This window comes from Lycorma delicatula, chromosome 12 (genome assembly GCF_047948215.1).
Source record: "Lycorma delicatula isolate Av1 chromosome 12, ASM4794821v1, whole genome shotgun sequence".
Classification (NCBI taxonomy): domain Eukaryota; kingdom Metazoa; phylum Arthropoda; class Insecta; order Hemiptera; family Fulgoridae; genus Lycorma; species Lycorma delicatula.
The window spans coordinates 23,168,819-23,283,720 of record NC_134466.1 but is presented as its reverse complement, the minus strand read 5'-3'; the positions used below and the strand labels follow the sequence as shown (position 1 = coordinate 23,283,720).

Genomic DNA, 114,902 nt, shown 5'->3' with positions numbered 1-114,902 from the left:
CCCAACTACCAAAGAGCACCCCACTATCCATGATTTAGTATAATCAGTATAATAGTAAAAACAAGAGATAACCTTTAAAGTGTTTGTAGAAATAAAATAAAATCCTTGAGTTTTGACTGCAGTCAAAACTCAAGGATTTTATTTTATAGTGCTGGAATTTTTTAATTTTTTAGTCGCAGCATTTGTACAATTTTATGACCGGTCAATGTAAAATCATTTATTATCTACATTTATCATTAGAGTGTTTACTTCATAATGCGGTTTCTCCATCAATGGTTTCTCACTGCCCTCTTTTCTTTAACCTTCTTTTGGAATTGTTGTTTCGCTGATGTTTTTAAAGTTTAAAGTTAATCTTGTAGGCAAATATTGTTTGTGAATTTAAGAATTGTGTATTTTATACAGTATTTACGCAAGCCTAATGGTTAAAGCACCTGTTGATTGTAGAAAGGCTTTCTAAAATATAACGCTATTACTTTCCTTTGCTATTTGATGTATGTATAAACATTTTTTTTTTCATATTTATAAATATTTTTTATAAAATAAAACAATAAAATATTTTTATATTTTGTATTATATTTCAGACAGTTAGAAGGAAATTTTGAAAATTGAACTACACCGTGATGTTTCTGAGTTATTGGAAGTTTTCTTCAGATCATTTTTATTTATATAGAGTGTTTAAAACAATTGTGGAGAGATTATTCACTGCCGGTATGTTTTAATATATCTGTAGAGTGTTTATTTATTTATTTGTAAATCACAGTGCCTATGTGTTTGTTTCTAATTATTGATCGGGTTCTAATAAAACTTATGAACCGCCAGGCAAATCTGAATAATACTTTTACCGTTGTATTAACTGAAAATATATAGAAAATTAACATTGAGAAATGTTACAGCCATGTCACTTAGGGTCGACTGAGGCAATGTCTGCAAGGCAAAATTACCAGTTCCTCTAAGCGGTTAAAAATGTTACAAAAAAAATGTTCCAGTATCAAATGAGAAATCAATTTTGAACGTGTTTTATTTTACAGCTTTACAACTTTTACGTAGTAACAGGATCTCTTAGTTATCATGAAATATAAATATAATTATAAAATAAAATAAAAAGTTTCAAAATTTGCTTAGATTTATTGTGAAAGGGTCTGTCTCTATAATGAATTCAGGTCTTTTATTTTAATTAACGATTACATTTTTCCTGTTTTATTTACTTCCAGAAATAGAAAAAAGTAATATATAGAAAATATAAGTAATTGATTATAAGTAATATATTTATTGATATAAGTAATTTAAAAATTATGTTGTGTTTCAAAAATGTTATGGAATTATATTTGGAGAAAGGTGTTCTACTTTATGGTCTTTAGGTGAAATAGATTAAATGTATATTATGCCAATAATTGAATATAATTGCATCCTTATTTATTGCTCTTCAGTCCAAAGTGTTGTATATGGAGGTAGATTTCTGTCTTACCTACCTAAATCCTAAAGGTTTACCTACCTATAATTACCTCTTCTTTTTTAATGTTACTTGAAATGTTTGAGCAGCACACTATATCTAGTGTTTACTGAAGTTTGTCTTGTCTAGATGAAAGTAAATCTCTCCTGTACAACTGTTGAAATGAAATGAAATAAATATATAAAAAATGAAATATATATATATTTTCTAAATATATATATATTTTATATTTTCTACCTCAAAATGATCTATTTTTTTGGTATGAGACTTCAAAAGGACATTAAACAGAAGTGTTTTGACATACAAACTTCAAGTTAATAATGTCTTTCAAAAACTGTGTATAGTACCTCTTATATAACTTCTCAACAATGAAACAACATAGAAGAAAATTTAACAAATGATTTTTCTGCCTCTGCTTGTTTATAAATAAATTATAAATAAAAATTGTTTACGTAATTATTTTATTTTTAATAACTTCTGAAGCTGTAGAAAAGATTATAAATGAAATATTAACATTCAAAATTTAAATAACACTGGTAACACTGGCTCCTCGTGTTGTTGGCCTTTCATAGCCAAAGCAGAGAATACCACAAAGAACAAAGAAAAACAAAGAAAACGGTTAAATAGTAAAAATAAATAAATGTTTTTATGTTTAAGTTTAAAAAACCTACACAACAATTAATCAAAAGCAGCTGATCTACTGCATGCGGTTAGTACGCTTGGTTTTTAGATCAATTGTTCGTAGGTGACGTGGAAACTTTTATAAATACCGTTCATGTTATGTATGTATGTATGTATGTTTAATAAGATATATGTTTATGACTAGTGTGATGGTCTGATAAATTTTTACTCACTCAACTGCTGTTGGTCACACTGGGCAATAAAACGTCACTAAAAAAATTACATTCACGGTTATTTAAGTGGTGTAGTTTTTGTTCTCAGAATATGTTGATTAGATTATACATCCTGTTTGCCTGATATAATGTTTAAACAATCAATTTTAATTTTTTACTATCTGATTGCTCTTGCACTTTTTTAGGTTGTATACTTTTATTGTGTTAATTATATAATTTATAATTAAATTATTATTGCATAATAATTATAATATAAACTGACATTAAATCATCTAAGACATCCAAGTTGAATAAATTTTGGTGGAAATCACAGACTGATGAAATAACTCGTTTATGATGTATTGTTCTCCCGGCCTTGATCAGAACAGTTCATTGTTGACAATTGTTTTACAATAAAATTAGCCAAGCAAGCCTCACTCGCATATAGAGACACTTGTAGATAATATTATAAGAAATTGTTTAATTATCCTCGGTTTTTATCCTCCATTATTTTTTTAAAAATATTTAATATTTGTAGAAAAAATTTGTAAAAAAAAAGAGATAACAAATAATAAAATTTGAACTTCTGTGTTAACGGGGATTCAATTTTGATTTTTGTTGTTTTCTGTTGGCAATATTCTTATTTACAAAATAAATAACTCTGTTTAGGTTCAGGTTATGGTTCGGTTTAGGTTAGTAATGTAACTAACTAACTAACTAATGATCGTTTACAAGTTTTAACGATCTAACAACCCATCCTAGAAACTTATTATTTTGACTTTTTGAAGGAGCCTCCTTCAAAAACAGATGACATATTTCGGATAAGAATATTCATAAACATAATATAGTCATGGGTACAAGTTTTATTAAAGCAAAAGAATAGGAATCCTAAGAGGTTGCCATCTAATATAACAATCAGAAATTTCACTCTATGAGTGGTAAATATATATTATCATTATCATTACTGCTCATACAAGTAAGTAACAATGTTAGAATTATCCAAGTTTGAACATAATTATTGTCATTTAGTGTATCCTAACCATATAAAATATTTTATTTCATTTCCACTAAGTAAATAAATTAGTCTATTCTGATCAGAATAATATATTATACAGATCAATCAGAAATCAGTGTAAGATAATTAATATAATATATATTATATCTGGTTATATTAATATAACCAGATTATAATAAGAAAGATTTGATTTAAAATAATTACCACAAATTGATTCACAATTCAGAAGTCGCAATTGGAAATTAATTTACGTACATGCTGAACAAGATGCAGATAAATCAGTTTCTTTTTAATTATCTTTTAATTAGTATTATTTAAAAATGATAGAATAATATTTATTTACACAAAAGAAAATCCTTGAGGCATCTTAAATAAATTGGTGGAAAGATTTTTCAAATTTTTTAAAAAAATCTAAAATTTCAGTGGAAGCATAATATTTCTTGTAAGCGTTTAGTTATAAGAAAACAGTTTTGTTGTATAGTTTGAAAGTAGAATTTTAACTGATAAATCTGTATTTAAAAAAAATGTATTTTATTAAGCTCCTACTTATAGAAGCAAAATTCACACTCCAATTTTTATCAAGGTATACGTTCGTTTGTTCATAAATGTGGTTATGAACAAAATATAGGTTTCTTTTTTTCTTTAATTGTAAAGAATGGAAAACTGTTAAGCACTGGTTAAAAAATTTTGCTGGCATGTTAATGAAGCAAAGTTTTAGTTTGTACTGTAGCAAATAACAGATAACAGGAAATTTCTTATTTATATAATTTCTAAAGTTTAGGTTTATTAACTTACTACTATATTTTTACTTTACAAATTGTAGCAAATAACAGATAACCTATCATTTCTATTGTTTCTATTTTAATGTAAAAAATTTTTTTTCACGATAGTAGCTAAGATTTCATCGGTATTACTACAGTTCATTGAAGTTGCCATCTGTGACAGCGATCATGAACTTTATCGAGAAGGTTTGAATCCTGATCACGGTTGGCATGATTTCATAATACAGTACAAAATTCATTTCTTATCGTTAAAAAAAGTCTGCTGTAATTCTTCAGCCTAGTCCTGTTATTTTTTTTGTTTTTCTTGGAAACAGATATTTTGAAATTCTTTCTCATAGCAAATGTTCTTTGCTATGAAATGTTCTTAGCCTGTTAGGGTTCATATCATTCTCTGGTGTTTACTGGTGTTTATAAGTATGCGTGTAGACCTATATTTAGAAAATTAAATATCTTATTTTTATCTTGTGTTTATTTATGAATATGCAATTCTTTGCAAAAAAAAATTGTCACATTTTAAATAAAATAACAATATTCCATCTAAATTGAACCCGACAGCAGTTCTGCTGTTTTTGTATAACTCAACACAATCTTCATTTTACAAGTAAGGGCCTGAATTGCTGAATCGTTTTTAACGATTCAATTGAACCGCATTCTGAACAAAATATACACAAATATATGCTTAAAATAATTTTCATTAGCACCCTCTGAATTGTGAATTATTTAATGATGATTTTTGTATATTTATATATTTACATTAACATTATTTCATTTGTTTCTTATAAACAATTAATGTTGACTTTAATCGCTTTAATCCTTTTTTCATTTGTTGAGCCGATGCATCAATGCTAAAGTAATCATACAAAGGATTCCAGAATACCGATTTTAGTTTCCATTGTAGTAACCCATTTGTCGATCCATCAGGGCTTTGAGGAACGACACTTACAGCCGTAATATTATTAACTGATTAGATTAATAACATACACGACTGATAATGCAAGCAAAAAAAAAGTCTCTTATAAAGTTAAAAAAGTTTTACATAATTATCATATTTCTTTTTGTATGAGTGGCTTTTTGACATTGTCAAGAAATGGCCAGAACAATTTTCTTTTCAATCGGTACACGTTTAAAACGCTATTGTGAATAGCAATTGAAATTTAGTGGTTTTATTATGGTTTTAGTCTTAAGTCATTCCAAATAGTTTTAGACTAATTTAAACCATAAGAAATGATGAATTATTTTAAAACACATGTAAAACATATTGAAATAATACTTTCTTCACCTACCTAACTTTACTTCACTTAATTTGATTAGATCATATTTAATTAAAGAACAAAAACAAATTATTATATTATTTATGACGATATAAAACTCATGAAATTAATTATACAGAATTTCTTTGGGAGAATGATAATAGTAGCAATGAAAAGGATAAGTTGAGTTACAAAAAATATAGTAGAAACATCAGGTTGGATTTGTATATTAATCATTTGTACTACATTTTTAATGTTAATAGATTTGTCAACAGCATAAGCAGGATAAATAAACAAACTATCAATAATAATAAAAAACTGGAATCATTAATAAAACTATTAGCTTAATATTTTGATCGGTTTAAAAACCAAAGGCTGAGTGACTACATCAATAAACTTAACTATTTGGAGCAGTTGTAATAGAATTAATTACTGAATATGTTCAGTTGAATATGAACAGTTCCAGTTTATGATACATCATTTGCTGTTATTGGCAATTATGACATAAGTGAAAGCCATCCTATTGTAACAATGCTATCATCAAAAGATTTCTTAATATAATTTGTGGTCGTAACATTTATTACAAGACAAAATGGTGTTGTAATAATTGAGGCATATCAGAAATATTGAAAGAAAGCTTACACCAGTTGTTTGATGACATTTATAAAAAATATTAGTAACATTATAAATAACAGAAGAATCATCTTTTCAAATATAAACAGATTATACTTCTGTTCAGTTTCAAGAGTTGCCTATAGATTGAAATTTGTTTAATAGCTTTCTTAATTTTGATCAATTACCCGATTATCAATTCTCTTGGTGCTTCTAAAAATTATAAAACTATATCAGTGTTAAAGATTCGTTGACTCTATTAATAGGACATCAGATAAATTGAACAATGTCTCCATTTATTAGTGTTTGAACAAACAAATTAATATTAGTATAGTGGAACCAGGGCAGTTTTGTTATTTGACGAATATTTTTGGCCCGGAGTATGCATATAGTCATAATTTATTTCATATAAAATCATTTATAATAGATTTAACAATAAAAAAGCTGATTGGTAATTGATGTCAAACTCTTAATAAATCGTAGTGTGCAGTATACTTTATTTTAGAGAGAAGACATCTTATGGAATTAACAGTATCATTGTTGAAATGGTACATTGGCAATATTATGTACTTTCAACATCCTAGCCCTCAAAGGGGAAGACACCTGATGATCCTGGTTTAGCATACCACCCCCTCCATTTCTAGCCAGAAGTTGCAATTTGTTTACCAAATTTTAATTTCTGTTTACTAAAAATTATTAATTCATAATAATAAAAGTATTAATTTTTATTTAATATTCTAATCTTTAATTCACTAATCTTTCACTGTCTGTATATACTCATTATGCTTATGAAGATGTATTAAATGAGAAATATTCACTGTTCAGTGTGCACATGGTAAGACAGCCTCAATCATTTAAATACAATGAACAAACAGTGACAAGAAAGAGTCTTATCTTCTTTAGTTGACACATATTCTTGTCACAACATCCTGATCGGGTCATGGAAGCTAACTGCATTCAATACAGAATTACAAACCTTTGTAGAAAACATTACTCATATTAACACAGAATAAAATCCCTCAACCTTATAATCATGTTTATGTAGGTGTGTAGATACTTTTAGAATACACTGGATTATGAACTTCCTGTTAGAGCTCGCGCTTTAGAATGGTATATTTTCAAGTTAGATGGTAGCAATGAATTTAATTTAAAGAATGTGATAACTTCTGAATATTTTGTCTACAAAGATGCTAATCATGTTACTAAAAATTTTACATTAAAATAGCTGTGAAAAAATGCGTGAGTGCTTTGTGTGAGTTGTAAGGGTGAAAAAAATTCTCTCTCTTTCTTTAAAACTTGGCCATAAAACGCAATCAACGTAGTGATTGATTTGCCCTGTTAACCAATTTTAGAGATCTTAACAATGAAATTTATATAATTTATTTATAAAGAGATCCTTTCATCATTACTCGAAATTTGATCAATATTGACTGTTGAAGAAAAATAAGTAACTTCATGATCAACTAATTTTTTCTAAATGATGTGCTATTGAATTTGGATCTCAGGTGTTAATTACATGCTAAGATGCTATTGTACTGTTTTATCACATTGTCTGGCCAAAATAGTGCAAGAGTTTTTCCCAAACCTTGACGCAATGAACTGTAGCTTTGATACTACAACAAATTCACAATTAACTCGAAGTGATGTTCACTTTTTTTTTGTCTTTAGTCACTTGACTGGTCTGATGTAGCTCTCCAAGTTTCCCTATGTAGTGCTAGTCGTTTCATTTCAGTATACCCCCTACATCCTACACCCCTAACAATTTGTTTTACATATTCCAAATGTTGTCTGCCTACACAATTTTTTCCTTCTACCTGTACGTCCAATATTAAAGCGACTATTCCAGGTTGTCTTAATATGAGGCCTATAAGTCTGTTTCTTCTTTTAGCTATATTTTTCCAAATTCTTCTTTCTTCATCTATATGCCGCAACACCTCTTCATTTGTCACTTTATCCACCCATTTGATTTTTAACATTCTCCTATAGCACCCCATTTCAAAAGCTTCTAATCTTTTTTTCTCAGATACTCTGATCATCAAAGTTTCACTTCCATATAAAGCAACACTCCAAATATATACTATAAAAAATCTTTTCCTGTAATTTATATCAATTTTTAATGTAAACAAATTATATTTCTGACTGAAGGCTCGGTTTGCCTGTGCTATTTAGCATTTTATGTCGCTCCTGCTTCATCAATCTTTGTAATTCTACTTTCCAAATCTAAATTTTTTAAATTTTTTTATCCGTGTTAAGTTTTGTCTGTTAAATTTTATCTTTTGAAGTTTTGTCTCCTAAATTCGTTGTCTACCGTTTGTCATTTATTTACATTTTCTTCTGCGCCACTTATAAATTAAATTACATTAAACCTAAGTACTCTAGTTATGCTATTTATTCCTATTGCCGGACACGGAACAGCTTCTTGACTTAAATATTCATCTTCCCATTCTCTGCCTGCCACCTCTTTGATCGTCAGAATGCCGGCCACTAGTCGACGTACTGCCCCCCACTCTCTGGGTCCCTGAAGCATAAAATCGATTGTTGTGTCTGGCGTTAATTCTTCCGTTCCACACCTCCTATTCATGTCAGTCCACCTGACGCATGCATAGAAGGTGTATTCAGTCGTGTCTTGTTCGCAGTACAGACATCGAAACGACTGAGGTAAAACGCAAATTCCCCATGACCCGAGAGGAACCGGGTCAGAAAGTAGTCTGCTTCTCCATGTTTTCTCCCTATCCACGCTCCTGCGGTTGCTTCGTCCCACGATACCTGTCATCGATCCAACGATCTACGTTTTGATTCTTCTTTCGGCATACCCTCGTATACTCTAGTTAATTGTCGGGCCCTTAACTCAATCAAGCCGGGGCACCTCACCGCTATCCAGATATAGATATCACTTCCACCGCTTTTCCAGATATTGTACGGTAAACCGAGATGATCCTGATGGCTGCCCTTTGCTGAAGAAAAGCCAGCATCCCCTACTTAGCACCGGTGAAATCTATTTTCGCCTTCCGGCGTACCGAAAGGGATTTTTTTTTTATCTAATCCTCTTAACTTTGAGAGTGTAACAGCAGCGGGTTCCTTTGTGTAATATGTAAAAACTGTTATTTCACGTTAAGCAGCATTTTGAAAGATATATAGATACATAATTTTTCGGACAGGATTTTAATTGTAATCTTTTATGTAGTATTTTATAATTAAATTAGATTTTCTGTCGTACCTTTAAGCGAATGAATATAGTTTTTCTAAATTTTTATTACGATCGATATAAATATTTGACGGTGGGTTTTTATAATTTCATTTAATTTTTTTTCTTTTAATTTCATTCTGGCTTTTCAGAAATTATTTTTAGAAAATGGATAGGAAAAGATGCGGTGTGTTTAAAAAAAGAGATAATAGTAATTACTGTAATTTTATTAATTTCCCTTCATAACAATTTTGATTAAATTAACAACAAAATAAATAGTTATTTTTTGTGATATTTTTTTTTTAATTCTTCATTTCAAGATCGGCTTCAAAAAATTTTTAAAAAATAAACATTTCCCTTAACGTTCAAAACCTTTTTTACATGTCTTACGGTCTTACGGTACTACTGGACGGTAGTACTGTCCAGTATTCTGGAAGTACTACTATCAAAATCGGTTGATCTAGAAATTTCTCTATTTTGACGATATATTGTGGCATAAATATACATTGTGCCAGTCATACTTGTCGACAGAAAACTATCATAATATGCTGTAAATTATAACAAAAGTTGATAAGTAAATTTTAATGTAAAATATAAATACATATAAGCATAATGATTTTTAAAAAATTGATATATATATATATACATATTACCTGGAAATAACATAGGACTAGAATGTTTCACCGTTACAACATACTGGCCGTTTTAATTGGTTGCGGTAACAACCAGATTGTTACTTTCTGATGTGTTTTATAATGATTTGTATGTGATATATGTTTTATATACTGGTCATTTTAAACATTCTCCATATTAACATATTAAAAATATAAGCATAATAAATATAATCAACCAAACTTAACCTACGCTCGCTTGACTCGCTAAATTCGACTAATTAACAGTAATGTTTTGTTTATTTGAATAATAAATAATTGCAATAATTACTAAATTTATTATTTAAATATTTCAATAATATATATTATTGAATAAGATGTAAGTATATTCAATAAAATTGCGTATAAGTTTATTTTTTTTGATTATATTGTCGTAGGAGAATCCTTTTTTCAGTAGATCGATCTGAAAAAAAATATTTATAACCAGTAAAAATAATATGAAACGTGAAAATGTATGTATTTTAATCGACAAAGAGTTACAGTAACGATAATTGTGACCGCTATAATTTTTCGATTACATAAACTACAAGGAACTAAAATACAAAAAAACGGTGTCTATATCTTGATCATCAAATTACAAAATGTGAACCACAAAGACTGTAGGTTATTGCACATTTTCCAGGTAGCGTCTTTCTCCACAAAATTGGCGTTTACGTATGCGATAAGTCCTCATCAGATGAAAATCTCGTTCTTCCAAGCGAAACTGTAAGGTTAGGAAACAAGAAAAAGTCACTTGGGGCCAGATCTAGTGAATACGGGTAGTAGTCGACCGATTCAAAATCCAATTTGTGAATTTTAGTCACGGCGAATGTCGAAGTGTTGTCCTGATGAAAAATCACTTATTTCTTCAAATGCGGTCTTTTTTTAGCAATTTCTGCCTTCAGCTTGTCAATATGCGTAATACTGTCCCGTTATTGGTTTACCTTTCTGAAGATAATCGATAAACAAAATTCCGTTACTATCCCAAAAAAAACAGTCGCCATCACCTTCCCGGCCGATGGAACGATCTTCGCCTTTTTCGGAGCAAATTCACCCTTTGGAGTCCACCGTTTTTACTGTCGTTTCGTCTCAGGAGTGTAGCTGTGGAACCACGTTTCATCTACAGTTCTGAGTTGAAGGAAAAAATCCGACAAAGTTTTGCCGAAACCGTTCCGGCAGAGCCTTAGAAATGTTCATTCGTTTGCGTTTTTGGCCCAAAGCGAGCAAACGCGCACATAGTTTCGCATATTCAATTCTTCAGTTAATATATGACAAAATTCGTCCTTTAGATATGCCCATACCCTCTGCTACCTCTCTAACCCCGGTCGTCCAGTACAATTTGGTGAACGTTTTAGATTGTATCAATGGTGGCTGCAGTTTTTGGGCAGAGGAAGTCATCTCCATACGCCCTTTTCAATTTTGGAAACGTTTCAGTAGCGACACAAAACTTGATTGCACAACGTTGTTCATAATTAGTATCGCTCATTTTTTGTAACGCACAATAAAAACTCGTTTCACGAAAAGTTTGTTTTCCTCTCGCGTGGCAACAATAGACTAAAATTATTAATATATAATATAAATCAAGCGATAAAACTTTAAACAACATTTCATAGAAATGTACTGGATTCTATATTTACTTCTTTAATCTAGTTTTACGCGTAATTTAATAATTCGAATATAAATCTAAATTAACGCTGTGATTGTAGAAAGATTTTATTATAAAAGTACAGAATGACATTACATACTTGCGTTTAAATTCACTAAAGAACAAACTTTATAACATATTCTATTTAGGGCCTTGATCCGTAAATTTAACATGAATAAATTAGTTTTTCGTTTCTGAAAGCGGAAGCGAACAAAAGATTTTATGAAACGATTCCATTTCAGTAAAAATCATATCGTAAATTATACAGTTTAGATTCAAAATTGAATGTCAATACATCAGAGGCTCGTTTGAAATATAACAAAATAAAAAATGCGATTGAGAGCACCACATCTTCCTTGTACGCCTATTAAATTACATATACATATTTTTTTTAAATGAAAAGTATATAAAATTTTATTTAATTAATAACTAATTATATTTTTTCATATTTTTTTATTATTATTTATCGTACAGGTTTTTTACAATCACAGGTTAATAATTATTAATATATCAATATATTTAATAATTATAATTAAAACAAAGTCGGATTCGAACCGATTACCTCCCTTGTAAGAGTAAATATTTCATTAATTAAAATTTTATTTGCCTATAACTCTGGAACCGATGAAAGTAAGTACCACTTATGATATATCGTTGAAAAACTCTCAATGAGGGCTTATTACTGAAATTAAGAAGTCCAAAATTCACATAATTTTTTTTATTTTGGGAATTTTTTGTTACGTTTGAGATGTTACACCAGTCCTAAATCCAAAATTTCAAGATCCTACGGCTAATCGTTTTTGAGCTATGCTAGATTCGTACGCAGAGACGTCACGCCAAAATTAGTCAAAATAGATTCAGGGTCGTCATAATGGATATTTCCGTTGAAATCTGAAAACCTAAATTTTTCGCGATCACAATATATCTTTTAATTTATACAAGGAAGTAAAAATCCTTTAAAAAGTATCAGAATGGAAATTCTTGAGGCCAAATATCAGTAGAAAATTTGCTTATATATTTTTTGACAAGATTTTTAAAAAAATATAGAAAAAATCTTATGATTTAGCCCGTCCAGTTATATATTTATTTCAAATTAATTCCTGCAACTCGAAAAATTATGCTAATGCTCAGTTTCTCGGCAACGCCTGGCAGTCATACAACCACGTACACAGTTTTTATTACGTTATATTATTATGTATTATCTAAATATACATTAATCTATATATAAAACTATTCAAGATTAACAAAAAACCTTCAAAAATTGTTCTGCATGTTATACGTATATATTGTAATAGATTTGAGCGTTGTATTCTGCGCGTCCTAGCATTATCATTCTAACACTGGTAGTCGACACGATTCCGAGTATCTCCATTCTCAAAACTACTATGATAATCGGAGAAGAAATATAAAAAATCTGATGTGGGCACAACATGACTTCCTTGTACGCCTATTAAATTACATATACACATTTTTTGCTGCACTTCATTTAAACTTATTTAATTTGAAAGTGAGATACGATCCTCCAATTCTGAAATAAAAGTGGACAGTTACACGATTGCTGAAATTATTAATTTAACAATTTTAAATGAAATTTTAGTTAGAGTAAAAATCCCTTGGTTTCTCTTTAAATAAATTGTTTTTTTCCAAATAATCCGTTAATAAAAATTGGTTATTCTACACCATAAGGTCAAAAATTAATATTTGTAACCGTATAGAGTATAAGAGTTCACTAAACAGAATAGTTCAATTATTATTATTTTTTTTTGTCTTCAGTCATTTGACTGGTTTGATGCAGCTCTCCAAGATTCCCTATCTAGTGCTAGTCGTTTCTTTTCAGTATACATCCTACATCCCTAACAATTTGTTTTACATATTCCACACGTGGCCTGCCTACACAAATCATTCCTTCTACCTGTCTTTCCAATATTAAAGCGACTATTCCAGGATGCCTTAGTATGTGGCCTATAAGGCTGTCTCTTCTTTTAACTATATTTTTCCAAACGCTTCTGTCTTCATCTATTTGCCGCAATACCTCTTCATTTGTCGCTTTATCCACCCGTCTTATTTTTAACATTCTCCTATAGCACCGCATCTCAAAAGCTTCTAATCTTTTCTTCTCGGATACTCCGATCGTCGAAGTTTCACTTCCATATAAAGCGACGCTCCAAACATATGCTTTCAAAAATCTTCTCCTGACGTTTAAATTAATTTTTGATGTAAACAAATTATATTTCTGACTGGAGGCTCGTTTCGCCTGTGCTATTCGGCATTTTATATCGCTCTTGCTTCGTCCATATTTAATAATTCTACTTCCCAAATAACAAAATTCTTCTACCTCCATAACCTTTTCTCCTCCTATTTTCACATTCAGTGGTTCATCTTCGTTATTTCTATTGCATTTCATTACTTTCGTTTTGTTCTTGTTTATTATCATGCGGTAGTTCTTGCGTAGGACTTCATCCATGCCGTTCATTGTTTCTTCTAAATTCTTTTTACTCTCGGCTAGAATTACTATATCATCAGCAAATCATAGAATCTTTATCTTTTCACCTTGTACTGTTACTCCGAATCTAAATTGTTCTTTAACATCATTAACTGCTAGTTCCATGTAAAGATTAAAAAGTAACGGAGATAGGGAAAATCCTTGTCGGATTCCCTTTCTTATTACGGCTTCTTTCTTATGTTCTTCGATTGTTACTGTTGCCGTTTGGTTCCTGTACATGTTAGCAATTGTTCTTCTATCTCTGTATTTGAACCCTAATTTTTCTAAAATGCTGAACATTTTATTCCAGTCTACGTTATCGAATGCCTTTTCTAGGTCTATAAACGCCAAGTATGTCGGTTTGTTTCTCTTTAATCTTCCTTCTACTATTAATCTGAGGCCTAAAATTGCTTCCCTTGTCCCTATACTTTTCCTGAAACCAAATCGGTCTTCTCCTAACACTTCCTCCACTCTCCTCTCAATTCTTCACACAGTATATACAAACTATAATTCACCGGGTTGGTGTAGTGGTGAACACGTCTTCCTAAATCAGCTGATTTGGAAGTCGAGAGTTCCAGCGTTCCAAGTCCTAGTAGTCGGTTATTTTTACACGGATTTGAATATTAGATCGTGGATACCGGTGTTCTTTGGTGGTTGGGCTTCAATTAACCACACACCTCAGGAGTAGTCGAACTGTACAAGGCTACACTTCATTTACACTCGTACATATCATCCTCTGAAGCATTATCTGAAAGATAATTACCAGAGGCTAAACAGGAAAAAGAAATAAGTATACAAACTGTAATTAAACAATTCCCGGTGATAACAGGTATAGGATAAGGCTAAGTACACTTTTGAATATAATATTCACACACCATCGTCATAGTTACCATAATACTGAAAAATAAACATACAATAAAGACTAACAATATAAGATAAAGAATTATTTTACACGTTTGTTAATTAAAATCTTCATAATTGAAATTATTTGTACATGTTAAATGACTGCAGAATATTCTTAATTTATATAATTCAGAAATTTAACACTATAAAGGAATGTTGTTTAATTATATTTTAATTATAGTTTAATTATATGTTATTTCAGTAACAGTAAAAGTGGCATGGAAGCATCATAATTAGGGTGTTTCGCTGGTACAAACTCATATGGAATGCTAATAAATCCGTCCATAAAATATAATAAAACATTAAAACTTAGACCCGTCATTAAAAATAAACTCTTAAACACGCCCGATTACAGAATCATATAGCAGCAAGGGACACTATCCAGGCTCTGCGATTCGAAGGGAGAATTTGTGAAACTCCCCCTACCTTTACGTTTCATTCCATAGGGTCTTAAGTATTTATTATAACTTACATAAAACTTAATTCTGCTTTCTGGTATGATAGAAGATTTGTCGTAGATTATTACAAAGAAATTGTCTGATCTCTTTTCACCGTAATGACCATTGTTAAACATTAATTTCCTACTGTTAAAATACGATCTAAACTTGTTATTAGCTGTAATATCTATTTTCACAATTTTTTTTGGAGAATGTCACGGAAATTTATTGTTTCGAAGCAGCGATCAAAATTAAATAATAAAATTGGATTGTTAAAAGATTTCTTTTCTAGTCATTTATGTATTAATGTTGTATACAGCAGGCTTCTAGTGACATAAAATATCTCCATACATAGATACATAAACATCTTTTTAATACATTAATTTTAATTATTATAACTTATAAAATAATTCTTCCATTTGGGTTTCGTTTTAATGCAATCATTATCCTCATTCAATTTTTTTAATATTATGGATTAAAACACATTAAGAGCTTTTAAAGGTTTAACTACTATATGAACCTGTTTACTACTTCCTATGTAGTAAACAATAATTATTGATAATAGCAATAATTTATTGATTGTTTTTGGCAGAATATTAAAAGTGCTCCTTAAATAGAAGATTCTTATCGAGGATAACACCTAGATAGAGTTCGGCTGTTTGTTAGTAGGTATTTAATTTTAGTTTCAAATATCAGGAAAACATAATTTTTACCTATTTTTAATCAGCCATCGCCTTCCTAGACCGCTTGAACGCCCCCCAATTTCGAATTGCATAAACTGTATCGACACAGTATACAAACTGTAACCCACCGGGTTGGTCTAGTGGTGAATACGTCTTCCCAAATAAGCTGATTTGGAAGTCGAGAGTTCCAGCGTTCAAGTCCTAGTAAAAACAGTTACTTTTATACGGATTTGAATACTAGATCGTGGATGCCTGTATTCTTTGGAGGTTGGGTTTCAATTAACCGCACATCTCAGGAACGGTCGAAATGAGATCGTACAAGACTTCACTTCATTTACATGCATACATATCATCTTTATCCTCTGAAGTAAAACCTGAACGGTAATTTCCGGAGGCTAAACAGAAAAAAGAAAGAAAAGTAATAAAAGCGCGTACGCATTTTATTTCGTAACTGGGTTTGCGATATCAACGTCAGCACAAGTCAGACGCAAATTACCATGTAATTATGTTTATATTGTGTATTTTATAACATGTATTATCTTTATATAAAATTGAAAATATGCCCCCTAAAATTCGTGCAACCTGAGAAGCACTTTTCAATAATTATGACCATGACTGTATCGTCTCTGCAGCTGACTGAATTTTGTCCTTGGTGAATACGCATGCGTACTCCTAGTTTTGGAGGGGGTAATTTTACGATTTACACAGCAACTTGTACTTTGATTTACAATTCTATTTCTGTAGCAGGACATATCAATATGCAGAACTTGAAAGATTTCTTGGAACGTTAAACGTTTTTATTTACCAGACTTTTATCCCCGTATTTGTATTGTTCATGCGATTTTTATTGTTTGTTATTTATACTAGAAAAAAGGGAGCCTGTAGCCTGCCGTGAAAATATTACACGGTTTGTTTCATTACGCAAGATTTTGTTAAGTGTTTTTGCCAACTGTAACTACAAGTAACGTTCATGAATTCAGCCTACTAACAACAAACAGCTTGAAAATCCTAAATATTTTTAGCTGTTTCTTGAGTTCACTTTTTAACACGGCTCTTACCCCAATGTTTTCCTTTTTCATCCTCGAACACAAATATAATTTTAGATAAACTGTTCGAACGAATAAGTCGTTCGTGAAATATGAATCGTTCGTTTTATCCAGTAACATCTAAATTTCTAACGAACTTTGAACTATAGTTATATCCACGTATGAAATTTAGATAAAATTTTCATATTTTAAAATTGTTTTCATTCGGCAAAATCAAATCGTTTATTCTTCAGTACAGAGTAGTTCTTAATAGTGTAAAAAACAAATATACAATTCCCAGTCTAATAGAGCATAGGGAAAAATTTCAGGTTCTCCCAGTCGTTAAAATATTCAAATTGCAATTGAAAATTCATTTACTTTGTGATATCGTACAGCGAGATGCTCTGTTTTAATTTTTTTATAATAAAAGCTGAGAAAATTTAACTGGAAGATCATATTTCATTTTATTTCAGATAGAGTATGTAGTAAATTCCTGATGTAAACTTACTGGGAGAGTATAGTAAATTCCTGATGTAAACTTGCTGGGAGAGTACAGTAAATTCCTGATGTAAACTTGCTGGGAGAGTACAGTAAATTCCTGATGTAAACTTGCTGGGAGGGTACAGTAAATTCCTGATGTAAACTTACTGGGAAAGAAATAGGTTTTTTATTCAGTTAAATTTGAGGTAATAAAGAAACTAAAAATAATTATGGTAACAAAAAAGTTGTTTCTGTTTCATTTTAAGATGTATTTACAAAATTTCTTATACAACAGATCATATCTATTTCTTTTTAAGCTACACTAAAAATTGTATTTTTTTCAAGTTAATATGTTCTCAGTATGTGTTTTTAATTGTGGTTAGTGAATGATACTAACTAACATTGGCGTAGCCAGAATGTTTTCCAGGCGCGAGGGGGGGAGGATAAAAGTAAGAAACGAAACAATTAATTGCAATACTGTTCAAACCTGTCTAAATCTTATTTCAGCAATGCCTTTCAGGTTTCTGCTTATATCTTGACAAAATTTCTTTCTCAAATTTATTTTTTGGTTTTTTACGGACATATCATTCAAATATGGAAAAGCCGATATTCCGTTATCGATTGTAACCAAGTTTTTACCCCGCGTAAGGTGCTGACGGATCTTTCGATATTGCACGTTATGTAGGACTACGCAAGAGAGATAAGTAGAGAACGTTATATGATTGGGTAGAATAATTGGGTTTATTTAACTAGCGAGCTAGTTCTATCTCCTTCAGTTCGGTATTTGGTACATATTTTCCTTTCTATTGGTTGTACTAAACATATCAAGCGTTACCAATGAGAATGCGGGCAAGTTCATCTCAGAAAAACGCTGTTCGAGAGATTTTATTAATGAATGTATGTATGAATGTACGGAATAGTTAGAAATTTTCTGCAAAACTCGCTAGCAGTCTGGGTTGGGAGATTCGCACGATGTTTCTGCTGATTTTTTACCCGCCGCATATTGAAATCTGTTCAAAGATGCTTGGCGATCGTTGCAGTCTTTGCTTTAACACATCCACTTTCAACATCTAAGGTGTTTTCTCATGATGTCTGTGATTTGCACATTGAAATAAGTTCACACTTTTTAACTGAAGAGTGTTTGCCACCGGTTTAAGAGTGTCGAATATTCTGCTATGAGACAAACACTTGCAATGAATTCTGATTTTTTAGCAGCATAATACATTTGAAAAGCAGCTTTTCTCGTAGCATTGTTACCGTCTGTTGATAGTTTTTCAAGCGCTATAACGATTAGCACATAATTTTTATTGAATATGGCGAAATTTTTATTTTTTTGATACTAACGGGTTTTACAGAGCATATTCGGTGTGTGTTTTCGAAGAAGAGCCGATTCTCGGAAGAATCTTTTTATTTCTTTTATTGTGGAAACCGTATTTCGTATCGCTGCTATCTATTTCATTTAAGCCGTTTACAACTAAGTCCAGTTGTTACTAGCACAGTTAAAGTATAACGCTCTCGTATACTTTTCTGGAATAATTATCTGGACACCACCATCCTTTCCTGCCATACTGGAACACTCATCGTATCCTTGTCCGACGCACGTTTTGTCCTACCTTTTTCTACAAAGTTGATAATTACAGATGCTGCCGATTTTGCATCTATGTCGGTCGACTCTACAAAACCTAGAAATTCCTCACGATCATCTTTTCTTCGTCAAAAAATCTAATCCCGATGGAAAGTTGTTCTTTCCCTGATATTTCACTGTTCTCGTCCGTCAGGATACTGTAAGCACATGCTTTCTTTACGTCAGTAGTGATTTCGTCTCTAACGAGGTCGCCACACAGGCAGATTATTTCATTTTGAATCCGTGTTGACAAGGGGGCTTTTTCTACGTGCTATTTATATAATGTGGCCACCAGCGTCAATTTTGAATTTGATTAAGTCTTCAAAAACACCTTCATGATTTTCTTTGCCCCATAAAGGTAGGTCACGTGTACAAAAAAACATCACAGTCGAAATTATTGATGCAACAATTTTCTTGTTTGCTTCTATTTCATGTTGGTGGACAGAAATCAGGTGTACATCAACGGCTATATTTTCAATAAAACAATTTTGTGCTGTGGCCGCCGATTTCTATCACCGAGATGTATGAAATTCCACGAATTCGTGCATGTCTTTATAGCGAATAATGGGGCTCACTATGAAATGACTCAAAACATCAATCGCATTAGTCGGTGGAAACAACACACAGTAAATGCAAAAGATGTCCTTTAATTTTTTGGAGTTTGCCAGCTGAGGAGCATAATCCTCCAACCAGCTGTATTTGAATTTTATTTTTAATCGCCCAGCATCCGTAGCAAAGTTATAACTTTGATAACATGGATATCAAAATACGTTTGATTCTGTACAACATAACCAGATGGCAGCGAAGTTCCACATGATTTTTCACCAAAATTCTGTTTCGATTTTTCTTCTCCGCCGCTATCGCTTTCGCGTATCTGGTTGTTTCCTCTTCTGTCTCCGTAACAGGAAATAACTACTACTACTATACTTCCCCAAAAAATTAAAGCGATTAAGAATTTAAGATTCTGAACGGAATCTCTACTAGAAACTTCAACCTTAAAAATGTTTTTTTTTTATCGTCTCCATATAATAACTTTTCACAAAATTACAGCGTTTTGAAAATCAGTAAAAATTCGTTTTTTGTTCGTGAAAAATATTCTTAACCTAAATACGGGTTTATTGGGTTTCAAAACCATCTAACATGCCATTTTTTTTTTCAATTTGTACAAAAGTGTACAAGTGAATATGTAGAAAAAACACAAACAAAATGGTAGAATGGTCAAATCTAGCAGAATGTTAGCTGTGCACAGAATGAAATTAATCTGAACCGATTTGGTTTTGATTTAAAGTTAAAAATTTCTATATCAAGATTGTGTTTTGAAAACCTTAGTTTTTGTAGTAATTGAAGTTGATAACAACAAAAATTTGGATTATTATGAATTTTGAACCGTTCATTATTAGTTATCGAACTTTAATGTTTTTTATTATTTTGGATTTTTTTTCTTCAATAACAATTATAATTAAAATCAGCTCTCCTCCGGAGACATAAGTAAGTCTCCTGACAAAAGCATGTGAAAGAGGGTCATTAAAGGAACCCCCCAAAATAAGAAATACACAATAAATTGTTGCAAGTAAACTTAGTCCAATATGAAATTTCAAGCTCGGTCATAAATCACAAAACAATAATTTCAGCATCAACATCGTCCACAAAAACAAACATTAATAACAAAGAGTAAAAAGAACAAAAGAAACTGCAAAAGCAAAGAAATTAAATACCATACTACTAAACCTGTCAGGCTCCAGACTGTTATGCAGATCCTAATTCGAGTGCATGGACACATCCCAACCGTTGGACGTCCTTGCTGTTATCGAGTAGATTAATTGCAAAGTGGTTTGCATGATTTTCAAGTCTCTGCAGGTATTTGGCACTGCGTTGCCGCAGGGCTGTTACTGAATGACGGTATTTTTTTAATAAAACTAAACTGTATGGTAACTGTAAAATGGTATTTCATTATTTGCATTTAGCAGATGTAGCTATTTGTAAAATCAAACATTTCAAAATTCGAAATCATCTAATTAGGAGAACTGAAAAAATAGCTGATTACAATTTTCAATCGTTACTAAAAATTATTAGAGCAGGCATATTGTTATTATTTCCTTATTTAGTATCGTATGATTTTTCTTAAAATTTCAATAATAAAGACGACATCTAAATCACTATTATTACAAACCAAAAAACAGACTTTGCGTTTCCTGAACATTTTAGGTTGCTACAAATTTCCCGCTAAATCCATCCTCGAACATTCTCTATATCTTCAAGACCTTGAACCGCCAATTCCCCACTCGTTCACTAGAGACCGCTCCCGCCACGATTTAAACGTGCTTTCTTACCGCGTTAATACTATTATAACTTATCGATATTAATGTATAATTTTTTGTTTAACTAAATGAGCCAGGGGGTAGAAGAGCACCCTACCTTGCCCCACCGTGGTTATTCCTGTGCTAACCACCACGGTTGTTTCTCCAAAATTAAATAATAAAATACTTATGTAATCCGATATGGTTTTTTTGCTAGTAAAGTTTTACAGACTACTCTGAGCAATAGTAATTTAAATAGCATAACGTGAACTCCTTAAAATTTACTTTTGGTTTAATCCGGTCAAGTTACATAATTTAAATTTAATCAAAGTAAATAAAGTAAACGATTTTTTAATTTATCGAATTTAATTTTAATCGAGTATAATTTAAAATTTTAAAACAAAGTTTGAACCTAATTGTTAATTTTTCTCTGAAGATCAACATATATTTGTTTTTCAAATATCATGACTTCATAATTATTTTCCCTTTACACATTTATATATACTCGTTTATATTTCACTGCCATGTATTATCCCTCTAATCTCTGTATCAATAGATGTGCTCTTCCTTTCTCTCTTTCTCACTCTAACGAAAAATTTAGTCCAAGACATGATAATAGATTACCCGTTTTTATTAAATATTCCTTTTCTTTAACGTTAAACACTTCTACCTCGTAATCAGTTCTATTAATACAGATCTGATCTTACTCGATTATCCATCATGAATATGCTAACGCCTGAAGACCCAGTATATTATTTGTATTGTTGCAAACCACCTGAAATTATATCTTTGACTGTTTCTTGCTGATAATTGAACAACTAGCTTAATATTTAAGGTGTACGTTGAGCGAGTCTGAACCTAATAAATCCTTTATTTTTGAAAAGTATATGAAACATTCATACCGCTCTTCAATGACACACATATACTATAAATCAGTGATTATCAAACTTATTTCTTTTACCGCCCCCTTTGAAAATCAATTATTTTTCAGCGCCCCCCATATTTTATACACTCCTAAAACTTAAAAACCACAATTTCATTACTTTAATTAATTTAGTTATATTAGTCGGTTCTGATGTTTAAACTTACATTCTAAACTAGAAATTTTTACCAGTGAGAGCAAATAAAACCAAATATTTTAATCAAATTAAAAGAAACAATATAAATATGTAATCGGTTTTCGTTTTTATACTAATCTAATGAGACGGATGAATTTGATGATATTTAATAAGTTTGTTGATATCAGGTTCGATTTTACTCAAAAACAGTCGTAAGTCGCCGCGTTTGGTAACCTGCAAATGATTTCTCTTTTTAGTAAGCGGCGTTGTCACAGCGCTAAATCCACGTTCACACAAATATGACGATGGGAATGCTATCAAAAATCGTTCAACGATAGACCACAATCCGGGGTACAACTGCGGAATTGACTTTTGTAGCCAAAATTGTCGGAAGCCATTTTTGTATTTGATTTTTATTTCCTCGTTCGTTGTCGGTTCTATAAGTTCTTCTTCCAACCGGGATGATATTGCTATGTTGACATTTGAAAAAGGATCTAACACCCGGTCTGGTATTTCCGATTTCAAAATGTCCTGGAATCTTTCGATGAAATCACTGTGAAAATTTCCAAATGTTGGCAGTAGACGAGCAAGTCGTCGTTGTTGCAGGATACTGATAAATTGGGAAAATTATGGAACTCACGTCTGCCGATATTCTTCTTGTGTAAGAGCAGCTCGGCTACGAAAGCAGCGACGACATTTTTTGTTTTTATTAAGTTCAAGTCATCGCCTTGAAGTTGGAGATTCATATCATTAAGCGATGTATAAAGGTCTGTCAGGTATGCGATATCATTCTTTGATGCGATGAGGTTTTCGCGCGATTCTGTGTCTTTGTTTTCCAAGAACTCTATGACAGAGTCAAACAGATTGTAAAAACGAGTCGGACAATTTCCTTTTGATAGCCGACGCACTTCTGTGTGAAAGATCAATCTGTTGAAATCTTCGTTATTATCAACACAAAGCTGATTAAATAATCTGTCATTTAAAGAGTTGTTTCGGATTTTATTGGCCGCTCTGATGACATGTTGCAATGATTGAAATAGTCGTTCGCTTAAATTTCTAGCAACTAAATGCTGTCGATGTATAACGCAATGTACAGCAATCGCATCAGGAATTTTGTTTTTTAAGTACGATATAAAGCCTTTTTGACACCCCGTCATAGCTACGAAATCTATGTTAAGTATTTTAAGTTTTTATAACATCATACAGGGTAGAAATATAAACTAATTATTCGTTATTGTGTAGTAGGTGGGTTTTAATTTTAGTGAAATTTAAAATACTACAAATTATACATCGCCCCCCTAACCCACATCAACGCCCCCCATTTTTTCTGGGCCCCTTAACGCCCCTCTCTAGGTTTCAAACGCCCCCAAGGGGGCGTTATCGCCCACTTTGATATTTTATATTCAAGTTGCTTTAAAGCTAGATTTATTTTTTTCTAAACTTGGATTTAATTTTATCTAAACTTGCATAATCGATTTTTATTAAAACTGAATTTTATTTTATTTTACCGTATTATTAATAAGATTATACTCTTATATAAATAGTGATATATGTACAATGTTCTTTTTAACAGTAATTTGTTTATATATATATATATATAATTTTTATTCATTAATCAAACCATAATCTGGGATTTCCAGATAAGAACTTTTAAATTATAAGCTTTCATACATCGATTTACGTAAGATTCAAGGAAATGAAGGAAAGAAGAGATTTAACCTGTTGTATGTAAAAAACATAATAACAGTTTGCTTTTCCTATCCTACTAAAGGGCATTTGTATGTTGTGTGTGTGTGTGTGTCCTCCTTAGCTTGCACAAAACACCAGTTGTCCGAGTGATGTCATTCCGTACAACAATAAGTAATAATGTGTTCCGATAACAGGCACCGTAATGTACCGAATGCTGGCGGAAAATCCCGATTCGTCAGTACATATCCGTAGTAGTCAGGTTAAGAGTATACTTGTTATATTATTATATATTTATTACTTTTACTTATTCTTATTATTTATAATTATATATATATTTATTCCTTTAACCAATATATATTAATAATATTTATTTTTAGTTTTGTGATTGTTTTTCTTCATAAATAATTAATAGTTTTGGTTATAACCAAAAAGTAATTACTCAAATTAACCGTGATACAACTGGAAAACTTCTCCAGTTGTATCATGGTTAAAAATGGTCAGATTTTCTTCTGACCATTCCTTTCTGATTTCATTTCATATTCATTATTCATCGAATATTCATTTTAATTTTAAAAAAAAGGTTCTCGTAATCCTTTTTTTTATTATTAATACTGATGTTTTAATTCACCTTATAAATTCATGTTTTCTATTATTATTTAATATTGAATTTTTAATTTTTTTAAATATATTTTTATAGTTCTATTTAGTGCTCATTACAGAGTACTCTGACAGAATTATGTGTAGTCTTTCTTTTAAGGAAATTCTTATTCTAATATCGTTAAATATCATTTTTTCTTTAAGAAGTAGTAATGTTTTTTTTCTTAACAAAATCTTTTTTTTTTTTTATGAAATCAGAAATATTAATTACTTTATCTCCAAAATTAACCAGAAGAAACAGTACCTTGAAAAATGATCAAAACTGAAAATCGATGATACAAATTGTCCACACTGGGTAATAAGAACCAGTAAAGTGTATTTTAGTTCTTGGAAATACACTTTTACGCTAATCGAGAACGAAAAAATTCTAACTGTTTATAATAATTAGAAAAAAGTATTTTTTTTATGGGAAGATTTGGTGATATTTTTTTCGATTTTCCTTGATCAATTTTTATCATTCAAAAAGAAAACCTTTTTATACAAGAGGTAATCAATTTTGGACACCTAATAATTCCATTCCGGGGCAGAGGGCGTGCCGTAGACACGCCCTCCGCAGCTACTAATTTTGAAATAATGAACGTAATCTTTTTAATCGACGTCAATAAACAACGATTTTCGCAATTTGTTCCAAGTATATTTTAGTTTACTTATATTTACCTTAAATTTTCACCGAATTGATCGATAGTTGATTATCATTAGCCTACTATATATTGTAGATGACGGTGATGGGTTTTCCCATTACAGTTTTCTTAGATAATTTAGTGTTAGAGTTTTATGAGTAGAATGATGTTTACATAGGTAGGTTTTTATCTATTTATCGACATTATTACTGATTGTTAATAATCAAATAATTAAACATAATCTTTTGTTATCAACGGTTCATAATAATATCGATCGATTCAAAAATGACTTCACAGATTTAAAAGCATACAAAAATTTATTTAGATAACTTACAGATTCGGTTGAGATCTCATTTCATTGCAAAACAAATTAAGTTTTTAGTCTCCTAGTTAATTAGTATCGAATGTCACCAGTGTTGATAAAAATGGATATATTTACTGGTGTGGAACAACGTGCTCGCTGTGTTGTTTGATTTCACGCTTTGCAGTTAGCAACTGCAGTTCAACGTGATTTTCGTAGAGAGTTCGGTAGAAAGCCTCCTAGTAGGAGGAATACAATTTAATTTTGGCACCAAACCTTCGTTGAAATAGGTTGTTCTGTTAAACATACAAAATCACGAGGACGCCCAAGCGTCCCTGAAGCTGCTGTGAAACAAATCAAAGAAAGCTTTGCACGTAGTCTGAAGAAACCAACTCGACGTGAGACAAGCGTTCCACAAACGACTGTTTGACGCGTATTACGTAAATGACTACACTTGAAGCCATATAAACTAACCGTGGATCAACGCGTTACTGATGAAAGAAAGTTGCTCGGCTTTCGTTGGGAAATGATTAATAAAATTGCAAACGACGATACATTTTTACACGATGTAATTTTTAGTGATGAGACGATGTTTCATATTAGCGGCAAGGTGAACAGCCATGATACTATGCAGCAATTCTTGATAGCCCTAAGGTCAATGTCTTTTTATGCCCTAAATAAACAAAGACTGTACAGCACATTCTTCATCCAGGAGGCAACCGTAAATGGTATCGTTTATATGGACGTGCATCTAAATTTTCTAATTCCTCAGCAGTTAGATGATGATGACCAAGATGTAGCCTTTATTATCAGCAAGACCACTTCACTACCGCCTAGAAGTCCGAAATTTTTTGAATACTCGGATGCTCTTTTGGAATTTCCCCCAACAAAATTTTTTTGTTTTTTTAACGATATATGTACTATATCAAAACAGCCTTTTACCCCATGTTTAGCCTCTGGGAATTACCATTCAGGTATTACTTCATAGGATGATAAGTATGAGTGTAAATGAAGTGTAGTCCTGTACAGTCTCAGTTCGACCATTCCTCAGATGTGCGGTTAATTGAAACCCGACCACCACAGAACACCGGTATTCACGATCTAGTATTCAAATCCGTATAAAAGTAACTGTCTTTACTAGGACTTGAACGTTGGAACTCTTGACTTCCAAATCAGCTGGATTTGGGAAGTCGCGTTCACAACTAGACAAACGCGTTGGGTTATTAAAATAGCCTAACCAAACGAAACATAACCTACGCTGGCTTAGCTCGCTAACCTCGTCTAATTAAAGTTAAATATACAAATTATATACAACAATGATGCAATCTTTAAATAGGGTTTGTTGGATTATTATTTATGTGAATTTCTATGGCGTCACCGACATAAAAAGATGACGAAGATTTGTTCAATTTGATACTTCAACATATTGGTGAGATTCATCCTGTAGTATAGAAACATTTGGGGGGGGGGGGAGGAATTCCGAAAGCGTGCCGATCTCGATTCCAGGTCGGTGATCCGTCGTTAAGGTCCAACTGCATGGCCACATCACTCCCCAGATTTGATGTCGCTAGAGTTTTTTATTGTGGGGTTTCATTAAAGATCGGCTGTATGTACCACCTTTGCCTGCTCATCTTGTTGAGCTAAGACTTCGAATTAATGCCATAGCTTCAGAGATTACGCCCGACTTGCTGGCTACAGTCTAGAATGAAATCGACTTCAGGTGGGATGTACGTCGCGTTACGGGTGGAAGTCATATCGAACCAAAGTGAACGTCGGGTGACAAAGTTGATGTGTTTTTCTGTGAAATGAGACCTCAACCTAATCTTTAAGTATTTATAGGAGGTGCTGCAGTTCCACAGTGCCTATACGCGAGTCGCCACTGATAAGATAATTTGCCTACTACACAGTTTCTTTTTCATTTCAATATAAGACATTTTTATTAATTCTACATGGAACTCTATGTATGGACAATTCTATTTTCAACTCTATGAAAAATATAAAATCAAAACACATTTTATATTTTAAACTTTCATTCGATCATTTTTCTACTACATAAAGTTTCTTTTATATTTCAATACAAAATATTTTTTTCTACATACAACTCTATAACTCTATACCTAAACATATTTATGTCAAATTAATGTTTTCTGCAAATCATTCGTATTCTACAGAGTGATTTTTTAGTCCTGTTACCAAATTTTAAATGTAATTTAAGAAAGGGAAATTTAGGTGGAATAAAAAAATGTATTTGTTACTAACAAAAGAGATTTAATAAAAAGCTATTACTTACATAATTGTTAAAGAATATGCTCAAAATGCACACCCCTTGCTGTTATACACGCACGGATTCTTTTCAGCATATTACTAGAAACTTTTATAAAAGTCGCATTGGAAATATTAGCGATTAAGTCTAAGTATTGACTTTAAGTTCATCAATACTGTGATGATTGTTTTTGAAAGCCTCGGACTTAATATAGCCCTACAAAAAGTAGTCAAGAGAGATGCGAGGTGTGGAGACCTTGGAGGCCATAAGCCCTGGCTTATTATTCGATCGTCAAAGAACTCTTGCAGAAAATCCACGGTTTTTCGAGACGTGCGGCATGCAGCGCCGTCTTACTGAAACCAGCAATACCGTTCTTGAGGTTCCAGGAGGGACACAAATTGGCGCACAATATTCCTGTATACTTCACCGTTTACTGTCTTTTCGAAGAATACGGGTCCGAATTTACGATAACGAGATATCGCACACCACACACCGATTTTTTCAGGATGCAAAGATTTGTCTTGTAAAGCATTAGGGTTTTCAACCGCCCAAATTCTACAGTTTTGATTGTTCGCATAACCGTCGAGATGGATCCAAGCTTCATCGCTAAAGAACACCGCGCTTAAAAATTCGATTCCGTTATCGTTTACGAGAGACCTACACCGACGGCAATATTGCAATCGCTTGTTTAAATCTGGAGGCTGAAGCTCTTGGACTAATCGTACGCGATACGGATACAATTTCGATTTTTTAGCGGCTTTCTGAACACTCGAATATGACAAACCGACTTGCGTGGAAAATTTTCGAAAACTTTTTCGTGGAGAATTTATCGGTCTTGTTTTTTTTTACATTCTCTAAAACATCATCTGTCAAGCGAGTCGGTCGACCGCTACGTTTTCTGTCGCAAACACTACCTGTCTCTCGAAATCGGTTTGCTAGCCTAATTGACATTTTTTTCTGGCGGAGGAACACCAAAAAATTTATTTTGAAATCATTCTTTTACACTCGCGTACGATTTCGTAGAAAAATATTGTTCAAGAATGAAAACTCGTTCTACGGTAAAAGACATTCGGTTTGTAACACGACCAGAAACGGCAAAAACGTTTACACAGCTCAAGGAAAATCAACTCACACTGCCGTAATCTATACCGGTTGAGTAGCGCTACCAACTTCGTGTCACAAAAAAAATTTCCCTTTCTTAGAAAAAATATTACCAGACATTAACAATTATGTAACAGGACTAAAAAATCACTCTGTAGATCTCAAAGAAGGAGATGTGAGAATAGACGTATCACGATTTATTTTTATCAATATGTTTAAGGGAACACTTATTTGGGGGTCAATTTTCTCAAAATTTTTAGTTATAACCCTTTTATTTTAAGCTCAGTATATGCGTATACGCTTATCTTAAAAATTTGACCCAAAATTCTTTCTTTTCCCAAAAGTCGCAAAAACGTTTTATTTATTGCATATTTTAACCGATTTTTTTTTATTGCCTTTCTAGGCTTAGTATTAATACAAACGATCCAAAAAATAATTTGGCTGGAGGACCGATTTTTTTTTGCCTTCAGTCATTTTACTGGTTTGATGCAGCACTCCAAGATTTTCTATCTAGTGCTAGTCGTTTCATTTCGGTATACCCCCTACATCCTACATCCCTAACAATTTGTTTTACATATTCCAAACGTGGCCTGCCTACACAATTTTTTCCTTCTACCTGTCCCTCCAGTATTAAAGCGACTATTCCAGGATGCCTTAATATGTGGCCTATAAGTCTGTCTCTTCTTTTAACTATATTTTTCTAAACGCTTCTTTCTTTATCTATTTGCCGCAATACCTCTTCATTTGTCACTTTATCCACCCGTCTGATTTTTAACACTCTCCTATAGCACTGCATTTCAAAAGCTTCTAATCTTTTCTTCTCAGATACTCCGATCGTCCAAGTTTCACTTCCATATAGAGCGACACTCCAAATATATACTTCCAAAAATCTTTTCCTGACATTTAAATTAATTTTTGATGTAAACAAATTATATTTCTTACTGAAGGCTCGTTTCACTTGTGCTATTCGGCATTTTATGTCGCTCCTGCTTCGTCCATCTTTAGTAATTCTACTTCCCAAATAACAAAATTCTTCTACCTCCATAATATTTTCTTCTCCTATTTTCACATTCAGCGGTCCATCTTTGTTATTTCTACTACATTTCATTACTTTTGTTTTGTTCTTGTTTATTTTCACGCGATAGTTCTTGCGTAGGACTTCATCTATGCCGTTCATTGTTTCTTCTAAATCCTTTTTACTCTTAACTAGAATTACTATATCATCAGGAAATCGTAGCATCTTTATCTTTTCACCTTGTACTGTTACTCCGAATCTAAATTGTTCTTTAACATCATTAACTGCTAGTTCTATGTAAAGATTAAAAAGTAACGGAGACAGGGAACACCCTTGTCGGACTCCCTTTCTTATTACGGTTTCTTTCTTATGTTCTTTTTCATTTTACAATTTTGAATATGTTAAGTTAAATTTAGAAATTAAATTTGTTAATTTATTCTTGCGTCTATATATTTATGAATGTGCAATCTTTGTTAAACAAGTAGTGAATAATTTAAAAAATAATTAAAATATCCACTTTCATCAAACCGAAGACAAAGAAACTGTTTTCGTATAACTCAACACAAAACTTTGGTTTTCGAAAAAGGGAGTTATTACGCTATCGTTATAAATTGCCTAACCATTTGAAAAATCTTACCATCGATCATTTAAAATACAATTAAAGAAATTTCTTTATTAGAACAATATTGTCGATGAATTTTATAAATAATACTAATTTAAAAAATAAATACACCATAAATTATTCGAATTCTGTTCAACGTGTACATAAATATGAATTCAAAATAATGTTTTTGTATTTAATGAATTACAATCATATTATTTCTTGTGTTTATATTTAAATAATTTTTATGGACTTTAAACATTGCTATTTTATATCTTATAATTCGTTTATATTTATATAAATGATTTATCTTATATTGAGATGTCCAGGAAAAACGTTTATATATTTATAACGAAATTAGACAAATCAATCAAATTCTATGACCTGATAGGTCATACAATCATTACCATGACTTCTGTCAACTTTTAATTGTGTTTCATAAAAATATTTAAAGAGTTACGTCAATCTAAATTCACTCAATGCATGGTGGTTCAGATAAGACGATGTTTTTCCTTAAGGAGAATAACTCCCTACCCCTTCGGAGTTATAGACACATAACACGTGATACTTTTGAAAATATATTATCAAAATTAACAACTAAAATACTGCTTTATTATTTTTTTTCAAACCATTATTGATTGAAAAAGTAATTACTTTTAAAACGGTTCATAACTAGGATACGTATCCAAAAACGTTTAAATTCCGGAAGAAAACTAAAAAAAATTTATTTATTAGGCAATTAATGTAAACAAAATTATTTAATTCAAGAGTAAATTAGTGTTAAGTTAAAAGTAGTCCTCTGTTGAACCATTTCCGTCCCATTAACGGGTCATTACAAATACAGAAAGTTCGCACGCGAGATTGAAATGGCACGTACCAAGCATGCGTACTAGAATTTGTATTTATGTAATTAACTCGCCACATACGAGGTGTGTGAGAAAAGTAATGAGACTTAGCAAAGTTTTTATTTTTTCAAAAAACAATATTATCCCCTTCAAAATAGTTCCCTTGGGCAGCTACACACCGGCGGAGTCGTTGTTCCCACTCCTGGTAGCAGCGCTGGAAGACTTCAACTGATAGGGCTTTTAACTGTTCGGTAAAAGTCTTTTGAATATTCTCCAAAGTTCCAAAATGACGTCTTTTTAAGACATGTTTCAATTTCGGGAAAAGGAAAAAGTCACAAGGACTCAAATCAGGTGAATAGGGGGGGGGGGGTTGAGGAACCCTAGGAATGTGTTTTGAGGTCAAAAATTCCCTGATGAAGCATCCACTTATCTGTAATGTCTGGTCTCACGCGAATCACTCTTTTCCTGAGCCTTTCAAGGACACCTTTGTAAAAACTTCGTTGACAGTTTGTCCTGGAGGAACAAGACACCTTTGTAAAACACTTGGTCGATAGTTTGTCCTGGAGGAACAAATTCTTTACGCACGATACCCCTACTGTCAAAAAAGAAAATCGACACGGTTTTGATATTTGATTGGCTCATTCGACATTTTTTCGGTCGAGGAGATGACGGAGTGGCCACTCTTCGGTTTACCGCTTTGTTTCAGGATCGTACTCAAATTCTCAAGATTCATCACCTGTGATCACACGATTGAAGGATTCTTGATCGTTGTCAATCCTCTCAAGAAGATCAACGCACGCGTTTCTTCGATCGTCCTTCTGTTCCGTTGTGAGATCTTTCGACACCGATTTCGCACAAACCTTTCGCATGTCCAAATCGTCTGTCAAAATTTTATGTACGGTGAAAGCGTTTAAATTTAACCGTTCACTCATCATCCTTATCGTTAAACGACGGTCTGATCTCACAAGAACCCTCACACGCTCAACGTTTTCGTCAGATTTTGAAGTCGAAGGTCGCCCTGAGCGAGGTTGATCTTTGTTCTCGGCCTTCCAAAAATGATTTGTACCGGCGGAAAACTTGTGTTCTTGATAATCAATGTTCCCCGTAGGCCTGTTTCAACTTTACAAAGGTCACACTCGCGGATTCCTCGAGTTTAACACAAAACTTGATTGCACAACGTCGCTCTAAGTTCCGATGCTACATTTTCGTAACACACAACAAAAACACAACTTCACTGCTGGCGCTGTTAAAAATAATGTGTCGCCTGAACGGAGTTGAAACTCGTACTGAGCATGGGGAAAGGATGAACAAACCGGTTGACACAGCGTTGCCAGTTCGCTCGCAGTGTTACCAAACTCATTACTTTTCTCACACACCTCGTACTAGGAGCGCGTTCTTTTTAGTGTATAGTTTATCAGTAAAAAAAAACTTATGTGTACGTACTAAAAACGATTAGCCGTAGAATGTTGACGTTTTGAAAATTTAGGACTGTTGTAACATCTAGTTGTGCACCTCCCTTTTTTAAATCTACCTCCGCCTTTCGGCGTGCCGAAAGGGATTATTTTAAGATAGATATCTATTTAAAAATAATGGCGATAACCAAGTTTAATACTTTCCTGGCATTAGTTATTTATTCTTATATAGTGAAAAAATAATGATACATGAAAAAGTAAACTAAAATCTTTTTGGGGGGTAATTTATAAATAATTTTTTTAGTATAAAATTACCATTATACGTTTAAATAAACCAAAAACTTTTTAAAAATTAAAAAAAAAAACTGTATTCGTACGTATGTATCTCGTAAACTGTAAAACGATTAGCCGTAGGATGTTAAAATTTTGGATTTAGGACTGTTGTAACATCTAGTTGTGCACTTCCCTTTAAAAAAGCCCATAATCACAAAACGTTTGGATCCTGGATTTTTTCTTAACTGCAGTAATAAGTTCTCATTGAGTGCTTTTCAATAATATATAACGAGAATTACTTATTTTTATTGGTTCCAGAGTTATAGCCAAATAAAATTTTAATTAATGAAATATTTTGATGTTACAAGGGGAAGGCACATCGCTTCGAATCCGAATTCATTTCCTTTTTTTTAATTTAAATATATTGATTTATTAATAATTAATAAAATCTGATTGTAAAATAATATTTTTTTTTTGTCTTCAGTCATTTGACTGGTATGATGCAGCTCTCCAAGATTTTCTATCTAGTGCTAGTCGTTTCATCTCGGTATACCCCCTACATCCTACATCCCTAACAATTTGTTTTACATATTCCAAACGTGGCCTGCCTACACAATTTTTCCCTTCTACCTGTCCTTCCAATATCAAAGCGACTATTCCAGGATGCCTTAGTATGTGGCCTATAAGTCTGTCTCTTCTTTTAACTATATTTTTCCAAATGCTTCTTTCTTCATCTATTTGCCGCAATACCTGTTCATTTGTCACTTTATCCACCCGTCTGATTTTTAACATTCTCCTATAGTACTGCATTTCAAAAGCTTCTAATCTTTTCTTCTCAGATACTCCGATCGTCCAAGCTTCACTTCCATATAAAGCGACACTCCAAACATACACTTTCAAAAATCTTTTCCTGACATTTAAATTAATTTTTGATGTAAACAAATTATATTTCTTATTGAAGGCTCGTTTAGCTTATGCTATTCGGCACTTTATATCGCTCCTGCTTCGTCCATCTTTAGTAATTCTACTTCCCAAATAACAAAATTCTTCTACCTCCGTAATCTTTTCTCCTCCTATTTTCACATTCAGCGGTCCATCTTTGTTATTTCTACTACATTTCATTACTTTTGTTTTTTTCTTGTTTATTATCATGCGATAGTTCTTGCGTAGGACTTCATCTATGCCGTTCATTGTTTCTTGTAAATCCTTTTTACTCTTGGCTAGAATTACTATATCATCAGCAAATCGTAGCATCTATATCTTTTCACCTTGTACTGTTACTCCGGATCTAAATTGTTCTTTAATATCATTAACTGTTAGTTCTAGTAAAGATTAAAAAGTAACGGGGATAGGGAACATCCTTGTCGGACTCCCTTTCTTATTACGGCTTCTTTCTTACGTTCTTCAATTATTACTGTTGCTGTTTGGTTCCTGTAAATGTGAGCAATATTTCTTGTATCGCTGTATTTGAACCCTAATTTTTTTTTAAATGCTGAACATTTTACTCCAGTTCACGTTATCGAATGCCTTTTCTAGGTCTATAAACGCCAAGTATGTTGGTTTGTTTTTCTTTAATCTTCCTTCTACTATTAATCTTTTTCTTTTTCCTGTTTAGCCTCCGGTAACTACCGTTTAGATAATTCTTCAGAGGATGATATGTATGAGTGTAAATGAAGTGTAGTCTTGTACATTCTCAGTTCGACCGTTCCTGATATGTGTTCCTCGGCTAGAATTACTATATCATCAGCAGTAAAATAATTGTACATTTAATAATCGTAGTAATAACGATAAAAAATATCAGAAATTATTTTGAAATAGAATTTTATGTATTTTTTTATTTTAAATAAATGTTTTTATGTAATTTAATAGGCGTACAAGGAAGTCATATAGTGTCCACATTAAATTTTTTATAATGATAATTTTTGTGAAAAAATAATAAAATTATTAAATCTATTTGTAAATAATATATTTTTTCTTACAAGTATTATCTAAATTTATCCCTAAATTAAATTAAATTATAAGTTTTATTATGTATCATATTTATATCACTCGTTACTGAAGAAGGTTCAAGGTCAGGCAAAATGACGTCATAGATCTAATTGCATCTTACTCTTGAGGAAAGATGATCGTTTATTTGTGTGTATATATACATTACTGTAAACAAGCACCGGTCAGTTCAACACCATTTGTTCTGTACACAACGTGCAACATGAATTGTGCGTTGGTTCTCGTATTGTTTTTGTCACCTTACGTTTTTGCCGAGGGTGAAACTACTACTGCTACAGATAAGGTAAAAAGATTATATAAATAATTTTTTTAATTATTATTGATTTAATTAAACATTAATAACCAATTTTAATGTAGAAAATTAATTTTTTCGATAACGAATTTCTTCTATTACTTGGTTATTTATTTGTTAAAACAATCGATTGCACATTTTAACCTTAAAAAAATTGTGTTTTTTATATTACCGTTAAATTATAATATATATTTCACTTTCTTGTGGACACGATAACTGCCGTAATTTTGCGTCAATCAGTTTTAAATTGATACATAAAATATAACGACCCAAAATCTCGATCGTGTTCGTTAACGGGCAAATTCTGATCATGGAGATGGAAATGGTGGGTCTTTTTCTCAAAAAACAAAATATCGCTTATTAAGTAAAATATCGAATTGGTTTAAAGTTCCTACTATTCTTTGGATAAGGGCTAAAACTTATATAAGTAAAGTTTTTTGATATCACCAGGGGATTTTTTATTGGCCCAGGGGATGGAAAAAATAGGGTTTCAAAAACCAAAAAAAAACATATCCTCCCTAAACAGGCACAGTTTCGAATCTGTTTAAAGTGGCTGTTAGTCCTTTACAAATTACCTAAAACCTTTGTTTGAAACAATTTTTGATGTGACCAATCCTTACGTTAAGGGATGATCAAAATATAATAATCTTTTCTCCTCCTATTTTCACATTCAGTGGTCCATCTTTGTTATTTCTACTACATTTCATTACTTTTGTTTTGTTCTTGTTTATTATCATGCGATAGTTCTTGCGTAGGACTTCATCTATGCCGTTCATTGTTTCTTCTAAATCCTTTTTACTCTCGGCTAGAATTACTATATCGTCAGCAAATCGTAGCATCTTTATCTTTTCACCTTGTACTGTTACTCCGAATCTAAGTTGTTCTTTAACATCATTAACTGCTAGTTCCATGTAAAGATTAAAAAGTAACGGAGATAGGGAACATCCTTGTCGGACTCCCTTTCTTATTACGGCTTCTTTCTTATGTTCTTCGATTGTTACTGTTGCTGTTTGGTTCCTGTACATGTTAGCAATTGTTCTTCTATCTCTGTATTTGAACCTTAATTTTTTTTAAATGCTGAACATTTTATTCCAGTCTACGTTATCGGATGCCTTTTCTAGGTCTATAAACGCCAAGTATGTCGGTTTGTTTTTCTTTAATCTTCCTTCTACTATTAATCTGAGACCTAAAATTGCTTCCCTTGTCCCTATACTTTTCCTGAAACCAAATCGGTCTTTTCCTAACACTTCTTCCACTCTCCTCTGAAATCTTCTGTATAGAATTCTAGTTAAGATTTTTGATGCGTGACTAGTTAAACTAATTGTCCTGTATTCTTCACATTTATCTGCCCCTGCTTTCTTTGGTATCATGACTATAACACTTTTTTTGAAGTCTGACGAAAATTCCCCTTTTTTCATAAATATTACACACCAGTTTATATAATCTATCAATCGCTTCCTCACCTGCACTGCGCAGTAATTCTACAGGTATTCATTTATATAAGCGCATTTACAATTAAAACAAGTTGTAGTATATTTTATTTTAAATTTTATTATTTCAAATACATTATCAAGTTTTTGTACGCTTCCTAGTACTATCAAGTACTGCTATATAGGGGGGCGATTCGTAAATATACATTTTAAAAAATGATTAAAATGACAATTCGAGTCCCGCGGTTCATCAGATGGGGAAAAAAACTTTGTCTAACAAAATTCACGATATTTTTTAAAGTATTCTTTATTACTAATCTAACTGAATTGAAATATAATGTTTTCATGTGTTCATTGACTTGTCGCCTCTTACCGATATTAATAATTAATGTGTTACCTATATTTTCTAAAGCAAATACAAAAAGACATTTTAAATTTTACACACTTGTAAAAATAGTTTGCTTAGTATTGCTTTTCATTATTATGTTTTTCAGGTTCTGAATTGTCATTCGGATTTGTTGTTGTGTTGCTGTAGGCGATCAAAAAGTTCAGTGATTATTTCTTTCACTTAACTTAAATACTTTGATTATATTTTGGTATATATAGTAAAAGAATAGAAATTACAGTATAAAATAATAATTTATTCAAAGAAATGGGTGGTAATTTAGTTAATCGCATTTTATTATAGGTTATTATAAATCAGAAGTATCAATTTATAACGAATAACCCCTCGTCGGGTTTACGCTTTGATTGCAATCTAACATAAACTTGATTTAATTTGATTTTTTTTTTAAGAGTTCATAAAAAATAAATAAATAAAACCGGTTTGTATCCAGCTGTTGATTTCTTAGTAAGTATACCATCCGAATGAGTTATGTTAGGTCAAAAAGGTACTGACATTTTATACTAGTAGGCAAAAAGTAGATGACAGCCATGAGTACAGCCAGTTTTAATTACTTTAAAATTTGTTGTTTTTCATTATTTATGTCCTGTTACACAATTTAAAAACTAGCTAAACAAAAAAAATATATATATATTATCACGGAGTTCTTTAGAACTTCCTCGTTAAGAGGCGACGAAGTCAACGAACTATTTACAGTTCTAAACATGACCTAATAGTGAAATGAAATTGGGAGGAAAAAATAAGCGTGAAAAAATTATATTTTAGTTCAATTAGATTAGTAATAAAGAATACTTTCAAAAAATACCACGAATTTTGTTAGACGTCTTTTTTTCCATTTGATGAACCGCGGTACTCAAATATGTTATTTTATTCATCTTCTTAATATACCTTTACAAATCGCCCCACTAGATAGTATAGTACTAGGTATCGTACATAAACTTGATAGAAATAACAAAATTTAAAAGAAAATATACTACAGCTTGTTTTAATTGTAAATGCTGTTATGTAAGAAGAAACAATTTTTTTGATTCCCATCACTCCTTAAAAAAAAAAAAAAGTTTTAGTTTTTTTTTTTTTTTTTTTTTTTTTTTTTTGTCTTCAGTCATTTGACTGGTTTGATGCAGCTCTCCAAGATTCCCTATCTAGGGCTAGTCGTTTCATTTCAGTATACCCTCTACATCCTACATCCCCAACAATTTGTTTTACATACTCCAAACGTGGCCTGCCTACACAATTTTTCCCTTCTACCTGTCCTTCCAATATTAAAGCGACTATTCCAGGATGCCTTAGTATGTGGCCTATAAGTCTGTCTCTTCTTTTAACTATATTTTTCCAAACGCTTCTTTCTTCATCTATTTGCCGCAATACCTCTTCATTTGTCACTTTATCCACCCGTCTGATTTTTAACATTCTCCTATAGCACCACATTTCAAAAGCTTCTAATCTTTTCTTCTCAGATACTCCGATCGTCCAAGTTTCACTTCCATATAAAGCGACACTCCAAACATACACTTTCAAAAATCTTTTCCTGACATTTAAATTAATTTTTGATGTAAACAAATTATATTTCTTACTGAAGGCTCGTTTCGCTTGTGCTATTCGGCATTTTATATCGCGTCCATCTTTAGTAATTATACTTCCCAAATAACAAAATTCTTCTACCTCCATAATCTTTTCTCCTCCTATTTTCACATTCAGCGGTCCATCTTTGTTATTTCTACTACATTTCATTACTTTTGTTTTGTTCTTGTTTATTTTCATGCGATTGTTCTTGCGTAGGACTTCATCTATGCCGTTCATTGTTTTAGTTTAGTTTTAGTTTTAGTTTAGAAGAAATTATTAAAAAAGGAATAAATAAAACAGAAATATCGATTTTAACGATTAAAAAGTGAATGATACAACCTTCATTCATACTTCATTTATACATAATGCATTTCACATTTAGAGAAATAATACAATTCTTAATGATTTTTCGTTGATTAATAAATGAAATCGGGCCTGTAAGAGTTTGTAACTTTTTTTTTTTTTTGCTTTTTATATGGAACACTTAAACATTGTTTATTGTGTATCTATAGTCTATATTAGATATATCTAACACGTATTTTTTTTTTAAAGAAAATTCTAAATTAATTACAAATTTTGATAATCGAAATGTAGTGTCTTACCTTTTTTGATATCAGTATCGTTTTTTAAAAACAATTTTATTTATATTACAGGAATTTTTTTTTTTTTTTTAGCGGAAGAAATGATATCTGCGAAACTCTTACCATACGATTTACAATTTCACTGTAATTTTTTTTTTTACATATTTTTTTATAATGGTGAAATGTATATTAATTTGTTGTGTATGTGTGTGTGTGTACTAACCATGTGTATTCCTCTCATCAAAATAATGTAAAATTTCACTTAAATATAGGTCTAGAAACGCTTCGTTAGCGAGTTATGGCTAGCGAATGATTTCGCCCGGAATTTAGCTCCCCTGGTGAAATGAGGTCAAAAAGACTAAACTTGATTTTCAAAAATAATTTGACGCAATCAAGATTATGTCAAAAATAACTTTTCCTTTTTTGATGACAATTATCATTAAAAATTATTTTCTTTTTCCTCTTCTACATTTTTCTTCCACTCTTATACTGTAAATAATTCCATTATAATATTCTTGATCGTTTTAATCAATATATTTTTAATTTGTTAAAAATTTTGAGTTTTATTAACAGAGAAAGCTGAGGGTGTTGAAATTTAAAATAATCGGAGAGCTTATGTGAAAGGTTGGCGATACCCATTACTAATTTCTATTATTTTGTGTTTTGATGACCTGATAAAAATAACCATCAGACAGTGAAACTAAAATCTATTAATGAGTTTACCTAATGCTCGTTCATTTAATGTTTAGTTTTTTACTTTCTTGTCTTTATATCTCTATATCTATGCTACTGAGAAACAATACTGAGATCTGAATTTAAGAGAGCATTAGAAGATTTAAATGGCAGAAAGGCTCCTGGAATAGACGGAATACCTGTAGAATTACTGCGCAGTGCAACTGGTGTGTAATATTTACTGGAAAAGTATAGGGACAAGGGAAGCAATTTTAAGCCTCAGATTAATAGTAGAAGGAAGATTAAAGAAAAACAAACCGACATACTTGGCGTTTATAGACCTAGAAAAGGCATTCGATAACGTAGACTGGAATAAAATGTTCAGCATTTTAAAAAAATTAGGGTTCAAATACAGAGATAGAAGAACAATTGCTAACATGAACAGGAACCAAACAGCAACAGTAACAATTGAAAAACATAAGAAAGAAGCCGTAATAAGAAAGGGAGTCCGACAAGGATGTTCCCTATCCCCGTTACTTTTTAATCTTTACATACAACTAGCAGTTAATGATGTTAAAGAACAATTTAGATTCGGAGTAACAGTACAAGGTGAAAAGATAAAGATGCTACGATTTGCCGATGATATAGTAATTCTAGTCGAGAGTAAAAAGGATTTAGAATAAACAATGAACGGCATAGATGAAGTCCTACGCAAGAACTATCGCATGAAAATAAACAAGAACAAAACAAAAGTAATGAAATGTAGTAGAAATAACAAAGATGGACCGCTGAATGTGAAAATAGGAGGAGAAAAGATTATGGAGGTAGAAGAATTTTGTTATTTGGGAAGTAGAATTACTAAAGATGGACGAAGCAGGAGCGATATAAAATGCCGAATAGCACAAGCTAAACGAGCCTTCAGTAAGAAATATAATTTGTTATATCAAAAATTAATTTAAATGTCAGGAAAAGATTTTTGAAAGTGTATGTTTGGAGTGTCGCTTTATATGGAAGTGAAGCTTGGACGATCGGAGTATCTGAGAAGAAAAGATTAGAAGCTTTTGAAATGCGGTGCTATAGGAGAGTGTTAAAAATCAGACGGGTGGATAAAGTGACAAATGAAGAGGTATTGCGGCAAATAGCTGAAGAAAGAAGCATTTGGAAAAATATAGTTAAAAGAAGAGACAGACTTATAGGCCACATACTAAGGCATCCTGGAATAGTTGCTTTGATATTGGAAGAACAGGTAGAAGGGAAAAATTGTGTAGGCAGGCCACGTTTGGAATATGTAAAACAAATTGTTAGGGATGTAGGATGTAGGGGGTATACCGAGATGAAACGACTAGCACTATTTATGGAATCTTGGAGAGCTGCATCAAACCAGTCAAATGGCTGAAAACAAAAAAAAAAAACTGAAAATATCTATAAAGCAGAAATATGCCATGCTATGAAGAGTATTACTTCAAATATATATATATATATATACAGAGTTACAGTAACAATGTATTAAGATTACAATTTGTTTCAAACTAATCAAACTGATTTGGGAGAAAATAAAATGTCAGATTGTGGAAAAATATAAGCCTATGTCATGTCTGCAAAATATAATAATGTAGAACTGTCAGCTGAATATTAGAAGCAGTGCAGTGCAATACACCTTAAAATGGTATAGACTTATGATGGGACAGTTGAGATGAAAAGAGAAAGGTTTACAATATATAATAATAATAGCAAAAAAGTAATGTTAATAAAGCCATTGAACCTGTCATCAGACTGCAACTATACAGATAACATGGATAGAGTAACTAAATTAAAAACAGGGTTTTTCTTCTTTACTTCCTAATTTTCTTTTTTGTTTTTAACAAAATAAAGAAATGAACGTGTCAAAAACAAAAAAAATAATCAATACAGAAAAATAAGCAAATAAAATTATTACTAAAATAAGTATATATATATATATATATATATATATATATATATATATATAATAAAATTAAACAAACACATCCATTGTACAGCTTACTCATGTGTACTGATTGCTTCCTTGCAGATCCAACAAATCATTCTCGCTATATCAGTTGACTGAGCTTTCTAAACTTTAGTAATAATTCTTTTTTTTTTACAGATAAACATACATAAAAAGTTGTTTGTGTGGCAACTTCCTCCTGAAAACAAATTACTGATGGTAACATGTAAAGAGTTTGTTAATAATAAATTTATTATTCTCCCACATTTAAATTCTCATAATTTTATTATGTGCATTATATTGCAAACAATATTTGTAATCTACAAGTTTTTTGCAATTTACTAATTTTAAAATATTGTAATTTCATGACCTATACACATTCAGAGTATAATTATTTGCTATCATCTTAAAGTTTTAATGCTACTCATTTCCTGCACTTTTTTTATTTGTTTCAGTAATTGATTTTAGTTGTAAAGGTTAAATATATAATTTACTCTAGACTATTGTTCTATCCAATAAAGTAAATAATGTACTAGCTTATTTTCTCATGAAATTATTTTTACTTATTTTAACAAATTTATTATGTATTAATTAATATCTGTTTAATACATTTTAGTCTTCGATTTCCTTAATAAATATCTATCTTTATATTTACCATCTTCTCTTAATTTTTTTATTCTTTCTTTGGTTTTAACATTTTCTTCGTCTTTATATTCATCTTCTTGTCATTTTTTTTTTTTTTAAATATATTCTTCATGTTCTTTCTTTTTCCTGTATGATTGTTTCTTATTCACCAAATAATCCAGTAATATAAACTGAATACTTTACACTGTAAGGTCAAAGTTAACATTTGTAACCAGTATACAGGAGTTCACTAAACAGAATACTTTAATTATTATTAACTTTTATTTATATGACACACTAGAAATCTGAAACTTTTGTTAATCAGCAACTCATGAAGATACGAATAATACTGATCCACTAAGACGAGTAATAAAGGGACTTTTACTCTATCGTAATATTTCATGAATTAATAATTGTATAAATATTTGATGTTAATAAAAACTAATATTTCAGTAATCGTGTAACTGTACACTTTATTAAAGAATTGGAGGATCGTATCTCACTTTCAAATGAAATAAGTTTAAATGAACTGCAGCAAAAAATGTGTATATGTAATTCAACAGGCATACAAGGAAGTCATGTAGTGTCCACATCATATTTTTTTGTGAAATCAGTTTATAATCTTCACCACAAATAGATAACACTATTATTAATTAACAAAGTATAACACTGTACACTGAATTCTCATTTTATTTTTTTTCAGAAACCTAAAGATACAATTTTAAAACCAAGAATAAAATATATAGAATATAATAGTGATATTCAACATCATTATGCTAAAACTGTTGTATCAAGCAATGTTGGTAACCCAGCAAATGAATCACAAGAAGTTCATTTCTCTCTTGTTTTACCAGAAAGTGCATTCATATCTGGTTTTGTAATGTAAGTATTTAATTATTATTTTTTTAATAGTAGGTTATTTCAGGTTATTTTATTGATTCTACAATTACATTTTAATATTTTTACAATAATTTATTACTTAGTAAAAGTGTAGTTGAATAACAGTAAATATCTTAAAAGAAATAAGAAATCAGATAACTAAAACTATAACTAGTGTTTTAATGGTAATATCTAGGACACATGAGCCACATGATAATTACATACGTAATTATCAGCAGAAATACTGTTAAAGTGTAATTGAAATTAATAATGTTTAAATGAAAAAATATTTTTGTGCAGTTTATATCTGATTAGTCTAGATGAAAATATTTTAATCTAAATTTATTGATCAGACAAAACATAGTTCCATAAGAAATAATGTAATACCAGGGCCAGCTGTAGGTGGTAGATGACTGTCTACAGTGGCAAAATTTTAGGAGCAGCAAAACCGCCAGAATTACAGCGCAAAAAAAGTAATAAACACGACCCACAAAAATATATTTAGATTGAATCTAGAAAATAATATTACTATTTAGAAGAGATTACTATTTAATTAAACTTTAACTGTCACTAATCAGAAATAGTTCAATGAAAATCAATTTAGTCACTGGCAAATTATCTTTATTTCGCATACTTCTGTTGTTTATTTTAACATATATTTTCAATAGCAGATGTAATTAGTGTACTGGTGCATAGTAACATTTGAATCCAAGTCAGAAATTTCATCTGCCTAATGGAGTAAACTTATTTCAGAATTAAAATTAAGTATCTTTTTATTTTATTTTTCTTGAATTTTTAAAGTTGAGATAATATTTTATAATTCAATTGTTGCTTATATGTTAAAATTGCCGCAATAGAAAACCTTTGGGCAATGAATATTATAAATATTTGCCAATGAATAAGGAAGCAGCTTAAGGTAAGCGTGACCACCAAAAATCGCAAAATATCGGGATTATACATTTATTTCTGTACAATTCCTTGTAAATATTCTGCTCATACGATAAAAAATACGGAAGATATAAATGTTTCTGTAAATTATTTAGACCTGAAATCCGTTTGTTGCAAGCTCGAAATTTTTCTTATATTTTTCTACATAATACTGCAAGAGTATTATCTTACTACAAATTCTACAATAGTTTTATTTTATATGCACCATAGTTTTGTTTTAAACGTTGATTACAATACATGACATCTGTTGCCGTTTGTTTATTTGCTTATACAATGCCTGTAACTAAAAGGTTATGTAGTAAATTTCTGGTTTTTTTCGTTATGTAATTATGTAATTATTATTTTTTTCATTATGTTTCAAGTTTGTAATCAGTGAAATTGTTGTTGTGTATCGTGAAGTTTTATATAACAAATGTTTGTACAAAATGCCGAGATCTAAAGTCTTATAAAAAAAACGTAAGTTTAGAGGAAACTAATACACCAAAAAAATTGTGTTCTTGTAAAACATCTACATGTTAACCGAATCAGCCTGAATTTAGATTGTTACAGAAGTTTTAAAGTATCAGGTGATGGATATTGCATATTTAATGTTAATTTATTGAGTAAGTTTTTAAAAAACATTTGTTGTGAAAATGACTTTGTAAACTTGATTTATTGTGACAGAAAAGGAATTGGTTGGCCAAAAGTATTTTATTATAAGTATAATAAATTAATTGAATTTTTGAATTCGAATAAAACAAAAAGTGGTAAATGTGATATAAACTTGCATTTTGTGTATGCTATGAGAACTATTGACAAGGGGCCAAATCCTTGAAAGTTATTTTGTTCCCTCATGGACTTATCCTCACCTCCAACAAAACTTCATGCTTACACAAAATTATAGCTCATTGGGAGTACTAAGTGTTGTGCAGAAGAGAGCATGATAAGAGCCACTGAGGAAGCTATATCTGTAAACAGTAACTGAAGAAATCTAAGTGTGGCTCTTGACAGCCCATGACAGAAGAGAGGTCACACTTCACTCAATGGAGTTTGAGTGTAACTAGTTTTGATACTAGTAAAATTCTTGATGTTAGAGTATTGAACAAACCATGAACACTTGAACAATTGAAAGTCAGTATTGAACAAGCTGTATTAAATATCCAGCCACAAACTTTGAAAAAAGTTGCAAGAAACGCTGTAAAAAGAATTGAAGCTTGTATTCTAGAAGATGGCAGCCACTTCCAACATTTACTCTAAATGTAAGTTAATGGATGGTAATAATAAAAATTACATTTACATTTACACATGCCTTTTTATTATTTCAATGCCTACCAATATAAGGTTGGGTTGATATGGGACACCCTGTACTATCAGGAATATATAACTCAGAATGCAGCAGGAACATAACTGTCAGGGCCGTTGAAGTTTTTAGAAGTACAGAAAAAATGTAATGTATTTTGAGTATCAGGGAGACAGGGACAGTTAGGTCAAAAAGTGGTAGAGGATAACCCTTATGAGATTGATAAAATCATATAAAAACTTAAATGTGTTGGGAACATACAAAAGCGTATAGGCTCTCAGCTGCGCAAATGAAAAAAAGACATGAAAGAGCGGTGTTTGGCAGATGGAAAACCCATCGGCAGTAAGAACAGGCTTACCTTTTCCAAAGTAGATAGAATTCATTCACACTATGGTCAAGCTATTAGAGAAAAATTTAAAAATGTCAGATTTCAACATAAATATTCATTTTGACTAGTTTCGGTATGACGTCTGTATGTATGTATTACGTATATACATATCTTGCATAAATCAAAAACGATTAGCTATAGGATGTTGAAATTTTGGACTTAGGACTATTGTAATATCTAGTTGTGCACTACCCCTTTTGATTGGAATCGACTGAACCAAAAGTGTCGGCAACTAAGCCCAAAATCCAAACAAATTGATTTTTAACTTGTTCTTAATTGCAGTCATAAGCCCTCATTGATAGCTTTCCAATGATATATCATAAGTGGTACTTATTTTCATTGGTTCCAGAGTTATAAGCCAAATTAAATTTTAATTAATGAAATATTTGGATCTTTCAAGGGGAACGCACATCGGTTCGAATCAGACTTCATATCCTTTTTTTTATTATTATTTTTTTTATTTTATATTGATTTATTAATAATTATTTATTGTAAAAAAACTTTTACAATAAATAATTCAATAATAATAATAAAAATAATAAATTAATGAAAAAATATAAGTTATTAATGAAATAAAATTTTATGTACTTTTCATTTAAAAAAAATGTGTATTTGTAATTTAATGGATGTACAAGGACTTCCTTGTACATCTATCTTGAAAATCTGATGTGGACACCATACGAAGTCATATGGTGTCCACATCAGATTTTTTTCAAAAGCTATCGAAACTAAGTAGCTGAAATTTTTACAGAACTTTACAGAGGCTATTTTACTTGTTTAGTACCAAATTCATAAAAATATCTACATTAAAAAATAGTTAAAACTTAACATTTTCATAGAACTTTACAAAAAATTTTTAATTTGTAAATATTTCTCCAAACTTAGTGAATTTGATAGGAAATTGGTATAAAACTATATAGATTCAGTGGTAAAAATTTCAGGGGAATCATTGTAACCATTTAGGAGAAAAGGGAACATAAATATTGCCAACTTAACATTACAGGCATAGGGTGGTCATGCTTACCTTAAGCCAAATTGGAGGGAATATCTTTGACAAAAGACATAATTAGAGCCTATACCAATTGTGCTCAGCCACTGTTGAGATTCAATTGTCATTTATTGTAAATATTAGAAACTATAAATGTTTATATATATATATTATAATTGTAATGGCCTCCACATCTTCCCTCACAGCCATCCCAGACTTCATGAAAGTATTTATTTAAACAAGAAAGTAGAACCAACTCCAAAATGTGAAGCAAGTGCATAGAACAGTATTTTTTGTACCCACAGATGTACAGTGAGGGAAAACATAAACTAAACATAAAATAACTAATACATAAAAAATATAATTTCTTAAAAATTACAAAAGAAACCAAAAAAATATGATGCACTTAATAGAATAAAACATAGTGACGGTTAATAATCAAAATAACTTGTTAACACTTTTCTTCCTTTAAAAAAATCTGTTATCTATTCTTATTTTGATGTTGATCTTCATTTATTTGCTGCAAGATCATATAATCCTTTTAAACACGGAATCTACATAGAATTACATTCTTCTCCATTCTTTTTGTCGCTCCAACCAGCCCACAACTTTCATGAGTTTTTTCATGTGATGGCCCTGAATACAAGTCATTACATCATAGTTCATGTTTGACCAATTAATGTGTTTCCACCAATCTTTTCAAAGTTAATTTTATAATTAGTTTAACTCAGTCCTAGATTTACGTATGTTTTGAACTATATCAAATTACAAAAAGTCAATTAAAAAACCCAGTAAAAACAAAGATCGTTAAAAATATATTTCTTGAATCTAAACAAAACTATTTTATAGGAAATTTTTTTTATTTTTATTTATTTATACGCTTTATAATTGTTTATCACTTCTTTTTTTTTCAGGATTATAAAAGACAAAGAATATGAAGCTTACGTAAAAGAAAAAGAAAAAGCAAAACAAATTTATAATGAAGCAGTTGCAGCAGGTCAGTCTGCAGCACATATTGAACAGAGGTAAGTTAACTAATAAATGTTGCTTTTACATAATATAATATTAATTCTTTTTTATGAATGACAATTCTTTAAAATTGTATAAAATTATCTAGATCATGTGTTCCAGCCAAATTTCCAACTTTTAACCTAACGTAAAAATCTAACTATTTACACAATTCCAGGTTGTTTAAAAACTATTCTCATAGGTATATAGTTACGGGTGAGTAAAAGTGATAAATTTAGGTTTGTTTCACCGAAGATGTAATCTTCAACATGTGGTTAGATCTGGTAATGCATTAATAACATTAGGAATTTATTCACTCGGCTAACTTGTATGACTTTTTTTGTTAATAATTACATTCACCAAAAGCCTTAAGCAATGAGGCTGAACCCTTTTTGATTTCAAAATTTCAAGACAATAGTTAACACTTCTTCTGTTCCTACTTTTGGGCAGGAGCTAATTACTTACTAGTTTAAAAATATGAAACATTCAAAACTTCTTTTTATAATTGTTGATAAACTCTTTCATTGCTTTTAAATTTTCTGAAAGTGTTTTTTCAAGCTGATAATTTTTTTGAACATTTTTTAGATCGATCTTCAGTGATTCATACATTTCTAGTTGCTTTCTTAGCAGTTCACACTCATAGGAAAGATCTTGCAGTAATCCATCTTTCTTCTCAAGAGTTGATACTATTTCCTGATTTAACCCAGCCAACTTCTTTTCTCCTTTAACCCTTCAAGCCGGTAATTAAATTTTTAAAACCCTACCCTACTGCCGGTAATTTAAATGCCCAACCAGCAGCTGTATTACAGTACTAAAAGTAAAAAACTATAGCTTCAAAACTATTACACCAATTTAAACCAAATTTTCAGCATATATAGAACAAATACAAACGTTTCAGAAAAAAATAAGAAAACATTTTATTTTAGTGAAATATCACTTTATAGTAGGTTTTTGAATAATTCCCATAAGAATTTACAGTGTAAAATAAGTATACAATTTGTCACTGTCTACATTTTTCCTGTCATGAATTCTGGACCTTGGTGTCAAGTCATTTTGTTTCGAATTTATGAAGTCACTGGCATAGCGATTTGTCTCGTCTGCAATTTTATTCACTTAGTCATGATCGAAAAAAAAGTTTAAATGCTTGTGAAACACACTGTCCTTGGTTAACTATTTCACGTCTTTCAGTAAAGGGGATTTTTGTGAGGTGTAAGAATCATCCACTTTTCCCATCTCCAATCTATGTCTTTTCTTGTACGCTTCACTTGTATAACAATATCGTCATGACTATCGCCACTACTCTGTTCAGAATCTTCTTTATTTTCATTATGATTTTCTGGCACAAAATCTTCATCACTTTCATCACTATCAAATTCACTACCGCTATCAAATATTCTAATGTTACTGTCACACGTCTCATCTGAACATTCAATAATTTGTTCCGATGTAAGATTATGCGACGTGCTTGACCCGGCCATTTTCATTTACTCACAGCTGACGCAACTGACTGAAAGAAGAGCATTCAACTTCGTAGAACAAAATCGTATTTCATCACCGATATGCAATCCTATGCAGTTATAAAAACACGGAGGGGAAGAACGAAGCCTCGTGATAACACAGAGCCAGTTGTTCAAATAAACATTACGAGATGGCAGTGTTATGAAGTTTTGAAGCAAGCACTGCAAGAGACTGTGAGACTGTCACGTCCACCTGCCGATACATACAACTTAACATGTGCGTGACATTCACGTGCTCCCTGCCTGAAGGGTTAACAGTAGTGGTAGATTGAAGTGAAAGAATGCTGCATCTTTGCCTGAAACCATCTGATTTAAAAGTCAGCATTCAAGCATTACAATACTACATCACTTAGTTTAAACATATTTCAGAGATATACTGAATACCTGGTGTCTGAACCTATACACTAATTCAATCCAGTTAACAATTGGATTGCTAGACTAGCTCTTTGCTGCCTAAGATGCCCCTGATACAGATCACTATCCCCTTCAATGTATTATTAAAATGTCAACAATACTTCAGACTCCTCCGGTAGAACTACTGTACATCTATACGTTTGCACTTTCTAAACTTTGATAAGTAATATTATGAAAAATAAAAAACATATTATGAAAATTTAGTCATTCTTAAAGTTTACAGCTTGGTAGGATAACAATTTCTAGGTGCGGTTCAGGTTTAAACATACTGATTTCATATAAAGGGTATCAAATAAACTGTACACATACACATTACTTATCATGCAGTGTTTTTATTAAGGTACAACATGATGTCTAGATTTCAAAAGGTTTAAAGTTTAGCAACTTTATTGAATTCTCTACAAACCTTTTAAATTACAAACCAAATCAAATTTAATAAATATTAAGTTTCCAAAATTCATGTCAACATTTTCTGGCATTTTTCTGGTGATCTTTGTGATTAGTTCTGCTGATCTCATTCTTACATAAACTAATGTTTGTTCCTTATAGTTTTAATGAATTCGATATATTCATATTTAGAATATGGTCAAAAGTGTGATGTTGGATTTAAACTATGTACTACTATTTATCTAGTACATTGTTTATTATATTTTTCTATATTTCATAATGTTAAAATGAATATCAATGTTAACAGCTAAATTGTTGCTAACATTAATGAATTTCTGATAGATGCATTGTTAACTTTTTATTCTATATTACCACAACTTAAAACATTTATGCATTATGAATATCCAAATACACCGCAGATATGTTAAATGGTCAGACATAATTAAAATTCATAATTTTTACATTCTTCACTCTTTCTAAATACTGTTTACCTTAACAAGAAAAACTATCAGCAGTTTCAACCATAGCAACAGTCACTGATGATGGAAATAAAAGTGAGCTGAAAATATTAAATCACTAATTTTAAAAACATAATAAATGTGATTTGATGTATTGTTTAAAAAGTTAATAGTTTAAACATTTATTGCTGACCATTATGGACAAAAACTTGGCAAATTGTATTTTTTTATTATTAATTTTGATAGCTTTTACTATTTTTATTTTAATATGTATTTTTTAAATTATATTATACATATTAAAATGATAGATATCAATAGAAGTGTTCATTAAATGTATTGTATCCATAAAGTAATTAATCGTTTGTTTCGTTAATTAGAAATTTGACTGTTGTTCTATATTGAAAACTTTGAAGTCTTTTAGATAGTATGCAAAATAATTATAATTTATAAATAATTACTGCAAATATCAATATGCATTGGTTATAGGTAGGATATTATACAAATATACAGTTACCAAAAATTTAATAAACCTTACATTGAAAAACTTTGTGAGAAATAAATATTTTCTTCTTTTTATAATTTTGAGGTTATGTGTATTTCCTGTTTGCTAATAATGTTTAGTTTTGTGGAATTTACGTTGTAACACACTCTATTGTTACAATTAAAGTATACAGGTTGTAATCTGTATTTGATTCTCCTTGTTTCATATATATCTTCACAATTAAAAGTACAAAAATGAATTCTGTCCACTAGTTAATCTTACAGTTTATTTGAATATATATTTTAATATATATGAAATATCAAACTTGAAGCTCTACTTTTCCGACCAGGATCTTGGTATCGTAAATCATTGATAAATCTATAATTGTGTATCAAGTCAACAACAGAATTATCATTCAGTCTGACAACTGTATACACAAAATATTAAATATTTTATTCAGGTTGAAATATAATGCAGAAATCATCAGAAATGAATGGGGTAGATATGTAATTTCAAGATAAAAAAGCAACTGTTCAGCATTTGGTAGGATTGATGAAAGTCACAGAAACAACTTGGTTAGAACAGTTATCTTTTATCATTGGAATTCCTGTAGAAATAAAAATGTAGGAAAAACAAAATTATTGAATTATCAATTTAATCAGCTGGTTAATAATGGTAAATGTTGATTAGGTGGTTAATAATGATTGATTGGATAATAGTGAATGGCCTTCTAATCTCAATTTAGTCTGAAAGTACCCAGAAGGTAAGCTGCTAGTTGGATTATGAAAGAATGAAGCTCTCTTTTTAAAGCTTAGCTAAAGTTAGAAGCAATTGGCTTACTGGTGAAAAATATCACTTTGATTATTATTGGAATTGATATTAGATTACAAAAATTCTTGAGAAAAATCGTTATCATATATATTAGAGTTCATTGCTTTAATATTTTTCTTATTTTTAATGTGTTTTATTTATTTTATTTATCAGTATAATCATAAAAGAAAACACTAAAATGTAAGTTTAAAGATTTTGAAGGTTTGATTCTTGCTATAGAATGCAGAAAAAGTTAAATATAGTTTAATAATTATTAAGACAGGGGTGAATTCCTTCAAAATTATTTTAAGGTTCTTTAAGATTAAAGATTATTTTTTTTTTAATATTAATTCATAACTATTGTTTCAGTGTAAGAGATTCAAATCGCTTTCAAGTATCTGTGAATGTTGAAGCTAGAGGCAAAGTTACGTTTAAATTAACATATGAAGAACTTTTAATTCGAACACTTGGAAATTATGTACACACTCTCAATGTTAACCCTGGGCAGGTAATGTACATTTGTAATATTTTGTGTGTGTGATGATTTAACTTGCATTTCATGCAATAAGGTCGTCATGGATTACCTTTTTGCAAAAGCAAGTGGAAAAGTGTGACTTACTTTCTAAATATATAGAAATGTTTTTTAACAAAATCTTTTAGTAACTTTCATTTAGTTCCTTCTTGAGTAGTGTGACTGGTGATATCTTTATTGATAGCACCTATTTTAAAAGTGTCAGGACATACTAGTTGATGGTATTAGAATATTTTATCTATGTTGTGTAGTTTAATACCTAATTTAATGTTTTCTTTTAAATTCCTAATTTAATTCATTTCTTTGAAAATTTTATTATATTTAATTTGAATTTTTAATATTCTCTGTATAAAACTAAAATTTTTAAAACTAAAAATTAATCATTTAGAAATCTAAAACTGAAGTTGCACATTATATTCCTTACTTTGTAGGCAGATATTATACAAACAATGGCTACCTTTTGCACTTTATAAGCCACTGATAGTGGTATCTCCACAGTTCTTCCTCCATACCTATTCTGATAAAGAGTGAAGAAGAGGGACATTATAATTAATATCTTTTAGTGTCTAGTTGTTTAAGCAAAGGCTTATAGAAGTTAATTCTGTTTACAGTGTTTTACTTTATAATAATCATTGAATGGACATCAGACCATTGTAATATTTATTTGCAGTCATGCAATCTAATTACTGTTTGATAATATAATGATGTAAACAAAAATAAAAAATGTGCATATCTGTTTCATGATATCAAAAAAGCATTTGATACTGTTGATCACATAATTCTATTAAATAAACTCCATACTACAGGAATCAGAGGAGTGTATAATGACTGCTTCGGGAGTTTCCTCTCAAACAGAATCTGGCAAGTAATAATTTATTTACATACAAGTAGTTCAGTAAAATGTGAAGTCTCTCAGTGCTCAGCAGAACTGTTCCTGGTGTATTTTAATGACTTATGTGAAGGAAAATTAAATGGATCCATCATGTCTGGTACAACATTGAGCTATTGTGCTGTCAATGAGAAATGATTAATTGAAATAGTTAATAGCAATCTTGGAGACCTCAACTTGTGGTTTCAAGTTAACATTTTAAATATAAATATAAATAAAACTAAACTAATAATTAGTTTAAATTTGTATTTGAGTTAAGAACTAATTTTTCAGTTCAGCCAAAATGTTTCACACGCACAGATAAAATGCAAAACTATTAAATATAATTGCAAAAGGATTCAGGAAGCAAATAGTACAAAATATTTAGACATAGTGATTGATTCCAAGTTGTCCTGGGCAGACCACAGAGTGAAATAAATGAAAAAACTAAATTATGTTTGTAGAAAAATATTTGTGATTACTTTTGCCCAGAGTATATAATAAAATCAATGTATTATGCTTTAATTAAAAGTAGACTTCAATATGGAATATCAATATGAGGAGGTTTAATACTTTTAAACCATATTATAAGACTATAATAGGACAAAACCTCTTATAATAGGGGAAAAATATATTATGAGTAATATTTCCAACAAAAAAAAATTATGGAGGTAGAAGAATTTTGTTATTTGGGAAGTAGAATTACTAAAGATGGACGAAGCAGGAGTGATATAAAATGCCGAATAACACAGGCAAAATGAGCCTTCAGTCAGAAATATAAGTTGTTTACATCAAAAATTAATTTAAATGTCAGGAAAAGATTTTTGAAAGTATATGTTTGGAGCGTTGATTTATGTAGAAGTGAAACTTGGACGATCGGAGTATCTGAGAAGAAAAGATTAGAAGCTTTTGAAATTTTGGTGCTATAGGAGAATGTTCAAAATCAGACGGGTGGATAAAGCAATAAATGAAGAGGTGTTGCGGCAAATAGATGAAGAAAGAAGCGTTTGGAAAAATATAGTTAAAAGAAGAGACAGACTTATAGGCCACATACTAAGGCATCAAGATGCCTTAGTATGTTAGATGTCTTAGTATGCCGTATGTTATGCATACCTATGCATAACATTGGTATCAAGATATGCTTTTAGGTGTATAGGTGTTTGGTGCGACTGCCTGTATAATAATGGTGAGAGTAATATTTTTTTCTACTTTTTGCACAATTTTACTTATAATTTCCTTTCCAACTGGTTTTTATTCACACTGTTCTTTCACATAAGTATTATAATTTATTAAATTGGTCTAATAAATTTTTATATTATAAACAAACTTTTTTTTTCAGATCGTTAAAAATTTAACAGTGAGAGTTAAAATTGAAGAACCAGTGGCTATTACTAAAGTTAAAGTTCCTAATTTCCGAACAAAAAATGAAGTTGTTGAAAATGAAGAAGAAGGTTATTTTCAATTTATTACATTAAAATATTTACTCATGTTTATTAAATATAAAATTATTATCTTTATAAAATTATATATACTGACTGGGTGATGCAGGAGGATAGGACAATACTTTGAAAACTCATTCTAGAGGCTAAAAATAAGAAAAAAGTTCATATAAACATAGGTTCGAAAACGCTTCGTTAGCGAGTTATACAGGGTGAAAAATTTTGCCCGAGTTTCAGTTCCTCCGGGTAAATTAAGGCTTTCTGAAATTCTGGGAAGGTCAATTAAGGAACAAATTCAATTGTTTCTTATGGTTTTTGAGCTAGGAAATCGAAAAAAATAGGTTCCAGAACTATATCTCTCTTAGTTTCCAAGATATCCCATGTAAAACGCCAAAAATAGGGTAAAAAACACATTTTTTTATGTTTGACATACAATAACGTTGTTAAATTGACAATAAATCATAAATTTTTTAAATGTAAATTGTAGAGAATTTAATTATAAGAAGATTGATGTAAATCATGTCAACAGAAAACAAATAAAATTTTAAACATGTTGGTTTTGTTGTTAATAAGAGTTGTCATGTTTAAAATTTTATTTGTTTTCTGTTGACATTATTTACATCAATCTTCTTATAATTAAATTCTCTACAATTTATTTTTAAAAAATGTATGATTTATCGCTAATTTAATAACGTTATTGTACGTCAAATGTAAAAAAAGTGTTTTTGACCCAATTTTTGGCGTTTTACATGGGATATCTTTTTTCCCACAAAGGATCTGTTATTTTTCACTATCTGCCCCAGTCTCTCTTATGACTGGAACACAAAATGATACTGTAAAGAATCTGAGGTACAACTGGTGCTAATAAGTTTGTTGTTTGAGTGCATGATGGTAATTTTAGAATCTGTTCAAGTATGACAGTTCTGCCATACATTCATGTAATACGTGAACTGTAAGATGATATTATACAAGTAAATAAAAGACAAAAACCTACTTTTGTGGGTTCCTCCGTCTCTATAGATCTCTACAGGAACTGCTGGAAATCTTGACCACCATGATTCAGGCACTGTTAGACCTGATGAATCGCATTCAGTGTAACTTGTCCTGTTGGATGTTGGTGATGGTGTTGTGTATAGTCTGTTGAGTTCGTGGATTCTTCTGATAAACCTTGCCCTTCAAGTTACCCCACAAATAAAAATCACAACTGGATAGATAAGGGGAACATGGAGGTTAGATGCTTCGAGATTCCTAACAGGTATGAAAATTGAGTACATTGCTTCCAAGGAAGCATGTGCTGTGCATGCTACAGCACCATCTTGCTGGTAATACGCAAAATGTAGTTCATCTGGCATCAGATGCTCTATGAAGGGCTGGAAGATGTCGGCAATTAACGCACTGAGTTCACTGTGTGAAGAAAATGGGTCCAGTGATTCTCAACCCCGACACAGCGCACCTAATTTTTACATCATGCAGTGGTTGCTGAATATTTGTTGTAGATTTTCAACAGACCAATATCAGGAATTTTGAGAATTAACATAGCCAGTGAGGTAGAACCACACCTCATCTGTCATGAAATAGAAATTTGGATTGAGTAAACCACTCCTGTACGATTTCCTGCAATAGCCATGTGCAATACCATACACATTTATCATGGTCTGTAGGCTTTATGTCTTATACAGCCATGATCTTGTATGGCTTCAGGTTTAGGTCCTTTAATAAGGTCCTTTTATAAGTGAAAACTTCGCTCTGTTCATCAGGACTAAATGCTCCCTACCATTATCCTCAGAAAGAGAAACTTTGATTGTTTTACCTTTACCTCAGGGATTTATGTACATTATAAATGCTGCCTCTACTCCAATATGGAAATTGAGTAAACAAATTATTTTTAGAAACTATAAAACAGAAACTTATGTAATTTTCGATTTAATGTTAGTTGATGCAGCAATATTTTGTTATTTTGGTATACGGATCACAAATTTGTATATCCTTATTTGAAATATATATATATAATTAAGATAATTTTATTTATTTATTTTTTTAATTTTGTAGATAATCCAACAGTTAAAATTGAACGTGATCCAGAAACACCAAATAAAGCCGTCATTATTTGGTCTCCAACTAAAGAAGAACAAATAAGTATTGCTGAAGAAGGTTTACAAGGGCAGTTTGTAGTTGAATATGATGTTGACAGAGCAAAATCATCTCAGATACTGGTAATTATTTTTTACTATGTTTAAAAATACAAGGTTTTTCATTCTTTTTAAACTTTGATCAAATAGGACTGATTTTTCAGATTTGTAGGTTTCTGTTGTAAAATAAATTTGTAATTCCTCCAATCTACGATATTTCAGCATCTATTCACTTTTTATATCCAAAATCTTTAATTGTGTATTTATCAAAGTTCATATTTTATCACCGTTAATTTTTTTTGACATTCTCTTTTAAATTAATGGCAAATTTTTTTTTTGTTATTAAAATGAAAGCTCAGATAATCTGGAAATTTTGGAATCATGATTTATGAATGGAAAATACAGTTTAAGTACATGTTCCATGACAATAAATAGTACAGAATATCCCACTGATGATTTGCTTAAGAAATATCCATTTCTTAAAACCAAAATCATGTACATGAATGCCTATTTCTGTGAAGATATTCCTGCAGTTTTTTTTAAGGATATGAATTGTTTGATGTAACATTTCAACAGAATTTTGATAATTATTTCTTGTGTTTTGATTTTCAGTACTTAGGTTAGAACTTGTTAAAATGTAACAACTTGCTCTTAACGTAACCTCAATAAAAGAAATCTGACTGATCGTGGAGCTCTTGAAAATGTACTGTATTTTCGTATCACTGTCATTGATATTCATTTTGATTTTGTTCCATTTTGAAACCGGTTGTGGAAAATACTACAGTTAGATGATATTAATGGGCTCTCTATATATACTATTTTATAAAGAGGAAGAGGGGTTTTTTTGTTAGGAATAAACAGAAAACTACCCAATCTATCGCTGGTAAATTTTTACTTGTGTTTCTTGGCATAACTGAGAAGGTTTCTGGATATATTTCATCTTGAAAAAAAAAATATTGTAGTGGTGGGGAGATTAGCCAGTTGAGCACAAACCTTAATGAATTGAATTAATGAACTGTGAACAGGGTTTGAACTGAATTATTTAAAACATTCAAATGAATACATAATAATAGAATTAAGTTTACATTAAATAAAGTAATCTATGTCCATTCTATATTCTATTATATAAAGAGGAAGAGGGTTTTTGTTTGTTCAGGATAAACCAAAAAAACTATTTGATTTTTTGTTACTAAATTTTTACCTATGCTTCTTAGCATAACTGAGAAGGTTTTTTGGATATATCTTATCTTGAAAAATCTAATACATATATATATATATATATATATAAAATATAGTAGTGGAAATTTGCCGATTGAAGCACAAACTTTAATGAATTGTGAACTGTGAGTGTCTATCCTGTGAACTGGTTTGAACTGAGTGATGATGGAACATGTAAAAACCAATTTTTAGATTTTTTGAGTTTCAGGGTTAAAATTAATTTTTGAATTTTTTTTAAACCCTTTATTTAATTTCTCAGTAACAAATAAAGAACTAACCTGAATTTTTGGTGAATGTAATCTTCATGTCAATAAAAAAAATTACTAGATTTTTGAAGTTCTACCTTAACAGAGGATGAAGAAAGTAAACAAGTTTTTGAACAATGATTTTTTCCCAATCCCAACTATTAGAATTTTCCAGTAGTTGGAACTGTTGGAATTTTCCAATTGCCAACTATAGTAAATGAGATATCTAATAGATTTGGGCTTGAAAATACTCTTCAGATAAATATTTAGAAACCAATATTGGATATTTTTTAATTCTGATATTTTTAAGGGAAGTGAAGGTATATGGTGCTTCAGCTCAACCACCACAGCCACTGCCACCGTTACTGTATGTGTGACTGGTTGCATCTGCCACCAGTTATTTGATTAATAAACATAAAAATAAAATAAAAAGATTGACTGCTGCGGGAAACACAAGTAACCGTATAGCATGGGCGAAGCTGCGACGGGGAGCTTGTCTTGATATATAATAAATAGACCCCCGTTATAGATATATAATGAATATATAATTGTCATAAAACACCTGTCATTCTCCAAAAAATAAGGCTGTAAAATGCTATATGATAACATAGTGTATTACATGATAACTTTGATGCTTTGTATCTGTCAGTGGTGTAACAGATAGATTTCACTGGGCCCAGACATAAAAATTTTTGCAAGTTGATGAATCCATTCAGGTAGAAGCGAACTTTGACTAACATCCAAAAATTATTATTAATTCTCTTGAGAAATTCAAAGGTTCAGAATTACTAAATAATTGACTCACCCTGGTGTCCTGGATTTCAATGCTTTTCTCATAATAATATCATTGCAGATTGTTAATAGCATTGTTTTTAACCCTGGAATATTTTGTTGTTATTTCTTCCTATTTTGATTTTTTGCTATTTCTCTTTATTCTTGAGGTGTTTTCCTTCTTTTTTTTTGTCTTCAGTCATTTGACTGGTTTGATGCAGCTCTTCAAGATTCCCTATCTAGTACTAGTCGTTTCATTTCAGTATACCCTCTACATCCTACATCCTTAACAATTTGTTTTAAATATTCCAAATGTGGCCTGCCTACACAATTTTTCCCTTCTACCTGTCCTTCCAATATTAAAGTGACTATTCCAGGATGCCTTAGTATGTGGCCTATAAGTCTGTTTCTTCTTTTAACTATATTTTTCCAAATGCTTCTTTCTTCATCTATTTGCTGCAATACCTCTTGTCACTTTATCCACCCATCTGATTTTTAACATTCTCCTATAGCACCGCATTTCAAAAGCTTCTAATCTTTTCTTCTCAGATACTCCGATCGTCCAAGTTTCACTTCCATATAGAGCGACACTCCAAACATACACTTTCATAAATCTTTTCCTGAGATTTAAATTAATTTTTGATGTAAACAAATTATATTTCTTACTGAAGGCTCATTTAGCTTGTGCTATTCGGCATTTTATATCGCTCCTGCTTCGTCTCCATCTTTAGTAATTCTACTTCCCAAATAACAAAATTCTTCTCCCTCCATAATCTTTTCTCCTCCTATTTTCACATTCAGTGGTATATCTTTATTATGTCTACTACATTTCATTACTTCTGTTTTGTTCTTGTTTATTTTCATGCGACAGTTCTTGTGTAGGACTTCATCTATGCCAGTCATTGTTTCTTCTAAATCCTTTTTACTCTCGGCTAGAATTTCTATATCATCAGCAAATCGTAGCATCTTTATCTTTTCACCTTGTACTGTTACTCCGAATCTAAATTGTTAAATTGTTTGTTTTCCTTCAAATTTTAAATATTCTAAATTCGGAAAGAATATAATTTTTGATTGTGTTACAATAATAATATTAATCAGAATATTATTTTTTACTTACAGCTTGATGAAGGATATTTCGTACATTTCTTTACACCTGATTCATCGGCACCATCATTATCAAAGCATGTAATTTTCATTTTAGACATCAGTGGTTCCATGCACGGACGTAAAATTGAACAACTTAAAGAGGCCATGATAAAGATACTTAATGACTTACATGAAAATGATTATTTCAGTATTATATTATTCGCTTCTGATGTTATCGTAAGTATCATATGTTCTTATATAATTTAATTGTTTTCAATTTATTTACATGTAGATGCAGAATGATGTGTTTTGCATTTAATGGCTATTTATTTTTTTTATCAGAATATGCTGCATTGAACATCATGCATTTTCCTTAACTGGTTTATCAAATATTAATTCTGAAAAAGTATTATTATTATTATTATTATTATTATTAATTTTATAAACATAAAATCCTTAATTTACGTTTTCTATTCACTGATGAGCCTTAAAGATTAATATTATTATTTTATTATTTTTTTTATTGGATAATTTGTATAATTATTTACTTATTTATCCACCCAATTGTAAGTATTTCTCAAATCACTCTTTCTGTTAATGGTGAAAGATAAGTTATTTTTTAAATGTGAAGAAAGAAATGCTTGACCAGGGTACAAACCCAGAACCTTTGAAATGAAAGCCAAACATCCTGCTATATTTCTATGCCTTAAAATAATATTTTATTTTAAGCTATAGAATTGTTAATTGTTTTTATAGAAAATTTATTTTTTAGATTATTTTATAAATGTATTATTGTTTTATAAAATAATCTGTTTTAAAATAATATTTCATAGTTTAATAAATATATTATTAAATAATCAGAAAAAAAAGATTTTACATCTTTTAATATAATTAATTTGATGTTGCCATATTGCTTATTCACATATATTCTATTAATTGATATAGCTATATTTAAATATTGTGTAAAATTTATTGTACTATCCTTTGAGAATTAACTAGAAAAGACTTTTATTGTTGCTCTAGGTCCCATTTGATGTGGCTATCTACACAATGCTCCATGTAGACTTGTATTTATTTATTTATTATTATTTTTCCCCTCTTTTCTTTTTCCAATTAAAACTATGGATAAAACATGTTTTTTCATCTATGTTAAACAACTTTTCAAATATGTAAGATACAGAAAAAAACTAATATTTGAACAAGTTAGATCTAATTAAAATATAGATATATGGATAGACAATGTGTTCTACAAAGCATTATAAAAATGCTTTTACTGCAGTTTTTTTATAAGTTTAAAAATTATTAATATTTATCGTGTTTTATAAAGATAAAAAACAAATTAAAGTCAACGTTTTGCAGACTTCATATTTTAATTACATTAAAAGCTAGAGAAATTTCTAGAAAAGTATTTCATGACTTTTCTGATTACACTGCTGATCAAGTCATACAATAACGTTGCACAGCTGTTTCATTGCAAAACCTTTCTGGCTTCAATGGAAAATCTTTGCAGTTCAATCATGGAAAGTCTTATTTTTAATTTCATAATAAACATGTAAATATAGTAACAAAAAAATTATGAATTTTTTAACATTTTGCGGTCCCTGTATAAATGGGGCTTTTTTTAATTAATTATCAAAATAAGATTTAAAAATCAAAATTTTCAAATTTAAAATAAATAAAATTTGATTTTGGGCACTCCCAAAAGAGTAAGGGTACGCACAGTAAAGGTACTCTGTGGGGATAGTTTAGTAAATTTTTTTTTTTATAAAAGAAGATTTATCCTGAAAAAGTATTTTTCTGTGTATAAGGGGTATAGAATTTTAAAAAAATTGCAGATATCTCTTGATACCCTAAATATAATGTATAAAATAAAATTAAAAAAAAAAAAATATTAAAACTGAAGGTAGATAGAGCAAAAAAAAAACTAAAAATCCATATACGAGGTCTGTAAATAAAGTAATGAGACTAGTTTTTTTTTGGCAGCCAAAGTGGCAACACTGTAAAGTTAATATGGTTATATGAACAGCTGATTTATATTAGGGACTGATATTTTTAGTCTATTGCTGCCACGTGAGACGTAAACAATTTTTTCATATATCATATGATATATTGAAAAAATTGTTAATATGAAATGATAACATCATTTCATTGTTTCCCAACGTATTTCACATGTCAGCCCCTAGTTTAAGCTTTCCACAAGAATGCGGTGCAACCCAACGGGTTGGTCTAGTGGTGAACGCGTCTTCCCAAATCAGCTGATTTGAAAGTCGAGAGTTCCAGCGTTCAAGTCCTAGTAAAGCCAGTTATTTTTACACGGAATTGAATACTAGATCGTGGATACCGGTGTTCTTTGGTGGCTGGGTATCAATTAACCGCACATCTCGTGAATGGTCAAACTGAGAATGTACAAGACTACAATTCATTTACACTCGTACATATCATCCTCATTCATCCTCTGAGGTATTATCTGAACGGTAGTTAATGAAGGCTAACCAGGAAAAAGAAAGATGAAGAATGCGGTGCACTGTTAGCAGTCGCAGTGAGAACAAACAAGTGCATGTGTCTAGCCTAGTGTGCCCTATTTGCAAACAGCAAATAATAACCTCCTCTTGACTGTTATTTCTGCAAAATTTATCGTATATACTAACTACCAGAAATGCCTAGCATAGTAGCATGTCAAAGATTAAAACTATGGGAATGTTTTGAGAAAGCTTGTCTGACAGCCTCAATATTTCCTAATGTATGAATTGTTTTATTTAATATATATATATATATATATATATATATATATATGAAAAAGAGGTGTTTTTACCCAAACAAAATTATCATGTATAAATAAATTGATGTATTTCTGTATTAACATACGATATCTGTAAATAGAGTAATGAGACTAGTTTTTTTTTTTTTTTGGCAGCCAAAGTGGCATCACTGTAAACATATGGTTATATGAACAGCTGATTTATATTAGGTATTAATATTTTTACTCTATTGTTACCACGTGAGATGTAAACAAACTTTTCGTGAAACAAGTTTTTGTTGTGCGTTACAAAAATGAGTGATACTAATTGTGAGCTACGTTGTGCAATCAAGTTTTTTGTTAAACTCTGTGAGAATGCTACTGAAATCTTTTCAAAATTGAAAAGGTCATATGGAGATGATGCTCTGTCATGAGCCCAAGTTTTTAGATAGTTTAAAGCATTTTCAGATGCTAATGTGGAAATAATATAGTATAATTTTTATGATAGAAATGAAAAAAATTACTTCTTATTTTGGATGTGGAGTATATATTAGGAGCCAGCTTAAATTTTAATTGAGAGATAAAGCAAAATAGCAAAAACATATATTTCAATTTTAGGAGGAAGGGGTTAATTTTTTGAAAAACTTTTTTTGGATTATTTAATATGCAATGTAGGTAACAAATTTGCTGAAGTAAAGCTTTATCGAAAATGCCTTTGAAAAAAAATCAAATTTTTTTTTTGACACCCCTAAACAAATTTATAAAAAAAAATTAATTTCATCATTGCTACATATATAGAGATATTTGAGCAAAATTTGAAGAAAATTAGTTCAGTCACTCTGAGATATAAGGTCAAAAGATGTGCAACACAAATACATACATACATGTACGTACAAATGTATGAAATAGTTGGGACACTAAAACTCAGATGTTTGTGAAAAGCTATGTTGGGTAAAGTTAAGAAAAAACACACAGCTAGTATTTGCCAAAAGAAATTGGACTTTATTGAAAGTGTAACAAATGAACTTATGTTATAATCATAATCTTAAAACAACAGGAAATTATGAAATTAACATAACTTAATAATACTTAACATATCAGTTGAATCAACAAATGAATAATGATGTTAAATGCAAAAATACATGAATAAACATTTTTTAAATACACAATGTAACAGAGTCTGAAAATAAGAGAACATAAAACACCTTAATTTCAAATTAGATACTTAAAACATAACATCAATAGAAAGTGGAACTGGAAAACAGTTGCACTACTAACATATACTGTACTATGAAGATTAGCAATGAACAGATTTCATTAGCTTAGAAAACATTAATTATAATATAATCACATTAAAATAAGTAATAATATAAATGGAGTTTATTTGATAGATAAGCATTCTTGAAAATACAAAAATCACAAAGTCCTAAAACATACCAGCACATCAGGAGTAATTTGCTTTAGGTTAATTTACGAGAAGTATGATGAATACAGTGCATAAGTAGCAAAGAATTAATCTCGGCGATCAACAAGTTGCAGAAATAAATTATAGAGTTAATTACAATAACAAATCGTAATAATTAAACATGTAAAATAGGTAAGCCGACCCTAGCTTGGAATTCATTGAAAATAACGGAAACTTTACGCTAAACGGCGTAAACAGACTCTGTATCCCATTTTTAACATGATCAATCTACTTTTCCTTTAGTATAGTTCTAGTTACATTCACAAGGAAAGTAGAAAGATTTGAAATTATACCGATACTCTTCAAAAAGGTTAATAATAAATAGATTTAATTACTTTTTAATTTTTGACTGGATGATGATTGAATATATTCAGTGGATATAACATAATGCGAAATGGTGGACTAATCTGTGAATGATGACAAACCGCCTGAATTAAAAGATAAATATAGACTATTATTTAATAATGTTTTTATAAAAAAAAGTTTTAGAAATTCATTAAAAATAAATAGGAAGCAAGCATAAAGAGCTTATCATTAATACTGTTTTTATAGGAAAAAGTTAGAATAAGTTAAAAAAATTTAACTCTTAGTGGAAACATATTCTTCATAGTTGTAAGGAATGTTACATATATTATAAAAGTCAGTGCGTATATTTAAGGTACCAAGGAAATGATTTGTTATCTAACATCCTTACTCATTGCAAGTTCAAAGTATCTGTTGTCAGAAGTTAGTTCTTATGAAAACAAAACATTACGGTCCGGAGATTTGTATCTATTGTTTCTTAGTATTGCCTTTATTTTTTTTCATTTGGAACAAAACATCTGTTTATATTCCAGTGAAATGTAATTTTTCCCTTTGGAAAAAATTTCTAAAATGTTGTGTTTTTAAATAATCTGATGTAGACACCACATGACTTCCTTGTACACCTATTAAATTACATATATGCATTTTTTTTAAAATGAAAAGTACATAAAGTAAAGTACTTAATAAGTATTTCATTAAACGTTTTTTCACAATCAGGTTAATAATTATTAATAAATCAATATATTTAAATTAAAAAAAAAGGAGATGAAGTCAGATTTCAACTTTGAAGTTTTTTGCGCAACTTAAAATGTACAAATATAAAAAACTTACTAAAAGAATAAACATAATTTAACTCACCACTTTCTTTGAACAGATCAAAAAAGATTCTTCAAGATTAATCCAAATCCACTGTATCTAATTCCACGAAATCGCTCATTGCTCTTAACAGCAGTCTCTGATGAAGAATAGTGATTTTATCACTGTACTTTAGCCTTTTCAACAATGATGTTATATTACTTTTATGTAGAGCTTTTTTTTATTTTGTTTTATCATCTAAAATACTGATTTGATTTTTTTTTTCATATAGATTTGGTCACCTATCAAAACACAGTATTTGTTTAAATTACGTCATAGAGCATATGATTTTAGTGACAAAGAAATTTCTAGTATTATTGAAAACAGAACTGGAAATGAAATAGTATTAGCAAATGTAGACAATGTTAACAACGCTAAAGAATTTATTGGAAAGTTACATTCTACATCTGGTAAGTAACACTTGGTATACTTATTAGCTGTAAATATTAAAATAACTTAATGATTCATCATTATTTATATGTTTAATTTTATAAAATAATTATATTTTGATAAATTTTTTTCTATAAGTAATTATTCACTAAAGCTTACTGTGTTTTACCCGTATATTCCATTTACTTTAAGAAAAATGTATGAATAACAATTTTTTTTATAAAATTTTCGTTTTTAAATGGCTGCTATCTTCCTAAAACACCGGTTAGAGTAATTATCACCAAGGTAAATGAGAGTTTTAAGGAGAAGTTTCTGTTAGTAAACCACTGTAGAATAAATATATGGCTTTCTTACCATTTCTTATATAACCTACTCCTGTCATCACTCACCATTTCCAGCCTGTTTCTTAACATGTTCATATAAGCTACTTAACTCTTTCCTCTATTTTTAAGTCTAATATTTGTTTCTGAAGATGTTCTCTCACTATTGTATAATGTTGTGTTTTTCACAAATCAATATTAAATACATAACGGTAATAATTGTTTTTTTTTTTTTATCTTTTAAGTATTCTAACTTGTAAACTTACACTTTCGCTGTGACCAAGACTTCTTCAAATGTAAAATTGGCTTATTTTATTTTAAAATTAAAAAAAAATTGAATTTTAATTATAATAGTAAGTTTATAAGTTTATGCCAGAATCCTTATATACAATAAAAATATTTTGTATTAATAAAAACATAATCTTAAAGTGGTTCATTTAAATTAAAAAACCATTGGGAATTCCTTTACTTATATTAAAACAGTATTTTCAAATACTGTTAATTGGCATTAAAGCTATGACCTCAATACATTTCCTTAATTGATGTCTTTTCAGAACCCAATCACCTCATTTTTTCTACAAATTCTCCCTGTTTATAGACTCATACTTTTTTTTTCGTATCAACAGTTAATTATTAAGAAATTAATTTATTAAAGTTAAAAATTAATATTAGAATGTTTTACATTGGTAGTAATTGATAGTCCAACAGAATATTTTGTAATTTTATTGATTTTTCTTGTATAAGTTGTTGATTTTAATGAATTATTTTTTTGTAAGATTTTAGTTATAAATATCAAATTTTTTATTATAAATAATCTTTTATTTAATTTTTTAGCTACTAACATAATAGGAGGTTTAAGGGAAGGTATTAAAATTGCTAATGAAGGACAAAGTAAATTTATTGCTTCTGGGAGTGATAGATCGAAAATACCTCAACCAATTATTGTTTTTCTAACCGATGGTGAACCAAATGTTGACGTTACAAATCCAAACGAGATTGTTAACATTACATCGAGTCTAAATGAAATTAAGTAAGTTGATATTATTTTCATTTTCTTTTTCTTTTAATATAATATGTACTGTTTTATTCATAAATAATAGTCGGCTGTGTTATTACATCATTCTGCGAATGATAATTATTCAACTATTCATCTATGGGTTATGTTAAAATATTTAAATTATATGAAAACAGTTTAATTTAATGTTAAACAAAATGATTAATTTTTTAGACGGATCTGAACCAAATTTATAATAAAATTAATTTTTTTGATAAAAATAATTAAAACTTTTTAAAAGAATGTGACTGTTTTACAAAATTTTAAAGTGCATTTCTGGATGATCTTTAAGGAACCTTTTATGCAGCTCATTCATTAGTGGAATTATAAGTTGCTTTGTTGTTAATGATATCGATATAGAATGGTTTGGAAACTTCTCTCAGTAAGTGATCGATTTTCTGTTTATATTTGAACATATTTATTGAAAAAGAAAAATAATTTAAAGTGTCTTTTTTCTGTTTAGTTCTACACGGATGAAATCAATCAGATTACAATCCGCGACCACACTGAACTTCATAATAGCTGTGAAAAATTTTGTTTGAAATCAAAATTCCCTTTAGTTTTGTTTTGAAGTTGTTATATCATTATTTGTTATTTCATTATTGTTCATTATTATTTTTTTGGAAACTTTGTTTTATATCAAACAGTTTGGTTCCCCTTTGCCTACAAGCCGCCTTCTTCAGTTAAAAAAAATCAGCTTCTCTTCAACAACTAATCCTTTGATTCATTCATTTTCTGACTTAACAATCTAAATAATTTGTTAAAAATCCATCACTGACACGATGCTATGTTTTTTTCCAACATCTGAAACTTATTGTATTAGTTACACAAATGTTTTGCAAGAGGAGTTGTGCTTTTGTTGATGTTATAGGGTGTTCATACTATTAATAAAAAAAAGATTATTTTCTATTTATTGTTGATTAACATCTCATAAATTTATTAGTTATATTATTAATATTTATTTACTAATTATTATAATATTATTAAATTTTCATGTTTATACTGTAAGTTAAATTTTATTTAATCCTTTCACCGATTTATTCAATTTTAGTCGTCAGAATCTCCCATTAGCAATTAATTTGACTTTAATCTTATAGCTCCTATATTTTTTTATCCTTTCATTACTGGATTAAACAATAGATTTTAGTGTACAGACATAACACTTCTAAGTCTCTGGCATATGCTGCCACCTCCAGATGATTTATAAAATTTGATATTATTTATGCCCTTAGCTATCGGTAGAAATATAGCTTTTCTTTGTTTGTATTTCTGCTATTCTTTTTTTTGTCTTCAGTCATTTGGCTGGTTTGATGCAGCTCTCCAAGATTCCCTATCTAGTGCTAGTCGTTTCATTTCAGTATACCCTCTACATCCTACATCCCTAACAATTTGTTTTACCTATTCCAAACGTGGGCTGCCTACACAATTTTTTCCTTCTACCTGTTTTTTACCATCTGCTATTCATAAAATTATATTTATTTTTTGTTTTAAATGTGAAAAACTGGGTTTTCATGTTTTGAACCAGGTAAATAAATATTAGAAAATTTGTTAATTTAATTTCTATGTTTTTATATGTAGGAAATCAGTGTAATTGTGGTAGGTTTTATTTGTTTTTATTTGCATGCTAAAAACTTTTTTCAACAAATTTTTGATTTTATTTTAAAAGTGTCAAATACAAAATTCAGTTAACATTTTTATCTAAAGGTTCAATGCAGATGTAAATTTGATGGTTAATATAAAAATAAAAAAAAATCTGAACAAATTCTCATATTTTAATTTAATTTTAAAATACTATTCTGTAAGATAAAGTAAAATATAACTGTATTCATAATGTTTACAAGATATAAAAAAAATATATTTTGTGTTCTGAAATATTTTTCTAATAATGCAATCAGTATAGGATCAAATCAAAAATTAATGTTAAGTAATAAAGTTAAATATTAAAATTAATTGTTTGATTAAAATTAAACAAACAAAAAATGCTTAAATATGTGTTAATAAAAATATATTTAAATTATACTTCTTAAAATAAAAATAAAACTATTTAATTTATTTTTTGGAAAAAACTTTCTTAGTAAAGGAGTTAACACAAAATTAAATATTTCAGAAATACACATCCTTTAGAAACATACTAACTACATAAGCTAGTGATGTACAATTTTTAAATCTTGAATTCTAATTTGAGTCTCATCTCTAGTATACTGTTTGGAAAGGTGTGTTAGGTCTCATGACTAGTTTATTTTTCTCTTAGGAATATATATTGTTCGATTATGACTGAAGAATGACCCAGTGAAACTGTTTTACAACATTATTACACATCTGTCAACTGATTAATCATCACTTACTCATTTGGTTACATAATGATTAGTTAAATAATATACATTAACCATTTTTATAATATCTGTCATACAGGATGAAATGCTTTTATTAGTACTTCTTTTTCAGAACTCCAATATACAGTCTGGCATTTGGTGATGGTGCTGATTTACAATTCTTAAGACGACTGTCATTAAGAAATTATGGTTTTGCAAGAAATATCTACGAAGCAGCTGATGCAAAACTACAATTACGTAATTTCTATAAAGAAATTTCTTCACCATTAATGGCCGATGTTAAATTTTCTTATCTTCCTGGCCAGGTAATAGATTATTTTTTATTAATATCATTATTGTTTATTATTATTTTCTTAAGATATTGTTTTATAACCAATTTATTAATAGTAAAAGTTATTCAAAATGACAATTTTTCTTTAAAACTTAATTGAACCAGAGATTTATTTTATATACTTTTTTTTTTGTCTTCAGTCATTTGACTGGTTTGATGCAGCTCTCCAAGATTCCCTATCTAGTGCTAGTCGTTTCATTTCAGTATACCCTCTACATCCTACATCCCTAACAATTTGTTTTACATATTCCAAACGTGGCCTGCCTACACAATTTTTCCCTTCCACCTGTCCTTCCAATATTAAAGCGACTATTCCAGGATGCTTTAGTATGTGGCCTATAAGTCTATCTCTTCTTTTAACTATATTTTTTTTTTGAAATGCTTCTTTCTTCATCTATTTGCCGCAATACCTCTTCATTTGTCACTTTATTCACCCGTCTGATTTTTAACATTCTCCTATAGCACCGCATTTCAAAAGCTTCTAATCTTTTCTTCTCAGATACTCCGATCGTCCAAGTTTCACTTCCATATAAAGCGACACTCCAAACATACACTTTCAAAAATCTTTTCCTGACATTTAAATTAATTTTTGATGTAAACAAATTATATTTCTTACTGAAGGCTCGTTTAGCTTGTGCTATTCGGCATTTTATATCGCTCCTGCTTCGTCCATCTTTAGTAATTCTACTTCCCAAATAACAATTTCTTCTACCTCCATAATATTTTCTCCTCCTATTTTCACATTCAATGGTCCATCTTTGTTATTTCTACTACATTTCATACTTTTGTTTTGTTCTTGTTTATTTTCAGGCGATAGTTCTTGTGTAGGACTTCATCTATGCCGTTCATAGTTTCTTCTAAATCCTTTTTACTCTCGGCTAGAATTACTATATCATCAGCAAATCGTAGCATCTTTATCTTTTCACCTTGTACTGTTACTCCGAATCTAAATTGTTCTTTAACATCATTAACTACTAGTTCCATGTAAAGATTAAAAAGTAACGGAGATAGGGAACATCCTTGTCGGACTCCCTTTCTTATTACGGCTTCTTTCTTATGTTCTTCAATTGTTACTGTTGCTGTTTGGTTCCTGTACATGTTAGCAATTGTTCTTCTATCTCTGTATTTGAACCCTAATAAAAATAATTAAAATGCTGAACAGTTTATTCCAGTCTACGTTATCGAATGTCTTTTCTAGGTCTATAAACGCCAAGTATGTCGGTTTGTTTTTCTTTAATCTTCCTTCTACTATTAATCTGAGGCCTAAAATTGCTTCCCTTGTCCCTATACTTTTCCTGAAACCAAATTGGTCTTCTCCTAACACTTCTTCTACTCTCCTCTCAGTTCTTCTGTATAGAATTCTAGTTAAGATTTTTGATGCATGACTAGTTAAACTAATTTTTCTGTATTCTTCACATTTATCTGCCCCTGCTTTCTTTGGTATCATGACTATAACACTTTTTTTGAAGTCTGACGGAAATTCCCCTTTTTCATAAATATTACACACCAGTTTGTATAATCTATCAATTGCTTCCTCACCTGCACTGCGCAGTAATTCTACAGGTATTCCGTCTATTCCAGGAGCCTTTGTTTAACACACACATTTTATATTTAAGAGATTTATTTTATATCCATAGGAAATTTATCAGTTATATAGGGTAAATTATGGCATAGTAATTAGTGTGTTTGCTTTTAAATTTTATGAAATATATATTTAAATGTAGTAGAAGAGTGCAGTTGATTTTTGATGGTGTTTTTTGGTACATTATTAGCCTATTGAATGGTGGTAGTGTATACATACACTACCATAATCTACTAATAGTAGATTACAATCTGCTTTTCAATAGTAAGGGAGGCATCAATTTTGTTATTTAAAAATATCTGCCCCAGCCTTTATGAAATATTTAAATTATCTGATCTACAAGAGAATTCATTATTGTTCCTAAGAGTAGTAATAATTACTAAACAGCTTATCTAATAAGTTTGGCATGGTATGCTTGTTTTTTTAAATAGCTGTAATAATTGATGTGAGTGTTATTGTCTACCCTTCCTAGAAGTGTTATTCTGACGTCATAGTTTATGCATTTCGGAGTATGTATTCTCATAATTTTGAGATTGGAGGTACTGTGAAACATATCAACGATGAATGTTAGTGTGGTAATGTTAGGAAGGGCAGAAAATAACATTCAAATCAATTATGATAATCATCGCAGAAATATAAAATATTGTGAAAATTTTAACAGCTGTACTATTTTCTGTGTCTCATGTCAAGTCACCTCAATCAATTTTTTTATGGCGCACAAAAAATAATTTTATACACATCGTTTGTGCGTTTTCTGTATTCAAATTTATTCACTTATGCCTTACAGCAGGACACGTACAGCTCAGCTCATAAAATTACATATGCTGCTAGCTGATCGTACACCGTCCTTTATGCAGACCATTCTTTTAGTTTTGATCCAATCGATTGTAATTTTTTTTTCTTTCTAATTTATAACATAAGAATAAGACATATTTATATTGTTGCTAATTAAAATTTGAACAGTGATAACTTTTTTAGACTTTCAACTCATGATACCGTCTCAGATTCGTAATCATCCTATTGTTAGTTATAGTTTTAATGCAATAAATAAGAGTGTTAAAAATGATATGAAATAATAAAATGACAAATAATTCATGACAAATAGCATTCTGGTTTATTCTCAATCCTAAAAAATTGTATTTTAAATCTAAGATTCCAACTTTATGATTTATTTGATTTTATCATCAATATATTTCTTAAAGTTGCAGAATGGATGATCCTGAAAGATTGAGAGTCAGGATCATCCATTCTGCAACTTTAAGAAATATATTGATGATAAAATCAAATAAATCATAAAGTTGGGATCTTAGATTTAAAATACAATGTTTTAGAGCAGTTCCTGACAAAATCATCCATCAGCATTTATGCACATTACTGTGCACATAAACTGAAGATCCACTAGCAAATATAAATAGGATAAGCAGTGAATTTTTAATGTGATTAATGTAGTACTACTGAAGTATAACACCGCATGTAATTTAGTTTCATTTCCCTCAATCACCAAAAAAAAACCATGAAATTATATTCATATCAGTCAGTTGCCATTAGCAGAATTTATCAAGTTGATGGTCATAAACTTTTCTGAACATTTTGTTTTCGTATTGATTGATTTTATTCCACAAGAAATTATAATTAACAAACAAGTCTACCGTAAAATGCTTAATGTTTTATCTAAAATGAGAGTAGCAGGAACAAGATATTCTTGCAAAATAATGTGCATGTGTATTTATAGTAAATTATTTTCTGTGAAAATCCAGATGAGATGTTTTCACCTTAAATATCAATTAAACCTAATGTTGTTATAAAATTTCAAAGAATTTCTTATGGCAAGCAATTAGTAAAATGGTGACTATTTGAAAAAAGTTCTCAGACAGTTGTTAAATGAACAAGGAGTAAAGAAGTATGACAAAAATATTTTGAAGCTTATGAATTTCTATGACAGTTATGTAAATGTTGGTAATGATGAAAACTATGGTAAAATTAAGGAAAACTTACATAATCTTTAATTTTGTTAAAAAATAAGTCTAATTGTATTATTTTTATTGAAAATGTTTTTCTATATCTGTTGTATTTTATAAACTGGTTTCAATAGTATCGCAAATTTGAATGTTATTAGATACAGTTTAAATAATATTATTATCACAACTGTTAAAATATATCAGCAACAATACTGATTATTATTATTAATCTGCCAATAAATTTTTTATTTTTATTATTACAGGTTGAAAATGGCACATTGACTACAAGACATTTTCCAATCTTATTTAACGGTTCTGAGATTGTTATTGCTGGTAAACTAAGTGATTCAATTCCTGTTCATAACAGTCTTACATATGAACTTAATTCTGCTAAAACTGTAGATAATATAGATTATAACATGATGCAAAGATATATTATAGTTACTCTTCACCATCACGAAGAAGCCAACCGTACATTTGGTTTGTATATTAATAATTAGTATTTCTGTCTAGGTAATAATGAAATATTAAATGATATTTTATTTTCTTTCTAATATTAGTTATAACTATGAAAATGCTGAAAATTTATGCAGGAAATTTGCTTATACATTAACAAGGAATAATATGTTACTGATTGACAATTACATCATATTAAAAAATTATTTTTAGCTTACGCATACTTATAATGAAAAAACCTGTGAAAAAATCATAACATTACTTTATTTGTATTAAATAAAAACTATTCTTGTATAAATGAAAATCCATATACACAATAAATTACGATAATGATAATTATGAGGGATTAAAAATTAAGAATTGGATTTACCTGGTTGTGGAGTTATTTGATTTGATGTATCTATATGTACAAGGGGATGCTGAAAAGTTCCTGACTTTGAAGCCTCGTGGTTGAAATAGAAAAACAACTTTGGGCTCATTTGAAAGTTTGAAATCTTAGTATGTAACCTGAGCAAATATCAGGTGTCCAGAATTCGTACAATTTTTTCTGATTCAGGTGAAAACCAATATGGCAGAGTCTCAAGAGAGTTTCTCGTCAGTGGAGTTACAGGTCATCATGAAGTTTTTGTTTAGGGAAAGTTAGCAAAGGACATTCATATTGAGCTGTCACAAACACTGAGAGAGAAGTGTGCTTCCTACAGCAATTTGAAAACTTGGATATCTTGTTTCAAGACTGGCCATTTCACTGTTGATGATGAGCCCTGCATTGGGCACCCTTAAATCGCAACTGACATTGCAACATGCAATGCTGTCCATGAGCTCGTTCTTGAGACTGGCACATATCTGGCAAAAAGATAGCCCAAATACTGGACATCTCCAGGGAGTGTGTTGGTTTCATTATTACCACAATTCTAGACATGTACAAGCTTTCATTGAAGCGGGTGCCCAAATATTTGAACTGTGATCAGCAGAAGGAATGAGTTGAGATCCAAAACCGTTTTGTGCCATTTTGAAGCTCCAAAGGGCTTTTTTGTTAGGGTTAGTGACTGAGGATGACACTTGGCTTCATGTTTATGATCCTGAAATCAAGAAACGGTCAAAAGAATAGCGCCACAGCAGTTCTCTGCAGCCGAAGAAGTTCCATACCTAGAAATCAGCCAAAAACTGAAGGCATTCGTTTTCTGGGACAAAGATGGCATTTTGTTGATGGACTATTTACCTCAGGGATCTAGTATAACCGGACAATATTATGCTAACATGCTGGACCAGTTGAAGGAGGCAATTAAGAAGAAACGTCGAGGGAAATTGGCCAAAGGAAACCTTCTGTTGCATGACAATGCACCTGCACACATGTCCAACATTGTGGTTGCCAAATTGTCAATCTTGGGCTTCCAATCGGTCAACCATCCTCCCTACTCACCAAGCCTAGTCCCTTCAGACTATTATCTGTTTCCGAACTTGAAGAAATGCCTGAAGGGTATTCATTTTGAGGATATTGAAGATGTCAAAGAGGCTGCTAAGAGCTGGTTTCGTGCCTAATCATAGGACTTTTATTTGCATGGACTAGAAAAGCTGCAACAACGATGTACAAGTGTATCAGTCTGAGGAGAGAATATATTGAATAAATGGATAATTTCAAAACTATGGCTCTATTCTTTCTAGGCAAAACCAGGAACTTTTCAGCACCCCCTCTTATATATATTTATACAATTTAATATATATTTATTTATACTATATATATATATATATATATATATATATATACAAATTTTGAATTAGAAATTTTTATAATCTGTAATCTCATTTATATTATTTTATAGTTAATAATAATAATAATTCTATAATATATTTTTTTTTAATTTATGAAAATTGCAGCTTTCATTTCACATTCATCTGTGATGTAAAAATAAATTAAACGGTTTGGATGGTGGAAAAGGAATGAAGAATGAGGGGATCATATCAAAATAGAGAGAAAGATGGAAGGGTGACAGTAGACTCAACATCTATAGTAGGTGACCACCCACCTAAACTGATAATGGCTACAAAATAAAAAAGGAAAGAATTACTTATCAAATCAAATGCAATTTCTAATGAAATGATGCTATACTAATTCTATTTTCTGAATATCAGGATAAAGTAAGCAAAAGAAAGCTGGTAGAAGAAAAGAAAAAAGTAGTGTAGTGGGTGAAATGATAGAAAATAAGTTTAGCAATAAACTAGCATAATCAGTCAAATAAAAACTATTAAAAAGAGAAAAATATATGAAAAACATAACAGTAAAGAAAGGAAAACTTCATAAAATTATAAATTTTAATTTCTTCAATTAATAATTGTTTTGTTTTTAATATCATTATTAATAATAATATGATCAGATCATTTCAACATCCTCTCAGCACTTTTGACTGAAATTTTATGTTAATAACAAGTTTTTATTCATTTTTATTGTGGAATAGTAGAAATTAAAATTTTTTTGAAAAGTAACTATAACAAATATTGATAAACTATGGTGCAATGTAAATAAAATATAATATCAAGATGTCTTAGGCAACTGCGTCCCTTTCGAAGCTTGTTCCCTGGATTTCAAGCCGTAGTGTATATTTTAGTAGAAACTAATGAGAGAATGTTATTTGAAAATTGGAAGACATTGTTATCATTCTAACACTGTGTCATAATAAAAAATGAATAAGAAAAATGGATTTTGAAGTGAAGGAAAGGATGTAGCAGAACAGATTGTAATGTACTGAACAATATTTTTTCAAAGAAATTGAGAAAATGGTCCGTGACATTCAATACAGATTGCAGTTCAAAAGAAAAACTAATCTGTAACTACTAAAACCGAAGAGTAATAAGTTTATTTTTAATTAGAAAGTAGTAAAAATCCAATAGTGAAAAGTATCTGGAAAAATGTGGTTAAATGAATTTAGGATAATACATGGAGATAATGTATCGTCAGGTTTTTTTATGTGATATGAAAGGGCAGAAACTGAATTATGTGCATGTATTATATATATATATATATATATATATCTAAACATTATGTTGTTTTAATTACACTTTTATAGGTCATCTTGAGAAACTTTGGGCATATTTAACAATAAAACAGCTTCTTGATAAAGATGCATCACTTAATGAAGACAACAGTATAAATAGAAATTATGGATTCGTATATCAGCCTCCTGCAGAAGACAAAGATGAAAAGGAGGCAAAAACCATTTCAGATGAGAAAAAAGAAGCACTCAGATTAGCTCTTAAGGTATATTAGAATTTTTCTAATAGGATTATCAAATGTAATGATATATTTTATTTATATTTTTTTCAATTGATTCAATGCTAATTTACAGTAAAAACATTTTAAATGAAAATAAGTGAGTAATAGCGATGAGTAAAATGTAACACTGTTGTGAAGCAAAATTTGAAAAAAGGTTTTGTGCTTCTTAAAAAAATGTTATCAAACTATACACTACACGCTATAACGTAATATTTTACTATATTTTGCTTTTTAAAAATCAGGGTTTCCTTATAATCAAAAATTTTTACTACTTACCTTTAGATCAAAATGTGTTAAAAACTAAAAAAATTATTTAAGTTTTTTATCTGTATCATTAAGAACAAAAAGTTAGGATATTAAGTTTAGCATTCAGATAAGTACTACAAGTTCCCTGCCTTGAGCATTTTACTACAGTAGATACAAACTTACTTAATTTTGGAGATGAAGAAAATAAAAGTATTTATGTGAGTTCTGTTATTTATGCAGTTTAACCAGTTGCAAGGATCACAATACTAATAGTGCTTTGAATTTTGGAGTCAAGAACTATTCCAGCTGGATGTTTCAAAAAGAAAAACCACAGACTTTTTTATTGGTGATTGATCATTGCTTTTTTCATTTTTAGATTTCCTTTAATAGCGTGAATAGAAGTTTCTGTTATGAACATTCATTCAACTTTTAATTAAGAAATATTTAAAGAAAAAATAATGCTAAACCGTGAAAGGTCAACTTATTTTTTTGTCGTAAATTACGAGCAAGATTACCTTAATTCTCCACTGTGGACTTATCAATATTATTATTCTGCATCAGAGAACGTAAAATTTAAAAACACTGTAGCTGTAGGAGATACTCCAAAACAAAATAGGCTTACAACTAACCGTGGTTTAGAGAAAACACCCGATTTATGAAAAATACGAAAGGAATTAAAGTTTAACACTTAACTGCTAAGATTACTTCATGAAGATGATTTTGACAGAAGGGTGAAATTTGGTAAGATATTTATTATTCGATGTGAAGTAAATCCTCATTTTTGTACCACATTGATATAGTCTGATGAAACACACTTAAAATTGAATTCGTTAGTAAACTGTAACAGTTGTATTTACCATTCTGGTGAAAATCCTTGCATAATTATGGAGGAAGACCTTAATGTTTTTGGTGTTCAATTTTATGTGAAAACACTAAAAAAGTAGTGTTATGATTGTATTTCTTCTACAAAACTTTATTGGTTAGTATCATCTTGAAATTTTTGATTGTATTCCTAAGCGATTAAACAAAGTTGTTTTTGACATTGGCCATTATGTATTTAGAAAAAATAGAAACACCTGTTCCTACTGTTTTCAAGTTAGAAACTGCTTCAGTCAAACTTTTCCTGATCTGATGTTGATCATGAATAATCATAAAACATGATCATGAATAATCATAAAACATAAACAAGATATTAAAGTTAATTGGAAAATTATAGAATTGGTAAAGAATTATTTGAAAGTAGTTTAACATTTTTATTAAAAATCTGTTGTAGACACCACTTCCTTATACGCCTATTAAATTACTATACACATTTTTTTTTAAATTTAAAGTACATAAAATTTTATTTCATTAATGAGTTCTGATATTTTTTCATAACTTTTTTTATTGTTATTATTGGATTATTATTTATTGTAAAACTTTTTTTACAATCAGAGGTTAATAAGTTAAAAAAAGGAGATGAAGTCTAATTTGAACCGAATTAATAACAGGTTTTGATAATAGAAATATAGCATCTTACATGTCAGTATTATTTTGTTAAAAACAATTTTATTTATATTACAGAAATTTTTGTTTTTTGAGCAGAAGAAATTTTATCCGTGAGACTCTTACCATACAGTTTACAATTTCATTGTAATTTTTTTGGATATATGTTACTTAAATTAATCTTTTTAAGATTCATATTTTATCTCTGTACTGTTAAATTTTATTAAATAAACCACTTAGTATAGAATATTGAGATAAGACATATCTTACCTTAATTTTTTATTAAAGGATTTTCGTGAATTCCGCAAAATATTTTGTATAATAAAATATTATTTATATAAATACAAACAAAATTTTAATTTCATAAGTCATCAGACAGTGTTTGAGGGAGACAGTCTTATAAAAACTGTAACTGATAGCAGCACTTGCATAAAATAATATGCAATTTTCATTATTTTAATATTTGTATTTTAAAATTTTTATTTTATAAAAATGGAATTATTTCAACTGTGACTGACTAAATATATGGGGATCCTGCAAAAGTACTTTCATGAAAAATTAAGGTAAGATATGTCTTATCTCAATATTCTGTACTAGGTGGATTATTTAATAGAATTTAAATATATATATTTTTTTTTTGTGGTAATTTATCAGTTCGTATAAAGAGATGCCTGTAGTTATTGCTTGATCACTCAGATTGTACCAATCATAATAAATAAACAATTAAATCTATGTCTGTTCATTTAAAACGTTTTTTAGCCTTTGTATTTATGAATTTTATTGTTATTATTTAAATTTATGTTACTTTTTCAGTATTCGTTTGTGACTCCTCTGACTTCATTAGTTGTAGTTAAACCAAATGAAACAAGTTCTGCTGTCGATCCTAAGAAAGCATCATCATCAACTTCTTCACCATCTTATTCAAAATTAGGTATTAACTTTATTATTTTTACTTTTATCCTTTCATAGAATATTACAAAATGGTTTGCTTAATTTGACATTAAGAAAATTTACCTCGATGAAATAAGGTTACAAAAATTTGAATAATATTATTTTTAAATTACATTTACATGATGAAAGTTTTGAAGATATGAATGTATCTTCAAAAAACAATAAAATAATCCAATATTAGAGAATAAATAATCCAGAAATCTGGATAACATAATTTAGATAAATATTTTTGTTGTGTATTCAAGCCTGTACAATAAAATTACTCTCCATTTAGTTATAATCTATTCCAGTTCTTTACAAACAGCTTTTCTCATTCATAAAGGATTGTAGTTTTTTTTGGTATTTTTATAAAAATAGATGCATTATGTTTCCTATCAATTATTCCATCTCACATTCATTTACACAAGAATTAATGTTTCAATTTGTACATTTTCAAAATTGAGTCCACTATTTTTCAACAGTCTATTATTACTTACTTAATCGTTGATTTGTGAGGTACCAGCTGCGATTGTTCATGTTGCATAAATCGTGAAAAGTACATAAATAAATAAAAATTTAGCATTTTGTTAATACAAGTAGAAGTAATATGTCATTATCTTAACTAACTCCATCATTACAAATTTTTTTTAAAAAAGCCAGTAGAAAATTTTTAAATATTTGCTTTTAAATTTAGATTACATTCTACTATACCTATACAAAATAGATTAAAAATTTCAGTATGATGCAGTTCAATGTGCAAGAAAATTTTTAATAATGTTATGATTAGTAATTAGCTCATATTTAGTTAATTATGTTGAAGAATACTTATTAGAAATAGTAGAACTGGATTTATCTTCAAATACCTTAGCTGCTACTATTGCTATCAATAGAAAAGAAAGCAATAGACATAAAATACTTTTTTTAAATGAGGTGAACCAACCATAAAGATTATAATCACTCGCTGCCAAGACCAACATTTTCGCAACACAGACTGTGACATAAAATTAAAGTAAATAGTTAATTTTGAAATCTCGAGCATCGAAGAGCAACAAACAAACACATTTAGGGATTGTAAGGAACCTCTCAGAAAGTGGAAAAAACAAAATATTGTTAAAATATTCATCACTCAACATGAAGGGAATACAAAAATTTAGCTCAATCATAAAAAAAAGGAACAAAAAAGAAAGAATGGGATTAGAATTATAATAAAATAGAATATAGAGTAAAATAAATAAAAGTGGAAACGTAAAAAGATTCTTCTGTAAAAAATTTTATAGGTAAACTAAATTTGTAATAGCCATCCTACAGTTTTTAAAAATGTTAGTAATTTACCTATCTCTGTCACATTGTAATTTAAAACATGCTGTCAATTCTGCATTCTAGTCTGAAATTTCACTATAATGCTATATATGCTCATAATCGATGAGAATGTAATGAACTGAGGTCTTGAAAATTTCACAACAGAAGTTTTGTCACTATCCCGCTAAGCCCAAATAAAGAAGTGTCTATCCTGCTGACTGCTATAAGATGCGAGCATAGTGTCAAACAAGGAACTAAAACAGCACCGACCCAGTTCTTGTAGCACTCATCCAAGGAAGAAGTATGTATAAGGAAGTAGTAAAGAAGAGAGAATATGATCAACTCATAAAGGAACTGCCTCTTATCTGGATAGATCGTATAATTTATTGTCTTACCTAAGAAATGATATAAGTCAACCTGTAATTTATCACATAATTTTTGCATACAAAAAAACAATTTGTATGCTGCATTCAAAATTTTAATTAAAAATTTATTATTTTTACTAGTATTAATTTTTCACCGACTGATTTATCGAAACAAATTCATTGACAATAAATAAAACATAAAAAAATTACTTTGTGTATATTGTATGCAATAAATAATACAGATTATATTACAGCATTTTTACCTACTGGACAGTCAACTGCAGGAGGTTTCAGTGCTTCATTTGGTGCTAGACCAATGGTAATATCAACTTCACGACCTTTTTTACGACCACATGCTTCAATTCCACCACCTCCACCATCATCAGGATATTACCCAGCAGCTGGTTGGTGTTTTATAGTTGTAGTGTATTACGTAAAAAAGTAGTTTTGTATAAATATATATAATAAATAATGCAAATTATATTACAGCATTTTTACCTGCAAGACCTGCAGGACCTGCAAGTGGTATTGGTGCATCAGGTGCAGGAGCAGCTTTCAGTGCAGGATTTCCATTACCTCCTTTACTTGTTCCTAGACCAATGGAGCCACCCCTATCAGGATATCCCCTAATAGCTGGTTTGTGTATTATGCTTTCAATACTCGTTTATAATGATGTTTAGTCTAACATGAAAATTATTATTCTGATAATCAACATGAAGTTTTGATATATAAAACTAAAACTTTGGTTAAGAAAATACCCACGGTACAAAAACACATAAATCTTTGTTTCCATCTTGCTATATTGATAGTATTTCAGGCAAACATTCCATAATAACTTAAAAAATGAAAAATGTAAAAAAAATACAATAATAATATGTTTCCAGACATGTTACATAAAAAAAAACTGACCAATTTCTAGAATTTTTTTTTTAGGAACAAAAATTAAGTTGACATTTGACAAAAGTTAAGCTGGTGGCATAATTTTTTCTTTAAAAATGTTATTTATTTTTCAAAATCAATCTCCTAATTGTCCGTCAACACACAACATGAGATTTTGCCTCTAAATAAGTATAGAACATTCTATTTAAACTTTCACCAGCGCACAACGTGAAATTTTGTCTAAATAAGTTTCCATCACTAATATACAATACTGTTAGTACCATATTCTACTGCTACTAAGTAGTAGAATACATGACTTTTCAGTAGTAGAATATACTGCTGTTGAAGAAGTTAAAGCGCATTTTAACAAACAAAAACACATGATCATGCAACCTTGTTCAAAAGCCAATGTTTGACGCAAACTGATAACATTCAAATGTGCAAACAATAAATAGTTCTTCCTGCTCCAGCTCCAGTCGTACAAACTACTTCTGCATATTTTACTCATCTTACACCAATATATGCATTTTAACAAAAATATGCATTTAGTATGACTACTGAATGATGAGGCCTCTTTTAAGTTGAAATATTTGACTGATTAACTGAAGATTTACTGACATAATACAAAATTGTAGTTGAAAGTGAATCTTTTAAATTAAGTGATTAGGTGGTTTATTTAAAAATGCATCTAAAATGAAGATGCTTGAAACTACCTCCCTGCCAAATTACAGAATATGGCGACATTGTTTCCACATTTCAAAAAGGAGTGTATAGTTAACAGATTTAAAAATAGTAGTTATAATTATCGGTTTATGTATCCATTTTCAGTTTAAAATCGCAGATTTATTTTAGATTCTAAAAAAACTTGGAACCAAATATGTAAACATGTTCATTCTTTTTAAGCGTCATACTTTTTTTTATATTGTTACAATCTTTTTTAAGTTTTTACAAATTTCTTAATATTACTGAAAAATTAGTCTTGATTCATTTTCTAATTTGCTGGTGTCTGAAACACTGTGGATACAGCTTGTGTTTTGATGATTTATTTTTTTGTATGCCTTGTGTATTTAATAGATAAATCAAATATAATGTTGTTATTCAGAATAATGATTTTCTTATAATATTATGTTTAAATTCAATGCATTCATTTTTTATCATCATTTATGTATCTTGAATTTACCATTTTCAGCATCTCCTAGTATTAAGAAGAAAAAGCCAAGTTATAATATAAATACAAACTTACATATGGAAAGTATTGGTGGTACTGGAAATGAAAGAAAAACGGTTGATATTGGAAATAACAGAAAAATTAGTAGAATTGGTGGAAATATGAGACATACTAGTAATATTGGAAATATGAGACGTACTAGTAATATGGAATATAGTAATATTGGAAATATAGGTAATTTTGGAAATATGAGAACTGTTGGGAAAATGGGAAATGCAGGTGCAGGACATTATTTTAGTTTTGGAAATATTGGTAATTCTAGAACTATTAGTTCTGATGTTCCAAGAACATCGTTTTCTTCAAGTAGAAATTACCCTCTTTCAGGAGTACTCGATGATGAAGATGATTCCATAAGCCCAAGTAAGTATAAATTCTTAATTTTATTCTAAAATAGGAAATAAATTAAATTTACAGAAAGTTTATCCTGCCCACAGCAGTAATCAAGAGACTGAAAACATTTTCCAATTTAGTTTCATAAATAAATCATTTGTTAAAAATTAAAAATCAATTTGTTTTTAAATTTTCTTGGCATTTGCATACAGCTTAAATGTTTAAACCTTTTCTTCTCTTATATATTTATTTAAATATTCTATTACGTTTAGATGTTTTTCTAAATTTTTGTATATATTCAAGAAATAATTAAAGGTTCCATTACAGATTAATTTTTGTTCATTCCAGATTACACTGTGAACATGTTTTTATTATATTGTTAAGATAAAAGACAGGTGCTGATTAAATTAATGACAGTGTGAAAAATTATGCAAAATTATTAGTTTTTAGTTACTGATCACACTAAATTTATTTTGATGTAATATTTAAAATATCATATCACACTTGTCTATCCCTTTTCAACCATATTCATTGAAATGTGCTGATGCGCTGGATTCCTGGCATCAGCTGATGTTATTTCTAGTGGATTTATTGAATTGCAAAAACATGTAAATTAAATACGGTGGAAAGATTTATTGGATTTCAATCCAGTTCTGAATTCAACATTTTTTGACCGCATACATTATATCACACACACATATGAAATTTAAACCACCAAAACAAAGTAAATAGATATTAATTCCAAGAATCGTGGGATCCCTCATCTTCAGTTGATATTTAATTCTCTAATTACGCTAAAATAAATTGTTTTTTTAATTTGTGAATTTTGAATTAGCCAAAGTTGTTACCGTTTTATAAATTTTGAAATTTATTATGGACGAAGACACAAATTTGTTATATATTTATATAGCCTCGTAACATAAAACCATTAGTAATAACAGCAGCTGATGTTAGGTTGAAAGCAACAACAGACACGGAACAAGCAGAAGATATGGTGTGATTTTCTAAAATATTATTTGCTGATCCTCTGTGGTGGAGCAGGTAGCATATTGGCCTTTAATCTGGAGGTCCCGGGTTCGAATCCCGGTCAGGCATGGCATTTTTCATGCCCTATAAAATTTCCATTTAATGATCCCATGCACAAGCTTTGAAGCTTATATTTTGAATTAATCATTCACGTGCTTGTAAATTTTCCTGTCATTAGAAGTTAATCGTTTCCATATAAGTTTCATTGTAAACCATGAAGGACAAAAACACTGCCGACATGAAAAATTATTCTTTGCTAATAATTGAATAACTTTGTCTTCCATACTTTTGAATAATTTCTTAGTATGGCGTAGGTTAATTTAAAAGCTTTCTTTATATTCTTTAGCGTTTGTAAAAAAAATTCTTTAGCGTGTAAAGTTGAAAAATTATATTTAGTTATAGATTGTATTTTCCCTAGTTCACATTGTGTCTTATGATAAAAACCATTACAGAAAATTTACTGAATATTTATTAGAATAATTTAAAGTTGTAATATTCTTTTCTTATCATTCCTTTACAAGATTATTTAAAGGCGCTGATTGAATTTTCTTTGTAGCATTGCACTCCTGGTTAGTTAAAATTATTTACATTTTTATCAATATTTAAGCATATTTTTATAATAACTGTAAAGGTTAGAACAATATTAAACATATTATAAAACTTTTTTTTAATAATTTTTATTTATTTATATATATTTCTTCATTTTTTTATATTTTCTTATCGCTTTGGTATCTATTGGATAAAAGTTAAAGTCTAAAGTGCAAGTCTTAAAGTTAAAGTCTATCTATTGGATAATAGATAAATCTATAATAGGTCCAATAGATCTATACAACCCTCATAACAATTTTCAATTTAATTTTTCAAAATTATTTTAAGCAAAATGTATTTAGCAAAATGTATTTTCAATTAAAAATGCTAATTTTTTTTTTACAAAAACACGATATTGAAATGTTTTTTCTAAATTTACCTCTTTGTCCTTTATCATAAAAAAATGTAAAATAATATGCAATGTTTTTGTCCTGATGGTCAGCAATGAAATTTATTTAAAATGAAAAAACTTTTTAACTGATAAACAAAATGAAATTTTATATATACAACACTTAAAAAAACATTTTTCACATACCTAACTGCCACTCTTTTGAACATTTTCTGTCTAGTCAGTTCACATTGATAAAAACATGATATTTATAACATTTTGTTTGGTTTATAATTTTAAAAAATTTATGTTTTAAAAGTAAAAAAGTTTTAGTAAAAATTATTATTTAGATGAAATATGTTTTTGTTTAAAAAAATGTTAAGATTATATTTTTACTTTTCATACTTTTTCTTTTTACTGGTGTTGGGTTTTTTCAATTACTTGAATATCCTTTCAATTTTTTGTGTAAAAAATTAATTTCAAATTGCATGATGTGTCAGTCTGTTTCACTATAATGCATCCCCAAATCCTTTTTTTTGTGTTTAGATTTTATTTCTCAAACTGATACTTGTCTATATTTTAATGACTTGATCTGCGTTTCTTTCTTTATATTCTCTAAAATTTTCTTTATGAAAAATAACAGGAAAAGTTTAAGAAGAATAAAAAAATCTTTTTCCTAGAAATTTAAATTGATAGTACGAGTAAATCTTATATGTCAACTATAGATCTCGTACCTGACAAAAAAAAATGTTGATCTTCATTAATACTTTTTATGTTTGATAGAAAATCTACCGGCTTTATTTACTGTAGAATTCCAAAAAATTTGGTATAAGTAAGTTGCTTCATAATCAAATTATGGAGGGTGAAAAAAAACTATTCATAAGAAATGTTGATAAAGATAAGAGGAACAAAGAAGTGTAATAAAAAGATTCTGAGACTTGTTAGAGGTTCTCTACCAAAACTTGAATGCAGGAGTATAAATTATTTTTACCCTAGATTTTCCATGAATTTCGCACAAAAATACTTTGAATATAAAAATCACCTCAGGATTTAGGATTTTTTATTAAAAATCATACCACAACATTTCTGTTGAAATTGTTCATTATAAATGAACATAATTTTTAAACTTTTCAATCTCCGTGGCGGAGTGGTAGCGTCTCATCTTCGTGGAGTCCCATCTTCGAATCCCAGTCAGGCATGGCATTTCTATATCCCACACACAAGCTTCAAGTTTATGTGGTGTTATATAACCAAAAAAATACACTGTATATTTTAAAAAATCCAATACTAAGTAATAGTGATGACTGAAGAATGAAAAATTAATTCAAATTGTCAACGTAGACAGTGTAATCCTCCATTTAAAAAATATTTCACTTAAAAAAAAAGGTTTTCTACAAAAATAAAAAATAATCCACTCTGAATTTTTATCAAAATGATATTAAAAATCAGACACTTATGATGTATATATATGGATTTTAAAGATATTAACATTTAAACTTTTATTCCTAAACGCTGCTTCCAATAATTATTGATAAATTCAGAATAAAGAAAAAGGATTCGTATTCACACATCAGTGTATAAAAAGCAAAAGTATTCTGTTATGCTGAAAATTTAGACAAGTATGAAGTTACATTTAGGCAAGTTACCACCGTTACATTGTTATAAATAAAAGAAAAACTTTATCTAAGGATGAAGTTCTTCTATATGGAATTGTAATACATACACAGAGATAAAATTAGGGGTTTGGATCTAGAACTAGGAAAGATATATTTAGGAAATGAAATCTAGAACAATGCTACAAAAAGGAATCAAGATTTTTGGTATCACCTTAAAAAAAAAAAAGATCAACTACTGAAAAATGTAGCTTGCATTCATTTTTTGAGGAATGATATTAGTGTTGCAATCACTTGATCAATGTTAAACTGATCATTTAAAAGAAAATTATGTTTATGGTTTTTAATTGAACTGGATAATTGAAAATATCATGAAGTATCAGCTTTGACAAAAATCGTGGAAACCATCTTGTTTTTTAATTTGTGGTTGTGTAAGCATGGGAGTGAAACCACCTGAAGAATTGGTTAAAAAGTATTCCATTTAAAGTGCTTTTGATAATAGTGATAATGAAATCTTATGTCAAAACAAAACTGATAAAAGCAAAAGAGAAGTGATAAAAACAATGATAGGAACATAACATCAACATAGCGCTGGGATTTAACAAACTATCTGTCGGTAAGATAAAATATTTACTAAATTCTAATTTATTTAATTTTTATTGATTACTTTGAAATACCATTTCATTTATAAATTTAACAATTATTTTTTTATTTACAATTTTATTTTTATTTTAACAATTTAACGTTAAACGTTTTTCTCAGTATTATATTCTTAAAAGTAGTTAATGTACATTACTCAAGTAGACCCGGTGTAATTTTAAATAATCCTATTTATTTTTTTGTAATATGCATTTATTTTGATTAGGCTGTTGCTTTTTCTTTCCTGCTTTTGTTACTGGCTTTTCATACTTTTTGCTACTTCACTGTAACTGATCTAAAATTTTTTATTAAAAATTATATTCATAGAGTTAAAATTTTGCATTATATTCATTTTAACTTGTGCTGGTGTTGGGCAAGGCAGTAAACTGTTTTGATTAGAGGGCAGCCACTCGTTTAGATGAGAGTTCTTTACCTTATTTCCTTCTTTTCCTCTTTACCTTCTTTTCCTCATTCGTTCCCTTATTCCTTACTTTTTGGATGAATGAGAATGTACCAGTTTGGTATGGTATCATTTGTCGGCGGTACTTTCTAATAGCCACTAAGGCAGCTGTTTCTTTATTAGGGTTCATTGGGTTAACAATATTCTTTATAGCGAGTATTCTGTTTCCTAACCAGAGTTTGAGTGTTTGAGGTGCTTACTGTGTAAAACTATGCCTTTTATACATAAAATGTAATCTAATCTAAGACTTAAAAAAACTTTTGGTTGAAGGGTTTACTTTAAAGTTTTTTTTGTATCTTTAAAAATTTAATAAAATTAAAAATGATTATTTCAAATTAATCTTTATACTTTTGTTTTTTTTTACAGAGCAAGCTTTATTCTCTAAAACATCTGCTATCACGTTAATGCCACAAATATACTGATTTTGGAAAGTAAAATATGACACTGTTCAGTCATACAATAACTGCAACGGTCAGTATATATGACGACCTTTGTTGTAAGACATTCCTGGATTTATGTAAGTTGTATTGAAAGGTTCTTGTTGTAAAGTTTCAAAGTGGAAGAAAATGATAAAAGTTAATTGGAAAAATGAGTAATAAATGAGAAAGTGCTTAGAAGAATTAAGAAGATGGGTATTTTATAACAAAAAATTTACCAAGAAGAAAAATTAAAGGATTGTTATTTTGAAAGGGAATAATTTATGAATAAATAAGACAGAAGGCAATCTGGGGAAGTAAAATTAATTAGCTGGTGAAGGCTACAGGCATTTTGAAGAATGAAAAAATTTTGTAAAATTTGATACTGTACCATATCATAAATTACGCATTTACAATAACATAAATACGTAAAAAGATTTATCTCTTTACTAAATACTTTTGCATAAATAACTTATTAAGATAGATTTTAACTCTATTAGATAGATTTTATACTGACCCAGATACAAATCCCATCTTGTGAGCAATGAATGTAATTTACAGGAATATCCTTAATATACAATTTGGTAACACTGCAAGGCTTCAAGTTAAGTAAGTCGGGGAAAATATTGTGGTAGTTGGAAACTACTCCTGAATTATTGTGTAAAACTGGTTATAAACCAAATTTTGAACTTATTGGCAAATTAGAAGAATATACTTAAGAAGATTGTTACACAACTTTAAGAATAATTGTAGATAATTTTGATGTTAATAATATATGTGTGACAGATATCTTTCAAACTGCTTATAGAAATAGAAATGTTTTTAATTTGATTTTGGTAGAGCAGTCCAATAACAAATCATGAAAATGCTTAATAGAAGTCATCAGGATCATCAAAGACAGTACTCATGAGTGTCTATGCTTTAACAAATTTTTCACCATTTAAATTTGCCTCTACGGGACAAATTATCAATGGATTATGACATCACGTCAAAGGGGATGTATTTAAATTAAAATATAAGTTGTATGATACTATACTATGCAAATTAATTTGGAGAAGCTATTTTTCTCTAAATTGTTATGCGATTGCCAGTTAAGTAGCTGAAACCATCTTAAACCAATTTTATCTGACTTGGGGTGGTTGTGACTTTTTGACCTTGACAATAAGAAAGCAATTTGACTGGTTTGTCACCTGAGCTTCAGCTGTGAGCCTGTGAGTGCGGCAGGTGGATGTTAGTTTTTGTGCTCTGTGTAACGTGTGTTACTTCTGTGTGTTAAAAATGGATATTACTCCGAGGAAGCGTGCAAAAATTATTGTTCTTAAAGATCTTGCTTCTATTATAGGGAGAGATGTTACTTCTGCAGTCGGTTTAGACAAATCTAGTGTATCAAGAATTCTGACAACATACAAGAAATCTAAATTGTCTCCAAAAAGGAGAGGGATCATGGTCCTTAAGAGAGATTTATTAGCAACTGGTTTTGATGTTAGTAATTCAACTTTATGCCGTAGGCTTCTGGAAGCTGGTCGGAAGTCAGGAAGACCAATAAAAAAACATGGACCCAAAAATATAAATCTTGGACTATTGATGACTGAAAGAAGGTAATTTTTAGTGATGAAAGTCATATATTTTTGCAAGGTTACAAAGCAAATATCATGAGATGAGGTGACAGTGAACCTTTGAGAACTGTGCACGTCCAACAAACTGTTAAACACCCTCTGAAACAGATGTTTTGGTGGTTTTTTCACAACGAATGGCACTGGAAGTTTAGTTCCTGTTGAAGGTATGATTAATCCAGCCAAGTACATAATATTATGATGTATTCCATTTACGCAAACTTTTGATGGAACATTTCAACATCACTTGGCTTCTTGTCGTAATTCAAAATCGATCAAGAATTTCGTGGTAGAGAATCAAATTAATGTGCTTGTTCAGCCTGGAAATTCATCAGACTTAAATCCCATTGAGAATTTGTGGAATATTTTGAACAGACGTTTAGGTAAGATTTCCTAAGAGATGTTTAAATATGACAAAAGAAGATATTCTAGCTAATGCTATATAAAAGTTCCACGGTGATGAAGTCAAGAATATATGCACTAACTGAGTGGAATCAATGCCAAAATCTCTTCAAGGGGTTATTTCTGCTAATGGCGGACATACTTCATACTAATATTTATCAGTGTATGTTTATGAAGGCATAGAATGTATAAAAACATCGTTTTTTGAAAAAAAAAAGAATGTTTTATTTTTACTTTGTTCCAATTAATAATTTGCACAGTATAGTATCTTGTCTCATTACAATGGCAGATTGTAGAATTTTTTTTTTAAATCAAAACAATAAATTGAAAAACTAATATTGTGTACTTCATTTTCATTGCCTTCTTCTTAGAGATAAATCCATAGATTGGTGCCAGCAGCTATCAGTTTTTGTCTCCTTGTTTTCCTCTTGTATCCTACTTTTTTCATTGTCCAATCCGTATACTTCAAACATCATATACCTTTGCCTTTTCCCTATTCATATATTCTTAAAAGTTTTTCAACTCTTCTAAATGCCTTACACGTGCCCTTTTTTTTATATTTCAATTTTCATTGATCCTTTTCTTGAGAACTTCTTTATTTGTTATCTTAGTCCACTTCATTTCATCATACATCTCTAATGTACCTTACTTCAAATAAATTGTACTCACATTGACCAAATTTTACTGTCATGCAAAAGTACATTACCAACATACACTTTTAAAACAATTTTGAAATATCAGGATAGTTTTGAAGTGTCACATTAAAAGAATCTGAAATATAAATGGCATTAGTTAACATTGCTTTGTATGAGAAATGATGATGTTCATTTTACAATCAGTCCCAGAAGGTGTCACTCATGAAGATTATTTTCATTTTCATTTTTGAACGTTTTGCATGTTAACGTACAATCAATTATGAAGACAATGAGAGATTTCTCACTTCTCCCTTTGCCTGTTAAACCTGGTATAATTATGACTGACTATGCAACTTTTGTGAGTAATTTGTATATCATGTTGAAAACCTACAGTACAACCATTTCACATTGTATTTAATTATAAATATATAATTTACAAAGGTGTCCATAAAAATTTACAGATATATTTTATTATAAAATTTAGAAATTCATAAATTTTAAGTTTCATTAAAACTGGCAAAAATGAACTATTTTTATGTTATTATGATGCCAGTTATTACCAACACCAGTTGCTATGAATGATTTCCAATTTTATTTATTTTTTTATATTCCTATTATTATTTCTTATATTCACAAGTTGAACAATGAGCAACCCCATTGGCTCAAATGAGATGATATGTAAATGAGGTGTATTCTTCCAGACTGAGGCTGACCATTCTCAAGATATATGGTTAATTGGACCCCAACCACCAAAGTGCATTTACTATCTAATGTTCGAATCCATATAAAAGTACCTTTAGTTGGACTTGAACCTTAGAAAATGATTTTATAACGGTATTATTGTTTAAGATCAAGGCCTGTATTATCTAAAGTTTCCAGCACTCTGTGAAGAAATTACCTACTATATTTTCAAGTTTAGATGCAATTCCATTATAAATAATTAATACTTGGAAATTAATTTCAATTTTTTTTTTTTTTTAAATAAAATCTAAAGGGATTTTAAATTAATAAGTGCCCATGTATCAGTACTTTTTTTTAAAGTTATATCAAGTTCTAAAATTATTAGTGACAAAAATCAGGTTGATTTGTTATAAATTTTATAGACCCTGTCCAGGAATTGAACCCAGGATCTTTTGTACAGCAGACAAACTTAAACTATACTTTCTACATATGCTAACATGTATAGCATAAATTAGGATCTGAAAAATATTGTTTTTCAGAAAATAAAAATTTGATTTAAGCATCTTATATATGTTTAAACATTGTATCGTTTTTTTAAAAATAGTTTTTAGATTTATTTTTGTTTTTAGTTTTAATCTAATTTATGCTTTGTTTAATAATTTCATTTTATTGGATTAAAATATTACTGTATGGTTTTATTTAAAATGATCTTAAATTGACTGACTGTATTAGAAAAACAAGCTCTATTTACATTATTTTTTATAACTTATTGAATTTATTTTGTGTAATTTTATTTTACTTTTTTTTTAAAAATATTAATTTTTTTTCCACAGGTGGTGGTGATCGAGTAGACTCAATTGTGCATTCAACTGCAGCACCTGAACCTCCACCAACATCACATAAACCTGGTAATCTAATTTAAGTTTTTATTAAAAATATATATATATATATATACTAGAATGTATGTATATTTTTTTATAGCAGTATATTTGGTTAAAATTCAGTAATCACTGGGGGAAATTTGAATGATTTTTTTTATCAATATTTTCACTGAATTTTCAAAATTGTTTTAGACATAAATTTAAACAGCTTAGAACTGGTGAATTATAAAATTTAAACACAGAACATGTGTTTTTATAGCATTATTTTTCGTATATTAATATTCAAAATTACTGATTAAATCATGTGTTATAAAGCTAATTTTATTGGTTCCCATGACTGAAGTTTGGCAAAAAGACTGAAATTTATTTCGATATTTTATTGTATCGAAGTGTTTGTAGGTAGGTGAATGATGTAATTTTCCTTTTCATAATGATATATTTGTAACATATGTATTCAATTAAAATTATGTATAACTGTTAATACATTTTATTTTCACATTATCTTTGCATTTTATACAAAACTAAAGCAAAATGAGCTTTTGTTTCAATATTTTCATTTATTTCAATTTGTGTTCATTACTTCAATTTGCATCTAATTAACTTTTGTTTGAGATTACATGTAATGAAATAGTCTAACAATAGATGAAGAAAGAACTTATTTTAACTAGGCACAGTAATTTACACTACTGATATCTAAGTGTGTAGCATAATATTCAATTTGCATATCTCCAATGGAAATCAGCAGACCATCCCTACTGACAAAAAATACATTTTTGCTTTTATATGCTCTTCACATACACAAAAATCAAAACGCATAGCGATAGAATCATTGTAATAAGGATAAAATCAAAACCTAAACCGACAACGATTGTTAACGTCTATATGCCTACAAGCGCCCATGATGATGATGAGGTAGAGTGTATATATATGAAGAGATTGATGAAGCAATTAAACACGTAAAAGGAGATGAAAATTTAATAATAGTTGGAGATTGGAATGCAAGCATTGGAAAAGACAAGGAAGGAAATATAGTGGGTGAATACGGGCTGGGCAAAAGGATTGAAAGAGGGGACCGACTTATAGAGTTTTGCACGAACTATAATTTAGTAATTGCCAACACCCAATTTAAAAATCATAATAGAAGAATATACACTTGGAAAAAGCCAGGCGATACTACAAGGTATCAGATAGATTATATCATGGTTAAGCAAAGATTTAGAAATCAACTCGTTGACTGCAAAACTTACCCTGGAGCAGACATTGATAGCGACCATAATTTGGTGATAATGAAATGTAGATTGGGGTTTAAGAACCTGAAGAAAAGGTGTCAGATGAATCGGTGGAATTTAGAGAAGCTTGAGGAAGAGGAGGTAAAGAAGATTTTTGAGGAGGACATCGCAAGAGGTCTGAGTAAAAAAGATAAGGAAGAAAATGTAGAAGAAGAATGGGAGAATGTTAAAAAGGAAATTCTTAAATCAGCAGAAGCGAACTTAGGCGGAATAAAGAGAACCGGTAGAAAACCTTGGGTTTCAGACGATATATTGCAGCTGATGGATGAACGTAGAAAATATAAGAATGCTAGTGATGAAGAAAGTAAAAGGAACTATTGGCAATTAAGGAATGCTATAAACAGGAAGTGCAAACTGGCGAAAGAAGAGTGGATTAAAGAAAAGTGTTCAGAAGTGGAAAGAGAAATGAACATTGGTAAAATAGACAGAGCATACAGGAAAGTTAAGGAAAATTTTGGGCTACATATATTAAAATCTAATAATATATTAAAGAAAGATGGTACACCAATATATAATACGAAAGGTAAAGTCGATAGATGGGTGGAATATATTGAAGAGTTACGATACCAAAGAAAGCAGGGGCAGATAAATGTGAAGAATACAGAACAATTAGTTTAACTAGTCATGCATCAAAAATCTTAACTAGAATTCTCTACAGAAGAATTGAGAGGAGAGTGGAAGAAGTGTTAGGAGAAGACCGATTTGGTTTCAGGAAAAGTATAGGGACAAGGGAAGCAATTTTAGGCCTCAGATTAATAGTAGAAGGAAGATTAAAGAAAAACAAACCAACATACTTGGCGTTTGTAGACCTAGAAAAGGCATTCGATAACGTAGACTGGAATAAAATGTTCAGCATTTTAAAAAAATTAGGGTTCAAATACAGAGATAGAAGAACAATTGCTAACATGTACAGGAACCAAACAGCAACAGTAACAATTGAAGAACATGAGAAAGAAGCCGTAGTAAGAAAGGGAGTTCGACAAGGATGTTCCCTATCTCCGTTACTTTTTAATCTTTACATGGAACAAGTGGTTAATGATGTTAAAGAACAATTTAGATTCGGAGTAACAGTACAAGGTGAAAAGATAAATATCCTACGATTTGCTGATGATATAGTAATTCTAGCCGAGAGTAAAAAGGATTTAGAAGAAACTATGAACGGCATAGATGAAGTCCTACGCAAGAACTATCGCGTGATAATAAACAAGAACAAAACAAAAGAGCTACATGAAATGTAGTAGAAATAACAAAGATGGACCGCTGAATGTGAAAATAGGAGGAGAAAAGATTATGGAGGTAGAAGAATTTTGTTATTTGGGAAGTAGAATTACTAAAGATAGACGAAGCAGGAGCGATATAAAATGCAGAATAGCACAAGCGAAATGAGCCTTCAATAAGAAATATAATTTGTTTACATCAAAAATTAATTTAAATGTCAGGAAAAGATTTTTGAAAGTATATGTTTGGAGTGTCGCTTTATATGGAAGTGAAGCTTGGACAATCGGGAGTATCTGAGAAGAAAAGATTAAAAGTTTTTGAAATGCGGTGCTATAGGAAAATGTTAAAAATCAGATGGGTGGATAAAGTGACAAATGAAGAGGTATTGCGGCAAATAGATGAAGAAAGAAGCATTTGGAAAAATATAGTTAAAAGAAGAGACAGACTTATAGGCCACATACTAAGGCGTCCTGGAATAGTCGCTTTAATATTGGAAGGACAGGTAGAAGGAAAAAATTGTGTAGGCAGGCCACGTTTGGAATATGTAAAACAAATTGTTAGGGATGTAGGATGTAGAGGGTATACTGAAATGAAACGACTAGCACTAGATAGGGAATCTTGTAGAGCTGCATCAAACCAGTCAAATGACTGACGACAAAAAAAAAAAAAAATACACAAAAAACTGTAATAGCACAAAAAATTAAATCCATTTCTTCCCTTCTCCAAAGATTTTTCTTTTAATTTACTTGCTAAGGATTCATTTTAGAATATAATTTCTAAACGGATGAAAGTTAAAGCAATATAATTTTATATTACTTTTCACAGAAACCTTTTTGAAATTACAAAAAGGAATTCTGATCTCTTGCCTCTGATTTTGCCAAAGCATTTTTGTTATTTACTCAATATGGTTAAATTTTATTAAAAGATTCTGGGACAAGAATCAAAAGTATTCCAGAGGAAATTATATAAACGTACATGGTATTCAATGTACAATTCTATAATTCGAAAGGAATACCAGATTTTGTGTGTGTGTGTGTGTGTGTGTGTGTGTGTGTGTGTGTGTGTGTGTGTGTGTGTGTTTATATATATATATATATAAAAACTTTATTTTCTTATAAATAAAATATATTTATAATTCTAAAATAATTATAAAAATTAATAATAATTAATAGAAATAATTCTAAAAGTTACTATAAACTGTTTTATAATCAGTTACAAAAATACGAAGCTCCAACATTAACGCTTAAGGATAAATCTAGTAAAATTACACATAATAATAAAGAAAACGCGGAAATCCTTGCAGAAGCTTTTATTAAGCTTTTGAACTGCGAAGAACCAAAATATTTACTAGAAATAAGTGTTAATACAGAAATTAAAACGCCAGAATCAAACAGAAAACCGCCTACTTATAAAGAAGTAGAAAATGCACTTAAAGAACTTAAAAATAATAAAGCAAGCGGAGAAGAGCAAACAGTTGCAGAAATTTGGAAAATGCATGAGAATCAGCTAAGAAATCTTTGCATAATCTCTGGTTAAAATTTGAGAATCCGAAAAACTTCCAGAACATTGGACGACAGATATTATACATTTTTTACACAAAAAAGGCGACAAGACAAATCCGGACAATTATCGTGGAATTTCGTTATTGGATTGTACGTATAAAATTTTATCTAGAATTATTTACAATAGAATTAAGGACCGACTAGAAAGCGAGCTAGGCGATTACCAAGGTGGTTTTCGGCCTTGGCGCAGTTGTCCACATCAAATTATTACTTTGAAATTACTTATAGATATTTATAATAGAAAGCAAAAACAGATGATTATTTTTCTTTTATTGATTTCAAAAAAGGGTACGATTGCATACATAGGCCTTCAATGTTGAAAATTCTGAGAAATCTCAGATTGGATCCTAAATCGGTAAATATGATCGATTTAACATTGACAAATACAAAATCTAAAGTAAAATTTTGAGGCGAATTTTCCGAACCTTTTTACATAAAATTCAGATTGAGAGACGCACTTTCGTCTTTATTATTTAATCGTGTACTAGAATTTCTGACGCGCAAACGGTTTAAAATTAATCCAAAAAATATTCACATAGGATACAAAAGAGATAACTTAAATTTAAATCGCCTAGGATTTGCCGACCACTTAGCTTTATCAGCTAATAGTATCGCAGAAGCCAGAATACAAATAACAAGTATAAAAGAACTTGCAAATAAAATTGGACTTAAAATTTCTTACGAAAAGACTAAAATGATGGCTATAGATCCTTTAGTTATTAATTCTGTGAATATTAACAGAAACAAAGTAGAACTTGTAGAAAAATTTAAATATCTTGTCATTCACTTGTAATCGTAACGAAAAACAAAATCGGACCGAAAGACTTAATAAATTATTTAAAGTGCTACAAGTAACCAAAAATACTTACAACAAAAAATCGCTCTCGATTAACACTAAGTAATTTTTAGTTATTCTACATGTACACACACACCCACAGACTATATTACATTACATTAGCATTTAACCACAACAGGCAGTCACAGCACTGTCTTTTAAAACTTCATTTAGTCAGCAATTAAAAAATATTGTTACGAATTAATGAAACTATCAAATAAAACACTATCTCTTTAAACCTTACTGCTCATCCCATATTGGAGTGTATAAATTTAATCAAAATCAAAAAAAGTTTAATTAAAGCAATTAAAGCATGGAATTGATGTGAACATCAACAAACACGTTTTATTTTGAATTGATGTAACTGGAACTATATTGATACAGTTTTAATATTCTGTATTTTTATATTTTCATGATTCTATTTCTGTTTTCAGATGTACACACTGTTTCATTAGATACTCTTAGCTGGTTAAATAAAGTCAATGAAAATAGCCCTCTTTTTATTGACATTCCTAATCATGGAAATTATACTGTCGGTTTTAATCAGGTAATTTATTTATTTATTTTTATTATTTTTTTTGTTAATTCTTTACTATTTTATTTAATCATATAGGTTTCGGTAATTGAACAATTGTTTAGCAAATCAAAATATATAAATAGTAGATATAAAATGTATATTTGATTTCCAAATAGAACATTGTTCTGTCATAAAAAAACAATAATTAATTAATTGATTCATTTATGAATAGTTTGACATTCTGATAGGGAAGAGAATTCAGGATGTTTGTCACAAAGCGGGACAGGAATCTGAATTTATACACATGATAAGAAAAAATGTTGAAGGATATACTTGTTTAGTGTAAAAAATGATTGAGTTTTCTTAGTAGAACAAAAGAAATAAAAAGTATAATTTTTATTATTATAATCAAGTTATATACATTACCAGATCTTTTAGTGGATTTTTTTAAACTCGTATAGGTAAAAAGAAAACGCGAAACATTCTGGTATAAGAAACATACTATTCTGGAAGTACAAATCCTCTGAAAAATTCTTTGGGAGCACAAAATGAAGTAACATTGAAACCCTTGTAAATGAATTATCAGAATTTAATGATTGTTTGTTTATAATAACATTCATTGAAAAATAAATTTAGTTGGAAATAATTACCATGATGCTAAATACTACTTTTTATGAAGTTATTACTTTATTTTGAGATCAAATTGAATTTTGTTGAATTTTGATTTGATTCAGTTCCATTAAGCACAGTTACAAAAAATGCTGTACTCTAATAATAGACAACTAGCTGCTTGTCAGGGCTCGCTTTGCTCATCTGACCGTCTAAAAGGGGGCTTTATCATCACCTGGACCCCAACGTCCATTACCCCAACAATCATTACCCTCATGATTGTTAGAATATTAAATATTTTACAGATATTCATTAAAAAAAAAAATAATCTATTTTATTCAATTATATTTCTGTTGCCATGGTGACAGAAATATAATAATAAAGTGAAGGGATACTTTTTTCTTTAATGAATATCTTTCACAAATTCGCTTATGAGGGGGTTTGAGCCTCGATATGTGGCTTAAAAGCTTTTGTGGGAAAACATAAATGATTTGTAAATTTGAAAGCAATCTGTTGGCTGGTTCTCACATGATGTTGTTGCAGACAAAATGTTGCATTTACATATATGTATATATATATATATATATATATGAGGTGCTACCCCAAAAGTTCGGGGAATTTTACCATAAAAATAAAATAGCTTACCATAACTTATAATTTCCACTGTCTTCTTCACAGTAATTCCCTTGGGTATTGATACAGTGATCCCAGCGTTTTTCCCATGGTTCCATGCATCCCTGGAAGTCTGCAAGTGTAAGTGTTCGAAGCACGTTCTGCATTTTGTTCTGAATCTCCTCAATTGTGTTAAAACAACGGCCTTTCAATTGAAATATTATTTTCAGAAAGAGAAAAAAGTCGCACGGGCAAGGTCAGGTGAATAGGGTGAGTGGGGAATCACTACCGTCTTTTTGGAAGCCAGGAAATTCTGAACGGCTAGCGATGTGTGAGCGGGCGCGTTGTCATGGTGCAGAACCCAGCTGTTGTTACCCCACAGATCTGAACGTTTGCGCCTAATGCTTTCATGTAACCACTTCAAAACTTCACGATAGAACATCCCATTGACAGTTTGACCAAGAGGAACAAATTCCTTATGGATAATGCCTTTGATGTCGATAAAAATAATCATCATGAACTTCACGTTGCTGCGAACTTGGAGTGCTTTTTTTGGCTGCGGTGAACTTGGCGACGACTGCTGCTTAATTTCAGGGTCTTACCCGTACACCCATGTCTCATCACCGGTTATGATGTCGGAGATGAAGTTAGGGTCATCTATTGCTGAATTTTTCAATTCATTACAGACAGCTATGCGATTTTGTTTCTGGTCACTGTTCAACAGTCTCTGTACGAATTTTGCAGCAATGCGTCTCATGTTCAAATTGTCTGACAAGATGCATTGCACGGACCCATATGACATTTGTACGATTGCACAAACATCATGGATTGTTTGTCTACGATCTGCAAGAATTGCCTCTCGCACTTTCGCGATGTTTTCTGATGCTGCGCTTGTTGATTGTCTTCTTGAACGCTCATTGTCATCGACTGTCGTTTGTCCATCTTTGAATCGTTTGTACCTCAAAAAAGTTTTAATTTTACTCATAGCATTGTCACCAAATGCTTTCACAAGCATGCGATGGGTTTCTGAACCAGTTTTTTTAAGCACGAAGCAAAATTTGATGCAGGTTCTTTGCTCTTTAAAATCTGCCATGTAGAACTTCGCCAAAGCAGTAAAACACAACGTAACACAACCGCATGAAAGTCAACAATGCAGCCTCTCACCTTCACAGCCGTTGGAACACTGATTCACAAAGAATACTGTTAGCCACATCTAGCGGCAGCAGGTCGTACCAGCAATGGTTCATGCGCGAAATTCAAATTCCACAAACTTTTGGGTAGCACCTCGTGTGTGTGTATATATATATATATAAGATTTTTAAGTTGTGATTTTTTTATGGCTCTAACCCCTATCAAACTTTTCTACCCATATAAATCATACTAGCACACTCGTAAATAAAATTAAAGTTACATCAAGATTATTTATCACTGAATTAATTTATTTTGCTACCTTATTTAAAAAATTTTATTTTTTTATGGTGAACCTAAGTTCACCACACAAATAATCTTTTAACTTAGTCTGAAATCTAATGTAATTTTGTTTATTGTAACAGCAGTTTGAAGAGTATTAATTATGTATTATTTTTATTGCAATTAGGATTATTTTCTTCTAACAGTAATTTACGGATTGTGTATTTTTTTGAAAATGGTTTCCTGTAAATGTTTACTTAACCATGTAAGTTTATTTTTAAAAACAAAAAAACTGTTTGGTTCTTTTTATATTTGTTTAAACCTTATTCTTCATAAATTGATGATAATTTTCTTTCTAGATAGAATTTTCTAATTTTATTTTTAAATTTAGGAAAATTAAAGTTAGTAAGTTGTTTTTAATTTGGTGCAGACTTTAAACATATAAATTTAATAAAGGGTTGAAAAATATTTTTTCTACTTTTTAATATTTTTTTGGGCAGTTATTTTTTATATTGAGAGTTTGTGAATTAATTTTTAAATTTCTAATCAAAAGTTGTCATTTCCAATGTATTAATTGAAATTCTAACAAGTTATGCAACAAGGGATGCATGCTTACAACCTTGGTGGGGCTTGAGCTTTCCTTAGAATGGGGTTTGTTTAGCTCATACTGCAGTTCAAGAAGAGAAAACCCATTCTGTTTTTCCTTATTGTTGATCACTATTTGTTTTATGGATATAGACGTGACCCTGGTAAGCTCTTTATGTTGAGAATACTAAAGCATGTAGTGTCAGTCATTAACATTAACTGGAACAGAGGATATAGAGACTGTAGAACAACTTGGTGACAATATATCCACGGCTACACAATAAGCCCAGTTGTTGGAACGATCTGTATTTGGTACAGTTGGATCTCATAATTTTCCTCCTAAAATAAAGTGTAACAGTAAGATTATTTAATTGGTGTTGGCCTTTTATCGTTGCTTCTCATCCTTTAATTTCTGGTAATGTTCATGCAGTATCATTAGGTTATTAAGGATGTAGTTTATCATTTTTTATTAATTTTAATAAAAAATTTGTTACAGACCGACATATCAAGTAGTAGCTGTCAACTACCTAATAAGAGTGAACAAGGTCATTGTCGTCATTTACAATACTGTGCATTAACTTCTTTTGTCACTTCAATTGAAGAATATATGCCATATTTTTGTGGTATACCTGGCGGGTAAATGTTTAATACTTTTTTTAATTCTGTAATACGTTATTTTCTGTAATTTATAGAATTTTATGCTATTTAAACTTATTCCTTAGTTTTTAATTATTTAGACGTATTTACATCAGTTATCTTCATCAACATGTTGATGATGAGTTCCAATGAACGTGACATGAGTGATTTGATTCATCTTCTCCATTATTTTATATTTTGTTGTAATCTGTTAATTTCAACATTTTTTTTTTTACCCGTATATTCATATACATATATACATAGTGTATAATTATTGAAATAAATTTTATAATTATAGCTCTGGATATGATAATACATATTTTAATGCAGAAGATGAATTGTATGAAACAATTGAAGAAAAATTTTGAGACCCTTGCTGAAAATCAAATTCATGATGGGTCTTGTCTAAATTTGATCAGTCCTTTCAAAAAAAAGAACTTAACTGTAGACCCACAATATATGGCAAAGAAAGTTTTTAACCAAATAGAAAGATTATGTGTATTTCTATATACAAGGGTCTTATGAAGGTTGGCATTAAAAAGATAAATGGCAACAATAGAAAAACTATTTAATAAAATAAGCTAATAACTGTATGACGTATAAGTTGGCACCCCTGACATAAAAAATATTAGCTGTTTGAAATGAATTTATTGAAATTAAACTTTTCAAATAAACTTGTTTTGTTTATTCCAAAACGTCGATTCGCTTGAAACGTGTACTAAGAAAAACAGCCTGCTGTGATACGATTTTTATTTTCTGAAGTTTAAAACTGGCAGAAATTCATTCGCAAATGTAAAAAGTATATTAACAGTGTTAGATAATGAAGTATAACCCGCATTAAGGAGGAAACATCTTGTTTCCTTCTTAAAAGGTGTAACCCTTCTGGTGCAATAATGCCTGCCCCCATGCCCCTTCAAAGACAAGGGAAGTTATTCAAAAACCGGGTTGATAAATATCGCCATATCCACCTTACAGTTCTGATCTCACACTATCAGACTTTTTTTTTGTTTGTTCTTCCAAGAAGCTTTTACGTGACACCAAATTTGGCAACAATGAACGAACGGGTAAAGAATGCTGTACAAGAATGACTCTGACACAGAAAGTTGAGACATGTAGCCAGGGACTATGTTGAAGAGTAAATTAACTTTCATATTTTTCAACTAATAATTAATTTTACTGTATATTGACCTAAAAATGAATGTTTACAAATTATTAATCAGAATTTAACAATGCTAAAATGGATAATAATGTTTATTAATTTATTGTTTTCTTCCTTTTTTCCAGGTTTGCTGGTGTTTGCTGTCCATTTCTTCCACCAACACATTAGAAGTATTATATAACATTTTTCTATTTATATATTTTTAAAATCACTCTTTCTATGAAAGTGGTTGAGTGGCTTTACAGTATGACAGATTTTTCAGATATAAAAAAAATTATATGAACCTGAACTGTAATTCACTATTATTTATTATTATATTTTTTTAATACATTTTTTCTGTAATTAACTTTGCATTAAATAAAATGAATAATATAAACTTTAAATTTGTTTTTTGTGTTTTTTTTTATACGAGGGTTATTTTTTTCAAGTCGGATTGGTCGTAAAATAAAAACCCGCGCAAAAATCAGATGAACCTTTGCGCATATGTGTTGCGCAGCATCTCTAGTAGTATGGTCTTCAATCACGCCGCGTCACTTCATTTAGTTCTGAACAAGTAAACATGTCTACAACAATAGCATCTCCCGCCAAGTATGAAGTACGTGCGGTAATTCGATTTCTTCAGGATGAGGGGTATAATGCGGCTGAAATTCATAGACGAATAAGTAATGTGTATGGTGAAACTTCAATGAGTGACAGCAAAGTGCAACAATGTTGCAGAAACTTTAAAGTAGGATGTACAGATGTTCATGATGCAGGCAGTCAGGGAAGGAAGCGAGTCTCAACTGATGATCTCGTTGAGTGAGTGGATGAGACAATTCGAGAAAATCGTCGGTACACAATTTCTGTTTCCTGAAATTGCAAGGTCGGCTCTCTACACCGTTGCGAGTGAGAGACTTCAGTACTGCAAACTGTGTGCAAGACGGGTTCCCAAGATGCTGTCCGACCATCACAAAACAATGAGAATGGATGCCTCCCTAACGTTTCTCCAGCGCTACAACAATGAAGGAGAAGATTTTTGAACAAAATTGTCACAGGGGACGAGACATTGGTCCATTTTGAAACTGAAGAAACAAAAGAACAATCATGCATTCTCATTCTCCCAGTAAACCAAAGAAGTTCAAGCAAAACTTCTCCAACAGAAAGTGTACGGCTACTGTGTTCTGGGACCGGAATGGAGTTCTCTTGGTGGAATTCATGGAACGTGGCACGACCATCACTGCAGCCTGATACTGCGTGACTCTTCAACATCTACAAAGGGCAATTCAGAATAAGCAGAGAGGAATGTTGTCATCAGGCATTGTCTTTCTCCATGACAATGCTCGGCCGCACTGCAGCTGTAACAAAAAAGCTCCTGCAGTGTTTTCATTGGGAAGTGTTTGATCACCCACCATACAGCCCAGACTTGGCTCCATCCGATTTTCACCTCTTTGCTCAAATGAAACGCTGGCTAGGAGGACAACATTTTGGCACAGACATCGAGCTGCAGACCAGCTAGAAACATGGCTGAAAACAATGGCGGCTCTGTTGTATGACGAGGGTATTGGAAAGTTGATACCACGCAATGAAAAATGTCTAAATCGGAGTGGCGACTATGTAGAGAAATAGCGTAACTATGTAAGTACTTGTTACAAATAAAATATTTTTTATTTTCACTATGGTTTTCATTTCATGACCGATCGAACCTTGAAAAAAAAATAATCCTCGTACTTACTTTTATTTGTAGTTTCATCAATAATTAAAGTCATACCCATACCCGAGTCCCAAGCTGAATTTCTGTAGTCTGTCCTGAAAAGCGCCATGCCCTGAAAGAAATTGTGTCACATACTTGTTTGGGTGTATCCAAGAGGTGTCTTGCAAATTAACAACACAGGGAAAAGATCATGTGTATAATGCCCACACTCTGTCATCCCAACTGGTCTGCTACAGGGCAACAACATACTCCTTTATTTTCTCCGAAGTCAATTCACTGGACTTCTTAGCAACATAATGCTGCTGCCTCTCAGATGCAATCAAGTCTATTGGTTTCGCCTGCGATCACCAAGATTGCCTCCTGTGAAATTGTATAGTAACCACACGATACCATTAGCAATGTAAGGCATTGAGCTCGTAACAAAATATTTCAATAGCTTTTAAATTTTAGCTTATCTGCCCAAAGAGGCACCGCATATAGCATAATTGCCTCGCAGTTGCCCTTATACAAGATACTCATAGTCCTAAAATTAAGACCTCAGTCAGAATTGACCACACGTCGAATTCTGAAGAAGGCATTTCAGGCCTTCCCCATGACGTATTGAAGGTGCTTTTGAAACTGCAATTTCTCATCAAGAAACACCCCAAGGTACTTTTGAACCTGAATATATCTAATAGATCTAATGATCTCAAGCCAACGCTTGAGATCATTATGCGGACTCACAGCCTAACATCCTTTGAGAAGCATCATCGTGGTCTTGAGTAAATGTCATTTTATGTTGATGGCCGTGTAGCTCGAGTATCCTGCATGTTTGAGTGGCTCGGAATTCAACCCCATGTGAACCTCCTTCGACCAGCAGGAGCCCATCATCAGCATAAGCTACAATGCGACATTCACTGCGCATCCTCAGCCGCAAAAGTAAGTCAAACTCCACCACCCACAGTAACAGACCTAGTACACTGCCCTGTTGACAGCCCTTGGACAGTGTCTTCCCCATTTCATGGCTGCACTTGCGGAGCAGCACATCCCGATCACTGAAGTAACTTTGCGTAACCTGCAACTCACTCACAGTACAATCTCTCTTCTGCAATTCATGTATAGCAGAAGACCACCATAGGTTATTAAATGCCCTAGAAATGTCCAGGAAAATTCCCAGGACATATTCCTCCCAACTGGAGGTTACCATACTCATCACACAAAGTACAGCATCCTCAGTACCTTTTCAGGTAACCTGTACGGATAATTCATTAGTAAACTGCACGAGGTCAACCTCTCATTTTTGAAGGTACAGAACCTTTTCAGAGACCTTAACAATAACCAGTAGTAATGTCAAGGGCCTATATGATGAACTAACAGCGGGTCCTTGTTGCCACCTTTAAACAATAATTTCACAATCCTTTCCTTCCAACACACCAGGAAGTAAACTCCAAACAAAAATTTATTAAAAACCCTATGATAATTCTCACACTTACCGAGTGAACAAGAAGCTTTGCTGTTATTCCATCAAAGCCAGGAGCCGTACCTCTACCTCAATTACAGATAGTTTGATGCACCTCGACCTTTCATTGTTTGTGCCCCAAGACCCTATACACAACCCCGCAGGGATCCTTGTTCCTGTGTTCATGCACAAAGGAATGCCAGGATTCCCGCTTCACTGTTTGTACTTTGTGAAAGTATAGAGATCTAAGATCTTTATATTCACCAACAAGGACCAAACGCCATTCCACATCACTGTCATGCTGAAATACTCTCTGTGAACAAAAGACAGCTGTTTCATAAAAGTCAGTTCCCTTCTCCACCATGGAGTGAGGCTCTCTTGACCGGAACTACAAGGAACCGAACACTCGGCAGTGTCAATGAAAGCCGCTGACAAACCTTCTGCCAAGTCCAGAACATCCAGACTCCAATCCAAAACACGAAGTCTTTCAAAAGAAAATCAATAAACTTTTTCCAATTCACATGCTGTGCAGGAAACAACCTCGCTGAACTGGAAGTTATACTGGTAGTGCTCACTTAAACACCAGGAATCTCATACACAATCAATCGATCGCTTGAGCTATCGTCAACCACCTTCCAGTTATAAACATTGGCAGGAATAAACCTACCAACGGTAATGTTGAAGTTCGTTCCACCAAAAAGCAAATGCCCATCTACGTTACCAGCATAGGTGGGCAACTCACTAGGTACATCCTGGTGAGCATTATATACGTGGGCTACTTTCATAATATCCTCTAATATATCCTTAATATTCCTTTTTCATAATGGTATTATGAAGGAGAGATATTAAGGGTATTTTCATTTTACCGTAAATGATGAACTGAAGAACTCAGTGAGGTTGTGAATCAAGGAAATATCGCCGCTAGCATTCTTCATTAACAGAATGATAAAAGTAGTTCATTGTTCGGAGAAGTGTAAATGTTCACTGTGTGGAAAAATAAATAAATGTACATTTCTGTAGTAAATAAAATTTTCTTTTATTTGTTTCATTTGACAAAATCTTTTATTTGGGAGTTATTATGAGCGTTTGTGCATTACATTTCAGCAAACCCTCATAATTAAGTATATTTTCTATTTTTCATGAAATCATCTTGAAAACTAGGGAAATTAACTATTTTACATCAGAATTAATAAGAGATAACTATACCTGGAACTGAAAATATACCAAAGACTTATTAAATAACAAATGGAAGAAGTAGCTTAGTAACACTAAACACAAGTATTTAAGTGAAAAAGAAATCATCACTTATATTCAAAATAGACATATTTATAGAAGAACTATAGATGAAAAGTATGAATTTTGTCTGGGAAGATGACAAAATAAAAAAGTAGCAGATGACATTCATCATGCAAAACAAAAATACAAAAATAAAAGAGGTAATAAATTTAATATAATCACCAGCTTGCCATAGAAATTGAGAAAAAAACCGTTTCAATGCAAAAGAAAATCACCCGCTTCTTAAAAAAAATAGACTGATAAATTATTTAAAAAAATAAAAACTTTTATCTATTGGTCTTACATTTTAAGTTTCATTTCATGATAAAAATCATGTAAACATTGACTTCCATGTACATTAATATAAAAATAGTCATCCAATAATTTTATATTTTCTTCATGATTATTATTATTAGCTTGCTTACTGTTAGTTGTGCTTATTTCAGATTTACCAAGTATAAAAAATACGTTACATTAAATAATAATATAATTTGTCATTTTTTGAATTTTATCATCCATATGGTCGAAAAAATGTTACATTTTAGAGGTTTTTATTGTTTGAATTATTTATAAAAATTTTCCTTATTGTGAAGATATAATTTAATGTGAAAAACTAAAATTTACAGTCGCACAATTCCAAGGATAAGGTTTCTTTATAATTAAGGATTACCTAGTTTAAAATATAATGTAAAATTTGATAATTGAAATATGCATAATTATATTATTTATATTTAAACTATTTAGTTATTTCTTTCTTTCTCATACCTCTGTTTGTTGGTCTGAATTTATAATTTCTAGTGGTGAATCGATCACTACATTATACAATGATCAATTTCAATACAGGGATTGGTTTTCATCATAACCTTAAGTTTTATTAGGAGTACATTTTTTTATGATGTTAACCCTAAAACTGGAAACTGTTACGTAATCTCGGAAACACAGTTCCTGCTCCATAACTGGATGTGATATATTTATATTCAATGCTTGCTTATTCATTCTCATATTTTGAATTGGCAAGTTTTTCACTTCATGTTTTGGCCCATTGTACCTGATATGTGCCATATATATGCAACTGTATTTTTGGTTCACTCATGTAAGCCTGACATGGAATGCTTGTTGTACATAAACATACTGTAATATTTGGTAGATCCAAATAAGTAGTTACAACACTATCATACATACAGTATCTCACAGACCTTTAAAAGTATCTACTCATTAATCATTTCTTATATAATTTCTCACAACAGCAGTGCTCCAAATTCACTAGTTTATCATCCTGTAACCAAGAATACAAGTGAGTTGGTGCTATACGCTGATTTGTGTAAGTGCATGTTTATTTACTCTGAACCATTTAACAATTTGTATATATATTTATTATTTTTTTTTGTTTTACTTTTAAAGCCGCAAAGGACCATTTTAGTCAGAATAATTCTTTTGGCCTGTTTACGCCAATGCGTAAAGCAGTTTTAATTCAACTTGCTATTTAGCTTATTTTTCTTTAAAATTTATCAGTATTTCGGTGTAATGAATATTTCAATTATAAATAAGAAATTTTTCATACACTGGGATTTATGTATTCCATTCAACATATATATATTTGTATATGCTCAGCTGATGTTTTCATTTATACCTTCTGTACTGATTATTTCTTTAAGATATTTATTATTTCATGTGTTTATATCTTAAATGGTAATAAGAAGAACTTTTAATTAAAACAAAAGAAAATCATCTTTTGGAATGTTGTATTGTTTTATTTTCACATATTAAACCATGTTCTCTCAGTACACCTCAATCTTATACATAAGACACTACACAATGTAAAAATTCTCTTGTTATGTTCTCTCTAAAATTAAGTTTTCTTGTTTCAATTAATTCTGAAGTATCTTATACTGATGAATCTTTATTGTGTGAACTCTGCTAATATTCTGTCATGTTATAATCTGTATGAATCTTTGTAATATTCTCTGTTATGTTATAATATGTGAATCTAAGTTGTATGTCAAAAATTCTTTAAATATTATGTTTGTGATTTTTCTTCTTTATAATTTTATGCTTCATAAAAATCAAAGGAATTCATGTCGACGTATATAAAATTCACGATTGTGAGGTTACATTCTGTGCAAGTTAACAGCAAAATATTAATGTTTTTCATCCTACAGTAATTGTCTGTTAAACTTTCTACTATGTTAGTCCAGATTACAATTCTGCGTAAGTGAATATTAAGATATTAATGTTTTTTATTGAACAGTAATTCGTCAGTTAAATAATACATATTATACTTTATAGTATATATTATACTTTGTATCATTGTTGTATACTTTGTGTAAATTATTATTATTATTATTATTATTATATACTTTGTGTTATTATTATATATTTTGTGTATGTTATTATTCTTATATACTTTGTGTATCTCAAGGAAATATTAAAGGTAACAAATTTACCTATACTGTAATTGTATAAATAGAACTGTTGTATATAAATTTATGATAATGCATTTTGCAGTTTTTATAAATATGGTTATATAATTCTCATTTCATTCTGTAAAAAATAAAGTCCAATATTCTTTTGGCAAATACGAGCTATGTATAATTTTATTTTATGTAACTTGCCCCAACATGGCCTTTAAGTTCTTAGATTTTACTTTCTCCAATATTTAGTCATTCTTAATGATCTTTCTTTACGATTCTCCTCTGAATAAAGTTTTTGTATAATTAAAAATTCTTACTTTAAAGTCAGTATTCGGATCTTAATTTTTAGGATTTCTTAAGTAAATCTTCGTAAGTCAAATTTAATTTTTGCACGTCTTCTTTAATTTCTTTGATCCATAATGACGGATTTTTTAAAGACCAAAATTGATCGATAATTCTCTTAGTAATCCTATCCTGCGGTAATCTTAACGGGTGTGCGCAGAAAGAAATCACTTCTTTTTCATAATATCAATTAAGGATTCCAAGTTTCCGTACAGAAATTTATTAGGCCATAATTATAGCATCCTTCAAAAAAGATTTGAATTTGTGAAAAATAAAAGCAGGTCTGTTCTATTCATAGAACAAGTTAAGTTTATCTAGTCAGAAATCAGATTTTACCTTAAAGCTTGAATTATGAAGATAAGCTCTACCAAATAAGCAGTAAACGCTGGTAACTGAATACATTTAAAAACAAACTGTTTTCAATTCTGCTAAAATTAACACTAGAAATATTTTAACAAAAACGAACTGGTAATAAACATTTGTCAGTTATAGTAACTAATAGTAAAAGTTTCATTACTTCAGAGCAAACACTGTTTGCAGTTAAATCAAAATTTAATTACTAGAAATGGGAAAAGATAAAACAAAATTACCAAAAAAAAGTTTTTAAGCTTCGAAAGGAAAGTGTCAGAATAGTTATCTAATACAAAGAGTTTATGAAGATTCCTTGAAGCAAAAACAAGAAGAAAAACAAATTACAGAGGACTTAAAAATTTATTTATAGAAGAAAAAAACTGATGTAAAAAAAAAATATAAACTGATGAACAGAGCCAAAAATGTCTTCACTAAGGAGCAAATGAGTGACAGAAAGAATAATTTGTTGGCCAGTATGAAATTCCATAATCTATAGTCCATTTACGTAATGTTATTCCCATAAAATTTAATAAATAAATTTGACTGCTTTTTACTAATTAATCGAGACACAAGAGGTAATTTCAAAAGTATGGAATTTATAAAAAAAACATACGAATCTATCAATGAGTGCGTAAGACCATTTGGAAAGAAAAGCTTCTCATTGAGGATGAACTATAATTTGTGGAATAGAACAGGGGTTGTTAAGAGAAAAATGTATAATAAAACATCAAGAGAAAAGAGAACATCAAATATTCCATGTCTAATACTTCACTGAAAGTGAGGCCCAAGTCAATAGAGGATTTTACAGTGTAAGTATTTACAGGTATGGTTTTCTGAGTCTTTATTTCAGTAAGCTGCAGGCTTTCATTAATACTTTTTTAAATTCATTTTGTTAAATTAATACTAATACAGTTTATGTATAAACCATGTATAACCTATATGCGACTTCTGTCTTAATGTTCATTATTAGTGCAACATTAATCTAACACACTAGTTCATCATAAAAACAGAAATTCAATCATCATAAGAAACACATTTAACCAGTTTTATTTTATTCAGGACTGTTTTAGGTCCCAACTATTCCAACTAGTGATGTTTGACTATATTTGTTTGTTGAAAATAAGAAATTAACCAAAATATCTTTTTAAAATCATAATTGAAAGAAAATTTATTTTAGTATGTTTTATATAAATGAAACTAGTTTTAAAAAAATTAAGGGAAATTAAGGAAGAAAGATAATTGTAGTAACCAGAAAAGAAATAAATAATAGTCAGTAAATAAAAATCATTTTTAAATAATTTTAAATAGTCACTAAGTCAACTGAAGAGAATAGGTCAACAGTGCAAAAGGATTTAAATGGATGGACCTATTAAAAAGATTAAATTTATGCTGATTCTGACATAGAGCAGCAGTTCAAGTTACAAAAGGATAAGAGGAAAGTAAACTAGAGGTATGAAAATTTCTCTAAACTTGGTAGGCAAGATAATGGGATTGTTTGAGGAATGTAGAAGTAAAGACTTTCACAAATACTGAAGGGTTATTGGATAGACCAGAGAGAGTAATAATAATAAGATAGTCTGAGTCTATAAAGAAAGAAGAGAATTGAAAATGAACAGGCAGGAAAATGAATAAGGAAAAGACAGGAAAAGTAGGGATCTGAATTACAGCCAGTAACAGAAGAATGATGAATTAGTATATCAGACAGTGGTCTTTGATGCATAGCCTGGCCCAAAATACTGAGAGGAAAAAAGTCCTGACTAAACTTTGCTACAACATAAGTCAGACAGTAATGGACTCTGAAGATAAAATGGATGTTCATGCAAACTAACTAGTGAATTTTTAAGAAAATAAATTGTTTACAAAAATTATAAATTTGTTAATAAAAACATTAAGAACTAAAAGAATATTCCAAATATAAGTACCAACATGAACAAACATTTCATTTAGCACACACTGAATTGGAATTTAATTAAATCCCTACATCAGTACTTTACTATCAATCCTATAAAAATTCCTTCTTGCTCATTAAATTTTAAACGTTCAGGTTTTGATTTTTATTATAAAGCATATTTTCACCTTTCTGATAACATATAATATACCACTACAATTAATCAGAATCTGTTCTGACTGTGATCTAACTATAATAAAATATATTCTTAGATAAAAAAAAAAAACTGCCAGATAATTATCTTAATTCATTTTTTGGAACATGACTTTGACAAATAGTAAAGTTTTTATGTTTTCGACGTCATAAGTGGTGTTACTTATCATATTCAGCACTTTCATTGCTTTCTAAAATCAAAATGACAAAATTAAAAATAAAATTAACATAATAAAATTTAATACTGTTTAAGACTTAATCAATAAGTTAATTTTTATAGTATTAACTGTACAACATTTTTAAGGTTACAATAGAAATTTTGAGTATAGTTATACTGTTTTCCATAATGCAGTATTATCAAATTTTCATGACCATTTCTTTTAATGAAAAATTTACACATGCTTAGGAACTATGAAATGCATACAATGGTACAGGTTTGAAGGAACATCTCTTAGAGACTATTATAAATTATTAATTAAAATTATGCATAAATGTAAGCAAAGTATTAAAAATCATCAAATAATTTCATTTAAATTTCACCAACTCAAGGAGCAAGTAAAATACTACATGTTAAGGAATGATGCACTGCAGAAAGGCTGATTATTAATCTTTGTCAGTACAATATTTTCCTGGCATTTGTGTGAAATTGTTTTTAAAACTAGTATGTTGTGATGAGATGGTACGCCTTGGATGGTAACTATAAGACAAAGCAACACCAAACAGACAAAAACAAAAAATTTTAATTCAAAAAATTAATAAACTTTGGTTTGATGATTTAAACTTTTCGCTCTCCCAACCCCGATGTTGTCCCCAAAATATATTTATATTTTTTGACACTTGCACTACTTCTATGCTTAGAACACATAAAAAAAAAATGGTTAAAAAATATTAAATAAATAAAAAAAAAGTTTTGGGGAAGGGAAAAATTTGGAGGCAATTTTTTTTTTCAAATTGTAAGATACTGAACCAAATATAAAGCGGGGTTATGTTGGAAAAATTTTGATGACTCCAAGGAACCATCTACTCCCCTGGAGATATTGAACCCAGACTTTTACCAACAAATTGCCACATTCATGAGTGTCAAAATTTCATCAAAATCAAATTGGTTTATTCAGTCAAGTTAAGTTTCAAACATGCCAACACACACGTACATGTATACAAATATTACCCCTTCATTTCTTTTGTTTTTTGGAACC

At 30.1% G+C, this 114,902-nt stretch overlaps 1 protein-coding gene across 6 annotated transcripts; it reads left to right on the top strand.

Moving 5' to 3' along the window:
• The first annotated feature begins 35,321 nt into the window (after positions 1 to 35,321).
• Positions 35,322 to 104,481, top strand: LOC142333440 (inter-alpha-trypsin inhibitor heavy chain H3-like). Of its 6 annotated transcripts, none has more exons than XM_075380538.1 (19): positions 35,322 to 35,477; positions 43,429 to 43,607; positions 48,122 to 48,232; positions 52,652 to 52,790; positions 55,022 to 55,133; positions 57,171 to 57,334; positions 60,604 to 60,807; positions 66,163 to 66,340; positions 67,475 to 67,670; positions 70,140 to 70,332; positions 74,162 to 74,378; positions 77,417 to 77,607; positions 80,167 to 80,284; positions 82,461 to 82,583; positions 84,016 to 84,414; positions 93,619 to 93,693; positions 99,005 to 99,117; positions 102,800 to 102,939; positions 104,224 to 104,481. In XM_075380538.1, exons 1-19 carry the CDS (start codon positions 35,397 to 35,399, stop codon positions 104,264 to 104,266), a joined length of 2,976 nt encoding a protein of 991 aa, XP_075236653.1. In that variant the 5' UTR covers positions 35,322 to 35,396; the 3' UTR covers positions 104,267 to 104,481. The 6 variants fall into 6 exon arrangements, with proteins under 6 accessions (XP_075236653.1, XP_075236651.1, XP_075236654.1 ...); XM_075380536.1 differs by having other exon boundaries at positions 82,437 to 82,583; XM_075380539.1 differs by lacking the exon at positions 82,461 to 82,583.
• The last annotated feature ends 10,421 nt before the right edge of the window (positions 104,482 to 114,902 follow it).

What these genes read in the sequence shown, in the direction of transcription:
- LOC142333440 (XM_075380536.1), top strand. Translation starts at nt 35,397, where the DNA reads ATGAATTGTGCGTTGGTTCTCGTATTGTTTTTGTCACCTTACGTTTTT. An exon ending in CAAAATCATCTCAGATACTG is followed by an intron (nt 57,335 to 60,603) that starts GTAATTATTTTT and finishes TTTTACTTACAG; the next exon opens with CTTGATGAAGGATATTTCGT. An exon ending in AAAGTTACATTCTACATCTG is followed by an intron (nt 66,341 to 67,474) that starts GTAAGTAACACT and finishes TTAATTTTTTAG; the next exon opens with CTACTAACATAATAGGAGGT.